Source organism: Ascaphus truei, chromosome 14, assembly GCF_040206685.1.
Source record: "Ascaphus truei isolate aAscTru1 chromosome 14, aAscTru1.hap1, whole genome shotgun sequence".
Classification (NCBI taxonomy): Eukaryota; Metazoa; Chordata; class Amphibia; order Anura; family Ascaphidae; genus Ascaphus; species Ascaphus truei.
This window is the reverse complement of record NC_134496.1, coordinates 56,589,567-56,733,745: the sequence shown is the minus strand read 5'-3', so window position 1 is coordinate 56,733,745 and position 144,179 is coordinate 56,589,567. Positions and strand designations below refer to the sequence as shown.

The following is a 144,179-nucleotide window of genomic DNA, read 5'->3' as shown; positions in this document are numbered from 1 at the left end:
CACACGTACCCACACACACATACCCACACACACATACCCACACACATACCCATACACACATACCCACACGCACACACAGTCTCTCACACACACACAGTCTCCCACACACACACAGTCTCACACACACACACAGTCTCCCACACACACAGTCTCCCACCCACACACAGTCTAACACACACACACAGTCTCACACACGCACACAGTCTCCCACAGACAGTCTCCCACACACACAGTCTCCCACACACACACAGTCTCACACACACACACAGTCTCCCACACACACAGTCTCCCACACACATACCCATACACACATACCCACACGCACACACAGTCTCACACACACACACACACACACACAGTCTCACACACACACACAGTCTCACACACACACACAGTCTCCCACACACACACAGTCTCACACACACACACACAGTCTCACACACACACTCAGTCTCCCACACACACAGTCTCCCACCCACACACACACACACAGTCTCCCACACTGAGTCTGGAACTGATCTGTCAGATGAAATTCTGAATCTCTTCACCGGCATAAATATAAATATATCAGTGCCATAAATTTATTGGGATATAAATACGAGCACACGGGTTATTTGTTATCTCGAGAAATGTCCCTCTTGTGGAGCGAAACGATCACCGTTCAATAAACACCAAATTATTTTTCGAAGACCTGCATGCGTTTTTATATATATACATATATATACACATATATGTTCATCACTTCAATATGTCTATATACCTATATACCTATTGTCTGAGTAAGTGAGGGAGGGAGTGTTAACAGCCCACCGGTGGCAAATGTGACAGCTTCCATCTAGACAAGTAATCACAGGACATTCCCCTCTAATTACTTTACCCCGGGAAAGTATACTGCTGGAGAAACAGGCCTGACTTGTGACTGATTGACTGGGGCACCGTTCTTAGGAAAGTAGACAGCTCAAATGTAACCCAATATTTCTTTTTTGGGGGTGGGGGGGGGGAGGTGGGGGAGATTGCTTTTATCCTGAATTTACAAATGGAGAATACGTCACAGAATAATCTCTGCAGGAATAGGCAAGTCGCCAGCTGTCTTGGAATTCATAGAGATCCCTACTGAATTTCCACACTCAATTTTTTACTTAGCTGGGGACTCGTCTGAGCATGAGAAAGCTGCTCTAACCACCTATGAAAGGTCTATGAAAAGTCTCTGTATATTTAAAGCTTTCAAGGTTCACAAGAAAAGTGAAATGTAAAGTTTCTGGATCAAAAATAAATAAGTGAGTGTATTGATGTTTAGAGTAAGTGAAAGTTTAAGATTTTACAATGAGTGAGAAAGCTTTATAATCAGTCGTACGCCCTCTAAATGAACAACACTGTCTAGATCCAAAATGTATTAAGAGACCAAACGTCTGTACTCTTTAACACTTTTGTGACAGCTTTGGCTAGTCTAACTCATTAGAATTCAGTCTCACTCATTTAAAACTCTACGACTTGTAACCCTTACAAAATTAAAATATTTCCCCAAACCTCACTCATCTCTCTCACTGGAACTTGGCAGAAATATAGTTCAGCAAGGTAACCCATTCCTGTAGTGTTGTGGCTCATTTTCTTTTCACATGGTCTGTGACAAGACATGTAGGGCTTTAAAAATGGTCACCATTTCAAATCTGGGCCTGAAAGTACCAAGGCAGTCCTTCAGTCCCCCTCACATTGTCTCACATGGGGGTCTTATCTAAGGATGGCCAGGTTCCCAAAGGTCAATGTTCATTTGATCCAAATCCTGAGAGAGGCGTTCCCTCAGATTCATATTCCTCTTTAGAGAAGTAGGTGAATCTTCGTGTTTGCAAATGGAAAAACCCTGCAAACCTTTGCAAAGTGCCGGCACATAGTTATACCGTTTGTTACCCATACACCTTCATATACGTCTAAAGAAGAAGAGGTATTCTCAGTACAAAGATGTGATGTGCCAGGTGGATGAAGAGCAGTTCTGCTGGATGACCTTGTGTGACACTTATGGAGTGAGATGCTGCTGGCCTCGGCCTCATTACCATGGAACAGGTGTACTACTGATCATATAAATGCCCCATACCAACTGCCCCTAATGAGGACCTTTAATTTCTCACCAGAGATGCCACGATGGATCTGACATGCAAAGTAGGGACACTTTCCCCCAAAAACATGAGTGATGGGAATCAGGAAGGAACGTTACACTAAGGCTGAGTCCATGCTGCCGCAGACTACCCGCAGGCGTCCGCGCGTTGCACATTCATATGGCCTTAAGACATTGATCGTGCCCATAGACCGCGCGGGAGTGTGCGACAGCAGGAGGGGACCTGCCAGGAATCAGTTGAAACGAATTTCTCGGCGCGAAGGGCATGTCACGTGAGCGGTTCGCCCAATGTGTGATGTCATTGACACGCACCTAGACACGCCGCCGACGGCGCATCTAGCAGGTCTGAAAAAACGCACCGCTTCACGCGGGTGACGTCACGGACGCACACGCCTCTGCGCGGGCGAAGGTTTTATGGACTCAGCCTAACACTACACCAACGCTACTACTACGGGAACATTACAATAGGAAGCCTTTCATTTAGCAACACTTCCCAGTGCTAGAAGAAGAAGTCCCAGCTCCACATCAGGATGGCGTTTTAAGCTGACACTGGGACTTGAATTGGCTTCTTTACCTACTACAAAGACCAGTTTTATTTTACTATTAGGCTGCTCATTCGGCCCTAGAAAAAAGTCAAACATATTTCCCAAATAAATGACTTGTGAAAGGTCCCATTGTGCTTGTTATGGGTTTGTGTGGAACATGCATGAAAATAACCCACACATTTCACAAAAACAATGATTGAGATAACAAATAAATACATTTATACAAACCCCACAGGAGTGAGCGGTGGGGACCAGCTCTCTGTGTCCTTCAGAGATCTTAGAGCGGCCTCTAGTGGTGGCAAAGAGCAAGGTGATTCCTGAGTTTCACGCCAGCCGGGCAATAACCGGAGAGACTCAGACATACAGAGAATGTGAGGCGCTTCTAATAGAGCTGCAATACATGTGAATAATAAACCTTATAAAAAAGTGCTCATTAATAATAATAAATAAAAAATATATATATTAAAGGGAACTTCGCTGCTCAGCCCTCTGTGGAGAAGATCCAGTTCCTCCTGTTGTGGGTTGTAGGGAGAAGCTTGTGGGGAGCGCAGATGTCACCATATGTGGGGAAAGAAATATATATAGTATAGTATGTTCTACAGATTCAACAGTCAATTCACAGAGTCACGATTGGGAACTCACACTTTCCCAGTCAGAGATCAGCGGTGGAGATAGTAATGGAGACTCGGTCAGTGTGAAGTATCAGGAATCAGTGTGAAAAGATAACACACTTAGTGCAACATCGCATGTTCCAGTAAATTATTTATCAGAGGCAGTAGGTATTGCACTTACATTAGGCACTTTGTGCATAGACACGTAACAATAGTGATGCGCAGCTTGTGTATACCTCCAGCCCTGCTCCCAAGGGTGCGTCGTGTCACTTCCGGTTGCGATCAATCGCAATGATGGAATCACCAGGGAGAGGGGAAGATGCTCTATACACTTCTCAGGCCGCTGCAGGTTCAACTCAACGCGTTTCGCTGGCTTGGCAGCTTCGTCAGGAGTTCAATTGAACCAGAACCGCCAATACTGCACATAAGAATAGCTGTCACTTTACATTTCGTACTCTGTGCTGGACGGAGATACACCCAAGCAGGGCACGCGGCAGTAGGAGGGCACGCGGCAGTAGGAGGGCGCATGGAAGGAGCAGGGCACGCGGCAGAAGGGGGGCACACAGTGGAAAGGCGCGCAGCAGTAGGAGGGCACGTGGCACTAGGAGGGCGCGTGGCAGCAGAAGGGCGCGTGGCAGGAGGAGGGCGCGCGGCAGGAGGAGGGCGCATGGCAGTAGGAGGGCGCGTGGCAGCAGGAGGGCGCATGGCAGTAGGAGGGCGCATGGCAGTAGGAGGGCGCATGGCAGGAGGAGGGCACGTGGCAGCAGGAGGGCGCATGGCAGTAGGAGGGCGCATGGCAGTAGGAGGGCGCATGGCAGGAGGAGGGCACGTGGCAGCAGGAGGGCGCATGGCAGGAGGAGGGCGCATGGCAGTAGGAGGGCGCGTGGCAGCAGGAGGGTGCATGGCAGGAGGAGGGCACGTGGCAGGAGGAGGGCGCATGGCAGGAGGAGGGCGCGTGGCAGCAGAAGGGCGCATGGCAGGAGGAGGGCACGTGGCAGCAGGAGGGCGCATGGCAGTAGGAGGGCGCATGGCAGGAGGAGGGCGCATGGCAGGAGGAGGGCATGTGGCAGCAGGAGGGCGCATGGCAGGAGGAGGGCGCATGGCAGTAGGAGGGCGCGTGGCAGCAGGAGGGCGCATGGCAGGAGGAGGGCACGTGGCAGGAGGAGGGCGCATGGCAGGAGGAGGGCGCGTGGCAGCAGAAGGGCGCATGGCAGGAGGAGGGCACGTGGCAGCAGGAGGGCGCGTGGCAGCAGGAGGGCGCATGGCAGGAGGAGGGCACGCGGCAGGAGGAGGGCACATGGCAGGAGGAGGGCGCGTGGCAGGAGGAGGGCACGTGGCAGCAGGAGGGCGCGTGGCAGCAGGAGGGCGCATGGCAGGAGGAGGGCACGCGGCAGGAGGAGGGCACATGGCAGGAGGAGGGCGCGTGGCAGCAGGAGGGCGCATGGCAGGAGGAGGGCACGTGGCAGCAGGAGGGCTCATGGCAGGAGGAGGGTGCGTGGCAGCAGGAGGGCGCATGGCAGGAGGAGGGCGCATGGCAGTAGGAGGGCGCGTGGCAGCAGGAGGGCGCGTGGCAGGAGGAGGGCACGTGGCAGGAGGAGGGCGCATGGCAGGAGGAGGGCGCGTGGCAGGAGGAGGGCACGTGGCAGGAGGAGGGCGCGTGGCAGCAGGAGGGCGCATGGCAGGAGGAGGGCACGCGGCAGGAGGAGGGCACATGGCAGGAGGAGGGCGCGTGGCAGCAGGAGGGCGCATGGCAGGAGGAGGGCACGTGGCAGCAGGAGGGCGCATGGCAGGAGGAGGGCGCATGGCAGTAGGAGGGCGCGTGGCAGCAGAAGGGCGCATGGCAGTAGGAGGGCGCGTGGCAGCAGAAGGGCGCATGGCAGGAGGAGGGCACGCGGCAGGAGGAGGGCACGTGGCAGTAGAAGGGCGCATGGCAGGAGGAGGGCACGCGGCAGGAGGAGGGCACGCGGCAGGAGGAGGGCGAGCGTAAGAGACATGTGCGGAGATACAACTAGGGAGACAAATTTGGGGGAAATTAAACCATGGATTTATTCAGCCCGTCACTTTAAACTGTGCTGAAACCACAAAAACGCTTGTGTAATCTCCTCTTCTGATACTGGGAAAAATGGAAAATTGTGGGCAGTGTTGGGAGGGGGTGGGACTATAGGGGTACTCACAGAATGAGGGACATGTTTGTGGTTTGGGTTGCGTTTCGCTAATAGGTTAGTGGCACACCCCACAAAGTAATCATTGAATGCATTTGCAATGTCAGTGGGGTTTGTCAGAGTAATATCCCCCTTAGTGATATTACTTGGTTGTTGATGGTTAGGAGGCTGGAATATATTGTTGATAACCTCCCAGAAGTTAGCTGGTTTGATGTATTCTGGTGGAGATTGTCAGAGTAATATTGTGCTTTTGCATGCCTTGTTTGCCTTGTGCACACGTTCCGCAGGCATCTGTAGTGATTGAGATCCTTGGTAGTGCCAGTTACTTTGTAGCTTTTCCACAAGGCATCCCTGAACTGGTAGAGTGCTATAAGGTCAGGTGTAACCCATGGAAGGTGGGCACCCCGTACCCTTATTCTGCGTAGTGGAGCATGGGTATCGCAGAGTTTTAAGAACTCGGATTGGAAATCAGTCGAGTGCAGAATCTGGGTCGGGAATTAAGTTGATTCTGTACCAAGGGCAATTCTGGTAATGTCAGCCAGAAACTGTTGTGGGTTAAAGTTTCTAAATGTTCTAGTGATGAGAACTTTAGGGCTTGATTGGGGTGGTTTAATTTTCCTTACACAGTACACTATTGCATTGTCACTGAAAATGTCAGGAAGGATGCCAGAGGATTAGATTCTGCTGGGATCTGAGGAGAGAATCCAGTCTAGCAAGGAATGGTTGTGCGATTTCAGGTTTGTCCGTGTGGGTTGGGAAATGAGTTGCGTTAAATGACTTCAGTTGTATCTGGATTTTGTGGTTTTTAGGGTCAAGCCAATTGAAGTTGAAATCCCCTAGAACTAGCAGCTCACTCTTCTCATTCAGAGAGGAAATGGAGCCAAGAAACTGGGTGATATCAGTCAGAGATTGTAGAGGGGCTTTAGGGGGGCGGTAGATGCCAGCAAGCAAGATGGGCTTAGAAAAGGGGAGGCAGATTCTGCCAACTAGGATTTCAAAAGAGGCTGGGCTTGGTGGGCAATGTAACAGTGTAAATTGTAAGGTGTCTGCAATGTAAAATAACACCCCTCCTCCCCTCTTTGACCTATCTCTCCTGGAAATGGAGTATCCCTGAATGGCGATATTTGCATTGAGGGTTTTAGTGGTTAGCCATGTTTCTGTAAGAACGATGGCTTTGGGTTTATGCATAAGGCACCATGCCCTTAGTTCATCCAGTTTGGGCAGCAGGCTCCGGATATTTATATGGGTGACAGATAGGCCTTTTTGGAATTTGAAGGTGGTATTCTAAGGGGTATGGGACAGATTTGAAATGGGAGGACCTGGGTTAGGTTCAATATCACCTGCTAAAGAGAGTAATAGTACGAGTAGAAATTTGGGTAGTTGTTTGCAAGTTGTACATTTGTGGTGTTTGCCATTGAGTGAGCAGTGGTTGGTGTGCTGGTTTTTAGAGTTCTCCACCAACATTCAGTAGATATTGAAAGGCTTTTGAGTAATCCAGGGTGTATGGTGATGTTGGGTGTGGGCCACGAGGGAGGAGTTTGTAGTGGATAGAGAGAATAACATTTCCATGAGGCCATGACAAAGAACAAAGTTAAGGTACATAGCAGGTTCATTATCACAGAGCTAGGTAATGCTGCATGGAGCTGTTGTGAGCCAAGTGAGTGTGTGCAAACTAAACAGAAGGGGTGTACCTTTTCCTTGTTAAAGTGTTTTTCTGCATTGCAATGCTTGGGCCTATTCAGGGTTTGCAGAGGGTGAGTGGAGTGAGGGTTGGGGAGGGGAGTTGTGGCAGTCAATGTTGGGAGAGGCTGCAGTAAAATAAGGTGTAAAGGGGGGGGGGGTTAAGTGCGCAGGCTAACAAGCAGGGAACGTAGCATTGTCAGAGTAGCTCACCATTTGTTGTCTTGTGTAGAAGTGTTTGCAGAAAATCCAGTCCCCAGTCACCTCTAGTCAAACTATAGTCTAACTATATATTCTAACTTAAAAATGATCACTTAAAATCACTCTAAAATGCCAATGCAAACCCAGCCAATGCAGGGGGTGGTGTTACTTTTACACATCTAAGCAGTCACATGACCCTTCTTCCCCCCAATAAATCTGCCTGTTACAAGTTGGACAATTAGCAGCACTCAGTTAAAAGAAAAACACCTTTTGATATTCAAACATACCAAGATCAATAATAAAGGCAGGGAGGGGTATTTATTTTAAAACAGATGGGTACAGAATGGGTACAGAGGGATATCACTTATATAAACAGAATGACATACAAATAAGGACAGACAAGTACACCTGTAGTTACCACCATGTGCTCTGGAACAATCTGGAAATCTAGTGTTCCCAGGACCTGGGTTCAGGGAATCTAAACACTCACCCTGTCCGCAGGTTTCAGAATAAAAACCCTGCAATACGAGATATCTACCCTATGGTCAGTCCTTAATGTGAGATAAGTTCCAGAGATCAGTCCTTAATGTGAGATATGTACCAGAGGTGAGTCCTTAATATGACATGTACCAGAGGTCAGTCCTTAATATGAGATATGTTCCAGAGGTCAGTCCTTAATGTGAGATATGTACCGGTCAGTCCTTAATATGAGATATATAGCAGAGGTCAGTCCTTAATATGAGATATGTTCCAGGGGTCAGTCCTTAATGTGAGATATGTACCGGTCAGTCCTTAATATGAGATATGTAGCAGAGGTCAGTCCTTAATATGACATATGTTCCAGAGGTCAGTCCTTAATGTGAGATATGTACCCTCTGGTAAGCCCTTAATATGAAATATGTAGCAGAGGTCAGTCCTTAATATGAGATATGTACCCTCTGGTCAGTCCTTAATGTGAGATATTTAACATTTTTGTCCAGTCCAAAAATAAACAGAACAAAAAATCTTAAATGGGGGTTTAGAACAGTTCCCAATTTTTTGGGGCTCTGTGAAAATGATCAACCAATATTTCTGAAGAACTGAACATCTGACAGTGAGGTATGCAATTAGAATAAAAAAGAAAAACAAAGGGCATAGCTAAAATAACAATAGTCTGTGAACCCTCCAGGGAGTGCAGCTTTAGGTGAAATACAAGATTTTCACAGACACTTTGCACAATAGCATTGTTCTCCAAATACAATCAATTCCTTCTTAGATACCTCTAACAGTTAACTGAGCAGAGTCAGGATACATGAGACACTTCTTCAAAAACAAGGTAAAAACGTGATTATTTCTGATGTACAACTCATATAATCATTTGCTGAGCATCATGTTTGGCAAAGTGTCCATGGAAATCCATTGCAAAGGACGAAAGTATGATATGGTACTGTATTCATGGCCTAATAAATACTCAAAGAGCTAGATGGCTATCACTTGAGCCTAGGTGCAAAATTCATTTTTCCTGTCTTGCTTTCAAATACTTTCTGAACAAGCTCCTCACCCCTATCACATGCAGCACCTATCACCTGAGATCTGACTCCAAAAGACTGTTCATGGTCCCAAGGTTCAACAACGTATCCGGGAGCTCCTCCTTCTCTTACCGTGCACCCCAAAACTGGAACAATCTACCTGAGTCTCTCAAAGCCGCTACCAGTCTCAGTTTTTTTTATAAACTAAAGCTGTCTCACATTTTCATATGCTCTATAACTGTTACCTACACCTATAACATATTATCTCTAACTGTTCACACAATGTCTTTAAATATAATATATAACCCTGTTCATTTAATGTAACCATGTATGGTCATTATAACTTGAAAATGAGAGGCACATAGTGTGACAAACGGCTCCCTTTATGTAGCGCTCCCATTTGCCCAGGCTCTGTGCGACACAGTCTTCTAGGTTACATTTGTAGAAAAGGACAAACACATGTATACACACACAAGAGGCACTCAGCCCTCAACCTTCAGCTGTTTATTTTTCCACAAGCCACTTAAACCATGGGTATACTGTGCCTTTAAGAAAACAAAATCATAAAATAAAAACCTATTCCCTATAGGAAAACTAACTAAACTTTGCTGTGGCCCTTTCTAATGGCGCTGGCCAGCTAAACTGGTTCCCAGCCCAAAATATATACTATCCTATGCAACCAAACAGTCCTTTAACATTGCAGTCATATTGATTGCTTATCTGTATTGTAGGGGATTCCTTTCCCAGGGTCCCCGTGTAGGTCCAACAGCAAACAGGAACGCCGGTTCCAGGGAGCAGGCTATGTCCAGCCCATGGAAATCTGTATCCTAGGTGGGGTTCCAAGCTGGTCCCAGCAGCCTTGCTTCCTGCAGGGCTGGGGAACCAGAACAGCTAGAGTTCTTCCTGGCTTGGAGAAAATCAATCTCCCCCTTGCTGGGGAATAGCAGTTGCTCTTGTGCAGTGTACTTCCTGCCTTTTTAAACCTTCACTTAGGAGTGCTGTCTTAATTAGCACCAGGTGCAGCAAGCTCCCATAAGGCTAAGTCATCGCTTGCGCTGAGCGTGCTCATGCTTGGAGAGTGCTCCAAGCCTGAGTGCCGGTTGTCCTCCGATTACGCAAGCACGGTGGGGGGTAGGGGAAGCGGCATTGCGGGCCAGCTGAGCGCGCGGGGAAGTATAGTTTTTTTGTTTATGTTAGCGCCGATCGCGGCTGAGCGTGTGTGCACGAGCACGAGCGCCGTGCGCACCACGTGAGCAGGGACTTACATATAGCTATATATGTAATTCCCCGCCGCAAGCGCGCCCACTCAGCCCGATCAGCACTAGCAGGGACTTAGCCTAATGGAATTTAACCTCCTGCAACCTATGCTAAATTTAGACAACAGATACTTTATTCTATATCTATACTTATTGATCCAGTGGAAGGCAAACAAAAAACCCCAGAGTCATATCATCCAATATTATCTCATAAGAGATACAAATAAATTCCTTCCTGACTCCAAGAATTGGCAATTAGATTACTCCCTGGATCAACATCCTTCCCATGTATACTTATTTGGTATATCCCTGTATACCTTTTCTTTCTAAAAAGATGTTGAACCTTTTTTTGAACAAATCTATTGTATCTGCCATCACAGTCTCCATGGGTAATGAATGCCACACTGTAACTGCCCTTACTGTAAAGAACCCTTTCCCTTGAGGATGGTGAAATCTCCTTTCCTTCAACCTAATGGGATGCCCCCGAGTCCTTTGTACTGCCCGTGCGATGAATACAGGCATACCCTGCTTTAAGGACACTCACTTTAAGTACACTCGTGAGTAAGGACATATCGCCCAATAGGCAAACGGCAGCTCACGCATGCGCCTGTCATCACGTCCTGAACAGCAATACCGGCTCCCTACCTGTACCGAAGCTGTGCGCAAGCGGGGAGACTATAGAGCCTGTTACAAATGCGTTATTTACATCAGTTATGCTCGTATATGACAATTGCAGTACTGTACATGCATCGATAAGTGGGAAAAAGATAGTGCTTCACTTTAAGTACATTTTCACTTTACATACATGCTCTGGTCCCATTGTGTACGTTAATGCGGGGTATGCCTGTAGTTATTTTGAAAGCTCTTAATGTATTACTTCAGAGTAAAAATTTGTAAAAATAAATAAATAATGAAATACTGTTTTACACCACAGAAGTATACAGCGGTTTCGGGAATAAAATACAAAGAATACAGCAGTATCGGGAATAAAATACAAATTATACAGCAGTATCGGGAATAAAATACAAATTATACAGCAGTATCGGGAATAAAATACAAATTATACAGCAGTATCGGGAATAAAATACAAAGTATACAGCGGTATCGGGAATAAAATACAAAGTATACAGCAGTATCGGGAATAAAATACAAAGTATACAGCAGTATCGGGAATAAAATACAAATTATACAGCAGTATCGGGAATAAAATACAAAGTATACAGCGGTATCGGGAATAAAATACAAAGTATACAGCGGTATCGGGAATAAAATACAAAGTATACAGCGGTATCGGGAATAAAATACAAAGTATAGAGCGGTATCGGGAATAAAATACAAAGTATACAGCAGTATCGGGAATAAAATACAAATTATACAGCAGTATCGGGAATAAAATACAAAGTATACAGCGGTATCGGGAATAAAATACAAAGTATAGAGCGGTATCGGGAATAAAATACAAAGTATAGAGCGGTATCGGGAATAAAATACAAAGTATACAGCGGTATCGGGAATAAAATACAAAGTATACAGCGGTATCGGGAATAAAATACAAAGTATAGAGCGGTATCGGGAATAAAATACAAAGTATAGAGCGGTATCGGGAATAAAATACAAAGTATAGAGCGGTATCGGGAATACAATACAAAGATTATTAATCAAGCTTCGAACAGTGAAACAGGCGTAAATGTAAACCATGTGCAAAAGGAATACTACCGGCCCAAAGAGCTTACTATCTAAAGTTAGAGACAAATAATGCTGTGGGAGTTAGTGGGGATTTAGTGGGGCGTTAGTGGGCATTCCTGTGGGGAAGGGCAGTGATGTTAGTAAGAGTTAATTTATAACAGTCATTGGCCCCTATTCAAGATGCTCCCAATCCTAACGAAAGTTAGCTCAGTTCAATTGAATGGCAGAAATGTTTCCATTCTGAGTAATGTGAATGGCAGCAGATCGTGCAAGAGTCAGGATCTAACAGGAACGGGGCACGCAGAGTGAGGGCAGCAAAGAAAGCGAATGTTACGGGGATAACAGCACACCAACGTCGTTCAATCTTCACATATAAACAGATATCCAAAATGTTCTGAGTTTGTCTGTTATTCCGACATTTATAGCATTATCCGCACTGATAGCTACATTAAAATGTATTATATCGCTAGATTAGCTGCTACAGGAGGAATTTGCCCATATCCATTGGATTTTATGCAAGCAGCATCCATCCCCACTTTGTGTACAGAATGTTACACACAATCCTCACATATTAACACAACCAAATGTGTTCCCCTCTCCCTATGTGAGTGCTTCAGATTATCTTCCGGACAGGCAGGAAAAGGGCAAATCCAATTAAGGGTGGTGGAAAAATCTGAACATCGAGACAGACGTGTAACCTGCACAGAAACGCCACAGCGGAGGGTGTTAGCTTAATGTTTAAGAGGGGTAGTGGATAAAAGTACCCATGGACGTGTTAAATGTGGGTACATTTTAAGGGGTACAGTAAAAAGGCACTGAAACGAAATTGGGTTACCTTACCATCTAGGAATATCACGTTGGCATATCTTGTGCTGACCAAGTTAAACCCCTGCGCTACCCGCTGGACAATGCACATGGCAGCAAACGGTGTTGAGTATCTGTTGTATTTAATTACAGGATGTGTTACAAACTCAGTGGATTTTGTGATTTATTCTACTGATTTTGAAGGAGGTTATAAAGCCACTCGTTGGCTTCAGCAGAGACCTGCCTGGTAGTGTTTCCATGATGCGCTTGTGCTGTATCTCTCATTTCCATCTACAAATGAGGGTTTTCGCAAGGCAACTTCGGAGGTGGCCTGGTCAGCCTTTGTCTGCCCGAGCAAGAGATGTCTGCACCACTGGTCCCAGACAACAGTTCCATTAACTCCAGGCCTATGATGGAAGCGCGTGGAACAAAAAGCCAACACTGTGTCGCATCCCCAGGACAAGCCTGAAAACAAATGTTGCAGGAATTTGAGAGAATAGAATCACCCGCTCAGTGTCACTGAATACATTTACCTACCTCAGTGACTATTCACAGGCCCGTCTCAGGCAGCCTCAATAGAGATACATTGGACAGTATTGCTATGGAGATAACTCTGCCAGGAGAGAGAAAGAAAAATAAAGGGCATGTTTGTTCTCATGAAATAAGGATACATTTAAAACAATTCCAGAAAATGTGGTGAACGAGACTAATTGGGACAGGAGAAGAGATCAAACTCTAGGATACTCCACGTTGGAGAGTTTGTACAAAGAATGAACACAATCAGCTCGTATCATTCCCTGTCCTACAAGCTCTCAGGCTGGTTGTTTATTTTAAGTGTTTGTTGTTTTTTTCTGTTATTTATTGCCATTCACTAGTATTGGCGAATTGAAAGGACATCCAGCAGTGAAATGGTTAAAAGACTCAACCAGTGCTTATTTCATGAAATCTACTCGCCACGTCCTCGCTCCAAAAATATTTGTGAGGCCCAAGAGAGAAAAGTACATTTTCTTACTTAAAATCAGACTGTGGATATTTCATTCATAATGACAAGAATAATTCCTTTCTTTAACAGGAATCGCTGTATGGGCGAAAGTTTGCGAACCAGGGGAAATTAGCCATTATTTTACACGTTGACTAAACGTTCAGCAAGCCTTTGAAACCAGACCAAGAGAGAGGGGGGGGGGGGGAAGAGGCAGAGAGATAAAGGAGAGGGGGAGAGACAGAGAGAGAGAGAGAGAGAGAGAGAGAGGGAGAGAGGGGGAAAGACGGAGAGACAGATAGAGAAAGGGAGAGAGAGGCAAAGAGAGAGACTCTATCTTTCTCCCCCAAAATCCTAATGTCTACGCCTGGGTTAAAAAAGGATTTGGCAAAACTGTGAATTTTACATGAAAATATCAGATTTTTGCAAACTTTTAATTAATTTTCAGGTAGTTTCACAGTTCACAAATCTTGCGACATTTACAGAACATTTGCAAGTCGCTGGTAGAGACGCGCATATATTTAGGAAGCCCCTATATTTGACACTCCCTCTAAGGAAAAGGTATTTAAGAAGTCATTAAACGTTGGACAGTGCCCATCACAGACAGCAAATAAAGCTTTGTTGAGATGTCACAGCGAATGCAACGTTACTTATTACACCTCATTGCTGCGCAGGACCTTCCGGCGGGGCCCTGGGGGCTCTGAGAATCCCCCCTCCTCTCACCACCCCGGGCCAGGAGACGCTGGCTATTTGCACTTAAGGGGAGGTATATATAGTGTGGCATCCAAGAGTAGTTGTGTATAGGCGCACAGCAAACAAGGAACAGGTCACGTGGCGAATGAAAAATATTTATTAATGCTGCATTAAAAAAAACGGTGGAGGGTACAATACTCCTACGCGTTTCGTGCTTGTAGGCCTACATACCTATACATATTTAGTGTGGCAAACTGGCCCAAGACTGGTGCAAACTGCGTAATTTTTAACTCTGTGTCAAAGATTGAATGTGTTTTGCTCAATTTGTTCCAATTGTGCTGTTAGAGTTTTGGGGAGCAGTTATAGGGGGCGTTAGGGGAGGAGTCAGTGCAATATTAAAATGAGATGGATCAGAAGTTGAGGTTATAACTGGAGCTGCTTTCCTCCCTTTTTTCACCAAATAAAGCCGCCGTTAACTTCTGCTCCAAAGATCTGCGCCACATGAAAGAAGCGAGATTTAAAAGATTCATACGTGTGACGCCCGCAAATATTTTCTCTGTGTTTGGGGCAAATTTCGCATTTTTTTTATACAATTGCCGCCATTTGTTTTGGGTCTAAATTGGCAAATCTCTTACTTGCAACTATGAAACAGCTATCTAACTGATAAGCAAATACTTAGCAAAATGCTTTCACTTTTGTGTGGTGGTTTTTTTTTTATCCAGGATGTGTTTAATATGGCTGTTCAAGTTATCCAATATGCACAACCTGAAGCCCCATAGAATACCTGAAACCAAAGACACAATACAGGGGTTTTAGTTATGGGCTAAACACAGTGATCTCAAAGCTGGGGGGGATCAGGGCACAGAGACAAAACAATTGTTTGTATTAAATATAATATTGTGCATCATTTTGTTGCTGTGGATTTGATACTGTAATGAGTATGGGAAGTAATGACAGTGTATTCAGAGAAAGCTCATTGCAGCAGTCAGCCGGAGACGGTTATTCTCACCTGTGTACAGTTATCAAGAAAGAGAACAATCACAGTGAGTGAGAATACGCACAGAATGAATGGGATAAAGGGGAGTATTACACCGGTGCATGTCTCTGTATTACACCGGATATGTCTCTGTATTACACCGGTGCATGTCTCTGTATTACACCGGTGCATGTCTCTGTATTACACCGGATATGTCTCTGTATTACACCGGATATGTCTCTGTATTACACCAGTGCATGTCTCTGTATTACACTGGATATGTATTGTATTACATTGTATTGTACGTCTTTATTTATATAGCGCCATTAATGTACATAGCGCTTCACAGCTGTAATACATGACAATCATATAAATAACAAATAATATAAATAATAGGTCATGGGAATAAGTGCTTCAGACAAAAGTAACAAGTAAGTAACAAGTAAGAGGAGTCCCTGCCCCGAGGAGCTTACAGTCTAATTGGTCGGTAGGGAGAACGTACAGAGACAGTAGGAGGGAGTTCTGGTAAGTGCGTCTGCAGGGGGCCAAGCTTTATGTATCATGTGTTCAGAATATCCACAGTGCTATTCATATGCTTCTTTAAGCAAGTGTGTCTTAAGGTGGGTCTTAAAGGTGGATAGAGAGGGGGCTAGTCGGGTACTGAGGGGAAGGGCATTCCAGAGGTGCGGGGCAGTCAGTGAGAAAGGTTTAAGGCGGGAGAGAGCTGTATTACACCGGATATGTCTCTGTATTACACGGATATGTCTCTGTATTACACCGGATATGTCTCTGTATTACACCGGATATGCCTCTGTATTACACGGATATGTCTCTGTATTACACGGATATGTCTCTGTATTACACCGGATATGTCTCTGTATTACACCGGATATGCCTCTGTATTACACGGATATGTCTCTGTATTACACGGATATGTCTCTGTATTACACCGGATATGTCTCTGTATTACACCGGATATGCCTCTGTATTACACGGATATGTCGCTGTATTACACCGGAAATGTCTCTGTATTACACCGGATATGTCTCTGTATTACACCAGTGCATGTCTGTATAACCAGTGCATGTATCTGTATAACCAGTGCATGTATCTGTATAACCAGTGCATGTGTCTGTATATAACCAGTGCATGTGTCTGTATAACCAGTGCATGTCTCTGTTTATAACCAGTGCATGTCTCTGTATATAACCAGTGCATGTCTCTGTATATAACCAGTGCATGTCTCTGTATATAACCAGTGCATGTCTCTGTATAACCAGTGCATGTCTCTGTATAACCAGTGCATGTCTCTGTATAACCAGTGCATGTGTCTGTATAACCAGTTCATGTCTCTGTATATAACCAGTGCATGTCTCTGTATATAACCAGTGCATGTCTCTGTATATAACCAGTGCATGTCTCTGTATATAACCAGTGCATGTCTCTGTATATAACCAGTGCATGTCTCTGTATATAACCAGTGCACGTGTCTGTATAACCAGTGCATGTCTCTGTATAACCAGTGCATGTCTCTATATATAACCAGTGCACGTTTCTGTATAACCAGTGCATGTCTCTGTATAACCAGTGCATGTCTCTGTATAACCAGTGCATGTCTCTGTATATAACCAGTGCATGTCTCTGTATATAACCAGTGCATGTCTCTGTATATAACCAGTGCATGTCTCTGTATAACCAGTGCATGTCTCTGTATAACCAGTGCATGTCTCTGTATAACCAGTGCATGTGTCTGTATAACCAGTGCATGTCTCTGTATATAACCAGTGCATGTCTCTGTATATAACCAGTGCATGTCTCTGTATATAACCAGTGCATGTCTCTGTATATAACCAGTGCACGTGTCTGTATAACCAGTGCATGTCTCTGTATAACCAGTGCATGTCTCTATATATAACCAGTGCACGTTTCTGTATAACCAGTGCATGTCTCTGTATAACCAGTGCATGTCTCTGTATAACCAGTGCATGTCTCTGTATATAACCAGTGCATGTCTCTGTATATAACCAGTGCATGTCTCTGTATATAACCAGTGCATGTCTCTGTATATAACCAGTGCACGTGTCTGTATAACCAGTGCATGTCTCTGTATAACCATTGCATGTCACTGTATAACCAGTGCATGTCTCTGTATATAACCAGTGCACGTGTCTGTATAACCAGTGCATGTCTCTGTATAACCAGTGCATGTCTCTGTATAACCAGTGCATGTCTCTGTATAACCAGTGCATGTTTCTGTATAATCAGTGCATGTCTTTGTATAACCAGTGCATGTCTCTGTATAACCAGTGCACGTCTCTGTATATAACCAGTGCACGTCTCTGTATATAACCAGTGCATGTCTCTGTATAACCAGTGCAGGTCTCTGTATATAACCAGTGCATGTCTCTGTATATAACCAGTGCACGTCTCTGTATATAACCAGTACACAGTGTACCTCTGCCTACTGAACATCGATATATTCCTACAATTATTGCATAGAATAGGCCCTGAATAAATAAAAGGTCGATTGAACCTGCGTTAGATGACAAACCGCGTGGGATATCTATGTGCCAAAGTGACACTTAACCTCTATATATCTTCTTAATGAAGTCGGCACAGAAAGACCCCCAGTGAGCCTTTGTGAGAGAGCGAGCCAGTTAGAGCCTGGGCTCACTAATGGGAGCTGTCACTTGGGGTTTTCCAGGTCACAAGCTTAGAAGAGCAATTACATCAAATTGGAGGCTGCAGACAGTGGAAATAAGTCTCCACAGGCCAGGTACCTAAATCATTAGACATGCTCCTTTTCCATGATAAATTGTAGCGCAGAATGAAACCTGCTGCTAGCCATTAATCTGGGGCAATCAGGTTGAAAGCTGGCTTGTTTTATACAGTAATTAACTGGTTATTTGAAGAAAAATGATTCATAACCTAGCGTGCGCCCATAGAACTGCCAACGCGATGATGATAATGGGGAGCGGGGGGGGAATCTCCGGAGCATAATTCTCACTGTTTCAATTAAAGACATTGACAAATACTGAAAAATGTCTGCGGCTTCGTATTGATAGAAATATTGCAACGTAAAGTATGGGCAAAGAACTGCGCTAACGCCTCCCAAATACAGTATGGGCAAAGAACTGCGCTAACGCCTCCCAAATACAGTATGGGCAAAGAACTGCGCTAACGCCTCCCAAATACAGAACACCATCTCCTTTTTTTTTTTAACTCAAGTTTTTATTGAAGTTTGTACATAATTAACAAATGCGTAAACAATATATGAAGGGAGTGGGGTACAGAAATAATAATGTGGGGAAATTAAATCCATGTGGGGGCATAGGGGAAGTGGGGGGGGGGGGGGGTTAGAGGCACATGAAATTCCAACACAATCCACAATAACTTTCTATACAAAATCATTTTGTGTGTGAGGACCAAAGTGATTAATAGTACCTTTAATATTTCACAGTACCAAAGAGTATTGATTGAGTCCGGGTCTTCCTACGTGAGCGATCCAGGGCTGCTATACCTTCTGGAACTTGGCTTCGGAGTATAACTCATTCACCTGATATGTCATCATGCCCATTTGACAAATAAACCAGATTTTGTTTTTGATTTTGGCCAGGATGGTGATGTCAATTTCTTTGCACACTGTCGCTATTGATTTTAAACCCAGATATTTTGTGGAAGCCTGACAAAATGTCGATCAGGTTCGGCAGTGATGGAAATAGTTTTGTGATAGTTATTATAATGTAATCCGCAAATAGCACTCATTTACCAGGATCCCTGAGATGTCTGGATTTTTCATAATTGTGGCAGCCAGAAGTTCTATACCCAGAGTGAATAACAGTGGGGAGAGAGGGCATCCTTGCCTAGTGCCACTTTTAATTGGGAACTTTTCTGAAGGGAAACCCTGACAGATACATATGGCCTATGAGCCCTCGTAGAGAGACAGTAATGCTTTCAAGAAACTACCCTCTATACCAAACTCCCTATCGAAAACCTTTTCTGTGTCTAGTTCCAATAACATTGAGAGATTCCTGTTCTTATTTGCAACCGCCACAACGTCAATTATATGTCTAGTATTATCCACGGCTTGTCTACCTGGGACAAAACCTACCTGGTCCTGGTCTATTAAGGAAGGTAGAAAAGCGTTCAATCTGTTTGCAAGAAATTTTGAAAATATTTTTATGTCCACAGTTATTAACGATATGGGTCTATAACTAGTGCAATTTGCAGAGTGCTTTCCCTCCTTGTGTATCAGTGTTATAGAAGCTTCCAACACATTAGGAGGAAAAGATTCGCCTGCCAAGATCGCTTTGCACATATTCAACAGATGTGAAGCCAAAATGCCGCTAAACTTTTATAATATAGGTTAGAACACCTGTCATGTCCGGGGGCCTTTGAGGGTTTTCTTTATTACCAGAGCTAATTCTTCTCGGGATAATTTTTTGGCTTAGCGCTATTTTGTCTGATGTACTAAGCTCGGGCACATCTGCTGCGGTCAGGAAAGCGGAGAGGTTTTTGCTCTCGCGTCCCTCGCAGCCTTTTTACCATCGTACAGATTCACGTACAATTCTTTAAATTCCTTTGCTATGTCTGTAGGGTTTTAGGTGAGGGAGTCCGATTTTCTTCTAATCACATGAATGTTATAAGAGGGATTTTTAATCCTCAGTTTAGCTGTGAGTATTGAATCAGATTTATTTGCCTTTCAAGGAATTTCCTTTTAGACCATCTCAATGATTGGTCTGCAGATGCAGTGAGGTACTCCACTTTCGCTTTAAGAGTCCCTAGTACGGATTCTGTACCTTTTTTCTTGTGTCGCTTTGCTTGTAGGGTCATCATTTTTTCATTTCTCTCTCTTTTTCTCTTTGCTGCTGTCCCCTCATCGATGTCTTATTACAGTCACTTTTTAACTTCTTGAAGTACCATTGTAAAGCTGCTCCAGAACTGAAGGGGTTAATAGAGATTAGGATGAACCTTCAGCGATGACGCGGTGGAATCGTTAAGATGCTGGTGGAAGATTTGCTTGGTTTTCGAGATACACCTTAATTCCCTTTGTGTTTGTTGGTGAATACACACCACATTCCCTCCCCTATAGGCCAGTGTTCAGTGCAAACTACAGGTGCATGTGGCGTTATTTAAATGCGATGTATTATTTCATTTAAAGCTGCAGTTTAAGCTGTCGTTTAAAAAAAAAATTAATTCAGTATGTGATCAATACAATCTGCACACTGGCAATTGATTAGCTAAGTTTCTGGTCGATCCGTTCTCCTGTAATCGATCGTTGAAATTTGACTGGCGGTTCACTAAATGCATTCTGGGTAATCTGTTGCTGCACTGAGAGCCAAAGTTCTGTGAGATAGATCATGTGACCAGAGAGGCAGTAGATTCAATTGGTTCAATGCTAGAGAGGACAGGGCTCAAAAAGGGGGTGCTGTTTCAGAAGAGGAAGGGGATGTGACTTTGTATATGGTTGCTATTGGAACAATAATGCCTGTTACATTAGAATACAGTCAAAAATTATTTCAAATATTTATTTATATTTTTTTAAATGCTACAATATTTTCTCATAGTAAAGAACTGATTTATTTTAAAAAAAACACACATGTAGGATATTGCTTGTACTGCAGCTTTAAAAGGCTTTTGCTCTTCAAGCAGAATGCTACAATGTTCTTAGATGCACCTTAGCCAGTGACGGTAGTGTTACAGGTACAATCCCATCTGACATCTTACAATTACTGTACAAACCAGTACTGCCAACTCAGAGCTCTCCAGGGTTCTGAAGATAAAACTACTTAAAGCAGCTGTAGCCAGGTATCCCCTTGGCTACTAATCTGCCTTGCCTAACACATAAGCCTTGGTACTAGTGCAGGCAGTGTTAGCGTTAATCTAGGTTCCACTGCAGTAAACAACTCCCGTGAGTAACAGGGGTAGTGGGCCTAAGGCCTGTGTACTGCCCTACCAGGGGCTCAGACCTAGCACCCTCCCCCTGGGTACAAAAGGGGCTGCAGAGGTAAATGTACTAGTTGTTGGAAGTGTGGAGCTAGGGCTCTGGTTCCTTCCCCTCCCTCAGGGGAGTGGGACAACTACCCCATACTCCACCAGGGAGCATGGGAGCTAAGGATAGACCTTTGGGGCCTCAAGCCCTGGGGGTTGATTCCAGGGATAAGAGAGTGTACGTGTTGGTATCCTGCTGTGTACTATGAAAATAAAGACAAGTTACTGTTTATACTCTTCAGGGAGGGAGTGTTTTCCACAGGGGACTGCACCTATCCTTATAGGCCCTGTGGGAATGGAGGTGATGGGGCAGTGGGTGACATGGGGGTAATGGATGACACAGGACTCTGTGGGTGACATGGTGGGCAGTGGGTGAAAGAGGACTCCGTGGGTGACATGGGGGGGCGGGGGCAGTAGGTGACAAGGGACTCAGTGGGTGACATGGGGGTCAGTAGGTGACATGGGGGGTGTCACAGGGACTTATCACTGTTTGAAGGAAACTGCCTCTAAATCTAGACTCCATCTGGCTGATTAGAACTTGTAGAAAAAGGCTGATCTGAGAAACAGGAAAGATATTCCTTAGCTCACAAGGGAGCTGCCATAAGGAAAAGGAGGGCTGTCTTCTGAGAGCAAGACAAAATGGGACCAGATCTCTATGCCTGGACCCTCAAGCAGGCACCCACCCGGACACCACTTACCCGAAGGGCCACCTGTGTTAAGGTACCGCTGCGACTTTGGGGTGATAAGTGGGTAAGGGGCTTCCCCCTCCCCCCCCCCACCAGCCTTGCAGAGAGGGACTGGGGAAGTAAGTTAGCCCTTACACAGGGACAGGTGTTTATTGTTTTATGAATATCTTTGTTTGCTGTATTGTTTAGAGGAACAGGCAATAAAGCCTCATTTTAAATTCACCTTAAAAACGGTCTCCATTGCGTACCTCTGCACACATCTCTTACATATGGTGTCAGAAGTTGGGATGAGACGGGGCCTTTGACGTTCAAAAGGGCCCCGGGGACTGCCTGTGAAAATGTTTGTGCTTTTGCTGCATAAGTTCCTGCAACAGTCTGAGGAACAAAACACGTGCAGCAGTGACCAGAATTAAAGGGCTACACATCCAGGCAGGAAACCTACACTGCACTGGAGAAAGCCACAATGCCACAGTTTGACTGGGAGGACTGCGACAGACGGTGACCCACACAAGGGACTGATGCTGTGACCAGAGTCTACCCACCACTTGTGAAAGAAAAAAAAAACCATGGGATTTTAAAATGGCTGCCCAGCTGAAGTCAAATACAGACTCTGCAAGAATGGGAAAGAAAATGTGAAGAAAGAGCTCAGCCACACTGAGCAGTGTCGCTTCAGGCCTTATTCGGATGATGAGGATGAGGATGATCCCTACGTAGCCCCAGAAAAAGGGCAACGAGGCAAGGAACTGCAGCAGCAAGCAATGCGCTGTGGTCACAAGGAAGGTACAGAAGTGTTACTTAGGAAGTGCACATCCTGTATCACTGATGAGAATGAATGTGTGCACAGTACTGCTGATGTTTCAGAACCTACCAAAGTAAAGAAGAAGAAAAAGTCTACTGAGACGCCTGTGAGAGCTACAAACTCTGAGAGCAAAGCCTGCCCACCTGTAGGACTACCAGATGGGGTTCTAGCGCATACAGTGAAAACAGCTGCAATAGCGCCTCCCGAGGTCAGGAAGAAAAATACAGAGAAAGAAGGTTGTGCACACACTCAGTCACACTGGTAAATAGGGGGGTACTTAGCTGCCGGTGCGCTGGATCCAGGGAAATCCTAATGACCCGAAGTAGTCCAGTAGGTAGAACGGAGGCCGCACACGGTCTTAATCAGCAATGAAAGTTAATGTGCCTAAGAAACCAACGTTTTGGCAGTGCAATACACACCTTGAGAAAGGCAGTATTGCACTGCAGAAACGTCAGTTTCTTAGGCGCATTAAATTTCATTGCTGATTAAGACCGTGTGCGGCCTCCGTTCTACCTACAGGAAGAAAAATATACCTTATACCACCAAAATGGAGGACAAGATACGGCATTCCTGTAATGAACCCTACCGCACGGAAGAATGGCCCTTCCGGTCCTATGAGGATAAGGATGAAGATATCTCTTATGGGGAACCTGAAACAAGGCGCCCCCACAAAACACCCCATGGATGGTGGAGGTGCCTAAACTCGGTACGCACGGAACAATCATGACCCCGAAAATTCCAGCCAGGTAATGCAATTGCAAGAAAAACATGGATGCTGTGAAACTGCTGAAGTTTCAAACCTAGAAGGAGACCCCGGAGTCGTGCAAAGCAAAAAGGCGGAAAAAGCAAAGAGGTTCTCCAATTACCATGGAAGGATCAGACACGTCCACAGATCCCGCGGACGAAAAGGGGGGCCGAGATGCCCTGCACCCTAGAGAAAATTGAGAATTTGTCACGCGGATGACCGAATATCCAGAGGGCCGAGGGCAGAAGTCGTGTAGCCTAAAGAAGTGTCTGTCTGGTGCTGACAGTGAGAAACCCTCAAACCATACCAGGGAATCGGAGCCGGAACCAGTGAGTGACGATCCCTTGACCAGCCCTGAAGACGCCCTGCAAACTGCCAGACATGTCTGTGAACAATTAAAACTGAAGAGAGAACATAATGCTGAGCTACGAAGACTGTGCTCACAATTTACTCTTTGGTCAGGACCGAATGAGAGGATCTAAAGACTGCGATAGATACTGTGAATGCTACTAATGCCACCATGGTGGAAAAACAGAGCAAATCTGATAGAATGATTACTAATCTGAAATAGAAGTATGAGAAGGCACTGAAAGAGATTACAGTCTCTCAGCAAGAGGTTTGCAGTTTCCATAGAGAGATGGACGGCTCTCAGAATGAGGTTCACACTCTCTGCATAGAACTGAATGCCTCACACCATGAGGTGGACATATCCCAGAAGGAGGTTCATACTCTCCGCACAGCACTGGATGCCTCACACCAAAAGATCAGCAGTTGCCGCACAGAACTGGAAGTATCTAAAAAGGAACTTCACAGTCTCGCTGAGGAGCTGGCAATCTCTCAAAAAGCTATCCTCAGTCTTAGTATGGATCTTAAAGTCTCTCAGAAGGAGCTTCAGACCATCAACCTAGAGATAGAAGTCTCACACCAGGAGTCTCAATTCAGAAGTGCGTAAATGGAAGGAGGACTACAAGGAGGCCCTGAATATTATAGTGGCTGTAAAAAAAGAAAATACAAGGCTGAAAGAAGAAAATTCAGATTTGACTGACCACATCAATGAAAAGAAGGAAAAGCTGCATGAGCTACAAAAAATAAAGAAACTATTGGAAGATGCAAAGTTAGAAGCATTTGAGCAACACACACAAGCAGAGCACCTACTGCAGAACCAACTGCAAGGTCTGCGTACTCACCTCCAGAATACCGAGGAGAAGCAGCAAACTCTGCAGGAAGAAAATGTGCAGGCTACTACAGAAATACAAGTGCTGCAGGAATGCCTGATTACGCAGTGTCCCCCCGCAGAGCAGCATGAGGAACTGAAGGCTACCCTCAACAACTAAATATACAAATGAGGCTGCGCTGATAGGGATTAAACTAATGATCCAAGTGTTGGTTACTTCTGCTGCTCCCACTCACTTCCCGTGATCCAACAGGGCCGATTAACCACATATAATAACATAAAATAAAGGAGCGCAAGAAAAACAAAAATATACTGGTGTGTGTATCATTTCACTGTAAGTGGTTCTGAAAGGGGTTATCCCGCTGTGCTGGGATCCCTCTCAGGGGGAGGCACGAGAACGAGAGCTCACTCCAGGCTCCCAGCTGCGGAGGCTCAGGCCTTCTGTGTGGCACAGGTAACGGCAGCACACGTGGTTCCCTTAAACACGGGAAAAGGGGGTTACATAAGGGAAAAAGTGAATCCTTCCCGACTCCAGTAATGGCAATCAGATTTCTCCCTGTGTCAACATCCTATGTTTAATTATTCGATTATCTCAGTATACCTTTCCTTTCTAAAAAGAAGTCTAACCTTTTCTTAATGTCTTTTGTATCTGCCACCACTGTCTCCATTGGTAGTAAATGCCACATTTAACTGATTAATTTTCTTTGCAGCTGGTGAAAAATCTTCACTTCAGAGCAAATGAGATTTTTATACTTCACTCTTGGCCGGGGCAATCTCCATGTTCTTCTTTCTCCTGGCACTAGACTTGGTATTACCACATTTTAATAGCATTTTGACCAGTATATAAAGACCTAATTTATTAAACTTTGATTTCTTCAATCAGACAGGCAGTGAGGTTTTGGTCGCCCGCAGACTTAGAAGCACAATACTAGGAGGCTTAGAAAAAGGCAGTTAATGAAACTTTGCACCAGGGATCCAGATATGTGCCTGCCAGCTCCATCCAGCCCACACACAAGCCTCAGATCCCTTAAGCTTCACTTTGAAGAATGGATGTGACAGTGTGCTGATAGAGGCAGTCACAGACCACGGAGGCCTCTTCTCTGTACTGTGCTGTCAAGTTAAAAATTATAGATGCTGTTTGACTAAACTTTACAAAACCGCCTAATATATCTGATTAGAAGCCAAAGAAAAGCTTTATCTTGGTTTACATACCTGCTCGTTTGGTTTCCATTTTTCTCCTCTCTTTTATCATGGGAATTAGATTTTGGACAATATCACAGCTCTGAAAGGGCAGATGTTAACTTAGCCTAAGCCTTTATGGGGGAAACCTTGCACCCCATGGCTAAAACAGTGGAATATTTCAGTCTATCTTGGCTAGATTAAGGTAGGGGGATCTGAACAAAATAGAGCTTTATGAGTTGAAAGCACTTCAAGTAAATCTCATCTGAGAACCATTAGTTTGGTTTCATGTAATCGCCTCTATTATCTGATTTTTTGTGCTAGGTCTGGATTGTATATAACTGTCACAGGACCCTCCAGCATTTAAGGGGTTAAAGTACAGTATTAAAAGTACTTATCTCGCTGATCACACGGTCACTTATTGTAGCCACGAAGTGGTCAGATACACATGCTTTGCATTGTATTTCTAAGGTTCCATCATTGACTAGTGATCACGTTCAAAACACACAAAGTTGATCATATTAAACCGCTCAGTTCGCCGAGATGAACTGTTTTGACTTTTTGAAATGACTATTTTTCGGAATCTGGCCAGGCCTCAACCTCTGAGTGTGTGAGGTCACTAGCAAGTCCAGGAAATATTCCTCAGCAGAACATGCAGGGACGGATGCTGAATAAAGATGTGAACTTTCTGCCCAAGTTTGCGAAACATGCAAAAATAGCACTTTTTAAAGTTTGCAAGTAGTTTGCCCAGTAAAAGACAAACTCAATTCCAAAGCCTGAAGTAGGGTTTTTGCGAGAGAGAAAGACCTATTTCAGAGTCTGTATGGTGTTTGAAGAGAGATTTGCTGGTGAATTTGCCACTTTTGCTTGAATTTAAACAAATGTTAACAAAATATTTTGTACTTTTTGGTCAAAACAGCTTCAGGAAACGTTTCATGAATTTTAGAACTTTTGGAAAAGTTTGAGTGAAACAGTGGTAAAGTGCATGTCTGTAAGTTCACACATATATAATGCTGAACTAGCCCTAACTCTTATACTGCAAGACTGAGGAGATGGAGTGGTGACTGAGGACATTGAGTGATGGCTTTAGAGTTGGAGTGGTGGCTTTAGAGATGGAGTAGTGGCTGAGGAGATGGAGTGGTGACTGAGGACATTGAGTGATGGCTTTAGAGATGGAGTGGTGGCTGATGACATTGAGTGATGGCTTTAGAGATGGAGTGGTGGCTTTAGAGATGGAGTGATGGCTGAGGAGATGGAGTGGTGACTGAGGACATTGAGTGATGGCTTTAGAGATGGAGTGATGGCTGAGGACATTGAGTGATGGCTTTAGAGATGGAGTGATGGCTGAGGAGATGGAGTGATGGCTGAGGACATTGAGTGATGGCTTTAGAGATGGAGTGATGGCTGAGGAGATGGAGTGATGGCTGAGGAGATGGAGTGGTGACTGAGGACATCGAGTGATGGCTTTAGAGATGGAGTGGTGGCTTTAGAGATGAGTGATGGCTGAGGAGATGGAGTGGTGACTGAGGACATTGAGTGATGGCTTTAGAGATGGAGTAGTGGCTGAGGAGATGGAGTGATGGCTGAGGAGATGGAGTGATGGCTGAGGAGATGGAGTGGTGACTGAGGACATTGAGTGATAGCTGAGGACATTGAGTGATGGCTTTAGAGATGGAGTGGTGGCTTTAGAGATGGAGTGGTGGCTTTAGATATGGAGTGGTGGCTTTAGAGATGGAGTGGTGGCTGAGGAGATGGAGGAGGTAGCTAATGACACTGATGATGATCCTGATGACAAGCGTAGTGTTGGTACTGTCTGTTGTGCACAAACATCACAAGCTGGGGAGGGAAGTGACTGTTGATAGTGGAGGAGGTTATGGGATTATTGGTGTTACTACAATTGTTAGAGGTGTTATTGGGTAGGTAGTATAAGTAAAGAAGGTGGTGATGATAGTTACTCCCTCTGTGAGCAGCAGGCAGCCTTCACAACTACAGCTAATGGCACAAGTGCTCTTATTATTAGCAGTGCACCAAAAAGCAGAATGTGCTCACCTAGCGGTATATATTTCAAAGTGAAACAAAATCAGATACACACAGGCTCGCTATTAACACCATTACTGTCAGTTTCAAGCAAAGCCCGCCCTGTGAGGCCGGGACAGCGAGAAATCCTCCCCGCGCCTCTCACTTATAGGGCGCGAGCCGTTATCACATGGCTAAAGGACAAAGAAGTTTAAATTCTGGGAACGGCACAAGCAGTAATGTAGGTGTGAGAAGGAGGGATGGCTCAATTCCTGGTACTGTAGGGGATCAGGTGATAGACAAAATGATGATATACTGATGATGGAGGTACTTATTTATTTATTTAAAAATATGTACCAGGAAGTAATACAGTGAGAGTTACCTCTCGTTCTCACGCATGTCCTGGGCACAGAGTTATAACATGTGTTACAGGCAGTAATACAGTGAGAGTTACCTCTCGGTCTCACGTATGTCCTGGGCACAGAGTTATAACATGTGTTACAGGCAATAATACAGTGAGAGTTACCTCTCGTTCTCACACATGTCCTGGGCACAGAGTTATAACGTGTTACAGGAAGTAATACAGTGAGAGTTACCTCTCGGTCTCACGCATGTCCTGGGCACAGAGTTATAACGTGTGTTACAGGCAGTAATAAAGTGAGAGTTACCTCTCGTTCTCACGCATGTCCTGGGCACAGAGTTATAACATTTGTTACAGGCAGTAATACAGTGAGAGTTACCTCTCGCTCTCACGCATGTCCTGGGCACAGAGTTATAACGTGTTACAGGAAGTAATACATTGAGAGTTACCTCTCGTTCTCACGTATGTCCTGGGCACAGAGTTATAATGTGTTACAGGAAGTAATACATTGAGAGTTACCTCTCGTTCTCACGTATGTCCTGGGCACAGAGTTATAATGTGTTACAGGAAGTAATACAGTGAGAGTTACCTCTCGGTCTCACGTATGTCCTGGGCACAGAGTTATAACATGTTACAGGCAGTAATACAGTGAGAGTTACCTCTCGTTCTCACGCATGTCCTGGGCATAGAGTTATAACATGTGTTACAGGCAGTAATACAGTGAGAGTTACCTCTCGTTCTCACGCATGTCCTGGGCTCAGAGTTATAATGTGTTACAGGAAGTAATACATTGAGAGTTACCTCTCGTTCTCACGTATGTCCTGGGCACAGAGTTATAATGTGTTACAGGAAGTAATACATTGAGAGTTACCTCTCGTTCTCACGTATGTCTTGGGCACAGAGTTATAACGTGTTACAGGCAGTAATACAGTGAGAGTTACCTCTCGGTCTCACGTATGTCCTGGGCATAGAGTTATAACATGTTACAGGCAGTAATACAGTGAGAGTTACCTCTCGTTCTCACGCATGTCCTGGGCACAGAGTTATAACGTGTTACAGGAAGTAATACATTGAGAGTTACCTCTCGTTCTCACGTATGTCCTGGGCACAGAGTTATAATGTGTTACAGGAAGTAATACAGTGAGAGTTACCTCTCGTTCTCACGCATGTCCTGGGCACAGAGTTATAACGTGTTACAGGCAGTAATACAGTGAGAGTTACCTCTCGTTCTCACGCATGTCCTGGGCACAGAGTTATAACGTGTGTTACAGGCAGTAATACAGTGAGAGTTACCTCTCGTTCTCACGTATGTCCTGGGCACAGAGTTATAACATGTGTTACAGGCAGTAATACAGTGAGAGTTACCTCTCGTTCTCACGTATGTCCTGGGCACAGAGTTATAACGTGTTACAGGCAGTAATACAGTGAGAGTTACCTCTCGTTCTCACGCATGTCCTGGACACAGAGTTATAACATGTGTTACAGGCAGTAATACAGTGAGAGTTACCTCTCGGTCTCACGTATGTCCTGGGCACAGAGTTATAATGTGTTACAGGAAGTAATTCAGTGAGAGTTACCTCTCGGTCTCACGCATGTCCTGGGCACAGAGTTATAACATGTGTTACCGGCAGTAATACAGTGAGAGTTACCTCTCGTTCTCACGTATGTCCTGGGCACAGAGTTATAACGTGTTACAGGCAGTAATACAGTGAGAGTTACCTCTCGTTCTCACGCATGTCCTGGACACAGAGTTATAACGTGTTACAGGCAGTAATACAGTGAGAGTTACCTCTCGTTCTCACGTATGTCCTGGGCACAGAGTTATAACATGTGTTACAGGCAGTAATACAGTGAGAGTTACCTCTCGTTCTCACGTATGTCCTGGGCACAGAGTTATAACGTGTTACAGGCAGTAATACAGTGAGAGTTACCTCTCGTTCTCACGCATGTCCTGGGCACAGAGTTATAACATGTGTTACAGGCAGTAATACAGTGAGAGTTACCTCTCGGTCTCACGTATGTCCTGGGCACAGAGTTATAATGTGTTACAGGAAGTAATTCAGTGAGAGTTACCTCTCGTTCTCACGCATGTCCTGGGCACAGAGTTATAACGTGTTACAGGCAGTAATACAGTGAGAGTTACCTCTCGGTCTCACGCATGTCCTGGGCACAGAGTTATAACATGTGTTACCGGCAGTAATACAGTGAGAGTTACCTCTCGTTCTCACGTATGTCCTGGGCACAGAGTTATAACGTGTTACAGGAAGTAATACAGTGAGAGTTACCTCTCGTTCTCACGTATGTCCTGGGCACAGAGTTATAACGTGTTACAGGCAGTAATACAGTGAGAGTTACCTCTCGTCCTCACGCATGTCCTGGGCACAGAGTTATAACAATACATGGTTACATTAAAAGAACAGAGTTATACAGGGAATTCACAGACATTTCATGGACAGATAAAGTTGGAAAATTGGGTAGAGGGGATAAAGGGCTGGTGAGTTTCAGAATGAAATAGAGCTTGGCACTGGCAGAATAAGCAGTAATAGTATCGATGGTAATGATGATGATGATGATGATGATGATGATGATGATGATGATGATGATGAGACTGCGGGGGATGCTTCAGCACAAGCTGATTCTAGTAGTGGGCAGCATAGACATGAGGTAAAGGGCCCATCTGAAGAAGATAAACATGGGGAACCAATTATGTTTAATCCAGTGCCCCAACCCATGGTTCGTGAAGCCTTTGATAGACATTTTCACAACTTTACTGAGCAGAGGAAATAAATCGGCGAAGAGTCTAAACAATCAGGAATAAACTATAAAGTCATTGTTTGTTAGACTGTCCCAATGTGCTGAGGACCGTTCTGGAAGGGTTAAATGGTGAGAACCATCACTTTACTGACACGCCACTACATGTTGCTAAGTGTGACCACCCTGGGAAAGACAAGCACTGCCATTTAAAAGCCCGGATCTCTACATACTGGCAGCTCTTGAATCGGTGACATCCTTTATTAGTTGAGTGTGGTATTTTTGCACTCGTTGTAACCCCTTTGCAATGGATATATAGATGACAAAACATGACCAGCTGATTGCTACTTTTATTGTTAACTATTCCCCTGAACAGCACTAACTAATTGCAACCGTCTATTGCATTTGTAGAACAATATAACCAGGCAGGTGCCTGAAACATTTCCAGTCGTCTCCTTGTTGATAAAAGTTGATTACATGACGTCTGCCTGGCACAATACAGGGAATCTGGAACCAGCCACGCGAGTTATGGACAGGATGAGCTGATGTTCAGTGCTGCGTTGGTCACCTTTTCTTTGCAGGGTTTCCATAGCTAGCCTTCCTGGCTGCAGATACCAGCACCCCTCACGGAGGGAGGGGAGTATCTATGGAAGCCGGGGGGCCCCGGAGGAACATATATAGGTTTGTAATACAGTGAAAACACTAAGGCATGTATCTCCGTGTCTAGTATGTTTGATGTTTATTGAATAGTTCATTATATGGTTAATGGCAATTCCAATTTTGGCCCAAATGCAGAAATCGACAAAGCGCAGAATGAATTAAATGAAAACGTGTGTTAAATTAACACATAAACTGCTGATTTATTTTGCTGTTTATAGATAAGTGAGCTGAGAATTCTGTAGTAATTACAAAGTTACACTGATTTTGGTAAAAAAAAAAAAAAAAAAAAAAAAAACACAATAAAATATTTGGAACATACTAAAAAATCCCCACAAAAATATTTTAGAATACTTATGTATATTTGTATTTATATAGCGCCAACAACTTATGTAGCATTTAACAACAGAACGATCAGAATATAGGGAAATAGTATGTGCATTAAACATAAAAGCACAATGTAGGTAAAAGGAAGCCTGGCCTGCAGAGCTTACAATCTAATTTAATTCTGCTGGTGATTTAACAATAAAGTCTGTGATTTGGAAGTAAGCAAAAAGCACAGTTATCTTCTAATATATTCTTTGAATCATCTAAGTGACACAGGGGATTTATATATAACTGGTGTAAAAAAACCAGCAACAGATTTACAGTATGAAAGAAAAAGCCCCCCATTCTTTCTCTGGCACGTTCTTCTTCCAGACATTATTTCACCGCAGCTTTGCAGAAATGCGTCTCCAATAAATACGTCCTCGAGTTTTCTTTTTCAGCCGCATTTCTGGCTTTTAATAATGATCCCATTTGAATGTCACATAAAACTATATAAAACTATGTGTAGTTTATAAGAATAATCAGATACACTTCAATAGTCATTTTAGTTCATTTCAGATCAACTTATAGTTAGTAAATTGAATTAAATTACTAATAAAATGTATAGTCAAATTTAAGAACATTCCAAGCAAGGTCATCAGGGCGTGGAAATCAGGGCGTGGAAATCAGGGCGTGGAAACATCAGGGCGTGGAAACATCAGGGCGTGGAAATCAGGGCGTGGAAACATCAGGGCGTGGAAACATCAGGGCGTGGAAACATCAGGGCGTGGAAACATCAGGGCGTGGAAACATCAGGGCGTGGAAACATCAGGGCGTGGAAACATCAGGGCGTGGAAACATCAGGGCGTGGAAACATCAGGGCGTGGAAACATCAGGGCGTGGAAACATCAGGGCGTGGAAACATCAGGGCGTGGAAACATCAGGGCGTGGAAACATCAGGGCGTGGAAACATCAGGGCGTGGAAACATCAGGGCGTGGAAACATCAGGGCGTGGAAACATCAGGGCGTGGAAACATCAGGGCGTGGAAACATCAGGGCGTGGAAACATCAGGGCGTGGAAACATCAGGGCGTGGAAACATCAGGGCGTGGAAACATCAGGGCGTGGAAACATCAGGGCGTGGAAACATCAGGGCGTGGAAACATCAGGGCGTGGAAACATCAGGGCGTGGAAACATCAGGGCGTGGAAACATCAGGGCGTGGAAACATCAGGGCGTGGAAACATCAGGGCGTGGAAACATCAGGGCGTGGAAACATCAGGGCGTGGAAACATCAGGGCGTGGAAACATCAGGGCGTGGAAACATCAGGGCGTGGAAATCAGGGCGTGGAAACATCAGGGCGTGGAAACATCAGGGCGTGGAAACATCAGGGCGTGGAAATCAGGGCGTGGAAACATCAGGGCGTGGAAACATCAGGGCGTGGAAACATCAGGGCGTGGAAACATCATGACGTGGAAACATCAGGGCGTGGAAACATCAGGGCGTGGAAACATCAGGGCGTGGAAACATCAGGGCGTGGAAACATCAGGGCGTGGAAACATCAGGGCGTGGAAACATCAGGGCGTGGAAACATCAGGGCGTGGAAACATCAGGGCGTGGAAACATCAGGGCGTGGAAACATCAGGGCGTGGAAACATCAGGGCGTGGAAACATCAGGGCGTGGAAACATCAGGGCGTGGAAACATCAGGGCGTGGAAACATCAGGGCGTGGAAACATCAGGGCGTGGAAACATCAGGGCGTGGAAACATCAGGGCGTGGAAACATCAGGGCGTGGAAACATCAGGGCGTGGAAACATCAGGGCGTGGAAACATCAGGGCGTGGAAACATCAGGGCGTGGAAACATCAGGGCGTGGAAACATCAGGGCGTGGAAACATCAGGGCGTGGAAACATCAGGGCGTGGAAACATCAGGGCGTGGAAACATCAGGGCGTGGAAACATCAGGGCGTGGAAACATCAGGGCGTGGAAACATCAGGGCGTGGAAACATCAGGGCGTGGAAACATCAGGGCGTGGAAACATCAGGGCGTGGAAACATCAGGGCGTGGAAACATCAGGGCGTGGAAACATCAGGGCGTGGAAACATCAGGGCGTGGAAACATCAGGGCGTGGAAACATCAGGGCGTGGAAACATCAGGGCGTGGAAACATCAGGGCGTGGAAACATCAGGGCGTGGAAACATCAGGGCGTGGAAACATCAGGGCGTGGAAACATCAGGGCGTGGAAACATCAGGGCGTGGAAACATCAGGGCGTGGAAACATCAGGGCGTGGAAATCAGGGCGTGGAAACATCAGGGCGTGGAAACATCAGGGCGTGGAAACATCAGGGCGTGGAAACATCAGGGCGTGGAAACATCAGGGCGTGGAAACATCAGGGCGTGGAAACATCAGGGCGTGGAAACATCAGGGCGTGGAAACATCAGGGCGTGGAAACATCAGGGCGTGGAAATCAGGGCGTGGAAACATCAGGGCGTGGAAACATCAGGGCGTGGAAACATCAGGGCGTGGAAACATCAGGGCGTGGAAACATCAGGGCGTGGAAACATCAGGGCGTGGAAACATCAGGGCGTGGAAACATCAGGGCGTGGAAACATCAGGGCGTGGAAACATCAGGGCGTGGAAATCAGGGCGTGGAAACATCAGGGCGTGGAAACATCAGGGCGTGGAAACATCAGGGCGTGGAAACATCATGGCGTGGAAACATCAGGGCGTGGAAACATCAGGGCGTGGAAATCAGGGCGTAGAAACATCATGGCGTGGAAACATCAGGGCGTGGAAACATCAGGGCGTAGAAACATCAGGGCGTGGAAACATCAGGGCGTGGAAACATCAGGGCGTGGAAACATCAGGGCGTGGAAACATCAGGGCGTGGAAACATCAGGGCGTGGAAACATCAGGGCGTGGAAACATCAGGGCGTGGAAACATCAGGGCGTGGAAACATCAGGGCGTGGAAACATCAGGGCGTGGAAACATCAGGGCGTGGAAACATCAGGGCGTGGAAATCAGGGTGTGGAAACATCAGGGCGTGGAAACATCAGGGCGTGGAAACATCAGGGCGTGGAAACATCAGGGCGTGGAAACATCAGGGCGTGGAAACATCAGGGCGTGGAAACATCAGGGCGTGGAAACATCAGGGCGTGGAAACATCAGGGCGTGGAAACATCAGGGCGTGGAAATCAGGGCGTGGAAACATCAGGGCGTGGAAACATCAGGGCGTGGAAACATCAGGGCGTGGAAACATCAGGGCGTGGAAACATCAGGGCGTGGAAACATCAGGGCGTGGAAACATCAGGGCGTGGAAACATCAGGGCGTGGAAACATCAGGGCGTGGAAACATCAGGGCGTGGAAATCAGGGCGTGGAAACATCAGGGCGTGGAAACATCAGGGCGTGGAAACATCAGGGCGTGGAAACATCATGGCGTGGAAACATCAGGGCGTGGAAACATCAGGGCGTGGAAATCAGGGCGTAGAAACATCATGGCGTGGAAACATCAGGGCGTGGAAACATCAGGGCGTAGAAACATCAGGGCGTGGAAACATCAGGGCGTGGAAACATCAGGGCGTGGAAACATCAGGGCGTGGAAACATCAGGGCGTGGAAACATCAGGGCGTGGAAACATCAGGGCGTGGAAACATCAGGGCGTGGAAACATCAGGGCGTGGAAACATCAGGGCGTGGAAACATCATGACGTGGAAACATCAGGGCGTGGAAACATCAGGGCGTGGAAACATCAGGGCGTGGAAACATCAGGGCGTAGAAACATCAGGGCGTGGAAACATCAGGGCGTGGAAACATCAGGGCGTGGAAACATCAGGGCGTGGAAACATCAGGGCGTGGAAATCAGGGCGTGGAAATCAGGGCGTGGAAATCAGGGCGTGGAAACATCAGGGCGTGGAAACATCAGGGCGTGGAAACATCAGGGCGTGGAAACATCAGGGCGTGGAAACATCAGGGCGTGGAAACATCAGGGCGTGGAAACATCAGGGCGTGGAAACATCAGGGCGTGGAAACATTTGCACAAGAAAGTATTACAACGCGGTGAACGTTTTGTAGAAATGAGGGGTGCTGTGCATGACAGCCAAACAGATTACATGTATTCTCTATTAAAACGAGACCGCTTATTCAATCAAAATACATATTTTTTTATTCCGAAAGGAAGTGAAGACTTTGATTTGAAAATGAAAAACCAAAAACTGATGACAATCAGAGGTCTATAAAAATGATTTCATTGTGAGAGAATAACACAGTTACACGGCAACGCTCGGATATCCAAACGGTATCGTCTCAGTTTCCCTCAGAAATCACAAAATGAGCATCTTATTACCCCATTAATGTAGGAGAAAAGTGGATTAGAAATGTGCAAAGTTTCACCCAAATTTGCTCTTTTTTTTTTTTTTTTTTTAAACAGGAATTTAACTTTTTGAAAGTTCACAAGCAGTTTGTCAGGTAAAAATCATCACAGCCTGAAATATGGGTTTTACTGGAGACAGGGGAGAGAAGAGAACCCATGGGTGTGAACCGAGGGGAGAACCGAGGGGGGAGAAGAGAACCGAGGGGAGAAGAGAACAGGGGGGAAAGAGTACCGAGGGGGGAGAAGAGAACCGAGGGGAGAGAACCCAGGGGAGAGAACCGAGGGGGGAGAAGAGAACTGAGGGGAGAGAAGAGAACCCAGGGGAGAGAACCCCGGGGAGAGAACCGAGGGAGGAGAAGAGAACCGGGGGGAAAGAGAACCGAGGGGGGAGAAGAGAACCGAGGGGAGAGAACCCAGGGGAGAGAACCGAGGGGGGAGAAGAGAACCGAGGGGAGAGAAGAGAACCCAGGGGAGAGAACCAAGGGGAGAGAACCGAGGGGGGAGAAGAGAACCGAGGGGAGAGAAGAGAACCCAGGGGAGAGAACCGGGGAGACAACCCAGGGGAGAGAACCCAGGGGAGAAGAGAACCGGGGAGAGAACCCAGGGGGGAGAAGAAAACCGAGGGGAGAAGAGAACCGGGGAGAGAACCGAGGGGAGAAGAGAACCGGGGAGAGAACCCAGGGGAGAGAACAGAGGGGAGAAGAGAACCAGGGGGTGAACCGAGGGGGGAGAAGAGAACCCAAGGGAGAGAACCCAGGGGAGAAGAAAACCAGGGAGAAAACCAAGGGGGGAGAAGAGAACCAAGGGGAGAAGAGAACTGGGGAGAGAACCAAGGGGAGAGAACCGAGGGGAGAGTTCCGAGGGGAGAAGAGAACTGGGGAGAGAACCCAGGGGTGAAGAGAACCGAGGAGGGAAGAGAACCATGGAGAGAACCCCGGGGAGAGAACCAAGGGGGAGAAGAGAACCGAGGGGAGAGAAGAGAACCGAGGAGAGAAGAGAACCGAGAAGAGAACCCAGGGGAGAGAAGAGAACCGAGGAGAGAAGAGAACCGGGAGAGAACCCAGGGGAGAGAACCCAGGGGAGAGAAGAGAACCGAGGAGAGAAGAGAACCGGGGGGTGATAACCGAGGGGAGAAGAGAACCGGGGAGAGAACCCAGGGGGGAGAAGAGAACCGAGGGGAGAGAAGAGAACCGGGGAGAGAACCCAGGGGAGAAGAGAACCGAGGCGAGAAGAGAACCAGGGAGAGAACCGAGGGGAGAAGAGAACCCAGGGGAGAGAACCAAGGGAAGAGAACCGAGGGGAGAAGTGAACCCAGGGGAGAGAACCAAGGGGAAAAGAGAACCAGGGAGAGAACCCAGGGGAGAGAACCGAGGGGAGAAGAGAACCAGGGAGAGAAACCAGGGGTGAGAACCGAGGGGGGAGAGGAGAACCGCATTGGGAAGAGAACAGAACAGAGGGGAGAGAAGAGAACCGAGGGGAGAGAAGAGAACCGAGGGGAGGGGAGAGAACAGAGGGGAGAGAACCGAGGGGAGGGAAGAGAACAGAGGGGAGAGAACCGAGGGGAGGGGAGAGAGGGAAGAACGGATGGAGATAACGAAATATGGTAGATTCGACAATTTGTTTGAATTTCACATAGTTTCACTTTGCCATATTGCCCCAAACTTTTTAGGCTTTAATTTTTTTTTTTACTTTTAAAACTGATTGAAAGCAGCAGATTAACAAGCAGATAATAACGTGAAACAGCAGAGGGAATAAATACTACAGGAAGCATTAAAGTACAGGGCATTACTACAGGGCAGACGTGCTCAGTATTTTCTTCTGGGATAGAGGCTCGTATCTACTAAGCAGCGATATTGCACAACACCCGTTCTGCCGCAAGAAGACACAGTACTATTGAGTAGGCCGGGCTGTGTCCTGTGAAATAGCACCGCGTCGTAAATATGAGCCCAAGTGTCTAGCACCTTGGTCATTATATACATTATATATTATATACATTATATATTATATACATTATATATTATATACATGACATACAGCTGACACCTGAAAATAAAGCTATTTCCAGCGTGGCAGCTGAAATCTCCATAGTACAATGTCCTGAAGTAAAACCTATTAGTAGCAGCCGCAGGAGTTCTGGACATGTGGGATTAACCTCTGACTCAATGTATCTCCTGCATGGCTTTGTTAGCACTGGGGTATTAACCCTTTCATTGCACATTAATCTTTCCACTTCAAAGGAATGGGAATGAGAAATCAAAAGCATTCACCCGAATCTTGTCCAAATCGAAGGCTTGGATGGATATTAAAAGGCAAGAGGTTATTATACTGCAGCCGGTCAGTAACATTGACAAACACATGAACACAATGCCAACACACATCCTTTTAAATCCCCCTCTCTCGTTTCCTTTTAATGCAGCGTAAAGCAGTCATCCATTACGATTAACCTTTTCTTATTGCTATTTAATGCACTGCATAAATTTCACCGTTCAATATCATTCAACCATTTATAGGAAAATTGCTTCTTTGTTTACAAATATTAATCAAAAATGGATAAGGCTTCTGGCGACACCAAGGAAACCCCAAAATGCAGGAACTAAGCAGGCGAGAGATGATGAACTGCTGTAATCTAGAACCATTACTAGACCAAATCTTCCAACCCTTTCCATGTTCTACACGGCTGGTTTGATGCAGTGATCGCACAGCTTTGGTTGAGTTTAGAGATAGAACTTGGAATATCTTTTTAATTATTGCACATCGAGCTATTAATCTCATGTCGACTGTGACACTGTTTCTTCAACAGCAAAATCAATGCGTCAGTGCTTGAGTAAGTCCTGGCGTTGTCACTTACAAATGGAACCCTACAGTCCAACAGAATGAGAGATTGGTATCTCTCGTGCAATGAAAGATAGCTTTATTTCAAAAGCAAACAATACAATACTAATGCACACGCACCCTCAAAGGCATATGCAAGCCATTCATTTTATTCAAACAGGACAATTTCCTGGATACATTTATTTCACTTTGCTCCAATGTGTAGATTTGTCTCTTGTTTTCCCAGTGTTTGGCCCTTTTGATATACTAGGAAATCAGAAGCCTGCACAGGCAAGCTATTCATTTCTTACACAGCCTGCTAAGCAACCAGGCCGTCCTCCCTCATTGCTAACATTTCAGGGGATGTAGCCTCACAGTGAGACCCTTGTTTCTTTTTCAGAGCTGTGGACATTGTGTTCAGGGAAACACAGGCTGTAGCAGCAGCTTTTGTGGCAGGAGAGAAACATTAAGACAATAGGCCAATCATACAAAAAGTGTTAATTTGACATCTGCCACAATGACTCCTTCCCATATGATGAATGGACATCTCTGGGGTGTGGATACCAATACAGAAAGAATTGCCCAGCCATTTCTGAAGTGAGTGGGCTCTTTTCCTAATGGCATAAATTAGATTACCTATAATGGACTTTCCTGGAGGGAGTGGTACAGCCCAAAGGACACCGTTTCCATGGGGGAATCGGAACACCGGCACCTAGCTTTGTATTCAATCTCTAAAGAACCATAGCACGTTGGAAGAGGTGATTGATCTCCATCACCACAAACGATGCAGCTTTTCTGTAAGATCTGGTCTGTGCACAGAACATTTATCCAGATGGAATTGCCCCAGTTTGTTTAGACGTGGGGGGATTTAGATAATAAAAGAAGGCCTTGTATTTTGGTCACTGCCCAGATTTTTTCAGTTGCGATTGGAGATTTACCTGAACTGGATGAGACATCCCCATTAAGTCGGAGAAATCTCACTGACAGTTTCAGCCATATTGGATCTTTACATTTACCACTACAATGTCATTATTTGGGATAGCTGGAGAGGGAACATATGACAACCCCCCAGTCCAGACTCATGGACATGACGAAGCTATGAACGTTGTTTGGACTCTCTCTGGTAATTGATACATTCCATACTATGGCTCTTTATACCGTTTCGCTCCCCCTGAAGTGGACAGGGTAACATGCAATTCTTTGCATAACGCATTTGTACGCCCTAAGTCAGATCACACTGCCCAAGCATCATGGATACAAACTCATTTACAAGTCTATATCTGACTGTATTATTGAGTTCTCGGCCCTTTTGCATGGTGCTGGACAGAGGTGATGGGGCGTCTTGTCTGGAAGGCTCCTTTGATACATAATTATGTTTTTCATTTTAGATAGTCACAGAGTTTGTATATCTGGACTATTTATCTTCTATTTTAGATTAAATAAAATAAGAGTTGAATGTAGTAGACATTTTACACTGTTTTTTAATTTCTTTTAAACTACTTTGAGATCCTGCACATTTCTGCTATTACTGTAGCGATGTTGTTGTGTTTGTGAAGACCACTGAAAGAATATATAATTATATAATATTCCTATTATGTACGTACAGAACATGTGCAAGAACCTTTCACAGGCAGTTAGTAGTGCGGCCTCTTTCAAGAAGTTTCCAGTTGCCATGACTCGGAGGATGATGCTTAAAACAGGAGTGTAGGCTTCAGGTCTATATTGGCAGAGCAAACATTCCAGGCCCATAAGCAGAGCATCACTACTGTTTACCAAGAGTGTTATAGCAGAAACCACAAGTTGTACTTCACAGTAACAAAGAAGACAATACCATTATCTTCCAATTGTCAACAGTGTTACAGTGCTGAAGACTTTGGTTCAATATTTGTGAAGTCACAAATGGGTCATCTCTATTTTGTTTGTTGACTTGGAAAAGTTAGCTGTAAAATCCAGACTGATCACCAATGAATTAGAGTTTAGGGAGTCAGTGTTGTACTCTTCATTAAATATTCTTAGCACTTTGTTCTAAATATAGGGATAATTCTGATGGTTATAAAAATGATTGTTTTAGACATTAATCTTTGTGCTGCTGATAGCCTCCTAACTCATGACAATGCATAATTAACGTGTGTGTGTGGATATATATATATATAATATGTCAGTGTCCAGCACATACATGTATAAACAGAACAACGAAGTAGCAACATACAGAAATGGAATTATCTGCTGGAAAACCCCCATCCAATCCTTACGACGTCTCGCGGTTGGACTCGTTTAATTTCACACATTAACATTAGATTGTAAGGACTTTGTATGAGGAATTGATTTTGCCTGAATAGTAGAATCTATGTAGCAGTGTCCAGTGACGGCGCTACACAGAGCTAAGTCAATGCACTAAATATAAAAGCAGTAGATAGTGATATATCCAAACTTAAAGTACCACCATTTCTTCATTATTATATTTTTCTAATCGGGATCTGTGGTCACCCAATGTCCGGGCACCTCCGACACTTGTCCGGCGGACACAAAATGGCCATAGGGTTAGCCTTGGAGGCTAATAGAAACCCACAAAGTTATCGGGAGATTACGTGGCGGTTTTCTATTGGTCGCCCCGATGGCCGAGTCTGGTAGTGTTCTCAAAGAAACGACTAACACGTAAAACGCATGGCTCAGAAAACAGCGGGTCTCAGGAGGTCGTGGGGCCACAGGCACGTCTAGGAGCCCCCTGGGTCAGGCAAAGCTAGGGGATATAATCATTGTGTGGAGGGATTGCTGCTTTATAACGCTGAGTAGGGAGCATGGCGATGCAGGTTGGATGTTTTGCAGGGACCCACTGACAGCGAGCAGGGGTTCGAATTGACGTGTCACAAGGATTACAGTTTATCTGGGCTTGTGAGATGGGCTGTAAGGGATCTGGACACTAAGTTACCATTCTGCCTCTGAAGAGATGTCACACGACCTGTAGTTCACCCGCAAGGGCAATGCTTGGAAATGAAAAGACAGTCCGTGCCTCTACCCTCAACAAGTGGCAAACAGCAGCTTCCTTTGTACAGGGAGAGACCCGGCTTTCTGAGGCTACATTTCCATCCTGGCAACCAATGGCTTTTATTTACTGTTTGCCAAAGGGATAAACCGCTAGGCCTTAGGTCTCACCTGCTGATCCTCATGAGTCATGAATATTCCCCTAATCCCTCTGTTCAGTATCCCAGAGACCTTTTCATCAGGCATGTCGCTTCTTTCAAGGGATGTTCTGGTCTTGGCGTCCTGTCTGAACTCTGATCATCACATGAAAGCTGGCTTCTGTTTTCAAGCAGAATTCAGTGTTTCTTCTTTTCTACTCACAACTGGCATTGTCTGCGGTGAAGACAAGGAGCGGCTATTCTATGGGTGGGGCAGAAAGATTAGGACGACAGTGAAGATAACACATAAGACACTATTTTCCCAAATGTTTACTGCTGGTCGTCAAAGCTTTAATTTAAAGTTGCAGTCCCTGCTTAGCCGATATTGATAGATAGATAGATAAACAAGTTGCCTTTACTTGTCACGTTTAGTGAATTTTGTACAAACCGCTTTATGACTTGGCCCCGATTCCCGTGCACTTTCCTGAATTACCATGTGCTAATAAAATGCTTTCTTCCTATTGACAAGTGAATATCTTATTGCTAATAATATAATTAAGCTGTCAAAAGCGTCAAAGTTCCCATGAGTAAAACTTCATCTCCAAGCGCAATCTCCATGAACTCCTCAGCCAGAAACAAACGCTGAGAAATGTCCCTTCTGCCTGTTACAAGCCGGGAAACAAATGGTACAGGAATGAGGTCAGATAGCAATCACACGCCCACCGGCTCACTGAATTCATTTACCTACCTCAGAGCACATTCAGGGGACTGGGACAAGGGATGGCTATAAAACAGGCCGACGCTTTGGGGTCGCTCACTACATTGCAACATTTGACAGGTCTTTACCAGCCTTCAGCTTCTTTGTGTCTTACATATAATAGGGAAACGCAAAGTGAGCAGCCCTGAGATCTGGGGTTTCACTATTAGACCCTTTGCAAATGCTAATAGTATTGTAGCATCCAGCCAGTGAGCAGCTCAGAAAAGGATGAGGCTTTTCACAGGAACCAGGGCTGATTAAATGGGCCAGATCCCAATGGAACAGGCCAGGCTGGTGAGAATTCTTCACGAAGGTGCAATCAGTTATACAGTATATGGAATAAATGAAGTATTTCATCGCACAAGCAGCAGCAGCATTACTGCTTCGGTTAAACAGGCGGTATATCTCCAGAGTGCTGCAGCACAAAAAGAAGAGTGAGAACCACTGCAGAAAGCAAGAAACCTTTTACACGATCATATACTGACAAGAACCCAGGTGTCTGAAACGGTGTGTGCCAAATTCACTTTGAGAAACATAGAAATGAGCGGTACCAGGACTACTGAAGAATCCGTGAGAACTGTACCACGTCTCAAATTCTATCATTAGACCCAGGATGATAATGATATTATATGTCATACACAGTATAGCCCCAAGTGCTTACAATCTAATAAGTGTGTGAGGCAAACGGAAATAAATGAAATCAAATGACCTGGCCGAGGTCCGTAGCTGTAAAGGAGCCGGACAAGCGACAGTATATATATATATATATATATATATATATATATAAATAATTACATTGGGGTTTCGGGAGTTGTACCCCATTGTTTTCAGCTCCGGGGACCCCTGCTTCCCGAGATACGTACGTCTGTAGGTGCCGCCGGTATCTCTGCAGATTAAAGCTCCCACGTCACTTTGACCATTAGGAAGACACAAGAGATGATGTGGCAGCTTCCTATTCGCCCGCAGGATGCAGGACTTTTAAACCACCATATAGTGAACCCAGCCAGTGCTCCTACCGGCAGCACCTCCAGAGCTAGGTATCTCAGTAACAGGGGGTCCCTGGAGCTGAAATTACCCCCCTGCTCCAATCATTCAACACATACTGTCTCTTTTAAACGATACTGACGTTACTGCTGAGTTGTTCCTTTAGCTCATCCACAGACATCTTTTTAAACAAACTTTTTGGAACAAAGCAAGATGTCTCTTACTAACGTGTATCTAGTGAGAATCCCCCAGTGAATGTAATATGATTAGTACTATCAGTGTTTGCATTGCTGAAATACATTCATAGGGAACTGTTACAGAATGTGTTAGGAATCCGTTTCAAAACCTTTTATTCTCGCCTGCACTGCTAGAAAGGTAAAAACATCGCAACTTAAAGCTGCAGTTCAAACTGACGTTTATTTTTTAAAATATATTTTTTCCCATTCAATATCTGCATCAATACAATCTGCACACTGACAAGTGATAAGCTAAGCTGCAGATCGGTCTGTTCTCCGGTAATCGATCGCTTGCTCCAGGTTATTTAATTCAGTTCTTGCACAGCATTCTGGGCAATGTAGTCCATGTCCAATGTAATTTCTCTTTACACACTCTCTCTAGGTGACCTAATCACATCTTTTGGGTTTAAATATCACCTCTATGCTGACGACACACAAATTTACCTTTCAACCCCTGACCTTACACCTGCTATACAGACCAAAGTTTCGGAATGCCTCTCTGGAATATCATCCTGGATGGCCCTCCGCCGACTGAAACTTAACATGGCAAAAACAGAGCTCCTTATACTTCCTCCCAAACCTGGCCCTACTACCTCCTTCCACATTGCTATTGGAAATACGATCATTCACCCAGTAGCCCAAGCACGCTGCCTAGGGGTCACACTCGACTCCTCTCTCACATTCGCCCCTCACATTCAAAACATTTCTAAAACTTGTCGCTTTTTCCTCCGCAATATAACAAAGATTCGCCCTTTCCTCTGTTACTCGACTGCTAAAACTCTGACTTAGGCCCTCATTCTCTCCAGTCTTGATTACTGTAACCTCCTGCTATCCGGCCTTCCTGCCTCTCACCTGTCTCCCCTACAATCTATCCTAAATGCTGCTGCCAGAATCACTCTACTCTTTCCTAGATCTGTCTCAGCATCTCCCCTCCTGAAATCCCTCTCCTGGCTTCTGATTAAATCCCGTATCTCACACTCCATTCTTCTCCTCACTTTTAAAGCTTTACACTCTTCTGCCCCTCCTTACATCTCTGCCCTAATTTCTCGCTATGCACCATCCCAACTCTTGCGTTCTTCTCAAGGATGTCTTCTTTCTACCCCCTTTGTATCTAAAGCCCTCTCCCGCCTTAAACCTTTCTCACTGACTGCCCCACACCTCTGGAATGCCCTTCCCCTCAGTACCCGACTAGCGCCCTCTCTATCCACCTTTAAGACCCACCTTAAGACACACTTGCTTATAGAAGCATATGAATAGCACTGGATAATCATGGACACATGTTACATAAAGCTTGGCCCCCTGCAGACGCACTTACCAGAACTCCCTACTACTGTCTCTGTACGTTCTCCCTACCTACCAATTAGATTGTAAGCTCCTCGGAGCAGGGACTCCTCTTCCTTAATGTTACTTTTAAGTCTGAAGCACTTATTCCCATGATCTGTTATTTATATTATCTGTTATTTATTTGATTACCACGTGTATTACTGCTGTGAAGCACTATGTACATTAATGGCGCTATATAAATAAAGACATACAATACAATACAATGTAGTCCTGGAATATTATGTGACTGGGCAGTTTCTAGATACAATTGGGGCACTGCTAGAGAGAGGGGGGGCTCAAGAGCCAGAGTCTGTCAGAAGGGGAAGGGGCTGTCACTTTAGAAATGCTTCCTACATTAGAAACAAAAAAAATGTCTTTAAAACATTTTTTTTTTAAATGCTACAACTATTTTCTCATTGTACAGAACTGATTTATTAAAAAACACACGTAGGATATTGCTTGTACTGCAGCTTTAAAGACCTCTGAGATTTCATGTCGAACGAACCGGGAAGCAGAGATTAAATCAGGATAAAAGTGGAACATTTGTTGAAAACAATAAAAGCGAGTACTCAGCCCTGATATACGTTCCGCTATTTTCTCTGCAGGTGAAGGAGCTATGTGCAAATCTGTCATGGCAAGCTATATATAATTAATTAACAACTAGGCGATAAACAATATTCTCTATACATTCATGTCGAATATTAGAGATGGGTGAACTTTTTTTCGCCAAAGTTCTAATCCGCTGCAAAAATGGCGATTCTTTGCAAATTTGAATTTTTGCGTATTCGCCTGAATTTTAAATGATTAAGAAAATTCCCAGACTCCTGGATTTCAAGCCCAAATATCAATTTCCTTTATAAGTATAAGGTTCCCCAAGGTTTATACTTTAGTAAAGTATGGTTTATAGGGTCTTATACTGTATGTATAAAAATCCATGCAGTCAGCCTAAGCATTTGCATTGGAGCCAGGACGTCTGCCTAGCCATCTGGGCTCAAAGGAGACCCAGGATGTCAGGCCATTTGGAAGCAAGGAGGGGCAGAGGAACAGGCCCAAAAGCCATTTTGGTTCTCTCAGACTCTGTGGATCCTTCTCCGCAGATGGCCACGAGTAAGAAACGGGTTGGTCTGCCCCTTTCCCTATCAGCCAGATGAGCCCCACTCTGATTGGCTGGTGGGAAAAGTTCCCACGCTCTGAGTGGCAGAAAGGCCCTATCCATGTTAAAACATACAGCAGGACACAGTAGTCTGTAACGCTGCTGCCAGAATCACTCTACACTTTCCGAAATCTCCCCTCCTGAAATCCCTCTCCTGGCTTCCTATCAAATCCCGTATCTCACACTCAATTCTCCTCCTCACTATTAAAGCTTTACACTCTTCTGCCCCTCCTTACATCTCAGCCCTAATTTCTCGCTATGCACCATCCCGACTCTTGCGTTCTGCTTAAGGATGCCTTCTCTCAACCCCTTTTGTATCTAAAGCTCTCTCCCGCCTTAAACCCTTCTCACTGACTGCCCCACACCTCTGAAATGCCCTTCCCCTCAGTACCCGACTAGCACCCTCTCTATCCACCTTTAAGACCCACCTCAAAACACACCTGCTTAAGGAAGCATGAGTAGCTCCATGGCTGATAAGTAACACCTCATACATTAACCTTGACCCCTGCAGACGCACTTACCAGAACGCCCTCCTACTGTCTCTGTATGTTCTTCCTACCAACAAATTAGATTGTATGTTCTTGGGAGCAGGGACTTTTCCTAAATGTTACTTTTATGTCTGAAGCACTTCTCCCCTTTATTTGTTATTTATATGATTGTCACGTATATTACTGCTGTGAAGCGCTATGTACATTAATGGCGCTATATAAATAGACATACATACATACACACACATATATAAAGGGGGCTACTGCACTCAGAGCTCTGGGTGTCTCTCAGGCTTTTCAGACTTACAGGTAACCTTGGGACTAGTCCAGTGAATGTCCGGGAAGGTTTCCCAGGGGCATTGAGGTGCCAGGGATTCCTAGCACTGAGCTGAGGACTGATTCTGAGGAGTAAGGTTACCTGTTCCAGACTTATTCCAGTGACGTGGAGCGAACAGGGAAGCTTTTTGCTGAAGCAGGCGCCCTGCAACTCGGAAAGTCTAGTTCTCAACCCCCAGACCCCCGTAAGTGTGTATGTTCTCTGTATTTTGTATTTCTGTGTGTTTCCAAGGTCTTTATCCAAATAAACCTCATTTTATTTCACTGCCTCTTTTTGCCTATTGACTGATCTCTAAAATATAAATGTGTTAAAAGACCTGGTCTACCGTGACAAGGTATGTGTGTGTAAGTGAGAGTGTGTGTGTAAGTGGGAGAGTGTGTGAATGTGTGTAAGTGGGAGAGTGTGTGTGTAAGTGGGAGAGTGTGTGTGTGCTAGTGTAAGTGAGAGAGTGGGCGTGTAAGTGGGAGTAAATGAGAGTGTGCATGCGTGCAAGGGGAAGAGGGAGCATAGTGGGCAGAGACGGGTGAGAGACAGGGGGCAAGGGTTGGGGTTCCCCAGAATTTCAAAATCAAATTCTGGGGTTCCCTAACAACAAAAAAAAGTTGAAAACCACTGATTTAAGGGATCTGAACATTCACCGAGAAGCTTAGCGGTTGGACCATGCAATCCTACTGTGCACAGAACCAAAAAGCTCTCATTTTCCAAGAGTTCTGAAGGCAAACATGGAAATGTGCACCTGTTGTCTTGTAAGATATATTTTTATTATAGTCATGCAAATTGATTTTATAGAGTTACATTTTGCACATGTTCAAACCTTTCATCCTTTCCTGGAACAGCAGGGTTAAGGATTAAATGAACATTAGCATCACGGACTGACTGAGAAATGTGTCGCCAAGGAAGGAAAAGAATAAAAAAAGAAGGTGGTCTTTGATGTATGATCAAGGATTTCATACAGATATTCCAACAATTCTATCTGGGGATGAAAATGTACTCTGGAGTAAAAAAGCTCCCAAAACATTAAACCGCAGGGCAGCTCTGGCCAGCAGCAGCATGTTAGATTTGCGGTGGTGAAATTCTGCACATGTCCAATGCACTCAGGCTTTGGAAATATGAAACTTTTATAAGGAATTACATTCACAACCAACCCCCCCCCCCCCCGCCCCGCCGCCACCCAAAAAAAGTGTATGTTTCTCATCAGAACTACATGCCCCTATTTATGCAAACATTCAAGACAAAATATATGTTTAACTCTTGTTTCATCAAGAAGAAAACTATTGCACGGAATCTCTCACTGAAGTCACCAAGATCGCCCAGAACGAACATTGGGTTCAGTGGAAGTTTCCGTACAAGAGAGTGCCCAGATTGTCACTATTCCAGTTCAAGGAATAAGCCCCCAAATCTCTGCTAATAAGCTAAACACGTTTGATCTCCTGGTTATGTTTAAAATAAATAATAATAGGTGGATTGCTAACGTACTGTGCTGCAGTCTTAATAAACTGAATATACATTGAATCTCCAGTTATTTCAGGTATGGACAAGAACAGCATTACAGCAAAAAAAAAACACTGCCTGGTTACTGTGAGAAGTATTTGATCAAACAAAATAGTTAAGAACATGTTAAATCTACTAGAGCTGATTAATAAGACAGTATTTCTATGTCAAAACTCCTTTATTTTGTTTTCAGTCCAAATACATGAGTTCAATAAATATCTGGGATTATTTAATTCATCGTGCTATTGAGATCAGCTAGGAAGTTCGTAAATGTAATTTAACAACCTGCAAATATTTCATTCTGCAGATAAAACAAGAAGGGTTTGAGGCAGATCACCAGATGAGAAAAATTATCTACCTTTCATGTTACAAGAAAATATAGTTTAAATAGCTTTAACCCCCTGACCATCACAACTGGCACATACTTTATCATGGAAGTAACAGCTTACACACACTGATAATATGGAAAAGTACATCTTCCAACAATATAAGCTGCCCCCCCCCCCCTCCGTAGCAACATTTATAGTACTGGCAATAAGTGGAAGTCCCCCCATATAACAGGAGACGTACCATTTTCTCATGTTTCACCATTTAAGATGTTTATTAACAGTTTAAATGGTGAAAAACAATGACAAAGGGCACAATACACAAAGTATACTGCAGCTTCTGGGGAAATCACCCTGCTGCAGATCTCAGTCCCTGCAGCATATTATAGTATATGTATAGTATATGTATAGTATATGTATAGTATATGTATAGTATAGTGCATCAATGTTTCACAGCAACATAAAAGTAACGGGGGTTTCACATGGCAGCGAAGTATGAGATTGGGATACAAAATAGTCATTTTTGACAAAGGAGAACGGATTCTGTGCGGATCTCTGTGCGGATCTCTGTGCGGATCTCTGTGCGGATCTCTGTGCGGATCTCTGTGCAGATCTCTCCTGGCTGTACAACAGGGTAAGAATTGCTGATCTTCATGAGCCGTGAGAAGCGTTACTCGGTAACTTTGCAGTGTTCTCTCTTTTCTCATTCAGCAGAAACAAGAAACAAAATCAGTCTTTGTGAGCAGCTCCACTCTCCCCCAGATAAAAATATGGATAGTACATTTCTGGCAAATTGTATTTCCTCTCAGCAATTTTAGCAGATTTCCCTGCTGCCATTTAAAGGATCTGTTCGCACCTCTAATGATTGGTTCTCAAACTGGCAATCCTCTAATCAGATGGTCAGATCACCTGCTGGCAGACACCGTCTGACTCACCTCTTGCACCAACAATGAATGGATAGCAAAGGTGACTCCTCTGGGTCATATATAGATATATGTAAAGAGAGGGGGAAATATATGGACTTTTCAGGCATGTTGTGAAATCGGTGTGAATACTAATACTGTAAAGCGTGTGCTAATCCGCAGCACCGAGATCTTATTACTGCTGGAGTGATGCACTTCCAGAGTGAACCATTAGACAAAGTACCTGTCCTAGAAATTATATTACAAACCAATGACTTTAACAGATCAATCACAATACGTTGTTCTGTCTAAATCTACATTTGCCATCATAGGTTCCTTATTCACAGTCCTCAATCAGTGGAGCCCGTGGACAAGCTCAGTTATTAGCTTCGTGGTATTAGTCATACAGTATGTACATGGGCCTTCACTGCCCCAATGGCAGGGAGAATGGGACACACAAACTGCATCGTATGCAGTATCCTTCATAAAAACTCTTCTCATGAGCGGGAGGGCGAATTCTCACAGCACGATGTACTGTATGGATCTTATTGGCGAAGCACGGTATTAATAGCCTGGACATGGGCATCTCCTGAGGCCGCGTCCCACATAAGAGAATAGAAATCCCTCTCTCTTTCAGTCTGAATGCGGGTGTTTGTGTTATCTGAATTCAGGGCTTACAGCCCATTCTCTTATGAATTAACCCTTAAGCACGTGTCTCCAGCCAGTGTACTTCTAAAAGGAAATCACTCTCACCTCTCTAACTATCAATAGGTTATTCATTAATAATAAGACCTCTCTCTGGGTGGGCAGAAGAAGTATCTAGCACTAAACTGCGCAAAAAAAAGACAACTCCCCTCAATGGATTTTGATGGCATTTCATTGAAAGTGGGGGAGGGAGGACGATGCACATACAGGATATCAAACTCACTCACATATACTTATTCAATTCATTTACATTCCTTATAAAAAAGCCAAATAGTGGGGACAGTAAGTGCTGATTGAAGACTTATCCACTTTATGGTCCTTCAAACCGGACATTGTCCAGAACTCAGTGAAAGGAGAAACTATTTGTGATGTTTTAGCCACACATCGCTTTTTCTGTACGTTCAGGGAGCCTCACAGTTTATTTCACCAGAATTCAAAACCTTACCTTGCGCTAGCAAAATCTTAACATAGAAGCAGAAGGCATACCGCTTAATCCCACCTCTGAGGGTGGGCTTAGAGTGTATTGCAATGAAAATGTAAATATTCTCACTGAATACCAGGCTAACGGGAAGTAGAACTTAAAAAATAAGACGGAGAATTGAATTCATCATAGAAGATTAGAATGTTACAAATGCATATGGTGAGCAGGGACAATCTCACTGACCGCCTTGAAAGTGTAAATAGTGCCAACAATGTTTTATCAATATTAATGTATATACAGATGATAAAATTACGTTTCTTCTGGGTATTTCCTGTGTAAAATAATAGTGTAAATTTGATGCAGTTAAGTACACACAGGACAGCAGCAGCAGAGCTCAGCGCTCCTTCAAACAGCAAGCTACGGATCGGACACAGACCCAAACCAGGGTGCTCTTCTTGGTTTCAAATTCCAGCACTTCTTCTAGGAGATAAGTTGAATAGAAAATACAGGAAAATCCAATGTTTCTTCAATTGTTTTTAACTAGAATGATTTGGCTGAGGGAAGAAAACAAGATAAATGGTTAGAAAAATACTTTTAAAGTTCAAGCTATTCCACAAAAATAATCCCGCTGCTATTTTTACCTAATCGGACTTTTCTTGATGGAGGGCTTCAATGAAGGCTTCAAGTTTTTCCTGGATTTCTCTAACCTTTTCTAGAAAAAACAAAAACACATGAAATATATTCAGTCTTACAATTGCGACCCCATTTTTTACCAATTGTAAGGCAGTTTCTCCCTCCACGACCATTTACTGCTCTGATCCTCTGTCACCGAGAGGTTAAATGTCCTTACTCCAACTAAACTGGCTCAAATGACAAAGACTCTGTGGAATTGTTAGCTTTTATTCATAAGTAGCTGTCACATTCATATCTCCATAAATAGTATGACCTGGTAGGAGTAATGGCCCTTCTTCATGTATTTGTTAAAAAGGCTTTTTGAAGTGGGCTTTACTTTACACTTGAGTTCCTTGGGGCTTAATATTCCTGCAAACAATGCTTTGCTTTCCCAAACACCCAATGCTGCGGGAGTGCAGGGCACCTGTTACTCTGTACTGGCTGTTATCCATTCTGTAATGGTTACTAATCCTTGCATCGCCTTTTAACCCAATATCCTTATTCTTTACATCAGAGATGGCAACTCATATCAGTCAATCCAAAGAAAAGGTCAAGCCTGCTAAACTTGGGGAGAAATTCAATACGGAAGACTTAAAGAAAAACGCTTTAAACAGCTAGAAACCCCCCCACAATTATCAGAGACTACGAAGAGTTGCAATATGCGGGTAAAAAATAAATCACGGTCTGAACCCCAACTTCCAAACCATTCATCGTCTTCATCTTTGCAAGAAACTCAGCGGCAGACACAAACGAGCAGTGTAAGAGGGGCTTTAAAGAATGCAGTTGCCCCACAGAGTGGTCCTTGGGTCCAAAAATACACCATACATTCATTTCCCGATCCCTTTGCATCGGAGAGCGGATTAGAATATTTCTTTTTTTTATGACCAGGAAGTAATGTCCGTTTTCATCAAGTTTGAAAGTGAAAAAGGAATTTGGTACAGTGACAGGAAGCTATATAGGACACGCTGGGGTTGGGAAATAATCTCATTACAGTGGGAAATGTTTTGATTAAGAAAATATATCTATTGGAAAATAAATATCTGAAATAGGGGACGCACAATAAAAGATTGAGGACTACTGCAAACCGGGAGGGGGGATCTCCCAGGGGAAGGTTGGGGGGTAAGGGGGGATCTGCCAGGGGAAGGTGAGGGGGGAGGGGGTGGATCTGCCAGGGGAAGTTGAGGGGGGGGGGGTGTATCTGCCAGGGGAAGGTTGGGGGGTGAGGGGGGATCTGCCAGGGGAAGGTGAGGGGGGAGGGGGTGGATCTGCCAGGGGAAGGTTGGGGGGGTGAAGGGGGATCTGCCAGGGGAAGGTTGGGGGCGGTGAGGGGGGATCTGCCAGGGGAAGGTGAGGGGGGAGGGGGTGGATCTGCCAGGGGAAGGTTGGGGGGGTGAGGGGGGATATCAGAATGCACAGAGTACCGCACCTATCCCTAATAAGAATGCACAGAGTACCGCACCTATCTTTATACTATATTAGTGAAAGCACTGTATGTTTGCCTGCCTGCCTGGATGTCCGGTGTCCCTAGGGGAAATCTCATTGGTCCCTTGGGCCGCCCCCGCACACCTCTCATTGGCCTGAGGCGGAGTGACGGCCCAAAGGACACACAGGGACACAAACACACACACAGGGACACAGGGACACACACAGGGACACAGGGACACACACAGGGACACAGGGACACACACACAGGGACACATACACACACACAGGGACACACACTCTCCCCCGTCAGTTGGACCGCAGCTCACCTTCCACACCCCCCCCCCTCCTCTCCCGGTGCCCCTCCTCTCCCGGTGCCCCTCACTCTCTCCCCCCTCCCCACCTCACCCAAATCCCCACGCTCCGCAACATCCCCAGCCGCACCATCACCCTCACCGTGCGCCGCGGAGGAAGCGCGGCCCTGCTGCTCAGCAGCAAACTCCAGGCTCCTTCCCCCTCGCGGCGCGGCCCGGGCCTCCTGCTCTCCCCCTCACGTGCGCCGCTACCGGAGAGGGGAAGCGGCGCGGGACTCCCCATCACGTGCGCCGCTACCGGAGAGGGGAAGCGCGGTGCGCGACTCCCCATCACGTGTGACGCTACCGGAGAGGGGAAGCGCGGCGCGGGACTCCCCATCACGTGCGCCGCTACCGTAGAGGGGAAGCGCGGGCCGGGCCTCCTGCTCTCCCCATCACGTGCGCCGCTACCGGAGAGGGGAAGCGCGGCGCGGGACTCCTGCCACTCTTGCCCCCCCCCCCCAGCTTCCCGAACTCACCTCCTGCCCCAGCCAGATGCCACGGGGTCAAGGTAAGTCACACACCGTCTCCCACCCACGCACTGTCACCCAGTCACCCACACACCCACCCAGTCACTTTCACCCACCCAGTCACCCACCCACTCAGTCACTCACTCAGTCACCCACCCACTCAGTCACCCACCCACTCAGTCACACACCCACCCACTCACTCAGTCACCCACCAACTCACTCAGTCACCCACCCACTCACTCAGTCACCCACCCACTCACTCAGTCACCCACCCACTCACTCACCCACTCAGTCACCCACCCACTCACTCAGTCACCCACCCACACACCCACTCAGTCACCCACTCAGTCACCCACCCACACACCCACCCAGTCACCCACCCACACACCCACCCAGTCACCCACCCACACACCCACCCAGTCACTTTCACCCAGTCACCCACTTTCACCCAGTCACCCACCCACCCACCCACTCAGTCACCCACCCACCCACTCAGTCACCCATTCAGTCAGTCACCCACCCATTCAGTAAGTCAGTCACCCACTCACCCACCCACTCACTCACTCAGTCACCCACCCACTCAGTCACCCACCCAGTCACCCAGTCACCCATTCAGTCAGTCACCCAGTCACCCACCCATTCAGTCAGTCAGTCACCCAGTCACCCACCCAGTCACCCACCCAGTCACCCACCCACTCACCCACCCAGTCAGTCACCCACCCAGTCAGTCACTCACCCACCCAGTCAGTCACTCACCCACCCACCCAGTCACCCACCCACCCACCCAGTCTCCCATTCACCCAGTCTCCCATTCACCCAGTCTCCCATTCACCCACCCAGTCAGTCTCCCACTCACCCACCCAGTCAGTCTCCCACTCACCCACCCAGTCAGTCTCCCACTCACCCACCCACCGACCCAACTCACCCACCCAAGCACCGACCCAAAGTCACCCACCGACCCAAAGTCACCCACCCACCGACCCAAAGTCAAACCGACCCAAAGTCACCCACCCACCGACCCAAAGTCACATACCCACTGACCCAAAGTCACACACCCACCGACCCAAAGTCAAACCGACCCAAAGTCACCCACCCACCGACCCAAAGTCACCCACCCACCGACCCAAAGTCAAACCGACCCAAAGTCACACACACACTCAGTCACCCACCCACCCACTCAGTCAAGTGTCACACACCCACCCAGTCACCCACACACTCAGTCAACTCAGTCACCCACCTAGCTGTCAAGGGGGGGGGGGGGGAGCCTAACCCTGTCGTACGCCCCCCCAAAATTACATCCCGGGCAACGCCGGGTCTCTCAGCTAGTCCCTAATAAGAATGCACAGAGTACCGCACCTATCCCTAATAAGAATGCACAGAGTACCGCACCTATCCCTAATCAGAATGCGCCCGAGTACCGTACCTATCCCTAATCAGAATGCGCCCGAGTACCGCACCTATCCCTAATCAGAATGCGCCCGAGTACCGCACCTATCACTAATCAGAATGCGCCCGAGTACCGTACCTATCCCTTGCCCCCCCCCCCCAGCTTCCCGAACTCACCTCCTGCCCCAGCCAGATGCCACGGGGTCAAGGTAAGTCACACACCGTCTCCCACCCACGCACTGTCACCCAGTCACCCACACACCCACCCAGTCACTTTCACCCACCCAGTCACCCACCCACTCAGTCACTCACTCAGTCACCCACCCACTCAGTCACCCACCCACTCAGTCACACACCCACCCACTCACTCAGTCACCCACCAACTCACTCAGTCACCCACCCACTCACTCAGTCACCCACCCACTCACTCAGTCACCCACCCACTCACTCACCCACTCAGTCACCCACCCACTCACTCAGTCACCCACCCACACACCCACTCAGTCACCCACTCAGTCACCCACCCACACACCCACCCAGTCACCCACCCACACACCCACCCAGTCACCCACCCACACAGTCACTTTCACCCAGTCACCCACTTTCACCCAGTCACCCACCCACCCACCCACCCACTCAGTCACCCACCCACCCACTCAGTCACCCATTCAGTCAGTCACCCACCCATTCAGTAAGTCAGTCACCCACTCACCCACCCACTCACTCACTCAGTCACCCACCCACTCAGTCACCCACCCAGTCACCCAGTCACCCATTCAGTCAGTCACCCAGTCACCCACCCATTCAGTCAGTCAGTCACCCAGTCACCCACCCAGTCACCCACCCACTCACCCACCCAGTCACCCACCCACTCACCCACCCAGTCAGTCACCCACCCAGTCAGTCACTCACCCACCCAGTCAGTCACTCACCCACCCAGTCAGTCACCCACCCACCCAGTCACCCACCCACCCACCCAGTCTCCCATTCACCCAGTCTCCCATTCACCCACCCAGTCAGTCTCCCACTCACCCACCCAGTCAGTCTCCCACTCACCCACCCAGTCAGTCTCCCACTCACCCACCCACCGACCCAACTCACCCACCCAAGCACCGACCCAAAGTCACCCACCGACCCAAAGTCACCCACCCACCGACCCAAAGTCAAACCGACCCAAAGTCACCCACCCACCGACCCAAAGTCACATACCCACTGACCCAAAGTCACACACCCACCGACCCAAAGTCAAACCGACCCAAAGTCACCCACCCACCGACCCAAAGTCACCCACCCACCGACCCAAAGTCAAACCGACCCAAAGTCACACACACACTCAGTCACCCACCCACCCACTCAGTCAAGTGTCACACACCCACCCAGTCACCCACACACTCAGTCAACTCAGTCACCCACCTAGCTGTCAAGGGGGGGGGGGGGGAGCCTAACCCTGTCGTACGCCCCCCCAAAATTACATCCCGGGCAACGCCGGGTCTCTCAGCTAGTCCCTAATAAGAATGCACAGAGTACCGCACCTATCCCTAATAAGAATGCACAGAGTACCGCACCTATCCCTAATCAGAATGCGCCCGAGTACCGTACCTATCCCTAATCAGAATGCGCCCGAGTACCGCACCTATCCCTAATCAGAATGCGCCCGAGTACCGCACCTATCACTAATCAGAATGCGCCCGAGTACCGTACCTATCCCTAATCAGAATGCACCGAGTACCGTACCTATCCCTAATCAGAATGCGCCGAGTACCGCACCTATCCCTAATCACAATGCGCCCGAGTACCGCACCTATCCCTAATCAGAATGCACAGAGTACCGCACCTATCCCTAATCAGAATGCGCCGAGTACCGTACCTATCCCTAATCAGAATGCGCCCGAGTACCGCACCTATCCCTAATCAGAATGCGCCCGAGTACCGCACCTATCCCTAATCAGAATGCACCGAGTACCGCACCTATCCCTAATCAGAATGCACCGAGTACCGCACCTATCCCTAATCAGAATGCACCGAGTACCGCACCTATCCCTAATCAGAATGCGCCCGAGTACCGTACCTATCCCTAATCAGAATGCACAGAGTACCGTACCTATCCCTAATCAGAATGCACAGAGTACCGTACCTATCCCTAATCAGATTGCACAGAGTACCGCACCTATCCCTAATCAGAATGCGCCCGAGTACCGCACCTATCCCTAATCAGAATGCGCCCGAGTACCGCACCTATCCCTAATCAGAATGCACAGAGTACCGCACCTATCCCTAATCAGAATGCACAGAGTACCGCACCTATCCCTAATCAGAATGCGCCCGAGTACCGCACCTATCCCTAATCAGAATGCACCGAGTACCGTACCTATCCCTAATCAGAATGCGCCCGAGTACCGCACCTATCCCTAATCAGAATGCGCCCGAGTACCGCACCTATCCCTAATCAGAATGCGCCCGAGTACCGCACTTATCCCTAATCAGAATGCACCGAGTACCGCACCTATCCCTAATCAGAATGCACCGAGTACCGCACCTATCCCTAATCAGAATGCACAGAGTACCGCACCTATCACTAATCAGAATGCGCCCGAGTACCGCACCTATCCCTAATCAGAATGCACAGAGTACCGCACCTATCACTAATCAGAATGCGCCCGAGTACCGTACCTATCCCTAATCAGAATGCGCCCGAGTACCGTACCTATCCCTAATCAGAATGCGCCCGAGTACCGCACCTATCCCTAATCAGAATGCGCCCGAGTACCGCACTTATCCCTAATCAGAATGCACCGAGTACCGCACCTATCCCTAATCAGAATGCACCGAGTACCGCACCTATCCCTAATCAGAATGCACAGAGTACCGCACCTATCCCTAATCAGAATGCACCGAGTACCGCACCTATCCCTAATCAGAATGCACAGAGTACCGCACCTATCACTAATCAGAATGCGCCCGAGTACCGTACCTATCCCTAATCAGAATGCGCCCGAGTACCGTACCTATCCCTAATCAGAATGCGCCCGAGTACCGCACCTATCCCTAATCAGAATGCGCCCGAGTACCGCACCTATCCCTAATCAGAATGCACCGAGTACCGCACCTATCCCTAATCAGAATGCACAGAGTACCGCACCTATCCCTAATCAGAATGCGCCCGAGTACCGTACCTATCCCTAATCAGAATGCGCCCGAGTACCGTACCTATCCCTAATCAGAATGCGCCCGAGTACCGCACCTATCCCTAATCAGAATGCGCAGAGTACCTACCTATCCCTAATCAGAATGAGCAGAGTACCGTACCTATCCCTAATCAGCATGCGCCCGAGTACCGTACCTATCCCTAATCAGAATGCGCCCGAGTACCGTACCTATCCCTAATCAGAATGCGCCCGAGTACCGCACCTATCCCTAATCAGAATGCGCCCGAGTACCGCACCTATCCTTAATCAGAATGCGCCAGAGTACCGCACCTATCCCTAATCAGAATGCGCCCGAGTACCGCACCTATCCCTAATCAGAATGCACAGAGTACCGCACCTATCCCTAATCAGAATGCGCCCGAGTACCGTACCTATCCCTAATCAGAATGCACCGAGTACCGCACCTATACCTAATCAGAATGCGCCCGAGTACCGCACCTATCCTTAATCAGAATGCGCCCGAGTACCGTACCTATCCCTAATCAGAATGCACAGAGTACCGTACCTATCCCTAATCAGAATGCGCCCGAGTACCGCACCTATCCCTAATCAGAATGCACAGAGTACCGCACCTATCCCTAATCAGAATGCACCTAGTACCGCACCTATCCCTAATCAGAATGCGCCCGAGTACCGTACCTATCCCTAATCAGATTGCACAGAGTACCGCACCTACCCCTAATCAGAATGCGCCCGAGTACCGTACCTATCCCTAATCAGAATGCGCCCGAGTACCGTACCTATCCCTAATCAGAATGCACCGAGTACCGCACCTATCCCTAATTAGAATGCGCCCGAGTACCGCACCTATCCCTAATCAGAATGCACCGAGTACCGCACTTATCCCTAATCAGAATGCGCCCGAGTACCGCACCTATCCCTAATCACAATGCACCGAGTACCGCACCTATCCCTAATAAGAATGCACCGAGTACCGTACCTATCCTTAATCAGAATGCACCGAGTACCGTACCTATCCCTAATAAGAATGCGCCCGAGTACCGCACCTATCCCTAATCAAAATGCACCGAGTACCGCACCTACCCCTAATCAGAATGCGCCCGAGTACCGCACCTATCCCTAATCAGAATGCACAGAGTACCGCACCTATCCCTAATCAGAATGCGCCCCGAGTACCGCACCTATTCCTAATCATAATGCACCGAGTACCGCACCTATCCCTAATCAGAATGCACCGAGTACCGCACCTATCCCTAATCAGAATGCACAGAGTACCGCACCTATCCCTAATCAGAATGCACCGAGTACCGCACTTATCCCTAATCAGAATGCGCCCGAGTACCGCACCTATCCCTAATCAGAATGCACCGAGTACCGCACCTATCCCTAATCAGAATGCACAGAGTACCGCACCTATCCCTAATCAGAATGCGCCCGAGTACCGTACCTATCCCTAATCAGAATGCGCCCGAGTACCGCACCTATCCCTAATCAGAATGCACCGAGTACCGCACCTATCCCTAATCAGAATGCGCCCGAGTACCGCACCTATCCCTAATCAGAATGCGCCCGAGTACCGCACCTATCCCTAATCAGAATGCACCCGAGTACCGCACCTATCCCTAATCAGAATGCACCCGAGTACCGCACCTATCCCTAATCAGAATGCACCCGAGTACCGCACCTATCCCTAATAAGAATGCGCCCGAGTACCGCACCTATCCCTAATCAGAATGCGCCCGAGTACCGCACCTATCCCTAATCAGAATGCGCCCGAGTACCGTACCTATCCCTAATCAGAATGCACCGAGTACCGCACCTATCCCTAATCAGAATGCGCCCGAGTACCGCACCTATCCCTAATCAGAATGCACAGAGTACCGCACCTATCCCTAATCAGAATGCACAGAGTACCGCACCTATCCCTAATCAGAATGCGCCCGAGTACCGCACCTATCCCTAATCAGAATGCGCCCGAGTACCGCACCTATCCCTAATCAGAATGCACAGAGTACCGCACCTATCCCTAATCAGAATGCACCGAGTACCGCACCTATCACTAATCAGAATGCGCCCGAGTACCGCACCTATCCCTAATCAGAATGCACAGAGTACCGCACCTATCCCTAATCAGAATGCACAGAGTACCGCACCTATCCCTAATCAGAATGCACAGAGTACCGCACCTATCCCTAATCAGAATGCACAGAGTACCGTACCTATCCCTAATCAGAATGCGCCCGAGTACCGCACCTATCCCTAATCAGAATGCGCCCGAGTACCGCACCTATCCCTAATCAGAATGCACCCGAGTACCGCACCTATCCCTAATCAGAATGCACCCGAGTACCGCACCTATCCCTAATAAGAATGCGCCCGAGTACCGCACCTATCCCTAATCAGAATGCGCCCGAGTACCGCACCTATCCCTAATCAGAATGCACAGAGTACCGCACCTATCCCTAATCAGAATGCACAGAGTACCGCACCTATCCCTAATCAGAATGCACAGAGTACCGCACCTATCCCTAATCAGAATGCGCCCGAGTACCGCACCTATCCCTAATCAGAATGCGCCCGAGTACCGCACCTATCCCTAATCAGAATGCGCCCGAGTACCGCACCTATCCCTAATCAGAATGCACCCGAGTACCGCACCTATCCCTAATCAGAATGCGCCCGAGTACCGCACCTATCCCTAATCAGAATGCGCCCGAGTACCGCACCTATCCCTAATCAGAATGCGCCCGAGTACCGCACCTATCCCTAATCAGAATGCACCGAGTACCGCACCTATCCCTAATCAGAATGCACAGAGTACCGCACCTATCCCTAATCAGAATGCGCCCGAGTACCGTACCTATCCCTAATCAGAATGCACAGAGTACCGCACCTATCCCTAATCAGAATGCACAGAGTACCGCACCTATCCCTAATCAGAATGCACCCGAGTACCGCACCTATCCCTAATCAGAATGCGCCCGAGTACCGCACCTATCCCTAATCAGAATGCGCCCGAGTACCGCACCTATCCCTAATCAGAATGCACCCGAGTACCGCACCTATCCCTAATAAGAATGCGCCCGAGTACCGCACCTATCCCTAATCAGAATGCGCCCGAGTACCGCACCTATCCCTAATCAGAATGCACAGAGTACCGCACCTATCCCTAATCAGAATGCGCCCGAGTACCGCACCTATCCCTAATCAGAATGCGCCCGAGTACCGCACCTATCCCTAATCAGAATGCGCCGAGTACCGCACCTATCCCTAATAAGAATGCGCCGAGTACCGCACCTATCCCTAATCAGAATGCGCCGAGTACCGCACCTATCCCTAATTATAATGCACCGAGTACCGTACCTATCCCTAATCAGAATGCGCCGAGTACCGCACCTATCCCTAATCAGAATGCGCCGAGTACCGCACCTATCCCTAATAAGAATGCATAGAGTACCGTACCTATCCCTAATCAGAATGCGCCCGAGTGCCGCACCTATCCCTAATCAGAATGCGCCCGAGTACCGCACCTATCCCTAATCAGAATGCACCGAGTACCGCACCTATCCCTAATCAGAATGCACCGAGTACCGTACCTATCCCTAATCAGAATGCGCCCGAGTACCGCACCTATCCCTAATCAGAATGCACCGAGTACCGCACCTATCCCTAATCAGAATGCGCCCGAGTACCGCACCTATCCCTAATCAGAATGCACCGAGTACCGCACCTATCCCTAATCAGAATGCGCCCGAGTACCGCACCTACCCCTAATCAGAATGCGCCCGAGTACCGCACCTATCCCTAATCAGAATGCATCGAGTACCGCAACTATCCCTAATCAGAATGCCCCTAGTACCGCACCTATCCCTAATCAGAATGCACGAGTACCGCACCTATCCCTAATCAGAATGCACCGAGTACCGTACCTATCCCTAATCAGAAAGCACCGAGTACCGCACCTATCCCTAATCAGAATGCACCGAGTACCGCACCTATCCCAAATCAGAATGCGCCCGAGTACCGCACCTATCCCTAATCAGAATGCGCCCGAGTACCGTACCTATCCCTAATCAGATTGCAGAGTACCGTACCTATCCCTAATCAGATTGCACCGAGTACCGCACCTATCCCTAATCAGAATGCACCGAGTACCGTACCTATCCCTAATCAGAATGCGCCCGAGTACCGCACCTATTCCTAATCATAATGCACCGAGTACCGCACCTATCCCTAATCAGAATGCACCGAGTACCGTACCTATCCCTAATCAGAATGCGCCCGAGTACCGTACCTATCCCTAATCAGAATGCACCGAGTACCGTACCTATCCCTAATCAGAATGCACAAAGTACCGCACTTATCCCTAATCAGAATGCGCCCGAGTACCGCACCTATCCCTAATCAGAATGCACCGAGTACCGCACCTATCCCTAATCAGAATGCACAGAGTACCGCACCTATCCCTAATCAGAATGCGCCCGAGTACCGCACCTATCCCTAATCAGAATGCACCGAGTACCGCACCTATCCCTAATCAGAATGCACAGAGTACCGCACCTATCCCTAATCAGAATGCGCCCGAGTACCGCACCTATCCCTAATCAGAATGCACAGAGTACCGCACCTATCCCTAATCAGAATGCGCCCGAGTACCGCACCTATCCCTAATCAGAATGCGCCCGAGTACCGCACCTATCCCTAATCAGAATGCACCGAGTACCGCACCTATCCCTAATCAGAATGCGCCCGAGTACCGCACCTATCCCTAATCAGAATGCGCCCGAGTACCGCACCTATCCCTAATCAGAATGCACAGAGTACCGCACCTATCCCTAATCATAATGCACAGAGTACCGCACCTATCCCTAATCAGATTGCACAGAGTACCGCACCTATCCCTAATCAGAATGCGCCCGAGTACCGCACCTATCCCTAATCAGAATGCACCCGAGTACCGCACCTATCCCTAATCAGAATGCACCGAGTACCGTACCTATCCCTAATCAGAATGCACAGAGTACCGCACCTACCCCTAATCAGAATGTGCCCGAGTACCGCACCTATCCCTAATCAGAATGCACCGAGTACCGCACCTATCCCTAATCAGAATGCGCCCGAGTACCGCACCTATCCCTAATCAGAATGCACCGAGTACCGCACCTATCCCTAATCAGAATGCGCCCGAGTACCGTACCTATCCCTAATCAGAATGCACCGAGTACCGCACCTATCCCTAATCAGAATGCGCCGAGTACCGCACCTATCCCTAATCAGAATGCGCCGAGTACCGCACCTATCCCTAATCAGAATGCGCCCGAGTACCGCACCTATCCCTAATCATAATGCACCGAGTACCGCACCTATCCCTAATCATAATGCACCGAGTACCGCACCTATCCCTAATCAGAATGCGCCCGAGTACCGCACCTATCCCTAATCAGAATGCGCCGAGTACTGCACCTATCCCTAATCATAATGCACCGAGTACCGCACCTATCCCTAATCAGAAAGCACCGAGTACCGCACCTATCCCTAATCAGAATGCGCCCGAGTACCGCACCTATCCCTAATCAGAATGCGCCCGAGTACCGCACCTATCCCTAATCATAATGCACCGAGTACCGCACCTATCCCTAATCAGAATGCACAGAGTACCGCACCTATCCCTAATCAGAATGCGCCCGAGTACCGTACCTATCCCTAATCAGAATGCGCCCGAGTACCGTACCTATCCCTAATCAGAATGCACAGAGTACCGCACCTATCCCTAATCAGAATGCACAGAGTACCGTACCTATCCCTAATCAGAATGCACCGAGTACCGCACCTATCCCTAATCAGAATGCGCCGAGTACCGCACCTATCCCTAATCAGAATGCACAGAGTACCGTACCTATCCCTAATCAGAATGCACCGAGTACCGCACCTATCCCTAATCAGAATGCACAGAGTACCGCACCTATCCCTAATCAGAATGCACCGAGTACCGTACCTATCCCTAATCAGAATGCGCCCGAGTACCGCACCTATCCCTAATCAGAATGCGCCCGAGTACCGCACCTATCCCTAATCAGAATGCGCCCGAGTACCGCACCTATCCCTAATCAGAATGCGCCCGAGTACCGCACCTATCCCTAATCAGAATGCGCCCGAGTACCGCACCTATCCCTAATCAGAATGCGCCCGAGTACCGCACCTATCCCTAATCAGAATGCGCCCGAGTACCGCACCTATCCCTAATCAGAATGCACCGAGTACCGCACCTATCCCTAATCAGAATGCGCCCGAGTACCGCACCTATCCCTAATCAGAATGCGCCCGAGTACCGCACCTATCCCTAATCAGAATGCGCCCGAGTACCGCACCTATCCCTAATCAGAATGCGCCTGAGTACCGCACCTATCCCCAATCAGAATGCGCCCGAGTACCGCACCTATTCCTAATTATAATGCGCAGAGTACCGCACCTATCCCTAATCAGAATGCACAGAGTACCGCACCTATCCCCAATCAGAATGCGCCCGAGTACCGCACCTATTCCTAATTATAATGCGCAGAGTACCGCACCTATCCCTAATCAGAATGCACCGAGTACCGCACCTATCCCTAATCAGAATGCGCCCGAGTACCGTACCTATCCCTAATCAGAATGCCCCTAGTACCGCACCTATCCCTAATCAGAATGCACCGAGTACCGCACCTATCCCTAATCAGAATGCACCGAGTACCACACCTATCCCTAATCAGAATGCGCCCGAGTACCGCACCTATCCCTAATCAGAATGCGCCGAGTACCGTACCTATCCCTAATCAGAATGCACAGAGTACCGCACCTATCCCTAATCAGAATGCGCCCGAGTACCGCACCTATCCCTAATCAGAATGCACCGAGTACCGCACCTATCCCTAATCAGAATGCGCCCGAGTACCGTACCTATCCCTAATCATAATGCACCGAGTACCGCACCTATCCCTAATCAGAATGCGCCCGAGTACCGCACCTATCCCTAATCATAATGCACCGAGTACCGCACCTATCCCTAATCATAATGCACCGAGTACCGCACTTATCCCTAATCAGATTGCGCCCGAGTACCGTACCTATCCCTAATCAGAATGCGCCCGAGTACCGCACCTATCCCTAATCAGAATGCACAGAGTACCGCACCTATCCCTAATCAGAATGCACAGAGTACCGCACCTATCCCTAATCAGAATGCACAGAGTACCGCACCTATCCCTAATCAGAATGCACCCGAGTACCGCACCTATCCCTAATCAGAATGCACAGAGTACCGCACCTATCCCTAATCAGAATGCACAGAGTACCGCACCTATCCCTAATCAGAATGCGCCCGAGTACCGCACCTATCCCTAATCAGAATGCGCCGAGTACCGTACCTATCCCTAATCATAATGCACCGAGTACCGCACCTATCCCTAATCAGAATGCACCGAGTACCGCACCTATCCCTAATCAGAATGCGCCCGAGTACCGCACCTATCCCTAATCAGAATGCACCGAGTACCGCACCTATCCCTAATCAGAATGCGCCCGAGTACCGCACCTATCCCTAATCAGAATGCGCCCGAGTACCGCACCTATCCCTAATCATAATGCACCGAGTACCGCACCTATCCCTAATCAGAATGCGCCCGAGTACCGTACCTATCCCTAATCAGATTGCACAGAGTACCGCACCTATCCCTAATCAGAATGCGCCCGAGTACCGCACCTATCCCTAATCAGAATGCGCCCGAGTACCGCACCTATCCCTAATCAGAATGCACAGAGTACCGCACCTATCCCTAATCAGAATGCACCGAGTACCGCACCTATCCCTAATCAGAATGCGCCCGAGTACCGCACCTATCCCTAATCAGAATGCGCCCGAGTACCGCACCTATCCCTAATCAGAATGCGCCTGAGTACCGCACCTATCCCCAATCAGAATGCGCCCGAGTACCGCACCTATTCCTAATTATAATGCGCAGAGTACCGCACCTATCCCTAATCATAATGCACAGAGTACCGCACCTATCCCTAATCATAATGCACAGAGTACCGCACCTATCCCCAATCAGAATGCGCCCGAGTACTGCACCTATCCCTAATCAGAATGCACAGAGTACCGCACCTATCCCTAATCATAATGCACAGAGTACCGCACCTATCCCTAATCAGAATGCACAGAGTACCGCACCTATCCCCAATCAGAATGCACAGAGTACCGCACCTATCCCTAATCATAATGCACAGAGTACCGCACCTATCCCTAATCAGAATGCGCCCGAGTACCGCACCTATCCCCAATCAGAATGCGCCCGAGTACTGCACCTATCCCTAATCAGAATGCACAGAGTACCGCACCTATCCCTAATCAGAATGCACAGAGTACCGCACCTATCCCCAATCAGAATGCGCCCGAGTACCGCACCTATTCCTAATTATAATGCGCAGAGTACCGCACCTATCCCTAATCAGATTGCACAGAGTACCGCACCTATCCCTAATCAGAATGCACCGAGTACCGCACCTATCCCTAATCAGAATGCACAGAGTACCGTACCTATCCCTAATCAGAATGCACCGAGTACCGCACCTATCCCTAATCAGAATGCACCGAGTACCGCACCTACCCCTAATCAGAATGCACAGAGTACCGCACCTATCCCTAATCAGAATGCACCGAGTACCGTACCTATCCCTAATCAGAATGCGCCCGAGTACCGCACCTATCCCTAATCAGAATGCGCCCGAGTACCGCACCTATCCCTAATCAGAATGCGCCCGAGTACCGCACCTATCCCTAATCAGAATGCGCCCGAGTACCGCAATATTAGTCACTTTAAAACTGCCGCTCAGGGGAGATATTTATTGCTTCTGCTGTTTAAACAGGATAAAAGCTGCTTTTAGAGAGAGGTGTGAACGAAGGGTATTCAGACGTCCGGATACTGTGCAATCATCTTGTCAGAATAAACTGCTCATATGCACAAGATACCCCATCCGTAAACCTTCCACACAACAGCAACTAGTGCATCCACGGGAACGCGCCCGGTGCTGATCCGGAAGCTGCAGCGTGGTGCACACGTTAACCCTTATGTAGCTGGCGCAGACCAATGGAAATGAATAAACCCAAAAATGTGTTTCACGTTAAAGTGATATCCCGACACTTGAAACCAGCGTAGAATATTGTTTTAGCCGCTACCATCATCATCATCATCATTTAATAGCGCAGACCAGCAACCCTAACCCTAATCACTTCTTAATATATAAAGTAGAGATTCTAGGAAATTCTTAGCATCGATTACGACCCAAGATTATTTACATTATTCTCTATTCAGTTCTTCCCATAATATGCACACAAACCGTTTAATATAAATCCCAAACGAGCCAATTTCTCTGCTAATAATATTACAATTACAGTGGATGTCCGAGTTGAGTACAGTGTATAAACCTATAGAATGTATATACTGTACACACATTTATATAAAACAAGCAGCATCCTATTATCTCATAAACCACTGCCATGTCTTACTGCTGTCCCTTTGTTTTGGACTTTGCCTCTTATTTTTTATTATGCCTTTATCAAAGTAAAATACTTTGTATAATCATTCTATATATAATTTGTATATGCAAATATTTATTACAAGGATTATTAATAGATATATAGTCAATCACAATATTGTAACAAACACAGAAGCTTTGGCGTGGGCGGATATGAAAGTTTCTCTCACAGCACCGCAGTGATTTATCAGCTAAGCAAAGAATAAAACCCACTTCTTTAACAAATGTTTTAGGTTTTGTGCAGCAGGTTTACATACAAACATCTTCCCCCTGACATACATGGGGCAGAAAGCCACCCAGGCAGGCCTCAGTGAGACAGGGCATCAATTATCACCTGTAAAGAGAGATTTACAAAGGGAGGGCTTCCTATTTCACTAGAAGACTGTAAAACAGATGGGCAGTGAATGGACAGTCAGCAGGTCAAGAAAACACAGGGGAGGAGCTGCTTGTCTGCACCACACATGTTCCCAGCATAAGGGAAAGGTCCAAGCTTGTACAGGCCTGGCTGGGTGCTGGGAAGGGCCTTTATTCCATCCCTTACAAAAGACAATTGCAGCTTCTCACCCCACCATTAAACTGTTATAAACATTGGATCGTCCAAAGGCCTTTACTTTAAGAAAAAGGTTCCTAGAAGAATCAGGACTGTCAAACTCATTTGTTTGTATGGATGCATGCATGTATATAGCGCCATTAATGTACATAGCGCTTCACAGCAGTAATACACGTGGTAATCAAATAAATAACAGATAATATAAATAACAGATCATGGGAATAAGTGCTTCAGACTTAAAAGTAACATTTAGGAAAAGGAGTCCCTGCTCCGAAGAGCTTACAGTCTAATTGGTCGGTAGGGAGAACGTACAGAGACAGGAGGAGGGAGTTCTGGTAAGTGTGTCTGCAGGGGGCCAAGCTTTATGTATCATGTGTTCAGAATATCCACAGTGCTATTCATATGCTTCTTTAAGCAAGTGTGTCTTAAGGTGGGTCTTAAGGGTGGATAGAGAGGGTGCTAGTCGGGTATTGAGGGGAAGGGCATTCCAGAGGTGCAGGGCAGTCCGTGAGAAAGGTTTAATGCGGGAGAGGGCTTTAGATACAAAGGGGGTAGAGAAGACATTCTTGAGCAGAACGCAAGATTCATGATGGTGCATAGCGAGAAATTAGGGCCAAGATGTAAGGAGGGGCAGAAGAGTGTAAAGCTTTAAAAGTGAGGAGGAGAATTGAGTGTGAGATGCGGGATTTGATCGGAAGCCAGGAGAGGGATTTCAGGAGGGGAGATGCTGAGACAGATCTAGGAAAGAGTAGAGTGATTCTGGCAGCAGCATTTAGGATAGATTGTAGGGGAGACAGGTGAAAGGCAGGAAGGCCGGACAGCAGGAGGTTACAGTAATCAAGACGGGAGAGAATGAGGGCCTGAGTCAGAGTTTTAGTAGTCGAGCAACAGAGGAAAGGGCGTATCTTTGTGATATTGCGGAGGAAATGTCCGAGTGATGTAACAGTAGCACGATGACCTCAAGTGGAAAACATATTTCCCAAGCTAAAAATGAAAATGCTGCATTGGATGGCAATGTGCAGAGCAAATCGCCCACCCCAAAAGAATTTAGTTGCTGAAATTCACCCCATATGGCGCTCAATACCTTCTTTCTCTGAGCTTTTTCCATTAGTTCAGTGCCACATGCATAAAATCAGAGAAAATAAAAGCTATTGTGCCCATTTGGGTGGATTTTTGCCGATAAATTTGTGTGGAGTATGAGATTTGAGTTTTATTTTTTCATACTGAGTGTCCTGTGAAAGTCAAGTCTTCAATACAGCTATTGCAGCACCCCCAAAAGTGTAAGTGTGCCCAAAGATCTACAATAAAGCACTTGTGACGAGTCACACATTGCAAATAACCTGTCAGCAGGACTATGACTGGGGTAAAAACTGGGGTATAAAAAGCAGGCTGTGACCCGCTCATAGTCTGTTTCTTTCTTCTTTGAACGCACCCCATACTGTTTTAAAGCAAAATTGGGCCAAACAAACAGGTTAATCAGTTCTGAAGATACCAGAAATAACGCAGCGCCACACGTGCATGAAAGAATAGGAAAGAGTAGTAGGATGTATCTGCAGGGTGGAAAGCCTGGCATTAATCTATCATTATCTTCCTATGTTGACATTAAATGATGTGCCTGCTCTGTAAGGAATGCACTAAAAGCTGTAAAGATCAATTTTTTTGAGTCTGGCCCTACGAGTCTGTCTCCTCATCAATAACTTTAAGAAACCACAGAACCACTTGAATCTTACTCATGTGGGATTTGGAAGTTAAATAAACCAAACAACTCCTTCTGTGGTTTACAAGTGATGTTTTTTCTCTCTCCCTGGGGTGAAAAGATGACTCTCTCTGAAGAGTATTTTTGAAAGCCCTTCCTGCCCTGACATTGAGCAGGAGTTCCCTTATCTCCAGGAAAGTACAAACAACACTTGGCGCAGTTTAACCCCTTCCATGCCACAGGAGTCTGCAGATTGTTACTCAGTAGTTTTCTTAAACATTGCAAAGCATGAAGGGGAGCCGAGACTGCGCAATAACCAGATTCCTTGCAGCACATTCCTGTGAATGGCCTGGAAAGTATTACATGCCAGAGGGTGTCTTATGGTAGCACGGCTTACTAAATATGAGCCATCGTCCTTACACGTATGTATATGATTTGTTTAATCATACACGAGAAGATGAATTAAAGGAGGAGGTTACTATAGGGAAAGTCCTCTTACACGTTCAGTTGGCATAATCAACTCTGAATTAAATAAATAAAATGATTACTATAAAAAAAATCCTTGCATATCTTCACAGTGAGCATGTTATAATTCCCTGCTGTAAATCCAACAGGAGCCAGGTGAGAGTCAGCCTCTAATGGGAAGAGAATGTCTACAAATGGAAAAGATGCCAGGACCAGCCAGTGTGAGAACATGTCCCATGCATGTCATTACATGTCCAGCTCACATTACATGCATGTCCAGCTCACATTACACGCACGTCCAGCTCACATTACACACACGTCCAGCTCACATCACATGCACGTCCAGCTCACATCACATGCACGTCCAGGTCACATCACATGCACGTCCAGCTCACATCACATGCACGTCCAGCTCACATCACATGCACGTCCAGCTCACATTACATGCACGTCCAGCTCACATCACATGCACGTCCAGCTCACATCACATGCACGTCCAGCTCACATCACATGCACGTCCAGCTCACATCACATGCACGTCCAGCTCACATTACATGCACGTAGGAGCTTTGCACCCTCCACCGTTTTTTAATGCAGCTTAAATAGTCATTTTTCATTCACTATGACCTGTCTCTCCACTGCTGTGCGTCACACAATACTTTTTCTTTGGATTATTCCTAGAAATCCCAGTTGAAACCCACGGTTTTGGAAGAAAGAAGCATTTGGGAGGTTTAACACTTTTACCCGATTGAAGTCGGCAGAACATCCCCAGGGGCTGGCGAGTTAGCAGCTTTTATTATGTGTAGTGAACGGCAACTTTTTATGCTTATTTCTAGAGATCATTGTGACTACAGACTTTAGACAGCGGTATCTGTGTCTTTATCTTTGTACGAGGGAGGCAGAGGGCAACCATGTGGTACACAAGTGATCACAAGACCTTGTTACTGTGATATCTGTGGGACCAAGTGGTCAGTGCACAAGAGTGTTTTCAATAGGTAGGGACATACCCAGGGGTTCTGCCACATCATCATGGGGCTGTTCCTCAGAATCAAGGGGTGTCAGTCTTCAACTGCACCCCCTGTACTGAAGCAGGGCTAGCCTGAAAACGTGCCCTGGTGTTGGGTCTTCAGGACTTGAGTTGGCAACCTCTGATCTAGATAATAACTTTTTGCTGATCACAATCAAGGCTGTTGTTTCTATGTGTTGGTACCATATGTGTGTGTGTGTGTGTGTGTGTGTGTGTGTGTGTGTGTGTGTGTGGGGGGGGGGGGGGAATGTCACATATATATATATAACACACGCACACATCTTGTAGGTTTCTGTAGACTCAGAACACGCCCAGCTTTTGTGTATATTAAATGCCAGATAACCAATACTTGCTCATTATCAGAAGATTTAATTATACCCACGAGATTTGGCACTTCTATGTGACATGTGAAGAAAAGAAGACAACACACGACCTCTCAGTGTAAAAATGTATAATTAAACAATGTAAGGTGGTATAGGCACGTACAGAAAAAAAAATCAATTCAATAGGCAGGGCATGTTTTGGGTACATGTTACCGCTCGGATGTTTAAACGAATCCACTTGATATATATCAGCTGCCCTCACGGTTCCCCACTCCGGTCACTGCAGGGATCCCTGAAGAAGTTGAGTAATTCAACGAAACGCATAGGAGTTTTGATATTGTTATTTGGCATTTGCTTTAATCCCCCTGTATACTGCTGGAGCTTGTCCGGTCAGCTTGCGTTACAATATCTGAGACAGCGCGAGTTGGTCGTCTAGTACGGCGCAACTCAGAGATGTCAGAGTATTGCCTGGTAGCGCCCTGGAGCTGTAGCTCACATTGTGGGTATTCACCCCAGAGATAGCAGTTTGGGGTTAAATTGTTCCGTCGGATCGCCGCATACCCTGAAATCCACACCGTGAGTCCACTACCGTGCAGACGTGTTCCAGTGCCGAGTGCTTTCATCTGAGCTTTGTTCAGCTTGATACAAGAACCTCTGCAGTGACCGGAGTGGGGATCTGTGAGGGCAGCTGATATACATCAAGTGGATTCGTTTAAACATCTGAGCGGTAACATGTACCCAAAACATGCCCTGCCTAACGAACGGATTTTTTCTGTACGTGCCTATATCACCTTACATTGTTTAATTATAATTATACATTTTTACACCGAGAGAGGTCGTGCGCGTCGTCTTTTCTGCACGTTATCTTTATGGTGTTGAACCATCAACTTTGACGAGCAGCAGCCCGTCTCATCTTACAAGGGTTTAATGACACTTGTTTTATATTTATTTCTGGGTGCACTAACCATGATTAATTTATTGTGTGTTTTGTATCAATTAACCATTTACTATTGCATTTATACACTAGTCTCTTATATCACTTAATAATTTTACAATTTGTGTGCAGTTATATCTCCTTTTTTCTAAATACTGTATTTCTATGTGAGGTATTATTGGTATTTCCAGGTGATTACCTTTTTCTGGGTTTATTTAACCCGTTCTTGTCCTTTTTCACTGGGTTTAATTATTTGGGTTTTAGCCTGCTTTATTATTGGTGTGTGTGGTAGAAATAAAAGTTAGCTTTTATGGTTTATTGATTTTTTTTTAATGATATCTACTTATTAAAGGATCAGGGAGTGTTACATAAAGGTTCTTGTCTCTGGGTAATTTCCCTGTTAGCAGCGCTATCCCACTTCCTTTATTTGGGGATTACGGACATTGGGAAGTGTTGGGGTGATATGGATCCTGAATGCGCACACCTTCCACTGTAGCGGGACTCATTTCTCTTTTGCCAAGGAAAATATAGCTATGAGAAACCAACTCCGCTAACCGAACAGTAACCCATGACTATTCCATATACGAGATGAACTTTTAGTCAATGAAGAATATTAACGTTGGACCAAAAAAAAAAAAAAACTGGTAAAAAAATATTTGTAGAAAATGAAAATAGGGAGGAATTCCATTTAACAAAAAGTAAGAAACATTGGGCAATTAATCAATAAAAAATTATGTTATTTCAATATTGCTCAGAAACGGAAAACATACATAGGTAGGACCTTTGTTGCGATAGATTGCCGTTTCCATTCCGCATCAAAGTGTTTATACGCCATCGAAACATATACACTGCCAGAACTGCTTTGTCCACCTGGTCTGCCCAATAGCCAAACTGTTGTGATTCCTCAGATCCTATTAAATCATTGGAGGTAAGTGGGTAATTGCGTCTCACCACCAGGACAAACGGTCAAGGTCCCTTGACGAAGCGCATGACTCGCGAAACATGTTGGCCCGCTGTACCTCAATTTTATGATCAAATAAATTCAGAATATTTTCTTGGAGTCACCCTCTGTACCTCGTTTTGTCCTGGTGCTGCGACGCAATGACCCACTTACCTCCGGTCATCTGTTTGGCTAACTGCACACCGGAGGATCCCAACCTTCCATCAGCTGCAGAGGGACACAAGCAAAACAGCGAGCTTCCTCCCTAAAAACAGCGAGTTTCCTCCCTAAAAACAGCGAGTTTCCTCCCTAAAAGCAGTGAGTTTCCTCCCTAAAAGCAGTGGATTGGAAGTTATTGACAGGAGACTGTTATACATGACACATTGAAAGGCGTAGGAGAATATATTGCGTTATTTACACCTCCTGGTTGCCTGCCCTCATGGAGAGCTAGCCAGGAGCAGGCTGTCTCCCATCATTTGCCTGCGAGTTAACCACCTCTACAATCAAGAAATCATTGTGGTTTGGAAGGGCATACCTCCTTAAGAATTGTCAATATATCATTATTCTGTTTCAATACTCATGAGTCCCAGAATCCCATTTGGACTCTTTGCCCTATTAGATCATTGGCTCTCTTTTATAATAGCTTTGTGTCTATCCCAAGCAGTTTTTAATTCTCTAACTGTATGAACCTCTACCGCCTCTGCCGGGAGACTCTTCCACCAATCTACCGCCTCTGCCGGGAGACTCTTCCACCAATCTACCGCCTCTGCCGGGAGACTCTTCCACCAATCTACCGCCTCTGCCGGGAGACTCTTCCACCAATCTACCGCCTCTGCCGGGAGACTCTTCCACCAATCTACCGCCTCTGCCGGGAGACTCTTCCACCAATCTATCGCCTCTGCCGGGAGACTCTTCCACCAATCTACTGCCTCTGCCGGGAGACTTTCCATGATTCCACCAATCTTTCCCTAAAGAAGTACTTTCTCACAAGTCTTGTTTTATTTTGTTTTTTTAAGATGTGACAAGACAAAAAAACAAAAACAAAAGGACCGTTTGACCAGAGAAAGACAGCACTGATCTTAATATATTATTTTAGTCCAAATAAAAAAAGCCATCAGTACTCAGTGATTTTTACAAGTCAACTAAGCCACCTTCTACAACCCAACACAAATTTTATTTTACTATTAATCGTCCTGAAATTGATAGGCAGAAATTAGGCCAGCAATTTATTTAGATAAGCATTTAAATAATGAGCAATAGTGTTGGAACTATTCCCCCGGACAGAAAATGTGAACTGCAGAGTCAGGAAAAAATAAAAAGGACAAGTGCGTTGTGTACTCTGAGTGGAGAGCTGGACATCCAGGACTCACCGGCAGCTTCTGCACGGGCAACGTAGAGCCACCCAAAAGTAGGAAATGGTAAACAGGCAGGAGGCTGGCCACGGCCATCTCCACCAGCTCTCCGACCCTCCCTTACGCCAAGAAACAGGCAGGAGGCTGGCCACGGCCATCTCCACTAGCTCTCCGACCCTCCCCTACGCCAGGAAGCAGGCAGGAGGCTGGCCACGGCTATCTCCACCAGCTCTCCAACCCTCCCCTACGCCAGGAAACAGGCAGGAGGCTGGCCACGGCCATCTCCACCAGCTCTCCAACCCTCCCCTATGCCAGTAAGCAGGCAGGAGGCTGGCCACGGCCATCTCCACCAGCTCTCCAACCCTCCCCTACGCCAGGAAGCAGGCAGGAGGCTGGCCACGGCCATCTCCACCAGCTCTCCAACCCTCCCCTACGCCAGGAAGCAGGCAGGAGGCTGGCCACGGCCATCTCCACCAGCTCTCCAACCCTCCCCTACGCCAGGAAACAGGCAGGAGGCTGGCCACGGCCATCTCCACCAGCTCTCCAACCCTCCCCTACGCCAGGAAACAGGCAGGAGGCTGGCCACGGCCATCTCCACGAGCTCTCCAACCCTCCCTTACGCCAGGAAGCAGGCAGGAGGCTGGCCACGGCCATCTCCACTAGCTCTCCAACCCTCCCCTACGCCAGGAAACAGGCAGGAGGCTGGCCACGGCCATCTCCACCAGCTCTCCAACCCTCCCGTACGCCAGGAAACAGGCAGGAGGCTGGCCACGGCCATCTCCACCAGCTCTCCAACCCTCCCCTACGCCAGGAAACAGGCAGGAGGCTGGCCACGGCCATCTCCACTAGCTCTCCAACCCTCCCCTGCGCCAGGAAGCAGGCAGGAGGCTGGCCACGGCCATCTCCACTAGCTCTCCAACCCTCCCCTACGCCAGGAAACAGGCAGGAGGCTGGCCACGGCCATCTCCACCAGCTCTCCAACCCTCCCCTACGCCAGGAAACAGGCAGGAGGCTGGCCACGGCCATCTCCACCAGCTCTCCAACCCTCCCCTACGCCAGGAAACAGGCAGGAGGCTGGCCACGGCCATCTCCACGAGCTCTCCAACCCTCCCTTACGCCAGGAAGCAGGCAGGAGGCTGGCCACGGCCATCTCCACTAGCTCTCCAACCCTCCCCTACGCCAGGAAACAGGCAGGAGGCTGGCCACGGCCATCTCCACCAGCTCTCCAACCCTCCCGTACGCCAGGAAACAGGCAGGAGGCTGGCCACGGCCATCTCCACCAGCTCTCCAACCCTCCCCTACGCCAGGAAACAGGCAGGAGGCTGGCCACGGCCATCTCCACTAGCTCTCCAACCCTCCCCTGCGCCAGGAAGCAGGCAGGAGGCTGGCCACGGCCATCTCCACTAGCTCTCCAACCCTCCCCTACGCCAGGAAACAGGCAGGAGGCTGGCCACGGCCATCTCCACCAGCTCTCCAACCCTCCCCTACGCCAGGAAACAGGCAGGAGGCTGGCCACGGCCATCTCCACCAGCTCTCCAACCCTCCCCTACGCCAGGAAACAGGCAGGAGGCTGGCCACGGCCATCTCCACGAGCTCTCCAACCCTCCCTTACGCCAGGAAGCAGGCAGGAGGCTGGCCACGGCCATCTCCACTAGCTCTCCAACCCTCCCCTACGCCAGGAAACAGGCAGGAGGCTGGCCACGGCCATCTCCACCAGCTCTCCAACCCTCCCGTACGCCAGGAAACAGGCAGGAGGCTGGCCACGGCCATCTCCACCAGCTCTCCAACCCTCCCCTACGCCAGGAAACAGGCAGGAGGCTGGCCACGGCCATCTCCACTAGCTCTCCAACAATCCCCTGCGCCAGGAAGCAGGCAGGAGGCTGGCCACGGCCATCTCCACTAGCTCTCCAACCCTCCCCTGCGCCAGGAAACAGGCAGGAGGCTGGCCACGGCAGACTCTTCCACCAATCTACCGCCTCTGCCGGGAGACTCTTCCACCAATCTACCGCCTCTGCCGGGAGACTCTTCCACCAATCTACCGCCTCTGCCGGGAGACTCTTCCACCAATCTACCGCCTCTGCCGGGAGACTCTTCCACCAATCTATCGCCTCTGCCGGGAGACTCTTCCACCAATCTACTGCCTCTGCCGGGAGACTTTCCATGATTCCACCAATCTTTCCCTAAAGAAGTACTTTCTCACAAGTCTTGTTTTATTTTGTTTTTTTAAGATGTGACAAGACAAAAAAACAAAAACAAAAGGACCGTTTGACCAGAGAAAGACAGCACTGATCTTAATATATTATTTTAGTCCAAATAAAAAAAGCCATCAGTACTCAGTGATTTTTACAAGTCAACTAAGCCACCTTCTACAACCCAACACAAATTTTATTTTACTATTAATCGTCCTGAAATTGATAGGCAGAAATTAGGCCAGCAATTTATTTAGATAAGCATTTAAATAATGAGCAATAGTGTTGGAACTATTCCCCCGGACAGAAAATGTGAACTGCAGAGTCAGGAAAAAATAAAAAGGACAAGTGCGTTGTGTACTCTGAGTGGAGAGCTGGACATCCAGGACTCACCGGCAGCTTCTGCACGGGCAACGTAGAGCCACCCAAAAGTAGGAAATGGTAAACAGGCAGGAGGCTGGCCACGGCCATCTCCACCAGCTCTCCGACCCTCCCTTACGCCAAGAAACAGGCAGGAGGCTGGCCACGGCCATCTCCACTAGCTCTCCGACCCTCCCCTACGCCAGGAAGCAGGCAGGAGGCTGGCCACGGCTATCTCCACCAGCTCTCCAACCCTCCCCTACGCCAGGAAACAGGCAGGAGGCTGGCCACGGCCATCTCCACCAGCTCTCCAACCCTCCCCTATGCCAGTAAGCAGGCAGGAGGCTGGCCACGGCCATCTCCACCAGCTCTCCAACCCTCCCCTACGCCAGGAAGCAGGCAGGAGGCTGGCCACGGCCATCTCCACCAGCTCTCCAACCCTCCCCTACGCCAGGAAGCAGGCAGGAGGCTGGCCACGGCCATCTCCACCAGCTCTCCAACCCTCCCCTACGCCAGGAAACAGGCAGGAGGCTGGCCACGGCCATCTCCACCAGCTCTCCAACCCTCCCCTACGCCAGGAAACAGGCAGGAGGCTGGCCACGGCCATCTCCACGAGCTCTCCAACCCTCCCTTACGCCAGGAAGCAGGCAGGAGGCTGGCCACGGCCATCTCCACTAGCTCTCCAACCCTCCCCTACGCCAGGAAACAGGCAGGAGGCTGGCCACGGCCATCTCCACCAGCTCTCCAACCCTCCCGTACGCCAGGAAACAGGCAGGAGGCTGACCACGGCCATCTCCACCAGCTCTCCAACCCTCCCCTACGCCAGGAAACAGGCAGGAGGCTGGCCACGGCCATCTCCACTAGCTCTCCAACCCTCCCCTGCGCCAGGAAGCAGGCAGGAGGCTGGCCACGGCCATCTCCACTAGCTCTCCAACCCTCCCCTACGCCAGGAAACAGGCAGGAGGCTGGCCACGGCCATCTCCACCAGCTCTCCAACCCTCCCCTACGCCAGGAAACAGGCAGGAGGCTGGCCACGGCCATCTCCACCAGCTCTCCAACCCTCCCCTACGCCAGGAAACAGGCAGGAGGCTGGCCACGGCCATCTCCACGAGCTCTCCAACCCTCCCTTACGCCAGGAAGCAGGCAGGAGGCTGGCCACGGCCATCTCCACTAGCTCTCCAACCCTCCCCTACGCCAGGAAACAGGCAGGAGGCTGGCCACGGCCATCTCCACCAGCTCTCCAACCCTCCCGTACGCCAGGAAACAGGCAGGAGGCTGGCCACGGCCATCTCCACCAGCTCTCCAACCCTCCCCTACGCCAGGAAACAGGCAGGAGGCTGGCCACGGCCATCTCCACTAGCTCTCCAACAATCCCCTGCGCCAGGAAGCAGGCAGGAGGCTGGCCACGGCCATCTCCACTAGCTCTCCAACCCTCCCCTGCGCCAGGAAACAGGCAGGAGGCTGGCCATGGCCATCTCCACGAGCTCTCCAACCCTCCCCTACGCCAGGAAGCAGGCAGGAGGCTGGCCACGGCCATCTCCACCAGCTCTACAACCCTCCCCTACGCCAGGAAGCAGGCCAGCTGTTGCCACCTTGTGCGGGGAATCCGAACTGTTTACAGGAGGTTTGTAATTCTTAGGGAATGTGAGAGCACCGGGATACACGAGCCTGCTGAGACACCTCAGCTATGTCTTTCATCTGATGCAACGATTGTAAAAGGGATTTGTGTCAAGTATCACTGAGCACTGTTGAATTTGGATGGAGTAACAAAACTATTGTTTATTGAAATGAAACTTCCATTGTGCTAACAGTGCCTGTTTATCCTTCTGTCCTGTTTCCAACCTGTGAAGTCTGTTAATTGAAGTCCCGCTCTTTTTTTCCATTAACCTGTTATTTTTCTTTTATATACAGATCAACAGTCTCATGATACTGAGAGCTGTGCTTCTTCCATGCAGCAGGGAGCAGGGGGTCCTCAGAGCGGAAATGAATGCAGTTAAGCTCCAGAGACCCCCTGCTCCAAACCTACAGTATAAAACATGTCAAAAAGGAAAGCAGGATTGCTGCCGGACAACCGGACAAGCAAATGTTAGGCGCTATTGTAAAGTTCAGATCTACTTAAGAAGCCGATTTTGCAGCAAACGTTAAATATCACTCACATTACATTCTACTATGTAATTGCAACAGCAGATAATCAAATACAAGCTTACATACAATTAAAGCAAATCTACTATTTTTTCGCCTAACATAGAAACATAGGGAAATGGGCAGAAGAGGTTCTTATCTGCCACTGAATGCGCTCTGACGTCAAACCTTAGAACCGATTTCATCCATGCCGTTATTTCATATATAGGATAGCCGTTTGTCTACCCCAATATTTTTTTAATTCCCTTACTGTATTAGTCTCTACCAACTCTGCTGGGAGGCTATTCCCTGAATCCACCACCCTTTCATGCGATACGTTCCTGGAGCCCGACACCTTCCAACCCCAAGTTATTCTGTATAGAAAGCTCATTTCTCCGGGGTCACAGACACACTTCCGTTTTTTAACTCTTGCTGCTGGTGGAGATCCTTCTTTATAGCTTTAAAACACATAACTGTAACAATAGCACGAACAGGAGGAGACCTCTGGCACTTACACAGAGATTTTCTTCCTGCTTTCTGACCACTGAAAAAGACACTGAATCTGATCAGCTCTAGATGTCCAAAAGGTAAAAACTATGAAGTTCAAGTTTCAGAACTTCAAAGGATCAATGTCCGGAGAAGTGTATCCGTCACTCTCGGAGGAGCGATCAAACAGCTGGGTATCACATTTACCATTTGCCACAAAAGCGATTCTTAAATCCAGATATCAAATTATTCATTCACTGACTGACATTAATAGTCAATAATACAGTTATTAATAAATGGTATATTGTGTACAATATTTTTGGTATGACAGGTAAAACATTGTAATTGTGCAATGCTTCACACAGGAGTTAGATTACCTAAATTCTTACAGCCGTAGATCTTAAAACAAAATGGAATTTTTAATGCTAAGTATATGCAGTCTGTGTATCTGTTTGTATGGTCAACTTACATACACCTCTTAACAACCTTTCCGCAGCTGCTACAGCGCCTGCATTGTGGGAAACATTTTTGATCCTTTGACATTAAAAGTGCTTTTGGAATGGATCAGGATCCCCACAGTTCCGTGGATTCTCACAGTTCCGTGGATCCCCACAGTTCCGTGGATCCAGTCCCACACAGGACAGAACAACAACAACTTTACACGAGCGGGAAATTAAATAATCGATCCCTCAAAATAAGTTTCAAATAAAGAAATGTGAAATAGCGGAAATGCAGTGTTGCTTTGGGATGACGCTTGCGTGCTCCACCCAATGGTCGGATAATTAGATTTATAGACTAAAGGACAACTAGGTATGGCAATAATTATATGGGAAAGTCAAGGCAGATGTAGGGGCAGAAAAATCCCACTTCAATGTTTATTAACATTACCAGGAAAACATGTTACTATCACTAGGGTGATGTAGTCTTTTGAGGGGGGGTCACTTTTCAGTAAATCAATTATAGATCAGGATTATATATATTGTAACGTATATTTAAAAAAAAAAAAAAAAACATTTCTACCATCACATGGTAAAATATGAACTTTATATTATATGTCTAATGGAATTCTTTGTGACCATAAAATAAAAACATTGTAGAGGACCTGAGGAATAATACTAGGACTGGTAACATCGCCTGGCAACTAACACACAACAACACACTTCACCCTTAAAAATAATGAATGCCGCATAGCAACCCTGCCTGGCTCTTGCTAATTGTTATCAGTGGCAATGAGACCAAAGCAGAGCAGACAAGTCTGGGCAAGTGAAGAGAAACATGCAGATTAGCCAGTCTTGTATTTCCTTTTACACACAGGCCTCCTGATCAAAATAAATACAGATATTTACATAGAAAGGAAGGATTTCCCTTCTTATATTGGTCACAGCGGATTTACAACATCGGAAAGAACTGTACAATGCTCGGGGTTATTTGCAAGTCATTCCCTGGCTTATATCAGCTTCGCTCTGACCCCCGTAAGCTTTAGGGCGCTTGGTTAGCAGTGACGCTAAGTGGCCCATGAGAAAGAAAATAAAGCATGCAACAACTTATTACCAAAGTGTGCACAATACGTTATCCTGGTAATGTTTCAAGTCCGTGTTAGCTACCTGGCATTGAGGGGGTTAAGGTGACAGGGATAAGTTGCTGGTATGAATAGCTCAATTTACTTTGGGACATCTGTGTGTGGGACAAAGAATCTGGGAATTTCCAAAGCTTCTTAGAGACTTTGTGTGCGATTTCTAATGTGAAAGACTTGGAGATGCATGACTCTACTATCAAGAAATACTCTCAAAGTGGATGTACTTGTGAAATAAGGGAGCACCTTGTAAATAAATATTAGGAACAGTTTCCATGGATTGTTTTGAAGACATTAATCGATCAGCAGCAAAACAATGCCAAATTACCAAAAATAAATCTTAAACAATGGGCAGCTCAGACGCCTGCAGTCCAGTTGGCATTACTTGATGGTAAGACAATGGGACCAATCTTTTCCCATTTGGCCCAGTAAATATTCATGGTGGTAAGAACCAGCACAGTGAAACGCACACAGCTCCCCCCTCCAACCAAACTTTCCACCATACTGTTACCGAGTATTCTTCCATGAAACATTTACAGCAAACAGCACAAGTCTGAGACAGAGACACTGGATGGTACTTACTGAGGTCTTCTGCTAGTTGGACCCTCTTCCCGATTAACAAGTTAAGTTTTTTATTACGGTCCTCTGCAAAGTCTTCCAATACTTCCTTAACATTCTTCTCCAAACGCCTTACTGCATAAAACACATACAGGTCTGTATTATCATCCCAAGAAAGGCTGTAACCGGGCATGAGTTACTGCTGGTAATTTCCAGAGCGAAAACAGCATCAGAAGCAATCAAAGCAGCATCTTAACCAGACAGGCCTTTTGTGGACTGTTTCACACACATAAATCACTGCAAGGGATGAGCAATAGGTGCTAGAAATAGAACGCAAGACGGGATAGAAGGAAAGAATGGCATTTCCTCTCATAACATTAACCAGACTGCCAGGTTAGTTCAGCTGCTGCTAATATGTTCTTTATTGGCTCACAAGGAGAGACACATTATAGCTAGGTGGGCATGGTAATTATTGCAGGGGGCTCTTTATTGGCTCACAAGGAGAGACACGTTATAGCTAGGTGGGCATGGTAATTATTGCAGGGTGCTCTTTAAGACGTACCTTCTGTGTTTGTGAGCTGCTGTCTCAAGGTGTTTGCCGTGATTGCCAGCATGCGCTGTATCCTCCAGAAAAGGACCACATCATTGCACTCCAACTAAAATATTAGCATACATGTGGTCACTAATTACATGTACAAATACTACAACACCAAGCAAACCCCAGAGGCATGAGCTACAACGCCAAAAAATAAGTAGGAGAAAGTAAATAAACTGTAATATAAATGATCTCTTAATTCAAATCTAAAAGTGATGTATTGTAATATATTTTATATTCTAATTTCCAGTGGCATATGAGAAAGCAATATCAGTGTCTGCACCATGTGCTAAACAAACTCATCATGACCCTTCCATGCAACGTTCATTACTAGATATACGCTGACCGCAGAAACTATCCCCAACTGCACATAATAGTCCTCTGGCGCCACCTACATACCAAAGGCCGGTAGGTCAAGCGTTGTACAAATGTTCCCAAGATGCGAGTCGGTCTTATTGTTTTAATCATATTTATTTGTGGAATATGTTTTGTTTCTACCAAAGGAAAGACGATCTCTCAGTGGTGATCACGAGCTCTTATAAAGTATTGTGGAGGACAACAAAGGCGTATTTTCACTGGTTTTAGGGTTAGGATTCGTCCCCTGTATAATAAGTTCAGCGCTCAGAGGGGCTGCAAAGACTCGCTTCCAGAGAACACGGATTACACGTAACACTCCATGATATCCAGCACACGCGTGTACTTCTGTAGTTCATAAGATTCAGGAGCCCTTCATTGAAGATTATACGGCCGCACACTGCAGCTGCCCCACATGTTATGGGGATTTAGGCATATAATAAAGATGTCTTCCCTTCATTGTATGGTGCGCACTGTTCTGCGTGTAACAGGCAGGCACCAGCGCCTTTCATTAATAAGAAGATATGACCGATATAAAGCTGCAGTGAATTGATCCCCCAGAACATGCTAAGCTTGGGACGGAAAGTTCTCCTGCTCAGAGGCTTGACGTTCAGAAGCTCCTCCTACTCGTTTTTACCCCCCCCCCCCCCCACTATTTTCAGATCCAGCTCCTTCCGATAGCCAAGATTTTTGCCTGTCAAGTTATTGATTTTAAATCTCCCTCAGGGGAAACAAAATGGCTGCCAAATCTTTTGCCAATAGGGAGCTGCAACATCATTGGTTGTGGCTTCCTTTTGGATTCCTATGTAAATCCGCATTAAAAAGCAGGAAGTAATACCCGTAACTTCACCACGAGTATCTCGGGAACCCGGGGGTCCCGGAGCGGAGCATCGTGGGGTTAATCTCTGGAGGATGCCCCGGTTCCCATACGGTAAAATAAATGAAGGTTATCTGGGGGGTTTGCTCCTTTAACTTGGCTTCACGTGACATAGTACAGACGGCATGCGGAGTAAGCCCAGATTTCCCACGGCTCATGGAAGGAGCGGCCATTACTGAATCTTACCTCAGAATCTACAAAGTGTCGCTGATAGTAATAGAAGCCTCTCCTACAGAAATTACAGTGGCTAAGAGCTTGTTTTAGGAAATGCTTTCTGTAAACCTGGTGCCATGTATCTTTTATCTAGGAATAAAAACAGGGGTTAAGAAGGATTATATGAGAGAGAGGGGGAAGAAGAAAGGGTGGGAGGGGGAGAGAGAGTGTGGGGGAGGGGGCGAAAGAGGGGGAGAGAGAGTGTGGGGGAGGGGGAGAGAGAGGGTGGGGGAGGGAGCAGGAGGGGGGGGGAGAGAGGGGGGAGAGAGAGGAGGGGGAGAGAGAGGAGGGGGAGAGAGGGGAGAGAGAGGAGGAAGGGGGGGAGAGAGATGGGGAGTGAGGGGGTAGAGGGGAGAGAGAGAGGGGGAGGGAGCGGGAGAGAGAGGAGGGGGAGAGGGAAAAAAGGGGGAGAGAGAGAGTGTGAGTGAAAGGGGGGTGGGAGAGAGAGTGAAGGGGAGACAGTGTGAGTGAAAGAGGGGGGAGAGGGAAGGGGGTGGGGAGTGTTTGCGTGTGTGTCTGCTGCTCACCAACATTGGATCCACTTCTACTCCCCTGGCTTCTAGATTCTTTCTGACAGTTGTAACCTCATCGTTAGCCAGGTAAGCGGTGTGCTCCTCGTTAACTTTCAGCATCTTCTCCAGCTCTTTTTTTGTTTCATTACGTATGTTCTGCAAGGGGAAAAAAAAGACCAATTTGTGTGCGGTGATATTCTAGTTTTCATAATATCCAGAGAACGCTTTGTAATAGTTACAGGACTTCAAGCTCTTTGTATGAATTTACCTGTTCTGAAGCGCGTGAGGTCCAGTGAAGCCATCTCTCTGTCCAGTCTGGGCCAACCATCCCACGTATAACAGATTCAGCTACAACAAGCAAAGACATTGCAAGAGGCAACTTCATGACGAGTCCGCGGAGATATTACACACTCACACTCACACATATCCATGGGAGAGGCTGTTATCCTACATACAGCACTTACACGTGACATGTAACGTGTGGTGGGGGAGAAGGGTTTCACGGGAACATGACCAGAGAGTCAGACTATCTGTATGTATATGACTATATGTATGTATATGACTATATGTATGTATATGACTATATGTATGTATATGACTATATGTATGTATATGACTATATGTATGTATATGACTACATGTATGTATATGACTATATGTATGTATATGACTACATGTATGTAAACTGTGAACTGTCCTAATGATTTCTAGGGAAAAATCTGAGCTGTGAAGGAACATTCGCAGACCCTTTCAGATAAATTGCACATAGAAAGCTCTATAGAAAGTGACCTAAACATTCATTCCTGTCCTTTGGTGGGTGTCAGGAGTATAAAGAGTAGGAGGCCACATTATTAGCTGCAAGAAGATATCCACCAAACCATATAACATGCACTGAGTTCCAGCTTTCTAACGCAGACTAATAGTGGCTAAGTGCTCAAATATAATCACGGACACAACACTTCAAGATTAAGTTCTGCTTCTTTACTTTGCATCTGGGAAACAGAAGGAACTTACTGTCTTCCAGGCGGCTCTGTAACGTCTCTTCCATAAAGTGAATGGCTGCGTCCCACTGCTGCTTGTCTGAGATGGAGCGGTCTTCTAAGGCATTGTGCTGTATGACACGCTACAAAGACACACAAGCACACATATCTCATCTAGTATGCTCGACAAGGCGGAAAACAGGACAACAACAACAATATTCTATGGACTACGTCATAAAGATACAATAGAACCGAGGCCCAAAACGGACATCTAAGGCTAAGTGCACGGGGAGGGGGGGTTGCTTACTCACGCGAGGAGATGGTACTCAATGTCTACGGTGCTGTACTGAGTGGGGGACCGAACATATACCAGGCTTGTTATGGAAAGATCTTAAAATGTATCCCGCTTAAAGTGTTTCCAGCCACACCCGAGAGTATTACTATGAGAAGGTGCTATATGAGAGTATTACTATGAGAAGGTGCCACATGAGAGTATTACTATGAGAAGGTGCTATATGAGAGTATTACTATGAGAAGGTGCTATATGAGAGTATTACTATGAGAAGGTGCTATATGAGAGTATTACTATGAGAAGGTGCTATATGAGAGTATTACTATGAGAAGGTGCTATATGAGAGTATTACTATGAGAAGGTGCCACATGAGAGTATTACTATGAGAAGGTGCTATATGAGAGTATTACTATGAGAAGGTGCTATATGAGAGTATTACTATGAGAAGGTGCTATATGAGAGTATTACTATGAGAAGGTGCTATATGAGAGTATTACTATGAGAAGGTGCTATATGAGAGTATTACTATGAGAAGGTGCTATATGAGAGTATTACTATGAGAAGGTGCTATATGAGAGTATTACTATGAGAAGGTGCCGTATGAGAGTATTACTATGAGAAGGTGCCGTATGAGAGTATTACTATGAGAAGGTGCTATATGAGAGTATTACTATGAGAAGGTGCTATATGAGAGTATTACTATGAGAAGGTGCTATATGAGAGTATTACTATGAGACGGTGCCATATGAGAGTATTACTATGAGAAGGTGCTATATGAGAGTATTACTATGAGAAGGTACTATATGAGAGTATTATTATGAGAAGGAGCTATATGAGAGTATTACTATGAGAAGGTGCTATATGAGAGTATTACTATGAGAAGGTGCTATGTGAGAGTATTACTATGAGAAGGTGCTGTATGAGAGTATTACTATGAGAAGGTGCTATATGAGAGTATTATTATGAGAAGGTGCTATATGAGAGTATTACTATGAGAAGGTGCAATATGAGAATATTACTATGAGAAGGTGCTATATGAGAGTATTACTATGAGACGGTGCTATATGAGAATATTACTATGAGAAGGTGCTATATGAGAGTATTATTATGAGAAGGTGCTATATGAGAGTATTATTATGAGAAGGTGCTATATGAGAGTATTACTATGAGAAGGTGCTGTATGAGAGTATTACTATGAGAAGGTGCTATATGAGAGTATTATTATGAGAAGGTGCTATATGAGAGTATTATTATGAGAAGGTGCTATATGAGAGTATTACTATGAGAAGGTGCTATATGAGAGTATTATTATGAGAAGGTGCTATATGAGAGTATTACTATGAGAAGGTGCAATATGAGAATATTACTACGAGAAGGTGCTTTATGAGAGTATTACTATGAGAAGGTTCTATATGAAAGTATTACTACGAGACAGTGCTATATGAGAGTATTACTATGAGAAGGTTCTATATGAAAGTATTCCTATGAGAAAGTTCTATATGAGAGTATTCCTATGAGAAAGTTCTATATGAGAGTATTACTATGAGACGGTGCTATATGAGAGTATTACTACGAGACGGTGCTATATGACAGTATTACTATGAGACGGTGCTATATGACAGTATTACTATGAGAAAGTGCTATATGAGAGTATTACTATGAGACGGTGCTATATGAGAGTATTACTACGAGACAGTGCTATATGAGAGTATTACTATGAGACGGTGCTATTGGAGAGTATTACTACGAGACGGTGCTATATGAGAGTATTACTACGAGACGGTGCTATATGAGAGTATTACTATGAGACGGTGCTATATGAGAGTATTACTACGAGACAGTGCTATATGAGAGTATTACTATGAGACGGTGCTATATGAGAGTATTACTATGAGACGGTGCTATATGAGAGTATTACTAAGAGACGGCGCTATATGAGAGTATTACTACGAGACGGTGCTATATGAGAGTATTACTATGATACGGTGCTATATGAGAGTATTACTACGAGACAGTGCTATATGAGAGTATTACTACGAGACGGTGCTATATGAGAGTATTACTACGAGACGGTGCTATATGAGAGTATTACTACGAGACGGTGCTATATGAGAGTATTACTACGAGACGGTGATATATGAGAGTATTACTATGAGACGGCGCTATATGAGAGTATTACTACGAGACGGTGCTATATGAGAGTATTACTACGAGACGGTGCTATATGAGAGTATTACTACGAGACGGTGCTATATGAGAGTATTACTACGAGACGGTGCTATATGAGAGTATTACTACGAGACGGTGCAGTACCAGGCTGTCTTCCGCCTGCTCGTTCCATTTGTGCCTTTTGATGCTTTCTTCTTTTACTGCCTCCTTTAGTTTGTCAAATATGTCATCATGTTCTTTGCGTTTCTGCTCTGTCATGAAGCCGGAAAACTCCTGCTGAAGGATATCCCAAGCAACCTAGAAAGGGGACATAGGGAACATGGAAAGGGGACATATGGAACATGGAAAGGAGACATATGGAACATGGAAAGGGGACATATGGAACATGGAAAGGGGACATATGGAACATGGAAAGGGGACATATGGAACATGGAAAGGGGACATATGGAACATGGAAAGGGGACATATGGAACATGGAAAGGGGACATATGGAACATGGAAAGCTGTCACTTGTGCATCGCGACAGCATATGTCAAACTGCGCAAAAATGCAACTAAAAGCTTTTTGTTTGGCAGGAAGGACTTTGTTATAACAATCAGATCTGTATTGCTGTTTCACATGTTTACCTGTATTTTTAATAATGCAGAGAAAATTAAATGAATTACGGACAGCCTCTTTTTTCCAGTTACTGCCGTACTATCTCACTCAGACCAGGTCAGGCCGGTTAGCGGCACACAGATACACAAACAGATCACGCAGGTTAGCGGCACACAGATACACAAACAGATCACGCAGGTTAGCGGCACACAGATACACAAACAGATCACGCAGGTTAGTGGCACACAGATACACAAACAGATCACGCAGGTTAGCGGCACACAGATACACAAACAGATCACGCAGGTTAGCGGCACACAGATACACTGTAACAGATCAGACCGGTTAGCGGCACACAGATACACAAACAGATCACGCAGGTTAGCGGCACACAGATACACAAAAAGATCACACAGGTTAGCGGCACACAGATACACAAACAGATCACGCAGGTTAGCGGCACACAAATACACTGTAACAGATCACGCAGGTTAGCGGCACACAGATACACAAACAGATCACGCAGGTTAGCGGCACACAGATACACAAACAGATCACGCAGGTTAGCGGCACACAGATACACAAACAGATCACGCAGGTTAGCGGCACACAAATACACTGTAACAGATCAGGCAGGTTAGCGGCACACAGATACACATAGGCTGCGTCCATAGACAATCCGTGGGCGTGTCTATGGGCGGGCCACTGACGGCACGGAAAAAAACGTTTTGACTGATTTCACGCGCATCGCGCGCCCCCTCCCGCTTCTGCGTGCACGCACGCTGTATAGACGCGATCACTGATTTTAGGCAGTCTGATCGCTCAGCGGTCTGCCCCTCTATGGACGAGCCTAACAGATCACAGGCATGTTAGTGGCACACAGAGATAAACTTTAATAAATTATTGTTAATCAAACCTCTACTGCTTTATGAGGCAACTGCTTGTCTGTCCACTGTTTCAGTTTGATGTCCACAGTGGTGTTAAAGGTGCCTGAGCTCACGGACTGAGCTGCTGGGAGGTAGATGTTCTCCATCACATGGGTAGAGACCCGTTCCCACAGAGTCTTCTGAAGGATCTCTTCCCTAAAGTAAATCAAGGACAATAGCAGAGAAGTTAATGCCCATGCATGCTAGGAGAAGGTCACCTTTAATATGTCTGTGTTGTTGTTCACTTGAGGTTGTATTTACCTAATTTTAAGACCTGCTAAGGAACAGATGATTGTTATTATTCCCTGATATGTAAAACCATGGAATTCAAAGAGGGTGCATATTATTATGTAGCAACCGAAACCTTCCTGTACCTAAAGAATATCCATTCATAATGGACGAGGTCAGGGGTCAGCAACCTGGGCTCTTTCTGCTCCTACTCATGGCTCTCTGCAGGTTGCTGACCCCCAGCTGCTGCCTCTGTCCCTCACTATTCTGCCGGTGGTGCGGGGGGCCCGGCTGGCACTGGTCAGGCCTCTTGTTGCCACCGGACCCGATGTCTCCACAACTGCTGGCCTCTCTCTCTCCTGTACTGTCCCACGCCGCAACTTCTGGCGCGAGCCGTCACAGAGCCTGACGACCCCACAAAAGAGAGGCAGGCAAGCAGTTGCGGAGACGTCGGGTTCGGTGGCAACAAGAGGCCCGACCAGCGCCAAATAAATAAAATATTGATAAACCAAACCAGGGAAAGTTCAAAGGGAATCGAAAACAGCAATGTGTGTGTATATACAGTATTTGGGGGGTGGGTTAGTGTGTGTTTATTTGGGGGGTAGTATATATGTGTGTGTGTGTATGTGTGTATGTGTGTATGTGTGTACTTGGGGCAGTGATTTCCAACCTTTTTTGTTTGGAGGAACCCTTGAAGTATTTTGAAAAATCTAGGGGAACCCCTATCTGGCTGACACATATTCGGCCGCGCTTATAGTGCTGACGACGTCGCGTCAAATCGAATGTATTGCCGCCGTCGCGTGTGCTTATAGTAGGAGTGACGTGACGGCGCGGTCGCGATCGCTAGAAGTCACTTCAATTTGATTTTCCAGCGACCGCAGCCTGATGTCAGCGTCGCCGGCACTATAACCGCAGCCTTATGTCAGCGTCGCCGGCTCTATAACCGCAGTCTGATGTCAGCGTCGCCGGCACTATAACCGCAGCCTGATGTCAGCGTCGCCGGCACTATAACCGCAGCCTGATGTCAGCGTCGCCGGCACTATAACCGCAGCCTGATGTCAGCGTCGCCGGCACTATAACCGCAGCCTGATGTCAGCGTCGCCGGCACTATAAGCGCAGCCTGATGTCAGCGTCGCCGGCACTATAAGCGCGGCCTTAGGTAAATTTCACACCTCATGAGCTCCGTTTATTTACCACCCTCTACCCATTTATTTCTCTCCCTTCTGTCTCACTTACTCTCCCGCCTCCCGCCTTGCATGTATTTCTCTCCCTTCTGTCTCACTTACTCTCCCCCCTCCCGCCTTGCATGTATTTATCTCCTCTGCGCCTCACTCCCGCTTTTCCTCACTCACTCCCCCCTCTCTCCCCCCTGCCTTCCGTCAATTACCCCACTCACTCTATCCCCCCACAAAATACATACCAAAAAACACCACCCCCCTAAATAATAGTTTGGGTTAATGCTGGATTTGGAGGTGTATTATGCTGCAACACTATAAAACCCAGTTAGATGTCAGCTTCTGCTAAACAAGGCCGTCACCTGCTAACCTGTCTACACACATCTCACACACGCCATACTGCCGGTGCCAACAAGAAAGAATTAATGCCAAAACGTGGAAATGTTGCCTCCACGGGACTAAATTCCACAGAAGAAACGAGAGTGCGAGTGAGAGTGCGAGTGCGAGTGTGAGTGCGATGTGGGCTTCTCACGGGAGCTCCTCCATGGAATACAGCACAACTGGTTTACGGGGGCTGGAATATATCTGTAGGGCATGGCCAACAGAATGAGCCATTGCAAAGCACTAGACAATATCAGGTTGTGATCTGCTTAGGAAGTAGGAGGAGGAGATTGGAGATCAGTGGTCACAATTAGACTTATAAAGAGAAAGCATTGGGTTATGTGTAAACATCCCTCTGTAAATATTTTTAACTACACAATTTCCAGACCACATGAAAATGAGGCTATTCATAAACGAAGGAGAGAAAGAAATATAATTGCAGATAATTACCAGTGCTTTGGTGTAACCTGGCTAAGACTTATAACCTCGTCAAGGATCTCATTCTTTGCTTTTTCAAACAGTTCATTCTAAGAAGAGAAACAAAAATGGTAAAAATATGATTACAATGCATAGAGACAACGCCTCACCAGCACCACCAGGCCCGCAATGCCTCACCAGCACCACCAGGCCCGCAATGCCTCACCAGCACCACCAGGCACGCAATGCCTCACCAGCACCACCAGGCCCGCAATGCCTCACCAGCACCACCAGGCCCGCAATGCCTCACCAGCACCACCAGGCACGCAATGCCTCACCAGCACCACCAGGCCCGCAATGCCTCACCAGCACCACCAGGCCCGCAATGCCTCACCAGCACCACCAGGCCCGCAATGCCTCACCAGCACCACCAGGCACGCAATGCCTCACCAGCACCACCAGGCACGCAATGCCTCACCAGCACCACCAGGCACGCAATGCCTCACCAGCACCACCAGGCCCGCAATGCCTCACCAGTACCACCAGGCCCGCAATGCCTCACCGTCACCACCAGGCACGCAATGCCGCACCAGCACCACCAGGCACGCAATGCCTCACCAGCACCACCAGGCCCGCAATGCCTCACCAGCACCACCAGGCCCGCAATGCCTCACCAGCACCACCAGGCCCGCAATGCCTCACCAGCACCACCAGGCCCGCAATGCCTCACCAGCACCCCCAAGCACGCAATGCCTCACCAGCACCACCAGGCCCGCAATGCCTCACCAGCACCACCAGGCCCGCAATGCCTCACCAGCACCACCAGGCCCGCAATGCCTCACCAGCACCACCAGGCCCGCAATGCCTCACCAGCACCACCAGGCCCGCAATGCCTCACCAGCACCACCAGGCCCGCAATGCCTCACCAGCACCCCCAAGCACGCAATGCCTCACCAGCACCACCAGGCCCGCAATGCCTCACCAGCACCACCAGGCCCGCAATGCCTCACCAGCACCACCAGGCACGCAATGCCTCACCAGCACCCCCAAGCACGCAATGCCTCACCAGCACCACCAGGCACGCAATGCCTCACCAGCACCACCAGGTACGCAATGCCTCACCAGCACCACCAGGCCCGCAATGCCTCACCAGCACCACCAGGCCCGCAATGCCTCACCAGCACCACCAGGCCCGCAATGCCTCACCAGCACCACCAGGCACGCAATGCCTCACCAGCACCACCAGGCCCGCAATGCCTCACCAGCACCACCAGGCACGCAATGCATCACCAGCACCACCAGGCACACAATGCCTCACCAGCACCACCAGGCACGTAATGCCTCACCAGCACCACCAGGCCCGCAATGCCTCACCAGCACCACCAGGCACGCAATGCCTCACCAGCACCACCAGGCACGCAATGCCTCACCCCCACCAGGCCCGCAATGCCTCACCAGCACCACCAGGCCCAAAATGCCTCACCAGCACCACCAGGCACGCAATGCCTCACCAGCACCACCAGGCACGCAATGCCTCACCAGCACCACCAGGCCCGCAATGCCTCACCAGCACCACCAGGCCCGCAATGCCTCACCAGCACCACCAGGCCCGCAATGCCTCACCAGCACCACCAGGCCCGCAATGCCTCACCAGCACCACCAGGCCCGCAATGCCTCACCAGCACCACCAGGCACGTAATGCCTCACCAGCACCACCAGGCACGCAATGCCTCACCAGCACCACCAGGCACGCAATGCCTCACCAGCACCACCAGGCACGCAATGCCTCACCAGCACCACCAGGCACGCAATGCCTCACCAGCACCACCAGGCACGCAATGCCTCACCAGCACCACCAGGCACGCAATGCCTCACCAGCACCACCAGGCACGCAATGCCTCACCAGCACCAGGCACGCAATGCCTCACCAGCACCACCAGGCACGCAATGCCTCACCAGCACCACCAGGCACGCAATGCCTCACCAGCACCACCAGGCACGCAATGCCTCACCAGCACCACCAGGCACGCAATGCCTCACCAGCACCACCAGGCACGCAATGCCTCACCAGCACCACCAGGCACGCAATGCCTCACCAGCACCACCAGGCACGCAACGCCTCACCAGCACCACCAGGCACGCAATGCCTCACCAGCACCACCAGGCCCGCAATGCCTCACCAGCACCACCAGGCCCGCAATGCCTCACCAGCACCACCAGGCACGCAATGCCTCACCAGCACCCCCAAGCACGCAATGCCTCACCAGCACCAAGCACGCAATGCCTCACCAGCACCACCAGGCCCGCAATGCCTCACCAGCCCCACCAGGCCCGCAATGCCTCACCAGCACCACCAGGCCCGCAATGCCTCACCAGCACCACCAGGCACACAATGCCTCACCAGCCCCACCAGGCCCGCAATGCCTCACCCCCACCAAGCGTGCAATGCCTCACCCCCACCAAGCTCGCAATGCCTCACCAGTACCACCAGGCACGCAATGCCTCACCACCCCCACCAAGCGCGCAATGCTTCACCTCCACCAAGCGTGCAATGCCTCACCCCCACCAAGCGTGCAATGCCTCACAACCCCCACCAAGCTCGCAATGACCCCCACCAAGCTCGCAATTCGACGATCAGAAAATCTAAAATATCAGCTGAGATTTTGCCTGAAAACAACCATCTTTAGCATATAAATGAAAGACGAGAAAAAACGTCCCTCACCTTGTAGACCCGAGTGCAGAAACTATGAGGGACTTTTTTCCTCTTCTTTATTATGAATAGAGTTCCCTTTCTAGCACCCTAATGTAAATTAAGCTGAGCGGATTATTGGATCACAAAATACATATATATTTGATCTTTAGCATAAAAAATAAAAAAAAGAGAAGAACTCTATATCAGCGGTGCGCAAACTGGGGGGCGCGACCATCCGGGGGGGCGGGAGATTTGACTGGGGGGTGAGGGGGAACCGGGGCAAGCAAGACAGGGGGCGCAGCAGCAAACGTGTGCTCCCCTGCTCTATATTATACAAATTGCTTGTATAAGTGAAGAATTCCTTGTCTTTGCTTTCAGCCACAACATATAACGTAGAGGAATATATTGCGTGGAGGCGTGCGCGGCGTCTGTACGTTACCCGGTCAAGCTCACGCAGGCGAGGGAAATTATTCTTCCATTCCGTCTCAAGATTAAAACGAGTTGCTGTGGAAACACAAAAAAAACTTAAAAGTTATCAAAATCAACCGGATCTCATAAGCACACGATACGGACGCCATGACACAGCGCTCCCGTTTTCAAAAGATGATGGCTCACTGTGAAACAAAACACTAAAAAGCTTAGCTTGCCAGCCCTGCAGGGTACGGTCTTCCTTTCATGGTCACTTACAAAGTTATATTTATTGATGTCCGAAAATGCGACACAGATAAGTAATGACATATTAAAATAACTGACAGAATCGGAGATGGATAGATTTGTTATCCATATTTACACAGTGCCTAGGTAGAACTCAATCTCATTATATATTATTTGTGCTACACAGTAACTGTCTCTGTACGTTCTTCCTACCTATCAATTAGACTGTAAGCTCTTTGGAGCAGGGACTCCTTTTCCTAAATGTTACTTATGTCTGAAGCGCTTCTTCCCCTGACGTGTTATTTGTATTATTTGTTATTTATATGATTGTCATGTATTTTACTGCTGTGAAGCGCTATGTGCATTAATGGCGCTATACCAATAAAGACATACATACAATATATAATTATCCACGGTCATAGAGATCAACGTATCCAAAGATATCAAAGAACCAATATAAATAAAAGACAAATTCCTTCCTGACCCACAAGTGCTTGGATAAGGATGGAACGGGAGCACAACGTTAATGATTGGCTCGTTAAGGTTACCTTTAAAGGCATCAGCTTGTTGTTCAACAGACTCTCGTACCATTTTCCAAAAACAGTCAGACACCGCCAGGCTTAAATTCTTGGTGGTCACCTGATGTGCTTTAAGCATCCCTTTCCTAGCAAGGAAAAACAAACATTCGTAATAACCCTACCATTTATTTAGCACAACGTTTGTATACGTACAACATACATAAGGAGAAGTGGAGAGGGAGTGGCTCAGTGAGTAAAGACACTGACTGGCACTGAGAGTTTGAAGCTTGAAGGGGAGTCTGGTTCAATTCCCGGTGTCGGCTCCTTGTGACCTTGGGCAGTCACTTTATCTCCCTGTACCTCAGGCACCAAAAAACATAGATTGTAAGCTCCACGGGGCAGGGACCTGTGCCTGCAAAATGTCTCTGTAAAGCGCTACGTACAACTAGCAGCGCTATACAAGAACATGCTATTATTATTATAAATAATGTCGTATTACAGAAAGATCCTGTTTACAGTAATTCGACTGTTTTAGTACGGGAGGGACAATGACATCGGGCTGTCAGACCCGCCGGTGCCGACTGGGCAATTTGTGGTTAATTTATAGATCACCATCTCTGTTAATAATAATACTAATAATAATAATAATAGCATGTTCTTGTATAGCGCTGCTAGTTTTACATAGCACTTTACAGAGACATTTTGCAGACACAGTCCCTGCCCCGTAGAGCTTACAATCTATGATTTTGGTGCCTGAGGCACAGGGAGAAAAAGTGACTTGCCCAAGGTCACAAGGAGCCGACACCAGGAATTGAACCAGGTTCCCCTGCTTCACACTCAGTGCCAGTCAGAGTCTTTTACTCACTGAGCCGCTCCTTCTCCTTGTTCCCTGGAAAGGGGAGTGTGTCATTTCCTTTACAAGAAAACTTACTTCACAAGAGTAGATCCTTGAAAAAAGTCTTCTTCATAATCTTTAATGGAATCAATACTTTCATTGCTGTTACCTATTCAAAATATAAAATAAGAGAGATACAATAAGCGGTTTCCACATTTCCTCTCTCATAGAATCAGGTCTTCTGCCACTTCAAATGGACATGGTGCAGGACACAGCAATACCAGTAACCAACGCGCTCTGCTGAACGCCAGGCTGAATGTCTATCCAATTCAAAGTACAGGCATACCCCGCTTTAAGTACACTCACTTTAAGTACACTCGCGAGTAAGTACATATCGCCCAATAGGCAAACGGCAGCTCACGCATGCGCCTGTCAGCACGTCCTGAACAGCAATACCGGCTCCCTACCTGCACCGAAGCTGTGCGCAAGCGGGGAGACTATAGAGCCTGTTACAAATGCGTTATTTACATCAGTTATGCACATATATAATAATTGCAGTACAGTACATGCATTAATAAGTAGGAAAAGGTAGTGCTTCACTTTAAGTACATTTTCGCTTTACATACATGCTCCGGTCCCATTGCGTACGTTAATGCGGGGTATGCCTGTAATTATCAGTACTGTACACTGTCTCCTCAGTGATGTCCCAAAGGATACACTGACCTAATGGAAGGGTATACCTTCATATTAAGGAATCCTTCTCAGACAGTTAAAGGTATTTAAAGAACAGGCGAGTTATCTATTCTTTGAGCACATTCCATTCCTGCTCTGTTCTTGAAATTCAAAACTTTGTCGCCAAGGAAGTGCAATAAATACAGATACAATGTGGTTTGTTTTTCAGGGACTGCTCCTTCCAATACACACCCTGTGGCAGTGCACACTTACAACAAGCCTGGTCCTGCTTGTTACAGTTTGGAAATGTTTAGGTACAGAATCTTCTAGAATAATAGGAATGCATATCTCAGGATTTCTCATGAGAACGGGGACCATTTCATGTTTAGTTTTGACCATGTTTACGTCGCTTACCTTTCCCTGTAACCACAGCAAAGTATCCCAGAGCCTTCATTGGAAACAGTTTACCTTCAATGATTTGCTGAATCTAGAGACAGAAAGCAGGCTATTGGAAAATGTGCATGCGCAGTCCATGCATACTGCTACTACTACGCATTCATTTACTAGTCAGAAATGTCAAACGTAAACCAGAAAACAAATAAAACCCGGATTAGAACAATATTCCCTAAAAAACTACCACGGTTTAAGGATTTTAGGGAACAAAGTGCATGGATATTTATTCAGGCCGTACAATAAAATAACACAAAATACATTATATCCCAACTTAAACCAGTCCTATTAGAAATAAAACAGACACCTTACCCGATTAGGACTAGCTACATTTTTCTCAGCAAGATCTACTTTTGTTAAGACGAAGATGGTGCGTCTCCCGTGTGGATCCATTTGACTTACAAGGTCAGTGACGATGCTGCGCTCTGCATCCACAGACCCGTCTACAAGAGCGAGACAAAGTTCCTGAGAAACTTCGTACAAAACTGTACAGGTCATTAGTCACTCCTCCCTTTCATGTCTCTATCAGACATATCGAGCCTTCTACAAACATCACAAATATAAGCCATCTGAAGAATAAGTACAACGTTTAGCCGTTTCTGGAGTCGTCCGCGTAATCTTTGCAGTGAGGAGTATGGTGCAATTGGCAAAGCAACCACGACTTTAAATCGCCGGAGGACTATACACATACAGTAGGTGTGTGTTTCATCCCCAACACGCTGTACATCTGAAGAGAAGACTGTAGAAGCATGTATAACACTGAAGATCTGTCGTTCTATTGCATGACCTCAACACTTACAGGCCATCATTAAATTCTACCCTTAATGGTGAACCAGCTATCTTGTGTGGTCATGAAGGCTTCCATAGAACAGCCATGAAAGGTTTTCAAAGTTAATTAATTGAATCATATAACTAAAACAGGAAACAAGTTTATAACAAGTACATACACACACACCTAAGTGCTGCACAATACACAATACTACATTATAATCGTCACGGTGAAGAAAGAACCCTAAAGAATCAATGTTTAGGGAGTCTATTTCTCCTCTCTCTATTATACTATTGAGTCTTAAGATTCCTGTTTAGTGACATTGGTCGATTTGGCACAAGAACAGGGGGCATCCCAAATGAAGGTTCAATGCTATGGACACTGAGCCCCTGGCCCCTCACATTGTGCAGGGTAGCAAGCTAGCCTGGTTTAAAAGCGGCATCAAGAGAATACACAGAGAAGCTTCCGCAATAAGCTTCACAGCTACAGTAATCATTGCAGTTAGGTTAAGAATGTACAGCTCCACTGTGTATGTATATTTTACCAAATGCTAAACAATTACCTTGAATACATAGAATGATTGCATTTGGGTTCTGCATATAAGCCTTGCTGATTCTGAAGATCGTTTCCTTGGTATCTGGTGCCATGCCCGATGTTACAGTCTAATGGAGAAATAACAAAGGTTCTCATCACATCTATCAATAGGAAAAACAAGATCACATGTTTGTGCAACTTACACTGATGACACCTGGGAGATCAACTAGCACCATCCTCTGAATTCCAGGGCCCTTCACGCTTAAGGAGATGGTCTGTAAAAAACAGACCGGTATCGGTTATCGGAGATGCACCGGAAGCTCAGAGCAGCAAATACAACAGCACGGTAAGTGAAAGGAACGGCAGGGGCACGGCAGCGGCACAACAGGGGCACGGCAGCGGCGCGGCAGGGGCACGGCAGCGGCGCGGCAGGGGCACGTAATGTATGGAAGTGTACTTTCCCAAATCACTTGGTCACAAACAATGAAAATATACCCCATGTAATTCATAGGTCAAGTGTATTTCTCAATTGTCCCAGTTATTTAGTGCCCCCTTTGTGCTATTCCTCACGGGAGGGGGAAATACATGGGTACCGTGCCCAGGCTGCTACCTCAGGACTAACGGTTTGTCCTTCCTTTACACTTTTCCGCATTCGGATCTCTATTTCGTCCCTCAAAGCTGCCAGCTGTATAATAAAACAAACAAAAAAACAACAACGTGAGAAAATCTGATGGACTATATATATATATATATAATAATGCATAATACAAGGTATGTACATGATGCAGTCCCATGTTGCTGCTTAATACATCAATCTATATTCCATATTTGTGCTTGGCTAGTTAGCAGGTATTTTAGTCAATAGCCTCATTGCTAGGACATCTCCTGTAATTGTTCTTCCGTATATAGCCGATACGTCAAGCAACATGACAAAATACTGGGGATTGCGGGAAAATGAAAATAACACAACTGGGAAATCCCTGGCTGATTATTTCCATTATAAGAGTTATTCTTACTTACATCCTCCTCCTTGGTGAGGTCAAACTCCCGGGAACTGTCTTTAAATACAGCGACGTGGTGAGGGCCTTCACTTAGGGTAACCTTAAGCAACAAAACACAAAGGGGACAGGTCAGGGGGACAGGGCCTCTCGCAAGAATAACTTTATTTTTCAGACAATTCAAATCAAGGAGCAGAATGAGATCAGGCAAAGACGACCTGGTCACGATGTGCGCAGCACGGAATCTGTATCCTCTTTTAGTTGTATTCCCAGTATTATACTGAATTTATGATCTTAAAACTTCAGCTGTTACATTCTGTAGTAAACCAGCCATATACACTACCCGCAACAAGCAGCTTTCACGGAGCAGTTTAAGGAACTCTCCTATCTCCCATCTTATTCTGTTCTTCGTTAAACGTACCTTCACTGGAGAACGCGTCATCATCTCACCAGAACCTCGCGGGAAAATCCGGGCTTGTGCGATCATTTCCAGAACGCTGGTTTTTCCTGAACTCTGGTCACCAACTACAACCACCTTCAAGAAATAAAACTTTCCTGTTAAAACCATAAACCCCACAGGTCAGAGGCTGCGGACATACGTTGATTGTAATATTTCAGTAACAATGCAAACCTGTATTCATGGAAACGTGTCCCGCGTTTAAGCCCTGGGACAAATTATTTAGATACATACCCTTGGCAAATGGTCCTGGGTATTGTAGTTGGCATCGTAGTCAGAAAGAATGTCCAACACTTCAGAGTACATATCAATCAGGGATTTCTAAGGCACAAAACCAATGCGTCAGCTTGTGAAGAAGAGCGATGGGAACATATACAACAACATCGAAACTTTATTAACATGTGTGTATGGAACATTTCTAAATCCGTGTGTATTATATATGCGTGTGTACAGCTTATACTAAAAAGACATACACATGATCACAATCACGCTATCTGAACGATGCGGAATATAAGTAACAGCAGATGTAAAAACGGAGCGCTGTCACTGGAACTAGAAAAAGAGAAACTGAGAGGGCAAAAGCCTTAAAAATAAGTTAAAGGTCATAGAAGCAAATGTAATACCTTGAGAAAGTGCTTCTTGCATGAAACGCGTTGGTGGGGCGACACCTCGCTTTGTTTGTTTCTATGACCATTAAAAAACTTGTTTTTAAGGCTGATGCCTCTTAGTTTCTCTTTTTCAGGCTCCGTTTTTTCTTCTACCATTACTTATTCAATTTCTGTACGCAAGCACACTCGGGACCGAAGGATCGTTGGAGCTCGTCAAGGTGCTGCACTTACATGTGAATCCTTTATTTGACGCATTATCCTTATTCATTCATTCACGGAAGATATAGTGGGAATTTATCTTCACACTGCCTATGTTGGATTGAACTTTATGTTATACCTTTACATCTGTGCACGCTGAGGTTTTCCAGGCAAAAAAGTGTTTTCTACCATCATATCCTGCGTCAAGATTATATTCATCAAGGGTCCTCTTTTGGAACTAGTTTTCATATTTCGTGTGTCTTTATAGCTCTTAGCCAAACACAATTTTTCATATTTTGAAGCGGCACACAGCAGTGCATATACCGCGGCACACAGCAGTGCATACACCGCGGCACACAGCAGTGCATACACCGCGGCACACAGCAGTGCATACACCGCGGCACACAGCAGTGCATACACCGCGGCACACAGCAGTGCATACACCGCGGCACACAGCAGTGCATACACCGCGGCACACAGCAGTGCATATACCGTGGCACACAGCAGTGCATATACCGCGGCACACAGCAGTGCATACACCGCGGCACACAGCAGTGCATACACTGCGGCACACAGCAGTACATATACCGCGGCACACAGCAGTGCATACACCGCGGCACACAGCAGTGCATATACCGCGGCACACAGCAGTACATACACCGCGGCACACAGCAGTGCATATACCGTGGCACACAGCAGTGCATACACTGCGGCACACAGCAGTACATATACCGCGGCACACAGCAGTGCATACACCGCAGCACACAGCAGTGCATATACCGCGGCACACAGCAGTGCATATACCGCGGCACACAGCAGTGCATATACCGCGGCACACAGCAGTGCATATACCGCGGCACACAGCAGTGCATATACCGCGGCACACAGCAGTGCATACACCGCGGCACACAGCAGTGCATACACCGCGGCACACAGCAGTGCATACACCGCGGCACACAGCAGTGCATACACCGCGGCACACAGCAGTGCATACACCGCGGCACACAGCAGTGCATACACCGTGGCACACAGCAGTGCATATACCGCGGCACACAGCAGTGCATATACCGCGGCACACAGCAGTGCATACACCGCGGCACACAGCAGTGCATACACCGCGGCACACAGCAGTGCATACACCGCGGCACACAGCAGTGCATATACCGTGGCACACAGCAGTGCATACACCGCAGCACACAGCAGTGCATACACCGCGGCACACAGCAGTGCATACACCGCGGCACACAGCAGTGCATACACCGCGGCACACAGCAGTGCATACACCGCGGCACACAGCAGTGCATACACCGCGGCACACAGCAGTGCATATACTGCGGCACACAGCAGTGCATATACCGTGGCATGATAAAGCTTGTTCTGCACAAATATCCATACCGATACCGATACCGATACCGTACTTTACAGCTAAAGAGCTTTCAGTAAAGCACACAGGGAAGTGGAGCGGGATTTACACACGTGCACTTGAGGAGAATTGTTCCTTGCAATAGGCCTTACAGCAACGCTGCGTTTAGTACATTCATTTTTTTGCTTCCTCTAAAATACAACACTGTGGCCTTATTCTATCAGTGTAATAGCGCTGATTCTGCGTTACATGTGGCGTTATTCTATCAGTGTAATAGCGCTGATTCTGCGTTACATGTGGCGTTATTCTATCAGTGTAATAGCGCTGATTCTGCGTTACATGTGGCGTTATTCTATCAGTGTAATAGCGCTGATTCTGCATTACATATGGCGTTATTCTATCAGTGTAATAGCGCTGATTCTGCATTACATGTGGCGTTATTCTATCAGTGTAATAGCGCTGATTCTGCGTTACATGTGGCGTTATTCTATCAGTGTAATAGCGCTGATTCTGCATTACATATGGCGTTATTCTATCAGTGTAATAGCGCTGATTCTGCGTTACATGTGGCGTTATTCTATCAGTGTAATAGCGCTGATTCTGCATTACATGTGGCGTTATTCTATCAGTGTAACAGCGCTGATTCTGCGTTACATGTGGCGTTATTCTATCAGTGTAATAGCGCTGATTCTGCGTTACATGTGGCGTTATTCTATCAGTGTAATAGCGCTGATTCTGCGTTACATGTGGCATTATTCTATCAGTGTAATAGCGCTGATTCTGCGTTACATATGGCCTTATTCTATCAGTGTAATAGCGCTGATTCTGCGTTACATATGGCCTTATTCTATCAGTGTAATAGCGCCGATTCTGCGTTACACGTGGCGTTATTCTATCAGTGTAATAGCGCTGATTCTGCGTTACACGTGGCGTTATTCTATCAGTGTAATAGCGCTGATTCTGCGTTACATGTGGCGTTATTCTATCAGTGTAATAGCGCCGATTCTGCATTACATATGGCGTTATTCTATCAGTGTAATAGCGCTGATTCTGCGTTACATGTGGCGTTATTCTATCAGTGTAACAGCGCCGATTCTGCATTACATATGGCGTTATTCTATCAGTGTAACAGCGCCGATTCTGCGTTACATGTGGCGTTATTCTATCAGTGTAATAGCGCCGATTCTGCATTACATATGGCGTTATTCTATCAGTGTAATAGCGCCGATTCTGCGTTACATGTGGCGTTATTCTATCAGTGTAACAGCGCTGATTCTGCGTTACATGTGGCGTTATTCTATCAGTGTAACAGCGCTGATTCTGCGTTACATGTGGCGTTATTCTATCAGTGTAACAGCGCTGATTCTGCGTTACATGTGGCGTTATTCTATCAGTGTAACAGCGCTGATTCTGCATTACATATGGCGTTATTCTATCAGTGTAATAGCGCCGATTCTGCGTTACATGTGGCGTTATTCTATCAGTGTAACAGCGCTGATTCTGCGTTACACGTGGCGTTATTCTATCAGTGTAATAGCGCCGATTCTGCATTACATATGGCGTTATTCTATCAGTGTAATAGCGCTGATTCTGCGTTACATATGGCGTTATTCTATCAGTGTAACAGCGCTGATTCTGCGTTACATGTGGCGTTATTCTATCAGTGTAATAGCGCCGATTCTGCATTACATATGGCGTTATTCTATCAGTGTAATAGCGTCGTTTCTGCGTTACATATGGCGTTATTCTATCAGTGTAATAGCGCTGATTCTGCGTTACATGTGGCGTTATTCTATCAGTGTAATAGCGCCGATTCTGCATTACATGTGGCGTTATTCTATCAGTGTAATAGCGCCGATTCTGCATTACATGTGGCGTTATTCTATCAGTGTAATAGCGCCGATTCTGCATTACATGTGGCGTTATTCTATCAGTGTAATAGCGCCGATTCTGCGTTACATGTGGCGTTATTCTATCAGTGTAATAGCGCTGATTCTGCGTTACATGTGGCGTTATTCTATCAGTGTAATAGCGCCGATTCTGCGTTACATGTGGCGTTATTCTATCAGTGTAATAGCGCCGATTCTGCATTACATGTGGCGTTATTCTATCAGTGTAACAGCGCTGATTCTGCGTTACATGTGGCGTTATTCTCAGTGTAATAGCGCTGATTCTGCGTTACATGTGGCGTTATTCTATCAGTGTAATAGCGCTGATTCTGCGTTACATGTGGCGTTATTCTATCAGTGTAACAGCGCTGATTCTGCGTTACACGTGGCGTTATTCTATCACTGTAATAGCGCTGATTCTGCGTTACATGTGGCGTTATTCTATCAGTGTAATAGCGCTGATTCTGCGTTACATATGGCGTTATTCTATCAGTGTAATAGCGCTGATTCTGCGTTACATGTGGCGTTATTCTATCAGTGTAATAGCGCTGATTCTGCGTTACATATGGCGTTATTCTATCAGTGTAATAGCGCCGATTCTGCGTTACATGTGGCGTTATTCTATCAGTGTAATAGCGCCGATTCTGCATTACATGTGGCATTATTCTATCAGTGTAATAGCGCCGATTCTGCGTTACATGTGGCGTTATTCTATCACTGTAATAGCGCTGATTCTGCGTTACATGTGGCGTTATTCTATCAGTGTAATAGCGCTGATTCTGCGTTACACGTGGCGTTATTCTATCAGTGTAATAGCGCTGATTCTGCGTTACATGTGGCGTTATTCTATCAGTGTAATAGCGCTGATTCTGCGTTACATATGGCGTTATTCTATCAGTGTAATAGCGCTGATTCTGCGTTACATGTGGCGTTATTCTATCAGTGTAATAGCGCTGATTCTGCATTACATGTGGCGTTATTCTATCAGTGTAATAGCGCTGATTCTGCGTTACATATGGACTTATTCTATCACTGTAATAGCGCTGATTCTGCGTTACATGTGGCGTTATTCTATCAGTGTAACAGCGCCGATTCTGCGTTACATGTGGCGTTATTCTATCAGTGTAATAGCGCCGATTCTGCATTACATATGGACTTATTCTATCACTGTAATAGCGCTGATTCTGCGTTACATGTGGCGTTATTCTATCAGTGTAACAGCGCCGATTCTGCATTACATGTGGCGTTATTCTATCAGTGTAATAGCGCCGATTCTGCGTTACATGTGGCGTTATTCTATCAGTGTAATAGCGCTGATTCTGCGTTACATGTGGCGTTATTCTATCAGTGTAATAGCGCCGATTCTGCGTTACATGTGGCGTTATTCTATCAGTGTAATAGCGCTGATTCTGCGTTACATGTGGCGTTATTCTATCAGTGTAATAGCGCTGATTCTGCGTTACACGTGGCGTTATTCTATCAGTGTAATAGCGCCGATTCTGCGTTACACGTGGCGTTATTCTATCAGTGTAATAGCGCTGATTCTGTGTTACATGTGGCGTTATTCTATCAGTGTAATAGCGCTGATTCTGCGTTACACGTGGCGTTATTCTATCAGTGTAATAGCGCCGATTCTGCGTTACACGTGGCGTTATTCTATCAGTGTAATAGCGCTGATTCTGCGTTACATGTGGCGTTATCACACGTTATAGAATAAAGGCCTATTTGCCTCCCTGCACACTCTCGCAGCACACACTCCCTGCACACACTCCCTGCTCACTCCCTGCACACACTCCCTGCACACTCTCGCGGCACACACTCCCTGCTCACTCCCTGCACACTCTCGCAGCACACACTCCCTGCACACACTCCCTGCACACACTCCCTGCTCACTCCCTGCACACACTCCCTGCACACACACTCGCGGCACACACACTCGCGGCACACACTCCCTGCTCACTCCCTGCACACTCTCGCGGCACACACTCCCTGCACACTCTCGCGGCACACACTCCCTGCTCACTCCCTGCACACTCTCCCTGCACACTCTCGCGGCACACACTCGCGGCACACACTCGCGGCACACACTCGCGGCACACACTCGCAGCACACACTCGCGGCACACACTCCATGCACACACTCCATGCACACACTCCATGCACACACTCCATGCACACTCTCGCCGCTAACTCAAAACCTAAAGAGCCTTCAATGCTCGGTGAGAACTGTTAGAAATTGTATGCCACAATATTAACTACTGTATTCCACTCCATCCTTCAATATAAAAGGTTTAAATTGATCCATCATTGACATCAGATCCACGATCAATGTTTAACATGTTGGGAGACAATTTTAGGTGTAACCATAAAACGTGGCATTGGCCACAAGGATAAAAGAATTGCACAGGCACCTTTAATTTCCTCTGATGAATGCCCTTGTCATCCCTTTGCAGCACCAGCTTTCGCAGCTCTTTGTTTTCTTTCTCCAGACGTTCAAGAATGCGCTGGTACTTCATCTGAAAAATAGCAACTGGGAATTGGAAGATGCTCTTCTGGCCTTTAATGCTGGTGAGACGAATCGGAAAGCCAGTGCTGGCTCCCCGTAACCTTCAGTAAGTCACTTTATCCGCCTGTGCCTCATGAACTAAAAAAGATGTATATTTTTCCAGCACAGCTGTGTAATATTGTCACCCATAACCAGTTGCGCTTAATTGCATCAGCACACGCCCTTAAAAACTTGACTTTGGGGAACTGACCACAGTCTGCAACAAGCGTAGCAGCAGACACCAGCAGCGGCAGGCACCAGCAGCGGCAGGCACCAGCAGCGGCAGGCACCAGCAGCGGCAGGCACCAGCAGCGGCAGGCACCAGCAGCGGCAGGCACCAGCAGCGGCAGGCACCAGCAGCGGCAGGCACCAGCAGCGGCAGGCACCAGCAGCGGCAGGCACCAGCAGCGGCAGGCACCAGCAGCGGCAGGCACCAGCAGCGGCAGGCACCAGCAACGGCAGACACCAGCAGCGGCAGACACCAGCAGCGGCAAGCACCAGCAGCGGCAGGCACCAGCAGCGGCAGGCACCAGCAGCGGCAGGCACCAGCAACGGCAGACACCAGCAGCGGCAGACACCAGCAGCGGCAGGCACCAGCAGCGGCAGGCACCAGCAGCGGCAGGCACCAGCAGCGGCAGGCACCAGCAGCGGCAGGCACCAGCAGCGGCAGGCACCAGCAATGGCAGACACCAGCAGCGGCAGGCACCAGCAACGGCAGGCACCAGCAACGGCAGGCACCAGCAGCGGCAGGCACCAGCAGCGGCAGGCACCAGCAGCGGCAGACACCAGCAGCGGCAGACACCAGCAGCGGCAGACACCAGCAGCGGCAGACACAAGCAGCGGCAGACACAAGCAGCGGCAGACACAAGCAGCGGCAGACACAAGCAGCGGCAGACAGTAGCTTGAGCAGCGGCAGACAGTAGCTTTATCATTTGAGGGACAGCTGATCTAAAGTGCATTTTGGGCTCTAGATCTGCCTGAATTTGCTCCAAAATGTCCACGATGTGAGTCGTTAGGTGCTGTAGCACCTCTAGAGTATCTTCTCGTCAGGCAGCCAAATACATGAACTATAGCCCTATGAATTCGTTCCATTCTTCTCTGGGGTCTTGGTCTATTCTCCAGAATACTGTAAGAAACATTGCCACGGAGCGTCTGCGCATCAATAGCGCAGCAATTACAGCCGAGCTTCCAGAACATGTATTCTGCAAATGCTGGTTCTTATAGTGCAGTCTAATTAGTGCCTGATCCCTATAGGCACCTCGTTAAGAAGGGATCTTAAATTCCGAACAGCTGTTCACCCAACTATATGACAGGTGCAATTTAATGTGTGAACGCCAAATGTTGAGCTCATTTAAATAAGGAAGAGACACGCCTCCGCTCCGCCCATTGAGTCATTAGTGTTTTGCGCCTATTTTTGGCCAACTCTAAATCAGGATCTAATTTTTAGTAGTGCAAACCACCCCTGAGTTCACACTGCGACTCCACTGTCGTTAGCCAACTTTGAGAAGAGTCATTCAGTTAAAAGGGAGTTTAATTGTGAGCTCAAACTCAGCTCCTGTGAATATATCAGTGCAATGAATAAATCTTTTTTCAGTAGAAAATATGATCTATGGCTGCTCATTGGATCACAGACATCTGTGTACTTTAAATAACTGTACAATGCATTACCGATCTGTGCCGCCAAACACACAAGAGCAGCCGCACAGTGGGCGCGCTGTACAAGAGCAGCCGCACAGTGGGCGTGCTGTACAAGAGCAGCCGCACAGTGGGCGTGCTGTACAAGAGCAGCCGCACAGTGGGCGCGCTGTACAAGAGCAGCCGCGCAGTGGGCGCGCTGTACAAGAGCAGCCGCACAGTGGGCGCGCTGTACAAGAGCAGCCGCACAGTGGGCGTGCTGTACAAGAGCAGCCGCACAGTGGGCGTGCTGTACAAGAGCAGCCGCACAGTGGGCGCGCTGTACAAGAGCAGCCGCGCAGTGGGCGCGCTGTACAAGTTACCTGGGTACGAAGAAGTTCTTCTTGAATTTGGTCAACTTTCTCTTTGTCCGACGCCTAAAAACAAGAAATGAGGAGAAATAGCTGGTTAATTTATTTGAAGATTTAACTGCTAGCTTTCTTTAACCCTTTGAATGCCGGAGGCCCCTGCAGCCCCGGTGACGGACTGAAGGGGAGAAGCCTCAGGCCTCCGTTAAGCGTAGTGACAGATCGCGTTCTGATTGTTATTGGCGAAGCTGCTACGTTCTCACGTGGCGCAGAAATGCCAGACCCCATGAGCTAGTAATTAAGCCTAAAGGGCACCCAAAGGGTAAAAATGGAGGTGTACAATACCCTGTAAAATGTATTCCTAAAAATAAATTAAATAGTTTGCAAACAGTCTTGTAAGCAATTAGCGCAAAGAGTTGCAGATTTGTACGCTGCCGTCTTCAGCTTACACACAGGACAGAAAGGTATAGGAAATCTGGTCTTAATAGATTTCCAATGCATTATTTATTATTTCATGAATCACAGTTTAACAGCACAACACAGAGGTAATCAAAATTGGACATGTAACGGACAAGCAGAAGTCACTGCCCCAAAGAGCTTACAATCTAATAATTGGTACTTGGAGAACAGAAGCAGACTGCAACGCACAGAACAAATGCTTAAAGCCTCAATAAAGCCTTCCCCGCCACCAAGCTTCTATCAGTACACGCTTTTCACTATTGCTGTTTAATGAAAAGATTCAAAAGGCTTAAGCTACGGGAAGCATTGTGTTGGCATAAATACAAATTATTATCATATTTATGAACACTGGATAGCTTTTTTGCTACAGGAATGTATAACAGCCTCTCGGTGTGAAGTTTCAGTATTACTACACAATGCACCATGTTCATTTTCATGAGAACGGTTACAATCCATGGTATGTATGGCCCCTTTAAATTATTATATGCAAGACTACAAACTGACTGAGAGCTAAAAAGAGTGAATGTCACGTTCTCCTCCATAGCTTTGTTCACCTTTTTTCTGACAGTCACTTTGGTTAACAAAGCTAAGTTCGCTTACAGCTATGCCCTCACGCTCAGGAAAGAGGATACGGCTTGTTCACCAAGCAGTGCCCTAAGAAGCATCACCTTGCGCTTTTGCTGTGAAGTGCCCGTGTTAAAGTTTCCGGCAGCCCTGCGTGCTTCCTCCTCCTGCTGCTGGATTTGCTGTTGTAATAGAATGAGTTCACCAAGCAGACCCTGCCATGAGTTTATAGAAAGAGAGACGGGATGAAGGCGGGGGACAAACAGCGATGGAAAAATAAAATTAAACAAAAAGGGGATAAAACAAAGACAGATGAGAAACAGAAATGTCTGGGAAAATGCTGCAAAAATATGTTTACAATCTAGTGACTATTGCATGTAACTGTAACCAGGAAACAGATCAATAATAAGCCGTGTGCAGTTCAAATGTTAGCTTGTAACAATCAATCAACATCCTTCAAACATGACCAAGCAAGGCATGTCCAACCACTCAGGCGGCGTTTATAGTGCCGGCGACGCCACGCGACGTTGTGTCAAAACAAATGCATTGCCGCCGTCGCGTGCGCTTATAGTAAGCACGACAAAGCGACGGCTTGGACGCGATCGCTGGAAGTCATCTCAATTTAATTTTTCCAGTGATCGCAGCCTGACGTCACCGGCGCTATAAGTGCGGCCATACAGTCGACCAATGTTGCTTTGTGGGTAACTTGCTACTTGTATGACTGCAGTGAATGCTTTAGTCCTTGATTTGCAGGTCCCCGCAGCATTGAGTTAAAGCAGCAAGGATAGAACACTATAACCTGATGGAATATAGGCATGTCTCACTGCTTGCAGTCACATCAGCAGCTATAGCATATTTCTCGCCAGCATCCCAATGCCGTGAACAGCAGAATGGTTTGTGAATCCCAGCAAGGGTTAGAATGACACTACTGATATGTCCCAAAGAAAAAAGAAAAGTAGCGCAAATCACTAACCAAATGATATTAAAATTACAGTGTTCATACAAAAATAAATGTAAAACGGAGGAAGGTAAAGGGGACGTGTGGATCTCCCCTTGCCGAAGCCGTCAGCTGATAGCCCAATGGGCACCCACAACCCGGAAGACACCGCTCGCGAAAGATCTCCTCCTGGTCACCTTCTGTCCGTGCGCAAGGTACGGGAAGGAAGGAGAGGCGAAGTGTCCCCCCCCACATAAAAATCTGAGCAGACGTGGCATAGTGAAGGGAGATAAGACTGCTTGGATTCCGCAGAGCCTGAAGGGTGAGCAGGACCACTACCAAAAAAAGTCCATTGCCACACGCTGGGAAGCTATCCACAAACGCTGTTTTATCAAGTGCTGGCTGTAAGTGCAATATTGTTCTAACCCAGTCTAATGTAATACCTTTATTGTGCCATGATCTTTTTCTCTTTTGTTTGTATCCAATATTCTGAACAAGCTGAAGATCTTTCCTTACCCTGATTAACCTCTGATACTCCAAATGGGAATGAATTTATAGAACACAAACTACATTTAATCTGTAAGTGTACGAATCTAACTTAAAGTGCTTTAATAGGCCAACAACCTTTATTGATACATTGTTGTCTTCTTTTGTATTCACCCAATTTATGTTCAACAACTGTACTTGAGTCAACACGCCGGAGGACATCTTTTGTTTTTGATATGTCCCAAAACAGTACATATTCTATGCAGCCTATCACACTTCTCTAAGTGGTACTGCAGCACTAATGGAGGTCAGTCTAAACTCATCTTATAGTTACAAAGCACACCACAATTAAAAGAAATGAGGGCACTCGGCTGACACTACTGCAGTGTGACCCTGCATCACTGCCCACCCTACATGCAAATTACCAGCGTGGGTTTCTGGGAAGAGAAGAGTAAGATACAGAGGAGCCGTTTCCATCAATGACATCCAGCTTTGGTTTTCAGGTACTAAATCTACTGGGTGCCTTCATGTGATAATCCGGCTCCTAAACACTTAGTGGCACTGCCCTGAGGAAGGTCCCGTTGGGAGGACCGAAACGTTGGCGGCCTTGTGTTACTGAATACACTTTTTTGATACCAAACCTGCAGTGTGCTGTCTCTTTTTGGCTATCAGGATCCCCTGGTCTCCATTTGTCTATATATGTCTATATATGTCTATATATGTCTATATATGTCTATATATGTCTATATATGTCTATATATGTCTATATATGTCTATATATATATATATATATATATATATACAGATGATTGTTAATATGTCCTGATATGTAAAACCATAGAATTCAAAGAGGGTGTACTTTCTTTTTCACATGATATATATATATATATATATATATATATATATATATATATATATCATGTGAAAAAGAAAGTACACCCTCTGTGAATTCTATGGTTTTACATATCAGGACATATTAACAATCATCTGTTCCTTAGCAGGTCTAAAAAATAGTTAAATACAACCTCAGATGAACAACAACATATGACATATTACACCGTGTCATGATTTAACAAAAAATAAAGCCAAAATGGGGAAGCTATGTGTGAAAAACGAAGTACACCCTTACTGCTTCCATAGGAATTAAGATGCTAAGTAGCAGACAGGTGCTGCTAATCAAATGCCCTTGATTAATTGATCATCAGCAAGTGTGACCACCTCTATAAAAGCTAAAGTTTTAGCAGTTTGCTGGTCTGGAGCATTCAGGTGTGTGTTAACACAATGCCAAGGAGGAAAGACATCAGTAATGATCATAGAGAAGCAATTGTTGCTGCCCATCAATGTGGGAAGGGTTATAAGGCCATTTCCAAACAATTTAAAGTCCATCATTCTACAGTGAGAAAGATTATTCAAAAGTGGAAAACATTCAAGATAGTTGCCAATCTTCCCAGGAGTGGACATCCCAGCAAATTCACCCCAAGGTCAGACCGTGCAATGCTCAGAGAAATTGCAAAAAAAAAAAAACAAGAGTTACATCTCAGACTCTACAGGCCTCAGTTAGCATGTTAAATGTTAAAGTTCATTACAGAACAATTAGAAAAAGACTAAACAAGTATGGTTTGTTTGGAAGGGTTGCCAGGAGAAAGCCTCTTCTCTTAAAAAGAACATGGCAGCACGGCTTAGGTTTGCAAAGTTTCATCTGAACAAACCACAAGACTTCTGGAACAATGTCCTTTGGACAGACGAGACCAAAGTGGAGGTGTTTGGCCATAATGCACAGCGCCATGTTTGGCGAAAACCAAACACAGCATATCAGCACAAACACCTCATACCAACTGTCAAGCATGGTGGAGGAGGGGTGATGATTTTGGCTTCTTTTGCAGCCACAGGCCCTGGGAACCTTGCAGTCATTGAGTCGACCATGAACTCCTCTGTATACCAAAGTATTCTAGAGTCAAATGTGAGGCCATCTGTCCGACAGCTAATGCTTGGCTGAAATTGGGTCATGCAACAGGACAATGATCCCAAGCACACCAGCAAATCTACAACAGAATGGCTGAAAAAGAAAAGAATCAAGGTGTTGCAATGGCCCAGTCAAAGTCCAGACCTCAACCCGATTGAAATGCTGTGGCTGGACCTTAAGAGAACTGTGCATAAACAAAGGCCCACAAACCTCAATGAACTGAAGCAACGTTATAAAGAAGAGTGGGCCAAAATTCCTCCACAACGATGTGAGACTGATAAAGTCATACAGAAAACGATTACTTCAAGTTATTGCTGCTAAAGGTGGTTCTACAAGCTATTGAATCATAAGGTGTACTTAGTTTTTCACACACGGCTTCTCCATTTTGGCTTTATTTTTGTTAAATAAATCATGACACGGTGTAATATGTCCTGTGTTGTTTGTTGTTCATCTGAAGTTGTATTTACCTAACTTTAAGACCTCTTAAGGAACAGATGATTGTTATTATGTCCTGATATGTAAAACCATAGAATTCAAAGAGGGTGTACTTTCTTTTTCACACCACTATATATATCTATATCGCTTAGCACACACAAATATTCCAGAAAATCCTGATGCTTGTCCCATAAAAAAACAACAGTTGTAGTTACCAGAGATAGAATATATATATATATATTGCAGAATAAATTAGTTCTTCAGTATTCGGTGACACCTTTTTTATTGGACTAACAATTTATGTCATAGGACAAGCTTTCGAGAGTTAGCCTCTCTTCTTCAGGTCGGCAATACTGATATACAAAGGAATCTATGGCTAAAACAGTGTGGAGAGAGGAAAAAACAAAAAAAAACAACAGATATTTACTGTAGATAAGGTAGGGTGTTAAGTGTTTGAAGCCAGGGGACAGTGTCAAAGGAAGGTGGGGAGGGGAAGGGATGCTGGGGGGGGGGGGGGGGGGGTAGAGAAAGTGTGGATAAGAATAGAGGCAAGCAGGATAATTACAAGCAATTTTGATAGGGTGTGAGAAAACCCATGTCCGCATTAAGTCCTTTGGTTTTGGTGATATATCTCTATCTGTTAGTGCAAAGATACAAATATAAATATAATGCACACAATAAGTGCTTAGATACAAACTAATATGTATGCATATAAAAATGTAAGATTAATCGAAAGTGCAGTGAAGGAATCCACAGTATATACACAAATATACAGAGTGGATAATGTTATTTTGAGTGATACGTTTTATTATTAATAATAATAATAAAACCCCTAGCAGTAGTGTGCCGGACATAGCCGTGTGAGCACACTTTGCACGTGGCACCGTGGCAGTCATGCTTTAGAAGTGCCGGTGCAGTCGGGTTTCGTCCTGGCCTCATGTTCTGTTCAGTGCCAGACATTGCTTAGTCTGGGAAGAGACCCGCGCTGTTGCAGGTTAATTACAATGCTTTGAGCTGTATGGGAATATAAAATGGCAGGCAGCGATATTGGCAGAGTGTAACACATTTATACGGTCATAGCTCCCTCGATCAGCGTGAGCACACGAAAATATCTGTGGACTTCAATGACGGAGATAGCGCACCGATCGGCACCTTCACAGTTTGATAAACAACAAGGTAAACACCTTATAGATAATAATAACTGTGGTGTACAAGGCCGTAGTGGATGTAGGATATAAAAGAGTACATACGTTCTATGTAGAATATATAGTATTCATCCAGTAGTGATGAAGTGATGAAATATTAGAGTCCATGTTAGAAAAACACAAGAACTTTAATAGTACATTTAAAAAATCCTCATAGACTCAACACAAGAATAAGACGACGATACATAAGTACATGGCACGTGCACACAGAATACAGTGTAACAAAAGAAGAAAATAAGAAAGTCCTTTCTCCCTCAAGGACTAGATCTGTTAACAATGTAGATCCAGTATATATCGCTGCAGTGTAGTATAGCAGTCTAGTAGGATACAGGAGAGAGCAGCTACTCTCCTGTATCCCTAACAGCTGTGTCCTACTAGACTGCCACTCTCACTACTGGATGAATCTTATACTATATTAGTGAAAGCACTGTATGTTTGCCTGCCTGCCTGGATGTCCGGTGTCCCTAGGGGAAATCTCATTGGTCCCTTGGCCCGCCCGCCCCCGCACACCTCTCATTGGCCTGAGGCGGAGTGACGGGCCAAAGGACACACAGGGACACACACACACACACAGGGGGACACACACACACACACACACACACATTGATACACACACACACAGGGAACACAGGGACACACACACACAGGGGGGGGGGACACACACAGGGACACACACACACACACACACAGGGACACACACACACACACACAGGGACACACACACACAGTGACAGACACACACACAGTGACACACACACACACACAGTGACACACACACACACACACACACACACACTGTTACATACATTAGCGGGGCTCACAGTGTTAGCAGCACCCGCGCGCACCTCCTCTCCCCGTGTCTCCCGCGCTTTCACCCTGACCCCCCCCCCCCTCTCCCCCGGCGCCGCTACAGTCAGCGGGACACACACACTATTATTACCCCTTCAGCGCCCCCCCCCCCACCCAGTGTCAGCGGCCGTGCGAGACCCCCCTTCTATATCTCCCACCTCTCCCCCCCACACATATACATGCCCCCCCCTCCCCGGCGCTACAACTCACCCCTCCCCGGCGGGGGAACAGCCAGTGGCCAGGCAGGCTGCCTCGCGGCGCCGAGTGCCCAAGATGGCGGTGCCCGGGACACAGCGGGGGAGCGGCCACAACACGCTGCCTCCCGCCTCAGATCCACGTGGGACCTGCCGGATGGGTGAGTGAGCGGCCTTCACCTCCCCCCCCGGCGCCGCTACAGTCAGCGGGGGAGCGAGCGAGCGCCCGGGACACAGCGGGAGAGCGGCCACAACACGCTGCCTCCCGCCTCACATCCACGTGGGACCTGCCGGACGGGTGAGTGAGCGGCCTTCACCTCCCCTCACCCCCCATCACCTCCCCTCACCCCCTTTCACCTCCCCTCACTCCACTTCTCCCTTCCACCCCCCTTCACCTCCCCATTTACCACCCCCCCTTCACCTCCCCATTTACCACCCCCCCCTTCACCACCCCCCCTTCACCTCCCCTCCACACCCCCCCTTCACCTCCCTTCCACTCCCCCCCTTCACCTCCCCTCCACCCCCCCTTCACCTCCCCTCCACCCCCCCACCTTCACCTCCCCTCCACCCCCCCCCTTCACCTCCCCTCCACCCCGCCCCCCCTTCCCACCGCCTCCCCCCCTTCCCACCGCCTCCCCCCCTTCCCACTGCTCCCCCCCCCCTTCCCACCGCCTCCCCCCCCCTTCCCTCCACCTCCCCCCCCCCTTCCCTCCACCTTCCCACCGCCTCCCCCCACCCCCTTCCCACCGCCTCCCCCCACCGCCTCCCCCCCTTCCCACCGCCTCCCACCGCCTCCCCCCCCCTTCCCACCGCCTCCCCCCCCCCTTCCCACCGCCTCCCCCCCCCTTCCCACCGCCTCCCCCCCCCCCCTTCCCACCGCCTCCCCCCCCCTTCCCACCGCCTCCCTCCCCCCCGCCTCCCCCCCCCTTCCCACCGCCTCCCACCCCCCTGTATACCAAAGCCGTCCATTATCCCTGATAACGTTCCATGAATATCCTTCAAAGTTATCACATTCAGAACAAAATAGACAATAGAAAGACAGGCCTTCAAGCATCAGCCATATGCAGTAAACTTGTGAGCTGTATAAACTTCCGTGCAACTACAGATCAGCATCCCATGAAGGAACAGAAAGATCAGCTTTCCCACAACACTGATCATGTCCCTTACATGCGGTTTCCCATCATCACGCAAAACACATGGTAACAAAACACCACGCAATCCACTCTAATAGTAAAACGCTGCATTGCATGCCAAGCACCGTGTAATTTACCAATGATCGGAAACACAAGGGATACTTACCTGAAACCCAATTCCAAAGGCACAATGTTCAACTTCAGGATAAAGAAACGACGCACGGGAAAACATCTCAATTCCCCGTTAATAAAACCGAGCCGCAGAGTTTGTGCAGCACAAGGCAGCGCTAATTCTGCAGCAAGTCACCTAGCAGAACGTCCCTCTGAACCTGCCCTCCCTTACTTGTGAGTGAAACGAGAGCATAAAAACATATAGTTTGCTCTTGACAAATCAGAAGCATTATTGAATGTATACTGTATCATATAGAACATTTATGGCAATCCTTCAATATTACAATGAGTAGCTGTGCCAACATTAATTAGGAAACAGAAAGGGAATCCCTGTAGGCGCAATTTCAGGAATTCTAAAAACAACTTGTACTTAAATAACACACACACACACACACACACACGTGAGACAGTGAATATATGTAGACGTATCTGTACCGTGTTAGCCGAGCTTAATAATCAAAAACGAAGAGACGATACCGTTCTGTGGCTAATGAAATGCTTTTATTTGTGCGAGCTTTCGAGATACACGGATCTATCTCCTCTTCCAGTGATGTTACACTGGATAAAGCCAAAATTATTTACTTTCAAACAGGACAGCTGGAATGTCATCTGTGGGTGATGCCTACCCCTCCCCCCTGTGCGATTTATGACTCAAGATGTAAAATGGTCCCTGAATGTTAGTGAGGTGTGTGTGTGTGTAAATATTAATTTATAAAGCGCTCGCATTGTATATAGCACTATACAAAAGGTGTGTGTAGAGGGGGAGTGTATAAAGTGTGGGAGCTTTATAAATTAATATTTACACACACACATCACAAGCATTCAGGGACCATTTAACACCCAAGGCATGTAATATAGTCCTCGCGCATGCGCTACCGTGCGCGCACGTCAATCATAATTGCAGGGTATGAGCCTGCAGTTGCTATACTTCCGGTGCGCGCGCATGGTCGCGAGTGGTGGCGCGGCAGACCAGGGAAAATACAATAAAATTGTATTTTCGTGCTGCAGCCACGCCGCAAACCAATCACAGCGCGGCCTAATGCTGTGACGTCAGAGTCACGCCCCCTAACCACGCCCGTCACCGATTGTACCCTAGCAACTAAACATGCACGCCACGTGCAACTCCGTGCGCGCCCGCACACACAGCAACAAGGACTATATTACACGCCTAAGTGTCATAAATCGCACACTGCACAGGGTGGGGGGGGGGGGGGGTAGTTTTAACAACTCTAGCCATAAATCGCATCTACACATGGAGGAGGGATAAACACAGATAACATTCCAAGAGACACTGTTTTTAAGTAAACCCGTTGCTTGCTTTATTCATTGTAACACCGCTGGAAGGTCAGATCAGTGTATCTCGAAAGCTGCACAAATAAAAGCATTTCGTTAGCCACAGAATGGTATCGTCTATTCATTTTTGATTATATATTCAGTTAGGTATGGAAATAATTGGACACTAACACAATTTTCACAATGGATTTGAAATGAAACAACCGAGATGCAATAGAAGTGCAGACTTTCAGCTTTAATTGAAGGGGTTGAACAAAAATATCGTATGAAACGTTTAGGAATTGCAACCATTTTCATACACAGTCCCCTTATTTCAGGGGCTCAAATGTAATTGGACAAATTAACACAATCATAAATAAAATGTTCATTTTTAATACTTTGTCGAGAATCCTTTCCAGGCAATGACTGCTTGAAGTCTGGAACGCATGGACATCACCAAACGCTGGGTTTCCTCCTTTGTGATGCTTTGCCAGGTCTTTACTGCAGCTGTCTTCAGTTGTTGTTTGTTTGTGGGTCTTTCTGCCTTAAGTTATGTCTAACTGTCTAACTCAAGTGAAATGCATGCTCAATCGGGTTGAGATCAGGTGATTGACTTGGCCATTGTAGAATATTCCACTTCTTTGCCTTAAAAAACTCCTGGGTTGCTTTCTCAGTATGTTTTGGGTTATTGTCCATCTGTAAAGTGAAGCGCCGTCCAATCAACTTCGCTGGATTTGGTTGAATCTGAGCAGACAATATATCCCTATACACTTCAGAATTCATCCGGCTGCTTCTGTCTTCTGTCACATCATCAATAAACACTAGTGACCCAGAGCCATTGTAAGCCATGCATGCCCATCCCATCACACTGCCTCCACCGTGTTTTACAGATGATGTGGTATGCTTCGGATCATGACCCGTTCCAAGCCTTCTCTATACTTTTTATCTTCCCATCATTCTGGTACAGTGATCTTAGTTTCATCTGTCCAAAGAATGCAGTTCCAGAACTGGGCTGGCTTTTTTAGATATTGTTTGGCAAAGTCTAATCTGGCCTTTCTATTCTTGAGGCTTGTGAATGGTTTGCACCTTGTGGTGAACCCACTGTATTTGCTCTCGTGAAGTCTTCTCTTTATGGTAGACTTGGATAATGATATGCCTATCTCCTGGAGAGTGTTCTTCACTTGGCTGGATGTTGTGAAGGGGTTTTTCTTTACTATGGAAAGGATCCAACGATCATCCACCACTGTTGTCTACCGTGGACGTCGAGGCCATTTTGTGTTGCAGAGCTCAGCAGTGCGTTTCTTTTTTCTCAGAATGTACCAAACTGTTGATTTGGCCACTCCTAATGTTCCTGCTATCTCTCTGATGGATTTTCTTTTTTTTTTGCAGCCTAAGGATGCCCTGTTTCACTTGCATTGAGAGCTCCTTTGACCGCATGTTGTGGGTTCACAGCAACAGCTTCCAAATGCGAATGCCACACCTGGAATCAACTCCATACCTTTTACCTACTTAATTGATGATGAAATAACGAAGGAATAGCCCACACCTGTCCATGAAACAGCTTTTGAGTCAATTGACCAATTCGTTTTGGTCCATTGAAAAAGAGGGGGCTACATATTAAAGAGACGTAATTCCTAAACCCTTCCTCCAATTTGGATGTGAATACCCTCACATTAAAGCTGATAGACTGCACTTTAAGCCCATATTCATTATTTAACTGTAACTTGGATTTATTTTGGTACACAGCCAAAATAACAAAACTTGTATCATTGTCCAATTATTTCCGGACCCGTGTGTGTGTGTGTGTGTGTATGTGTGTGTGTGTGTGTGTGTATGTATATATATATATATCTATGTGGGTGTGTGTGTGTGTGCGTGTGTGTGTGTGTGTTCCGGTGCATGACATCTCACCTTCTTGTATTGTTTTTCCGCACTGTCAAACCCTTGGCCGTCTGCAGCTTTGAACGCTGTCTCCTCTCCTGAGCCTATCACAGAAACAGACCACAATACCCATAATCATGTTACAAGTCCGCTTAACATACAGCTCAACCCCACAAATTACAAAACTAGCAACACGACACAGAGGCTTCTCAGTTTCTCAGCTCTTTGGCTGATGGGAGAGTCTCCAACGTACAGCATTGCATTGCAGGCATTTAATTCCCAACAGGAAGGTACAGTCGGGTAGAATCAAGTACATATCCAATGATGGAAAGACATGAAATGATAACACTGTCAATGACATAAAACAGGCTATTGATCAAGGCTTCCCTTCTATAAACAGCCAATGTAACTTCCAATGAAACCAGGACTCCGGCACTTGTACAGAAATGGGGGCATTAGCAGTGCTCAGTACTTGTACAGAAATGGGGGCATTAGCAGTGCTCAGTACTTGTACAGAAGTGGGGGCATTAGCAGTGCTCAGTACTTGTACAGAAGTGGGGGCATTAGCAGTGCTCAGTACTTGTACAGAAATGGGGGCATTAGCAGTGCTCAGTACTTGTACAGAAGTGGGGGCATTAGCAGTGCTCAGTACTTGTACAGAAGTGGGGGCATTAGCAGTGCTCAGTACTTGTACAGAAGTGGGGGCATTAGCAGTGCTCAGTACTTGTACAGAAGTGGGGGCATTAGCAGTGCTCAGTACTTGTACAGAAGTGGGGGCATTAGCAGTGCTCAGTACTTGTACAGAAATGGGGGCATTAGCAGTGCTCAGTACTTGTACAGAAGTGGGGGCATTAGCAGTGCTCAGTACTTGTACAGAAGTGGGGGCATTAGCAGTGCTCAGTACTTGTACAGAAGTGGGGGCATTAGCAGTGCTCAGTACTTGTACAGAAGTGGGGGCATTAGCAGTGCTCAGTACTTGTACAGAAGTGGGGGCATTAGCAGTGCTCAGTACTTGTACAGAAGTGGGGGCATTAGCAGTGCTCAGTACTTGTACAGAAGTGGGGGCATTAGCAGTGCTCAGTACTTGTACAGAAGTGGGGGCATTAGCAGTGCTCAGTACTTGTACAGAAGTGGGGGCATTAGCAGTGCTCAGTACTTGTACAGAAATGGGGGCATTAGCAGTGCTCAGTACTTGCTGGCAAACTACAATATTTTGGAAGGTTGTATTCTGATTATTACTGAGAATATGTTAACATGACAGAAAGTGCATTTTACACACCTAATAGAAGCAGATCGGAAGCTCCTATGACTTCACTAACCAAATTGTGACCTGTGAAAAATCAGCAAAACAAGGGAAATAAAAATATTGTGAACTGTGAAAGCGAAGGTTATCAACCCCACTCCGGAAAAGGAACCCCCAGCCCCGGGAAAGGGAACCCCATCATTTTATATTTTTAGAGTGTTTATATTTGTACTTTAACAACACAATGAAAGTGACAGATGCATAAAAAAAATATCACCAACTGAAATATACCAAATACATTAATGTATGATTTTGTTCAATTAAATTTACCTTTAGCAAGACTTACCAGCTGATAACTCTCTAGAATGCCAAATATTAAAGCAGCAATCCATCCAGAAGTCTATGTGAGTCCAACTCATATCATGTTAGTATCTTCCCTGAGCATGTAATGCTCTTTAAAAATAATGTTTTTCTAGTTTAAAAAAAAACAAAAAAAACCTGATTTTCTTCATCTCTAGCTACTAATGGGAACCTCTGGACTGCACGGAGCTCTGGGACAGGCTGCATTTAACCTCCTGGACACTTCCTACTCTAAACGCTTATATCTCTCCTAAACAAAGCATCACATGCAATGTAAAAAAACTTTGGAAAGGACAAGAGATCCCTTAAAGTAATAATAATAAATAAAATGGTGATCAGAGCTTTTAAGGCAAATATATATCTTAACTATTGTGTCAGGTTTAAGAAGATTGTATAAAGAGTCTACAAGTAATTATAACCAGTAATATACATGTATTTACTAACAACCCTTTCCTGCTGGGAGATGAAAGCAGTCACAGAGAAGGGCTGAAAACACAGATATTTCCTCACCTGGGGAGAACCATCCCTTCAATAAATGAAAACTTTCCCCTAGCTTCTCAAAGTCAGGCAGTAGTTTGGCCAGCTCCTCCACATCAGGGAGAGCTTTGCTAAATATATCTGTAGAGAAAGCAATGTTTTCCTAGTGTTAACAAACATGATTTTCTTAGTCACTACCTTCTGATGTTACCATGGTAACCTTTAGACAGCACTGGGCTGTGGGGAGAGCTGCATTTGAATCTCTCGGCCACTATTAGATGCTTATATCTGCTGAAAGAAGCATCAGATTAAAACATTTAATTTAAAGAAACTTTGGAAAGGGCAACAAGATTTTTTTAAGTAAAATAAATGTAAAAAATGCAAAAACGGCTGTGAGCGTGGACTGCTGCTTTAAGGCCATTTACTCAAAATGTATATATAATCATTAGGCACTTCCTTCTATCCCTAGCCCCAAACGCTAAATTCCCCCCATTAACCAGGTTTCAAACCCTTTGCAGCAAGGGCTCCTATCAGAGAGGTCTGATCTCAGAGATCTATAGGGGGATGGAGTCGGCAACCAGCCCCCCAATCCACAAGTATATGCAAAAATGGTCAGAGGACCTCAATGTACTGATAGATATGGACGAGTGGGAGGATATCTGGGATTTGGCCACAAAGACCTCAATCTGTACAGTGACAAAAGAGAACATATATAAAATACTATTCCAGTGGTACCTGACCCCGGCTAGGCTGAGCCAGGTCTTCCCCGGCACTCCCGACCTGTGCTGGAGGGGATGTGGCCAAAAGGGGGACATGGCCCACATTTGGTGGTCATGTCCGGAGATTCAGAGGTACTGGGCAAAGATCCAGAAGCTTCTACAAGAAACTACGGGGCTTCTTTTCCCCCTGGACCCCTTGACCTTCGTGCTGAGCAAACCTATAGACGACCTGCCCCCCCCTGAGTAGACTAGTATCAGCTATCCTAACCGCAGCCAGATGCTCAATAGCGGCGGCGTGGAAACACACCAAAGCCCCAGCGAGAAACACGGTGTTGAGAAGAATAGACGAGGTCATGGCCATGGATAAACTCACAGCAATGCCCAATAAAACAATGCCACAGTTTCGGAATACCTGGGACCCCTGGAGCGGCCCGCTAGGACTAGGCCTGCATTAGGCCGTCCTCGTACTGATGGAAAGGGAGGAAGAAAACAGAGTTCCCCCATCCTCCCCCCACACCCCCCCAGTATGTCGTCCTCCCCTCCCCCCCTTAGACCTTCCCCCCCCCCCCCCCCCCCACCAACTGAAAAATACCCATTTTGGGACAACATGTTGTTCAACTCAGTTGAAAAATCTTGTCATGTGCCTATGACATTGTCGTTATCATTTGGATGTATGTTGTTCTCAATAAAAAAAAAAGTGATATTAAAAAAATGTTCATATAATCATCTTCAACCCTTGTTGATCCGCTGCTGAGTGAAGGTCTTCCCAATGATATTCCAGGTACTGCTGCTGCAAAGTCTCCCTGCGTTATATATATCTAATAAGCTTTAGGAAGATTGTATAAAGAGTCTAAAAGTAATTATAAACAGTAATATATATTCATTTACTAACAACCCTTTCCGGCTGGGAGATGAAAGCAGTCACAGAGAAGGGCTTAAAACACAGATATTTCCTCACCTGGCGAGAACCATCCCTTCAATAAATGAAAACTTTCCCCTAGCTTCTCAAAGTCAGGCAGTAGTTTGGCCAGCTCCTCTGCATCAGGGAGAGCTTTGCTAAGTTTATCTGTATAGGAGAAAGCACAGGTTGTATTGGCACACTACCACTGAGACACAAATACAATGCTACAGTAACGAAATCTGTATGTAAACATTTTTAATCATAAACCTTCCCCTTACCCAATATCTGCAGAAGCAACTCGGATTATGCAGTATCAGAAGTCGCAATAATGCATGTATAGTTGTTTTAGATGCTTATAAGATGCCTAAGACTCCTCTAAGTTAGCCCCCATGTGTATGTGCACACATGGGGATAATTTCTGTACATAACAGATACCGCACGCTCACCTCTGCCACTGGCAGTCACCGCTCTGCGAGATCACCCTCACAATGCAATGAGAAGTATTCTGCAATGGATTTCAGCATTACCCTCGCTTTGTGGACCGAAATGTCGATCCACTTTAATAAATCACCTTAAACTTATACACTTTGAGTGTGTTGGTTCCTGTTCATGTATATCATTATATACATCATATATTGAAGGCGTGGCTCAGTGACTAAAGACACTGACTGGCACGGAGTTTGAAGCAGGGGAACCTGGTTCAATTCCTGGTGTCGGCTCCTTGTGACCTTGGGCAAGTCACTTATTCTCCCTGTGCCTCAAGCACCAAAAACATAGATTGTAAGCTTTACGAGGCAGGGACCTGTGCCTGCAAAATGTCTCTGTAAAGCGCTAGGTAAAACTAGCAGCGCTATACCAGAACATGCTATTATTATTATTATATCATTTTCCACAACCTCTTCACCTCACTAGTAGTCGAGCTGTGGTGTGCGATGCCATGGTGTATGGGTGTATGTATGTGTATATATAAATATAGTTCAATTCCAAAGTGCGGGTAAACAGTTGCAGGTGAGAAGAATCCTGCTTGAGCAGCTAACACAACATAGACAAACAATTCCTTCAAAGTGCAGGTCTCCTCCCTGGGAGAGATTCTCACACGTTTATAATGAAATTCTCCATTTAATGTGACAGCCAAGAACAGTGGAAAGACAATGTTTCAGGTCCCATATGAACCTTTTGTCAGGTACATAGTAACACACAAAGCACATTTAAATAGTGTATTTTGGCGCTAAAACCTCCCACAACGGGATGCAAATTAATTGTAAAACACCAGCATATATACCATAAAAATACATAGCAGCATATCAAAAGTGAACAGTGCATAATTGTATCAGCATAACATGTGACACAAGAACACCGTGCATCTCTTAGGATCTTTTCTCTCTGATAACTTACGGGTTGGAGGAGACTTGTAAACACTGACTGAGTTCCATTTGATTACTTCCTGGTTACAATTTGTAGTTTGAAGGATTTAAAATGAGATATTCCAAGGTATTGGGAATTTGTTTTTACACTGTTTTCTTTGGTCACAACATGTTATGCTGATACAATTATGCACTGTTCACTTTTGATATGCTGGTATGTGTTTTTATGGTATATATGCTGGTGTTTTACAATTAATTGGCATCCCCTGTTGTGGGAGCTTTTGGTGCCAAAATACACTATTTAAATGTACATTATGTGTTACTACAGATGCAGCCACCAGTATTACTGTAGATCACTTGCCTTAGAAAATCTGGGGCAATCTCCCAATAAACTGCAACATTTCTGTGAGATTTCTGCAGCCAGACTAATGGCCCATCGGATTAACACAGCGGGGGACCCTGCAGTCCCATTCAAATTGAATGGGCCTGCAGGGACCCCTGCTGTGTTAATCTGACGGGCCATTAGTCAGGCATCAGAATCTTACAGAAATGTTGAGGCATGTTGCAGCATTTACTGTGAGATGCCTTAGTTTTTACCCCAGGTAAGTGATCGGATACTGGTGGCTGCATCTGTATGTACCTGATTAAAGGACCATATGAGACCTGAAACGTTGTCTTTCCACTGTTCTTGGCGGTCACATTAAATGGAGAATTGCATTAATGAACATGTGAGCAGAGCTCTGCTTTCTATCCCTGTCCCAGAGGAGACCTGCACTTTGAAGAGTTTATATATAAATATAAAAATATTCTTACAAATGTGTGTTTGGAATAAAAGTTTCACATACTTACTATGCATTCTCTCTTTGGCTACATAGTGGCCTTATTCAGGGGTGGAGAAACTTTGTCTGTGCCCCCTCCTTACCTTTTCTCTCGGGCATTTTCTGATGTCATGTGACCCTGCGTCGCCAGAAGCCACCGGAGACTATGGTAGGGACTTACAGAAGCTTTGCTCGCTCCCCCAGCATTTAATTTAAATGCTGTGGGGAAGAGCGCAGGGCCTCTTTAGGCACCATGCACGCCCCTCCCTCCCGAAAATGATGCGCCTCCCAGTATGCGCACTGCTGGCCTAACTGATAACATGTTTTGAAGGTACTTACCAAAATTTATGTGTTCATCCAAACCCCATATGAAGTCAGGGACTATCCACTTATAGTCACTAAGATTAGGCAGCATTTCCTTCCATTCATCATAAGTCTGAGAGATCAGAAAGTAAAGAGATCAGAAGATGTAGGAAAATACATTAATCTATTTCTTTGCATGAAGATTTGATAGATTTGCTATTGCTTTACTACAGTTCAAACCATAATCAGGCCTTTTCAGAACGAGAAACAGGCTTGAAGCTATCTCTATTCAGGATGTAATGTGACATAAATCATTGCTAATGTGAAACCTGCCACATTAACGTGGTGGATTAACTACCAACTAACCAATAGACAGCAAAAATACTGTACCACTATAGCAATTTCATTCTCTCTAAACTGCCACATGCGCTAAGCAGAGAATATGATTTAGATTATTCTATTTTTCTGACTTCAAGTTCTGCTCAAATACTACAAATAGCTGTTTAATGGAAAATGATTTAAGCATTTTGTTTTAGGTCAACAAACAAAACTAATACAGTACATTTGATAAATAATAAAATTTAATAAAATGTCTATTTTGTAACAAGGTCTTCGATAATTTGAGTACCTTTTTAGCAGTGTATCCACCACCAACAGCCGATCCCAGTACAAGATAGCGGAGTTTTAACAGCCGCGCTGCCAGCCTAGCTACCCAAAAGTTGCGCTGAGTCTGGTATCCATAGTTCATGGGCAGAAGTCTGCTACTCCGTAGCGGGAGGCGGGACAGAGAGGAGTAATGTTGGACTGATGTTCTTGTCAAAGGTCTTTGATTTTTGAAGCTTGCAAAATGCCGATTGGGAATTCTGTGGGCATGTACCTTCTGAAGCCGCAATTTGGCTTCTTTTACAGAACTGTTCTGTACTAAACCTCGGCATACGATGCTGAAATGAAATCAAATATTGTACTAATTGTACCATTTCTTTGGACCAATAATAATAATAACAAAAATAAGTTAGTGTTGGACAGAGGTCAAAGTACGATGATACACGGCTTTTTCTTTTACAGCCCGAGTGTGCCAATACTTTATTTTGTATTATTATTACTGACAATGTATGGTTCTTCTTCATATTTAAAGACAAATCTGATTTATTTCCTGACATTTCTCTCGTAATGCTCCGCTGAAGCGCGTTGCCTGATTGTCTCCTAGAAAATGAACAATTTTTCCGTAACATACCTGAGACATTAAAAGCATCTCTGGCGCATCAGGGCCTCATAAGTAACCGGTACTGTACGTGTGGAGCACAGGGGGCTGTGCAGGGCCCCATAAGTAACCGGTACTGTACGTGTGGAGCACAGGGGGCTGTGCAGAGCTCCATAAGTAACCGGTACTGTACGTGTGGAGCACAGGGGGCTGTGCAGGGCCCCATAAGTAACCGGTACTGTACGTGTGGAGCACAGGGGGCTGTGCAGGGCCCCATAAGTAACCGGTACTGTACGTGTGGAGCACAGGGGGCTGTGCAGAGCTCCATAAGTAACCGGTACTGTACGTGTGAAGCACAGGGGGCTGTGCAGGGCTCCATAAGTAACCGGTACTGTACGTGTGGAGCACAGGGGGCTGTGCAGGGCCCCATAAGTAACCGGTACTGTACGTGTGGAGCACAGGGGGCTGTGCAGGGCCCCATAAGTAACCGGTACTGTACGTGTGGAGCACAGGGGGCTGTGCAGGGCCCCATAAGTAACCGGTACTGTACGTGTGGAGCACAGGGGGCTGTGCAGAGCTCCATAAGTGACCGGTACTGTACGTGTGGAGCACAGGGGGCTGTGCAGGGCTCCATAAGTAACCTGTACTGTACGTGTGGAGCACAGGGGGCTGTGCAGAGCTCCATAAGTAACCGGTACTGTACGTGTGGGGCACAGGGGGCTGTGCAGGGCCCCATAAGTAACCGGTACTGTACGTGTGGAGCACAGGGGGCTGTGCAGGGCTCCATAAGTAACCGGTACTGTACGTGTGGAGCACAGGGGGCTGTGCAGGGCCCCATAAGTACCTGGATCCATATGTACGGAGCACAGGGCCCCATCAGTACCCTGGTACTGTAATGTACGTGCAGAGTACGGAGTATGAGCCAGTAACATAGTGTGACTCCCCAGTGACACTTCTATATCTTTGCATTGCAGGCCCCTGTGGCAGAGCACAGGTCAAGAGGTGTGACACACAAACAGACAGAGACACACAGTGACAGACAGAGAGACACACACAGTGACAGACAGAGACACACACAGTGACAGACAGAGACACACAGTGACAGACAGAGACACACACGTTATTATTGCATGTACATCCCCATTATAAGAGCATACAATGTCATCCTCCCCCCGGGTGTTCCTCCTGAGGGGAGACGCACTCACCTGGCCGCCCGCAGCATCCTGACTAACGGGGGGGGGGGGGGGGAGACCGGGGCCCCTCACATCCGACCGAGCAGCTAAACAAGGGCACCCAGGAGCTGTCACCGCAACACTTCCGGGAAGGACAGGACCGGCTGCAGCAGCGGCAGTACGGAGCACACGCAGCCGCGCACAAGGTTCCGGGGGATAAAGGTTCCGCTTTGCAGCAGAGCTGAGGGAGAGGACAGGCAGCGGATGCTGGGGACATGGGAGGAAGGGGTAGAGGCGGTGACACTCATACTGGGCGTTTTATTCTTATTGGAATACTCCTCTCACTCATGTACAGAGTCCTACTCACTCTACTCACCGGGAGGCTGCCCTACTCATTAGTAGTCTGTCCAACTCACTGGCAGGCTGTCCTACTCACTGGCAGGCTGTCCTACTCACTGGGCGTCTGTCCTACTCACTGGGCGTCTGTCCTTCTCACCGCGAGTCTGTCTTACTCACCGGGAGGCTGCCCTACTCATTAGTAGTCTGTCCAACTCACTGGGAGGCTTACCTACTGACTGGCAGGATGTCCTACTCATTGAGAGTCTGTCCTACTCACTCTACTCACCGGGAGGCTGCCCTACTCGTTAGTAGTCTGTCCAACTCACTGGCAGGCTGTCCTACTCACTGGGGGGCTTACCTACTGACTGGCAGGATGTCCTACTACATTGATAGGCTGTCCTACTCACTGGGAGTCTGTCCTACTCACTGGGAGTCTGTCCTACTCATTGGGAGTCTGTCCTACTCATTGGGAGGCTGTCCTACTCATTGGGAGGCTGTCATACTCATTGAGAGGCTGTCTTACTCACTGGGAGTCTGTCCTACTCACTGGGAGGTTGCCATACTCATTGAGAGGATGCCATACTCATTGGGAGGCTGTCATACTCGTGCATAGAGTCTCACCCACGCCATACTCTTTGGAAGGCTGACACTTATTTGAGAACGTGTCACTTATGTACAGAGTCTTACCAGCTCAGGGATGTCTCACTCATGTTCAGTCTGACTTATTAGAAAATAATGAAAAGTAAACTAACACATATAATAAGCGCTCAACCTATTTACAAAACAGTGATACAACTAAATAGTGCAGTGATACAAAGGAATAATAACCTCTATAGTGCAAAAAATTAATATGAAACCCCCAAAAACATACGAATGAAGCGGGAAGATGGCTGCCTAAGGACAAACAACAAGCCTATCCATAAACGCTGGTGGGGAATAGTGGAAAATAAGAGATCAATCCTTGGCGCACTGCCAGATCAATAAACCTGGATGTTGGAGTCCAAAACCTCTGAAAAACGTTCGTATGCCACACTACGAGAGGAGAAGACAGTTACAGGATCCAGCCTCTACCCATACACCACGTACCCGGTATTCAAGCCTGCGGACGGCACGTCTGTCATCTGTTTTTAAGATCCATTAGCATGTGAGTGCAATTGTTTGTGATATTATTGTTTTATTAAATGTGTTACGGTGCTACACTATTTGCATTATCTTTGCATTTTATGTGTGTCGTGACTTCCAATTGATTGAGCTTTGGAGAAGGCAGAAGTGCAGAGGAATCTGAGACCAACTGCCGTCCAGACCCATACACTCAAGCACAAGCCAAAGATACCTTTCAAGGTCTTCGCTATCTGCTTTTCTGTAAGTAGTTAGCTTCTGTACATGGGTGATCTCCATAGCCAGAGAGTACTGCGCAATGGTCTTTCCTGTCTCATTTGATTTCAGATATTGATCCACCTCCAAGAGATTCCAAGAATATCATCAGTGTGGCATATGAACGTTTTTCAGAGGTTTTTGATTGTTCTCTTCTTGACTTATTACAAAGCTTTATAGCTCACTGGAGACTGCCACCCTCAAATACAGTGAGTTTCACTCTGTGGAATTATGTTTGATTCATTGAAATGGTGTCTCACGCATTTGTAGATTGTCTCACGCATGTACAGGGAGTGTTGTTTACGGGAAGAATGTATTTTATAGCACAAGTCTCAGTTATTGGAACACAGCAGCAAGCAGGAACAGGTAACAAGGAGAGCTACGCACTCTCTGACGAAGCGCCAAACTAGGCGTGAAAAGCGTCTACCACCTGTATGCCATGCTGTCTTTTTCATTAAATTGCTTTTAAACCAAGTTCCAGTATTGTAGCCCTCCTTGTTACCTGCTCCTGCTTGCTGCTGTGCTCCGTTTTTTCCTCTTCACTTTGGATCTCCTGCAGTCTGTTCATTATGTGAAGCACACCTATGAGTACTATAACTCAATTATTCATACAGCTGTGAATACAGTTTGTTCTACAGTGCTGGACATTCAGTGCCATTTATTGTGCTGGGCAATTATAGCTCTTGGGAGGGTGTTCTATTTGGAAGAGAACCAGTAAAGGGTTGCAATTCAGTCACTACCTGCATTATCAACCAGGACATTTATTCCTTTATCCTCCCATACTTTGAGCATTTCTTGCTAATATGTACCAGACACTTTTGATATTATGAGTATCCTTTCTTCAAGCAAGATCACACATTGTTTCAACATATACATATTGGAACTTTTCATTATATATTGGTAGCACCGATTTATAGAACATTGTTCTTTTTTTCTCTGTTATTGGAACACTGTCTTATGTGCAGTTGGTCTCATGGGGAAGCTGTCTCACTCCATGTACAGTGAGTCTCACTCATGTACAGATGCCTTATTCATGTTCAACAAGTTTAAATCATACAGAGGCAGTGTCATGAAGGCAGAGTGGATTCTCCTGAATGTAATGCAGTGTTACTCCATGCAAGGCAGACTCATTCAGTCAGTTCCATTCTCTCTGATCCCAAACAATGCTGCACAGATACAGCATGCAGGGATCCTAAACACCCTATTAAAAATGTGGCAATGCATCGACTTACAAGGCAATGTGAAGCAGTAAAAGTATTTTATGTATGTTGTGATAACCGGATACACAGTACCATATATAGGATGTAAAGACATACAGAATCCCTGTTCTGAAGAGATTTTATTTGAATAATTCCCTAATATGAGGCACAGGGAGAAAGGTGACTTGTCTAAGGTGACAAAGAGCTCACACTACTCCATTCTGATTCTTGACCTCTCCTCAGCTTTTGATACTGTTGACCACACATTCTTGACTCTTTTGGCATCCGTGGAACTGCCTTCTCCTGGTTTTCCTCCCACCTCTCTCACTGTTCCTCCAGTGTCTCTTATGCTAACGCCTCCTCAACCCCTATGGAACTCTCTGTAGGTGTACGTACCGCAAGGCTCAGCTATAGGCCCCTTATTGTTCTCTCTACATACCCTCTCGCTAGGTGACCTCATTGACTCCTTTGGATTCACCTATCATCTCTATGCTGATGATACACAAGTATGGTATATGTGACCATACACCTGCAGTCCAGTAAGAAATGACGGAGTTGCCTATCAGTTATCTCGGTCTGGATGGCCCTTCATCGCCTCAAGCTTAAAATGATTAGGACAGAACTTATCATATTCTCTCCCAAACAAGGTCCCAATGTCCCTTCTCCATTACAGTCCATAACACTACTATCCCCCCTGTCTCGCAAACACGCTTCCGGGGGTTACATTCGACTTTTCCCCACATATAAATGCTGTTACTAAATCTTTCCACTTCTTCCTTCGTAACATTGCTAAGATAATCCTCGTCCTATTTTCTACTACCACTAAAACACTGTAACATTCTTTTATCTGGCCACCCGGCCTCACACCTCTCTCCTTTATAATCCATTCAAAATACTACTAGGCGCGTATCTGCTTCCGGCCTCCTGAACTCTTTCTGCTGGCTTCCAATTTCCATATAAACTACAAAATTCTCCTTTCTTTTAAGGCTCTACACCCCTCTGCACCTCCTTATATCTCCACTCTGATCTCTCGTTATACCCCTCTGCACCTCCTTATATCTCCACTCTGATCTCTCGTTATACCCCTCTGCACCTCCTTATATCTCCACTCTGATCTCTCGTTACACCCCTCTGCACCTCCTTATATCTCCACTCTGATCTCTCGTTATACCCCTCTGCACCTCCTTATATCTCCACTCTGATCTCTCGTTATACTCCTCTGCACCTCCTTATATCTCCACTCTGATCTCTCGTTATACCCCTCTGCACCTCCTTATATCTCCACTCTGATCTCTCGCTACACCCCTCTGCACCTCCTTATATCTCCACTCTGATCTCTCGTTATACCCCTCTGCACCTCCTTATATCTCCACTCTGATCTCTCGTTATACCCCTCTGCACCTCCTTATATCTCCACTCTGATCTCTCGTTATACTCCTCTGCACCTCCTTATATCTCCACTCTGATCTCTCGTTATACCCCTCTGCACCTCCTTATATCTCCACTCTGATCTCTCGTTATACCCCTCTGCACCTCCTTATATCTCCACTCTGATCTCTCGTTATACTCCTCTGCACCTCCTTATATCTCCACTCTGATCTCTCGTTATACCCCTCTGCACCTCCTTATATCTCCACTCTGATCTCTCGTTATACCCCTCTGCACCTCCTTATATCTCCACTCTGATCTCTCGTTATACCCCTCTGCACCTCCTTATATCTCCACTCTGATCTCTCGTTATACCCCTCTGCACCTCCTTATATCTCCACTCTGATCTCTCGTTATACTCCTCTGCACCTTCTTATATCTCCACTCTGATCTCTCGCTACACCCCTATGCACCTCCTTATATCTCCACTCTGATCTCTCGTTATACCCCTCTGCACCTCCTTATATCTCCACTCTGATCTCTCGTTATACCGCTCTGCACCTCCTTATATCTCCACTCTGATCTCTCGTTATACCCCTCTGCACCTCCTTATATCTCCACTCTGATCTCTCGGTTTACCCCTCTGCACCTCCTTATATCTCCACTCTGATCTCTCGTTATACTCCTCTGCACCTCCTTATATCTCCACTCTGATCTCTCGCTACACCCCTCTGCACCTCCTTATATCTCCACTCTGATCTCTCGTTATACCCCTCTGCACCTCCTTATATCTCCACTCTGATCTCTCGTTATACCCCTCTGCACCTCCTTATATCTCCACTCTGATCTCTCGTTATACTCCTCTGCACCTTCTTATATCTCCACTCTGATCTCTCGCTACACCCCTCTGCACCTCCTTATATCTCCACTCTGATCTCTCGTTATACCCCTCTGCACCTCCTTATATCTCCACTCTGATCTCTCGTTATACCCCTCTGCACCTCCTTATATCTCCACTCTGATCTCTCGTTATACTCCTCTCTACCTCCTTATATCTCCACTCTGATCTCTCGTTATACCCCTCTGCACCTCCTTATATCTCCACTCTGATCTCTCGTTATACCCCTCTGCACCTCCTTATATCTCCACTCTGATCTCTCGTTATACCCCTCTGCACCTCCTTATATCTCCACTCTGATCTCTCGTTATACCCCTCTGCACCTCCTTATATCTCCACTCTGATCTCTCGTTATACCCCTCTGCACCTCCTTATATCTCCACTCTGATCTCTCGGTTTACCCCTCTGCACCTCCTTATATCTCCACTCTGATCTCTCGTTATACCCCTCTGCACCTCCTTATATCTCCACTCTGATCTCTCGTTATACCCCTCTGCACCTCCTTATATCTCCACTCTGATCTCTCGTTATACCCCTCTGCACCTCCTTATATCTCCACTCTGATCTCTCGTTATACTCCTCTGCACCTTCTTATATCTCCACTCTGATCTCTCGCTACACCCCTCTGCACCTCCTTATATCTCCACTCTGATCTCTCGTTATACCCCTCTGCACCTCCTTATATCTCCACTCTGATCTCTCGTTATACCCCTCTGCACCTCCTTATATCTCCACTCTGATCTCTCGGTTTACCCCTCTGCACCTCCTTATATCTCCACTCTGATCTCTCGTTATACTCCTCTGCACCTCCTTATATCTCCACTCTGATCTCTCGCTACACCCCTCTGCACCTCCTTATATCTTCACTCTGATCTCTCGTTATACCCCTCTGCACCTCCTTATATCTCCACTCTGATCTCTCGTTATACCCCTCTGCACCTCCTTATATCTCCACTCTGATCTCTCGTTATACCCCTCTGCACCTCCTTATATCTCCACTCTGATCTCTCGGTTTACCCCTCTGCACCTCCTTATATCTCCACTCTGATCTCTCGCTACACCCCTCTGCACCTCCTTATATCTCCACTCTGATCTCTCATTATACCCCTCTGCACCTCCTTATATCTCCACTCTGATCTCTCGTTATACTCCTCTGCACCTCCATATATATCATATATATATCTCACGTCTCATCCCTTGTGTGTGTGTGTGTAACCACAAAAAAGTATCCAACCACGAGCACACGGGTATACCAAAAAGATGTAAACAATTCATTGCTATGAATAAAAACAGGGGGAGAAATGTTAAAAAGAAGGGGTACTCCAAACAAACTCCTCTGGTCACCAGGGAGACAGAAACATGGATGATGAATGAACTAATCACAGGATCTCTCATGGTTAACTGGTATTACAACATAGTACATGATATGCTGGACTGCCTAATAAGTAGAAAATGGCAACCAAATATAGGTATACTGTAATACAGCATACACAACAAATAACAAAGGACATATAATACAAAACAGTAATTTCCTTGGCGCACTGACAGATATTAAACCTGGCAAAAAGAATGTAGTCCCATGGCTTAGATGGTGGTGAAAAATTAAATCCACAGTCCACAGTGTTCGGTTCCTTTAGATTAAAGACTGATCTGGGAATACAAAGACAAAACAACCATTGCGCAGTACCCTATGGTCAGTTCTGTTCTCCCCCACCGTTGCCAGCTACTTACTTAAAAGTAGATAAAAATGGGCCTCAAAAGGTTTCTTTGCTTTCTTCACGGTTGGCTCCGACTGGATATTGCGGCTGGCAACGAAGGCCTCACTCCAAACCCACGTCAGCAACACCACAGACCGTATAGAAGGAAAGATGGGCACCAATAGTGTGATACCAAACATTTATTGCTAAAAACAACAGGGTAAACAACAATGCACTCACATGCCGTTATGCCCTACATATGGCATACAACGTGCCGTCCGCTCACATGGGAGGATGCCGGGGTGATGCAGGAGGAGGCTAGAGTTGGCTTGAATCCCCGCTTCGTGGCCGCGACTCGGAGCTCCTCGTCCTTCCTCTGATGACGTCACCGCTAATCGACCCCTTCTCCTCTCCAAACGTATACACGTTGCAGCACGTCCTGGAAGCTCCACCCTACGCGCGTTTCGTGACTACTGACGTCACTTCTTCAGGGGTAATGGAGCCGTGGGGGCACTAGATGTTATTTATACACTTGTGCATGATGTCCGCGGGATTCCCATTGGATAATTATCCTCACTGGGAACTCCTACTCTTCCTACCGACATCTCAATGATAGATTGATGGGAGCTGGTAGCACAACTCCTGAAGCGCAGGAAACGCAGTGGCCCGAGTTCAGCAAAGTGGGGGCCCTTTTTGCAGCTTTCCTTTCATTGCACTGTATAATTATTGTTTACCGGTTGACGTGTGCCAGGATCGCCTTTCTGTAACAGTCACCTGTATGTGGGTCCTTGCCAGCAGCCCAGGTTGGCAGATAAAACTATGGTTCATAATACATTGAGAGTTACCTCTCGTTTTCAAGTATGTCCTGGGCACAGAGTAAAACAAATAATACATGGTTACAAATACAGTTACATAAATGAACAGGATATACATTATATACAAGACATTGCATGCACAGTGAAAGAAAATATATATTATGAGCGTATGAAACAGTTACAGACCAGATTAAAGTGTGAGACCGCCTTAGATTTGAAAGAACTTAAACTGGTGGTGGATATGAGAGTCTCTGGTAGGTTGTTCCAGTTTTGGGGTGCACGGAAGGAAAAGGAGGAACGGCCGGATACTTTGTTGAGCCTTGGGACCATGAATAGGCTTTTGGAGTCTGATCTCAGGTGATAGGTGCTGCATGTGGTAGGGGTGAGGAGCTTGTTCAGGTAGCTGGGTAGCTTGCCCAGAAAGTATTTGAGGGTGAGACAGGAAAGGTGAACTTTGCGCCTAGACTGTAGTGATGACCAATCTAGTTCTTTGAGCATTTCGCAGTGATGTGTGTTATAGTTGCATTGGAGAACAAAACGACAAATTGAATTGTAGAGGGTGTCAAGTTTGCTAAGGTGGGTTTGAGGAGCCGAGCCATATACTATGTCTCCATAGTCAATAATTGGCATTAGCATCTGCTGTGCAATACGCTTTCTGACCAGGAGACTTAGGGAGGATTTGTTCCTGTAAAGTACCCCTAGTTTGGCATAGATCTTGGTTGTCAGGGTATCAATGTGCCTCCCGAATGTTAAGTGGGAGTCAAACCATAAGCCCAGGTATTTAAAACTAGTGACAGGTGTTAGGGTGGTGTTAGCGTTGGTTCTAATCAGGTGCTCAGTCACTGGAATCTTTACAAATTTAGTCTTGGTCCCAAATACCATTGTTACAGTCTTGTCAGTGTTTAAAAACAGTTTGTTTTGGGAAATCCAGTTTTCGAGTCTCAAAAAGTCAGACTGAAGTATGTGTTGAAGGTCAGAGAGGCTATGGCTGTGTGCATATAGGATTGTGTCATCTGCATACATGTGTATTGAGGCTTCCTTACAAGCTGTGGGAAGATCATTAATGAACACTGAGAAGAGTAGGGGCCCCAGAACAGAGCCTTGCGGGACACCACAGGTGATATCCAGGGGGTTGGAGTTAGAGCCTGAGATGGACACATGTTGGGATCTTCCTGATAGGTAGGACTGAAACCAGTTTAAAGCATGTTTCCCTATTCCAGAGCTCTGGAGTTTGTTAAGCAGGATAACATGATCAACTGTGTCAAAAGCCTTTGCAAAATCTAGGAATACTGCACCAGTGAGTTGTCCCCATTCATTCCACACTGGATTTCATTGCAAACTTTTAGCAGGGTAGTTACGGTGGAGTGTTTGGGACGAAACCCAGACTGGAATTGGCTAGGGAAATTTGTCTTGGTGTAGAAATCGCTTAATTGGGAGTGGACACATTTTTCCATGACTTTGGATAGAATTGGGAGAAGTGAGATTGGCCTGTAGTTTGAGACAGTGTTTTTGTCCCCACTTTTGAAGATTGGGACAACTCTGGCAGCTTTCCAGGTCTTAGGGATATGGCCTGCAGACAGGATAGAGTTGAGTATGGACGCAATTGGTTTGTCAATGGCTGGGGCACCAAGTCGTAGGAACCTAGATTGTAGTAAGTCGGGTCCACATTGGCTGCTTAGTTTTAGTTTGAGGAGCGCTTGTGTAATCTCCTCTTCAGATACTGGGCTAAATTGAAAATTGTGGGCAGTGTTGGGAGGGGGTGGGACTGTAGGGATACTCCCAGGATGAGATTCATGTTTGGGGTTTGTGCTGCGTTTCGCTAATAAGTTAGTGGCACACCCCACAAAGTAATCATTGAATGCATTTGCAATGTCAGTGGGGTTTGTCCCCCTTAGTGATATTACTTGGTTGTTGATGGTTAGGAGGCTGGAATATATTGTTGATAACCTTCCAGAAGTTAGCTGGGTTGGATGTATTTTGGTGGAGATTGTCAGCGTAATATTGTGCTTTTGCATGCCTTGTTTGCCTTGTGCACATGTTCCGCATGCATCTGTAGTGATTGAGATCCTTGGTAGTGCCAGTTACTTTGTAGCTTTTCCACAAGGCATCCCTGAACTGGTAGAGTGCTATAAGGTCAGGTGTAACCCATGGAAGGTGGGCCCCCCGTACCCTTATTTTGCGTAGTGGAGCATGGGTATCGCAGAGTTTTAAGAACTCGGATTGGAAATAGTCGAGCGCAGAATCGGGGTCGGGAATTAAATCGATTCTGTGCCATGGGCAGTTGGTAAGGTCATCCAGAAACTGTTGTGGGTTAAAGTTTTTAAATGGTCTAGTGAGGAGAACTTTAGGGCTTGAATGGGGCGGTTTAATTTTCCTTACACAGTACACTATTGCATGGTCAGGAAAATATCAGGAAGGATGCCAGAGAATTGGATTCTTCTGGGGTTTGAGGAGAGAATCCAGTCTAGCAAGGAATGGTTATGCGATTTCAGGTTTATCCGTGTGGGTTGGGAAATGAGTTGCGATAGGTTAAGTGACTTGAGTTGTATCTGGATTTTGTGGTTTTTAGGGTCAAGCCAATTGAGGTTGAAATCCCCAAGAACTAGCAGCTCACTCTACTCATTCAGAGAGGAAATGGAGCCAAGAAATTGGGTGATATCAGTCAAGGATTGTAGAGGGGCTTTAGGGGGGCGGTAGATGCCAGCAAGCAAGATGGGCTAAGAAAAGGGGAGGCAGATTTTGCCAACTAGAGTTTCAAAAGAGGGTGGACTTGGTGGGCAATTTAACAGTGTAAATTGTAAGGTGTCTGCAATATAAAATAACACCCCTCCTCCTCTCTTTGACCTATCTCTCCTAAAAATGGAGTATCCCTGAATGGCGATATTTGCATCAGGGGTTTTAGGGGATAGCCATGTTTCTGTAAGAATGATGGCTTTGGGTTTATGCATAAGGCACCATGCCCTTAGTTCATCCAGTTTGGGCAGCAGGCTCCGGATGTTTATATGGGCGACAGATAGCCCTTTTTGGAATTTAAAGGTGGAATTCACAGGGGCATGGGACAGAGCTGAAATGGGAGGACCTGGGTTAGTTTCAATATCACCTGCTAAAGAGAGTAATAGTATGAGTAGAAATTTGGGTAGTTGTTTGCAAGTTGTAGATTTGTGATGTTTGCCATTTGAGTGAGCAGTGGTTGGTGTGCTGGTTTTTAGAGTTCTCCACCAACATTCAGTAGATAGTGCAAGGCTTTTGAGTAGTCCAGGGTGTATGGTGATGTTGGGTGTGGGCCAGGATGGAGGAGTTTGTAGTGGATAGAGGGAGTAACATCTCCATGAGGCCAGGAGAAAGAAAAAAAATAAAATACATAGCAGGTTCATGATGCCAGAGGTAGGCAGTGCTGCAAGGAGCTGTTGTGAGCAGAGTGAGTGTGAGCAGACTAACAGCAGATGTGTGCCTGTTCCTTGTCAGATGTTTAGCTGTATTGCAATGTTAGAGTCAGTTCAGGGTTTCAGTGTATTGTGCAGTCAGTTTTGGGAGAGACTGCAGTAAATAAGTTGTAAAGGGGTGGGGGGTTGAAATAGGCAGGTTAGCAAGCATGGGATCATAGTGTGATCTGAATAGCTTACCGTTTGTTGTCTTGAGTAAAAGAGTTTGCAGAAAGGATGCAGTCCCCAGTCACCTCTAGTCAAACTGTAGTCTAACTGTATTTATCACTTAAAAAGCTCACTGTCTAATGCCTAATGCAGTTCCTGGCCTACTTGTGACACTCATTAGGCTGGTACATTCACTAGGACATGATGATACCTTCCACATATATGTTCCCCTCCCCGACCCATCATCGGAGGTAAAACAGTTCCCCCAGTCCAAGTTTTCCCCAGTCCGTTCCTCAGAAGTGGCCCGTGACTCCGCAGACAACCCTTGGCTAGACTGGGACCCAGATGATGACGTGACAGGGACAGGTGTCTTAACTATGGCCGGGGGTTGGGCATAGGGAAACGCTGTCAGCAGACGCGGGGCTACGACCCGCAACTTCTCGCTACCTTGCCCGGTAACATCGGACTGGCATTCCGGTTCACCCGTCTCACGATTCCCAGGCTTCGCAGGGCCTGCCAGCTCTTCCCGGACTCAGGCGACCTGGTGCAGTTCTGTGGATGCAAGGACGCGGCCACCTTCCACCCGACTCCACTGTGTCCGCCGGATGTGACGTCGATCTCGCGGGACTCACCGCCGCCATCTTGGGTTGGGCTCCCCACCGGTACCTCTTCCTCCACAATGACATCCGCCGCCGGAAGTGAAGGTTCAGCTCTCCGCTCCGGCCTGGGCTAGGCTTTCCTCCGCCGTTGCCACCACCGGCGCCTGTGGAGGGTAAGGGTGTGTCTCACCGCTCCGTCGGCTCGGGATGGGGTCTTCTCCGCTGCCCGCGTTGGAAGTCACCACGGCCGTGGGACTCCGCCGCTCCGGTTGTCTCTGCACAGGTGACCTCGGCCCCTCGAGACTCCGCTCCGCAGCGACACAGGTAAGTGCTGGTTCTTTTGCAACACTCGAAATCGAACCTCCCTTGTGGTCATGTCGACATAGATCAGACTGAATAAAAGAGTATGCTGCACACCACAATGAAAATAAATATAAATACATACAGTGATTCCAGGGTAATACTCAGGAAAAGAAGGATCCAACGCTCTACGGTTTTCTAAATAAAGCTAATTTATTTGTGCCACACAACGTTTCGACCGATAGGTCTTTCTCAAGTGACTAGGCATAAACCAACTGAGAATAAGCCCAGTATATATACCCCCAACAAAAGAAAATACAACAGGTGAAAACAGGTAAAAAATCCCCCCAGCTGACCCCAATCCGTCTCCCCTGATTAGTCCGATCCACATGCTCAGTCCTTGCAGTTCGTGAGAGCTTAATTTCAGTTTTGCGTGTCAGCGACGTCATCTTAGCTCCTGATTGGACTTCTACGTGTCCCTTGTCTTCTGCACACGCGTTATTTGTGCTTGCGTTCCAGCGTCCTCTTACACGTTCCGGTTAGTCATGACGTCACCCGTCCCGTCTGGATTGGTCCTCCACCTCTCGCGATGATTAGGGGGCTGCTCATGCGTCCTGTGAGCTTGTAATCCTTCTCTCATCTGTGCTCGCGTCTTGTCCAGGAATCCAGTGTCCTCCGTTGCCATGGGTCCAGTGACGTGATCCTTTTCTTCAGCTCTGCGTCTCTTAATGTGCCACGTTGTGTATTCAGGCTCTTCACCTTTTACACACACCCACATCTCCTCTTTTGTGATCTCTCAGTCCTTAAAGTGCATGAAAAATGTCATATGTAATCAGGGGTGACATATCCTAAATGTGAAACAGTGATCATAGTAAGTGCTTAAAAAGTGGTTTAAAAGATTAAAAACTTTAGAATGCTTGTCAATCTGCCCTGGTGTTACTCACATGAGAGATCAGTCCTTGCTAGAGAGGCAATAACAACAACAACAGCAGCCATGCAACCTGTAATAAGAGCTGCTCTATCTAAAGTGTAAGTCCAGTATGTCTCCCGCTGTAATAAAATTGTTTCAATATCAGAACCTGTCGAGCTTCTTTTTATATGCACAATAGCCATTAAACGAAGGGATGAGACCGGATGTTTACAGTCTACGCAGTGGTTAATAAAAACAGTATTTTCTGATTTATTGTTTATTCTACTGTTATGTTCAATAAATCTGGTCTATAAACTCCTGTTTGTTTTACCCACATACAAGAGGCCGCAGGGACATTTAATGATATACACAACATGTAGTTGTGCAGGTGATACGTTTATTGATTTTGAATTTAGCACCACTTCTTGGGTGACTACATTCATGTCATTAAACTATTACAAACTGAACATTTAAAACATTTGTAACAGCCTGGTTTTGGGTCACTGAGGAAATGCCATCCTACATAATGCTCTTTTTTATCTGCTTTAATAAGAATATCCTTGAGGTTTTTACTTCTCTAGTAGGCAAATCTCGGGATTTCTCTACAAATTTTACCTAATGTTTGGTCTGATTGTAAAATCCTCCAGAGTTTTTGAATTGTTTGTTTAACAAATCTACTCGCAGTAGTATACTTGCTGACAAACGTCATTTTATCACTCTCCACTTGTGTATTAATCACTTGTGGTTCTTTTTTTAAAGCTTTTTCTACCGTGGACATTTTATGTCCACGATCTAGGAACCTTGTTTTTATTTCTTTTATGGTTCTATCTAGGTGTAAAGGTCTGTCAACAATTCTTCCCGCCCTTATCTTCTGCGAATACGGGTAACATTCTCTTTAGAGAGGCTGGATGAAAGCTGGAGCCATGTAGGGTTGAATTCCTATCAGTAGGTTTTCTAAACAAGTCTGTATGCAATTCATGCCCATCGTACGTAATTAATACAGCTAGGTATGATATTTGGGTATTGCTCCAGTTCTTTGTGAATTTAACTGGCGTGGGTAATGCAGCTAAGTGTGTAAAGAACTAAATTAGTTCATTTTCTGTTCCCTTCCAGATGATAAACAAGTCGTCTATATAACGACAATAAAAGAGCATTTTCCCAAAATATTGTGTGTCATAGATGTGTTGT

General features: G+C 46.5%; 1 protein-coding gene across 8 annotated transcripts; it reads right to left on the bottom strand.

Moving 5' to 3' along the window:
• Positions 1-49,107: 49,107 nt before the first annotated feature.
• OPA1 (OPA1 mitochondrial dynamin like GTPase) lies at positions 49,108-130,092 on the bottom strand. Of its 8 annotated transcripts, XM_075571097.1 has the most exons (32): positions 129,936-130,092; positions 128,158-128,470; positions 127,566-127,662; positions 125,102-125,209; positions 123,458-123,565; positions 122,624-122,674; positions 121,375-121,448; positions 110,923-111,033; positions 109,811-109,864; positions 107,680-107,784; positions 101,446-101,532; positions 101,176-101,289; positions 100,777-100,857; positions 100,367-100,441; positions 99,960-100,031; positions 99,785-99,884; positions 98,766-98,896; positions 98,418-98,490; positions 97,428-97,500; positions 96,527-96,642; positions 95,764-95,828; positions 92,666-92,742; positions 90,422-90,587; positions 89,053-89,205; positions 86,482-86,590; positions 85,736-85,815; positions 85,483-85,623; positions 84,929-85,045; positions 83,479-83,572; positions 82,941-83,051; positions 51,944-52,014; positions 49,108-51,856 (listed from the first exon to the last, which is right to left on the bottom strand). In XM_075571097.1, exons 1-31 carry the CDS (start codon positions 129,950-129,952, stop codon positions 51,944-51,946), a joined length of 3,144 nt encoding a protein of 1,047 aa, XP_075427212.1. In that variant the 5' UTR covers positions 129,953-130,092; the 3' UTR covers positions 49,108-51,856. The 8 variants fall into 8 exon arrangements, with proteins under 8 accessions (XP_075427212.1, XP_075427215.1, XP_075427213.1 ...); XM_075571100.1 differs by lacking the exon at positions 110,923-111,033; XM_075571098.1 differs by lacking the exon at positions 122,624-122,674.
• Between the last annotated feature and the right edge of the window lie 14,087 nt (positions 130,093-144,179).

What these genes read in the sequence shown, in the direction of transcription:
- OPA1 (XM_075571097.1), bottom strand. An exon ending in GAAGGGATGGTTCTCCCCAG is followed by an intron (nt 122,675 to 123,457) that starts GTGAGGAAATAT and finishes GATTTTTCACAG; the next exon opens with GTCACAATTTGGTTAGTGAA. An exon ending in ATCTCCCAGGTGTCATCAGT is followed by an intron (nt 99,885 to 99,959) that starts GTAAGTTGCACA and finishes TTTCTCCATTAG; the next exon opens with ACTGTAACATCGGGCATGGC.